At 42.3% G+C, this 144,179-nt stretch overlaps 2 protein-coding genes across 4 annotated transcripts; both read right to left on the bottom strand.

The window, feature by feature from the left end:
• Positions 1-49,709: 49,709 nt before the first annotated feature.
• PWWP2A (PWWP domain containing 2A) lies at positions 49,710-108,095 on the bottom strand. 2 transcript variants are annotated; one of them, XM_089682867.1, is made up of 3 exons: positions 103,313-108,095; positions 64,088-65,763; positions 49,710-57,097 (listed from the first exon to the last, which is right to left on the bottom strand). In XM_089682867.1, the coding sequence occupies exons 1-2, from the start codon at positions 108,070-108,072 to the stop codon at positions 64,107-64,109; spliced, it is 6,417 nt and encodes a 2,138-aa protein (XP_089538993.1). In that variant the 5' UTR covers positions 108,073-108,095; the 3' UTR covers positions 49,710-57,097; positions 64,088-64,106. The 2 variants fall into 2 exon arrangements, with proteins under 2 accessions (XP_089538993.1, XP_089538992.1); XM_089682866.1 differs by lacking the exon at positions 49,710-57,097 and having other exon boundaries at positions 63,326-65,763.
• Positions 108,096-114,334: 6,239 nt separating this feature from the next.
• Positions 114,335-131,440, bottom strand: TTC1 (tetratricopeptide repeat domain 1). Of its 2 annotated transcripts, XM_089682865.1 has the most exons (8): positions 131,172-131,440; positions 130,987-131,141; positions 128,555-128,615; positions 127,694-127,806; positions 121,827-121,863; positions 120,338-120,486; positions 118,731-118,785; positions 114,335-114,878 (listed from the first exon to the last, which is right to left on the bottom strand). In XM_089682865.1, exons 1-8 carry the CDS (start codon positions 131,401-131,403, stop codon positions 114,748-114,750), a joined length of 933 nt encoding a protein of 310 aa, XP_089538991.1. In that variant the 5' UTR covers positions 131,404-131,440; the 3' UTR covers positions 114,335-114,747. The 2 variants fall into 2 exon arrangements, with proteins under 2 accessions (XP_089538991.1, XP_089538990.1); XM_089682864.1 differs by having other exon boundaries at positions 130,987-131,440.
• Between the last annotated feature and the right edge of the window lie 12,739 nt (positions 131,441-144,179).

Here is a 144,179-nt window from a genome sequence, read left to right as displayed (position 1 = left end):
GAAGAAGAGGATGAGGATGAAGAAGAGGATGAGGAAGAAGAAGAGGATGAGGATGAAGAAGAAGAAGAAGAAGAGGATGAGGATGATGAAGAAGAAGAAGAGGATGAGGATGAAGAAGAAGAAGAAGATGAGGATGAAGAAGAGGATGAGGATGATGAAGAAGAAGAAGAAGAAGAGGATGAGGATGATGAAGAAGAAGAAGAAGAGGATGAGGATGAAGAAGAAGAAGAAGAGGAAGAAGAAGAAGGAAGAGGATGAGGGATGAGAGAAGAAGAGGATGAGGATGAAGAAGAAGAAGAGGATGAGGATGAGGAAGAAGAGGATGAGGATGAGGATGATGATGAAGAAGAAGAGGATGAGGATGATGAAGAAGAAGATGAGGATGAAGAAGAAGAAGAAGAGGATGAGGATGATGAAGAAGAAGAGGATGAGGAAGAAGAAGAAGAAGAGGATGAGGATGAAGAAGAAGAAGAAGAAGAAGAAGAAGAAGAGGATGAGGAGGATGAAGAAGAAGAAGAAGAGGATGATGGTGAGGAAGAAGAAGAAGAAGAGGATGAGGAAGAAGAAGAAGAAGAAGAAGAAGAAGAGGAGGATGAGGATGAAGAAGAAGAGGATGAGGATGAAGAAGAAGAAGAGGATGATGATGAAGAAGAAGAGGATGAGGATGAAGAAGAAGAGAATGAGGATGAAGAAGAGGATGAGGATGATGAAGAAGAAAAATCTGCGCATGAGCAGTGACCTGCAAGAGGAAGACAAAAAGAAGAAAAAGAAGAAGAGGAAGAGGATGAAGAAGAGGATGAAGAAGAGGATGAAAAAGAAGAGGATGAGGAGGAAGAAGAAGAAGAAGAAGAAGAAGAAGAAGAGGATGAGGATGATGAAGAAGAAGAGGATGAGGAAGAAGAAGAAGAGGATGAGGATGAAGAAGAAGAAGAAGAGGATGAGGATGATGATGAAGAAGAAGATGAGGATGATGAAGAAGAAGAGGATGAGGATGAGGATGAAGAAGAAGAAGAAGAAGAAGAAGAAGAGGATGAGGATGAGGAAGAAGAAGAAGAGGATGAGGATGAAGAAGAAGAAGAAGAAGAAGAGGATGAGGATGAAGAAGAAGAAGAGGATGATGGTGAGGAGGAAGAAGAAGAAGAAGAAGAAGAAGAAGAAGAAGAAGAGGATGAGGAAGAAGAAGAGGAGGATGAGGATGATGAAGAAGAAGAGGATGAGGATGAAGAAGAAGAAGAGGATGATGATGAAGAAGAAGAGGATGAGGATGAAGAAGAAGAGAATGAGGATGAAGAAGAGGATGAGGATGAAGAAGAAGAAAAATCTGCGCATGAGCAGTGACCTGCAAGAGGAAGACAAAAAGAAGAAAAAGAAGAAGAGGAAGAGGATGAAGAAGAGGATGAAGAAGAGGATGAAGAAGAGGATGAAAAAGAAGAGGATGAGGAAGAAGAAGAAGAAGAAGAAGAAGAAGAAGAGGATGAGGATGAAGAAGAAGAAGAAGAAGAGGATGAGGAAGAAGAAGAAGAAGAAGAAGAGGAGGATGAAGATGAAGAAGAAGAAGAGGATGAGGATGATGAGGAAGAAGAAGAAGAAGAGGATGAGGATGAGGATGAAGAAGAAGAAGAAGAAGAGGATGAGAATGAAGAAGAAGAAGGTGGGAGGAAAATGATGGTGAGGAAGAAGAAGAGGAAGAAGAGGATGAGGATGAAGAAGAAGAGGAGGATGAGGATGAAGAAGAAGAAGAAGAAGTGGATGAGGATGATGAAGAAGAAGAGGATGAAGAAGAAGAGGATGAGGATGATGAAGAAGAAGAAGAGGATGAGGATGAAGAAGAAGAAGAAGAGGATGAGGATGAAGAAGAAGAGGATGAGGATGAAGAAGAAGAAGAGGATGAGGATGAGGAAGAAGAAGAAGAGGATGAAGAAGAGGACGAGGATGAAGATGAGGACGAGGATGATGAAGAAGAAGAAGAGGATGATGGTAAGGAAGAAGAAGAAGAGGATGAGGATGATGAGGAAGAAGAAGAGGATGAGGATGAAGAAGAAGAGGATGAGGATGAAGAAGAAGAAGAGGATGAGGATGAAGAAGAAGAAGATGAGGATGAAGAAGAAGAAGAAGAAGAGGATGAGGATGAAGAAGAAGAAGAAGAAGAAGGATGAGGATGAAGAAGAGGATGAGGATGATGAAGAAGAAGAGGATGAGGATGAAGAAGAGGATGAGGATGATGAAGAAGAAGAAGAGGATGATGGTGAGGATGAGGATGATGAAGAAGAAGAAGAAGAAGAAGAAGAAGAAGAAGAAGAAGAAGAAGAAGAAGAAGAAGATGAGGATGATGAAGAATAAGAAGAAGAAGAAGAAGAAGAGGATGAGGATGAAGAAGAAGAAGAAGAGGATGAGGATGAAGAATAAGAAGAGGATGAGGATGAAGAAGAAGAGGATGAGGATGAAGAAGAAGAAGAAGAGGATGAGGAAGAAGAAGAGGATGAGGATGAAGAAGAAGAAGAAGAGGATGAGGATGAAGAAGAGGAAGAAGAGGATGAGGATGAAGAAGAAGAAGAAGAAGAGGATGAGGATGAAGAAGAAGATGAGGAAGAAGAAGAAGAAGAGGATGAGGATGAAGAAGAAGAAGAGGATGAGGATGAAGAAGAAGAAGAAGAAGAAGAGGATGAGGATGAAGAAGAAGAAGAAGAAGAGGATGAGGATGAAGAAGAAGAAGATGAGGATGAAGAAGAAGAAGAAGAAGAAGAAGAAGAAGAAGAAGAAGAAGAAGAGGATGAGGATGAGGATGAAGAAGAAGAAGAAGAAGAAGAAGAGGATGAGGATGAAGAAGAAGAAGAAGAAGAAGAAGAAGAAGAGGTTGAAACATTGTATCTATTTGTTTCCGAATAAAAACATCTGTATCCTAAATGGAAACAAATAGATACAATGTTTCAACCGCTGTACATGTGAAGGAACTGTCAGAGAACTGTCAGAAATAGCGGAGCTCTCTGCAGGGACACTTTTTGCCGGCTGTAGAAGGGATGAAAATCGGCCGATCGGGGAAAATTCGATTCTTGCATCCGAAGTTTGCTAATTTTCGGATTCGGCGCGAATCGAATTTTTCCTAATATTCGAAACGAATTCCACTTCGTCATGTTCGATTCGCTCATCTCTAATTGTAACCTCTTCAGCACATGTCTTTTTTTCAACAGTGGGACTTTGCGGGGGCTTCTTGCAGATAGCTTGGCTTCACATAGGCGTCTTCTAATTGTAACAGTACTCACAGGTAACTTTACACCTTCTGTGATCTTCCTGGAGCTGATTGTTGGCTGAGTCCTTGCAATTTTGGCTATTCTTCTATCCATTTGAATGGTAGTTTTTTGCTTTCTTCCACGTCTTTCAGGTTCTGGTTGCCATTTTAAAGCATTTGTGATCATTTTAGCTGAGCAGCCTATCATTTTCTGCACTTCTTTATATGTTTTCCCCTCTCCAATCAACTTTTTAATCAAGGTACGCTGTTCTTCTGAACAATGTCTGGAACGACCCATTTTCCTTAGAATTTCAGAGAGAAATGCACTGTAACCAGCATGTACAACATTTGCTGCCTTCCTTCCTCAAATAAGGGCAATAATTGCCACCTGTTTTTCAAAGAATGAATAACCTCACTAATAGAACTCCACACTGCTATTATTTTGAACATGCCCCTTTCAATTAGCGATTCAATTACACAGAATCAGCAGCATGCATGTCATGACTGTTGGGTCTGTTGGATTTCTATTACTCTACTACACCTGCTAGTAAATTATTTGCCATGTAGAAATATCATTTCTACCAGAAACAGTGATTGATCAGGTTAGTGATGTTTGACTGCTATTATTTTGAGCATAACTGTATATGTAAAGTGCTGCATAAATTGATGGTACTATATAGTACCTGAAATAAATAAATAAATAAGAGTGAAGTAGAGTTTGGCTTCAATTTCTTGTTTTATTCAAACCTGCTAAGACACTTAACTCACTCACCTACCCCAGACTGACAATGCTGCTGTCTGCTGTGTCCTGTGCTCATTCCTTCAAAGTGGTATCTCACTAATACCGGAGGTGTGTTACCGGCCAGATCACCAGGTGAAAACAGAAGGAAAAAAAGCCTAAAAAAAGAATACCGATGCAGCCACCACATCTAATATATTGCATTTTTGGTTTGGGGTTTAATACTGCTTTAAAAGACTTTAAATAGGCAGCTTAACGTGACCTGAAATCTTTGCAAATACTTTATGAAAGCTTCTTAAGCACAGTGCTCTCCAATAAGCTGATGCCAAGGAATATGTGTTTGGGGTATTTGTCCCTAGGTGCATATTGCCCTAAATGTTCATACCACTGGGTGCACCATCCTCCCCCAACCAGACTCAGCAGCTGTCAGCCTGTCTTAGAGTTTGACAGCTCCCTGCTGCGGTGCTGGAAGGCACACCTATGCTGTCCACCTGCAGAGCCCCATGCATTGGGGTGGGGCTAAACACCCAGTGAGTATGGGAACTTACTTAATGAGGAGTTCCACCCAAAAGGGGAAGTTCCGCTTTAAAGATTGGTCCCCCACTCCCCATTAAGGATTGGCACCTTTGGGGAGCGGGGGGGAACGGGTACCCGAATTTGACAGGTACCCGCTCCCAATTCCGCTGTGATCGCCTAGGCGATCGGAACCGGAAGTTGTCCTCCTACCCTCCCTCCCTGAAGTCTTGTGGGACACGTGACAGATCCCAGAATACAACAGGGCCATTCACAAAACGCAGCACTTCTCACGCATGCGCAGTGGGCACCCGGCTGTGAAGCCGCAAGCTGTCACAGCCGGGTGCCCACACTGAAGATGCCGGCGCCTGGAATACAGGACAGCTGGTGAAAGGGGCTGCGGCGAGGGCAATGAGGGATCATGGGACAGGTGAGTGGCTGTTTTTTAAAAGTCAGCAGCTACAATTTTTGTAGCTGTTGACTTTTATTTTTTTACAGAGTGAGTGGAACTCCGCTTTAAGCAAGATCCCAGAATGAGATCGCCCTTACCCTGTCCCTTCATCACCTATACTTTCCATTACAGTTTTCCTCCCCACTGCGACAATACTCCTACTAACTTCACAAAGTAATTTTCTATTGCCAGTAATACCTAGCATTGTTTCTGGTTATCATCTGTGCTTTAGGGGTCTCTACTGAACGCATAATAGCATTGCAAACATAGTCAAGTAGAAATTATTTTCTTAGCATTTCATATGTCAAAAAACTTGGTGTCATTGCTCAAAAATGCAATATATTGGTCTCTGAGCTGCATCTGTAGGTGGCTTATGTTAACAAAGGAAGGAAGGACAATTATATATCATGATGCTTTAGTAAGTGAATTTACTGTTTTCTGCATCAGAAACATCATATAGCGAAATGAAAAATGTTTAGTTACATCTGATTGTATTACTCACTTTACTATAAGCTAGATGGAAGTGGTGCTGCCAGGGAATCTGCAGCAGTAATGGTCATGAAAGCTAAGAGTGCCCTCTACTGGACAAGTATAATTGTTTCATTAGCATTGCTAAAGAGAAAACAAATGTGGGCAGAAAATAAATGCTGGTTAGTATTTAGGTACCTGGCAGATGTAAAACAAAAAAAGTTTTAAAAAGGTTTCCCTTCACTCCCTTTCCGTCTGCCCTTACCCAATCACAGAATGAATAGTTTAACAAAAATACGCCAATGTCACGTTTAATAACATAAAAAAAATCAAAAGTCTTCTCACCCTTTTTAGGACCACTGACCATTGCAGAATCCTGCCACAAACCCTTAGATCTACTTTTAAGGTGACATTGTTGCCTTTGTAAAACGCTTGAGCACAGCCACCCTACAAAATTAAAAGTCAAATACTTATCTTTCTGGCTGGCAGTGTGTTAAATCTTTGCTCTCTTGAATAGCTCCAGGATTCCACTGCTGTCCTACACTTGTTTCCTACTGTAGGTATTTACTATATACTGTAGGTTGCCTATTGTAGGTATTTAGTTATGGCTGCCGTAGCCAGGGTGGAAGGGTTTTTACCACCTTCCCTGGGCTAAGTTTGCAGGCTTTTTTGGGTCTGGCCTACCTGTTCTGTGTGATTATAAATAGGAGAGGGGATCAGATCAGAACCATCATGTAGAGGGTCTGCTGGGTCTGAAGAAACCAACTCGTTGGGACACCATCATCATGGTGCACTACCACTCTGGACTTGCCACTACTGGACTCTACCTATGAAGGTATGCTGGGGCAGCCACACTTAGAGTTAGTCAGTTAGGAAAATACTATTTAAAGCCTATTTAAACTGTTACGTTGACGTTTTCTCAGTAAAGCCTTTGAAACCATGTCCTGTCTGGTCTGAAGTTATTCTAGAGGGGTGTATGAAAGTAGCTGGCACACTACACATAGACATCTTAAGTTTGGGTCAGTTAAAGCACATTGGGGTATGAAGTCAGCCTCTTCAACAGTTAACATGGTAGAGAAGCAAGTAGTTGCCAAGAGCAACAAAGACTAGTAACCAGTACAAGCAGCCTGTTGTAAAGCATGGTACCTATGCCATGTGCAGTGTCCTCCAGGAGCGAGAGGGTCACTTTACTTTGGGCTCCCTCCCCTGCAGTCTGTCTCTCATAGCAAAGGAAGCAGATCAGTGTCTTATAGGCCCATGGCTTAGCCACCAGGTACTGGAGAGCAAGAAAAATAAAGTGCACACATAAGGTCTGTGCTATGTGCAAGGTGGGACCCCATTCTGTGATTGGGAGTATGGTGACAGAGGTACCCTGGATGGGTGGAGTGAGCAAGGGCTCAGCCTGTCCCTCCTGTCCCTCCTAATTGCCAACAGTTACAGTCAAGGTGTCACTGACACAGGACCAGAAGGTTAGCTGGAATCCAGTTTATTCTCTCTGTAAACAGTGTATGACCCATCACTAACTTGGGGAACTGCCTTATGGTTGACTTTCCCTGAAAGTGGTTCTTGCCTTGCCTTGGGGCATTGATGAGCACAACACAGCAAAAGCAGTGCGAGTGATCCGCTGTGTGACCCAGAAGAACCCATTCTGAGGTAGACCTCTTATGCCACTCTACATTTTGGTGCTTAACAAGGGGCGCATGGAGAAAGGCCCACCTACCCTACACACTTCCAGGTGTATTGGATAGCATGTCCTCCATTGGGTACTGTGATTCCTCCTGCTGACCCCTATGTCACTACACGATACAATATTGGTGTGGGAGCCAGTGGTAGGAACCACAACACCTCTGTGATGATGCTGTATGACAAACCTGAAGTGTAGGATGGCAGCAGCACCCAGATCCCTTTGTGAGCAGTGGTTTCACTTACCATCTACTAAAAAAAACAAAGTATTTAGCCTCTTCTTTTACAGGGAGGTTATGCTTGATTGTTTTCTTTTTTTCCTTTTTTATTTACAGTATACAATGGCAACAGCAACACATCGATATAAAATTTACAAGGTTTGGCATTTGGATGAAGGTTCTGAAAATGTGATGGAAATGTAGTCTGTGGTTTACCCTCGGTTCACACTACTATGGGCCATGTGGGCCGCGTTTACTAAGGCGCAATGACCCATTCATTTGAATGTTGTGCCGTCTTTCATACAGGAAAAAGGTGCATGGCACCTCTCGCTGCAGCTCCCCAGATGGGTATCACCAACCCTTGGGCTATCCTACCCAGTTGGAGTGCCCATTTCTACCTTCTTGCTCTCTATCTCTGGGACAGGACCCCAGCAGGTCTTGGGTTCCTCTGCAAGTACCTCTCCCTATGGGCAGCATGTCATCCAACGCCTTCTTTCTTGGGTTTCCTAAACCAAGCTTCTCCCTTTATTTTATGGACCATATCTGCACTATTCCCTACTGAAATATTCACCTTCAGACCAGGTTTTCCTCTATAGTACGTAAGGACCATCCATAGAACAACTTTATTTTACTCTTAAACTATCTCTTGGATGAATCTGGCAGATCTTGTCAATTTATATAAACAAGTCAAACTGCACAAATTCCCAGTTCTATAACTATACAAAGCTGCAATATTAAAGAGGATATTCTCTCGTCAAATAACCATTAATAAATAAAATATTGCGCTCTGTATAACAATGTTACAAACTAAACTCATCATATATATTCATTTGTGAAATCACTCATGTCTATGTAAAATAATCAAATCAGTGAAAAAAACAAATAAATAGTGACGCATAGTCCATGTAGAAAACAATAACGTCTGTGTAAATCCAATGCTCCACAATCAATAGTGAAGCCGTTTTCCAGTTCTGTGAATGTGAAATTAATGCTGTGAATCCTAATCCATCCAATTGTTCGCCAATATGTGCACCACCACCATGTGACTAAACGGAGGCTTACCAGAAGCAGGGACCCCTTAATTATAAGGGGTCTTAACCAGCATAGCAATATAAAGGTATCATCCAGATTTCCATGTCATGCCAGGATCAGATATCTTCCAAGCCTCAAAAGCCAGGATGTGAACTCCTGCAAAATGAGCCAGCATGAAGTGATCTAGCAGGACTTAATTTTCTGACTTTCTACTTTAAGAATAGCTCTGGTTAGCGTTTTCCTCCACTTTAAGCATGAGTAAGAAGAGCAAAGTCAGTGAGACTCAGGGAATCTGTGCTTTGCATTGAGTCCTCTCTGCTCCATATGTCCTGTTTAATCTTCACATCATTACAGGACATATGGAGCAAATCCTCAAAATATTAAAGGTACTATGCCACACCACACAATGTTCTCTCTTTGTGTGTTCTCTCTTGCCTGGGAAAAACCCAAAAATCACAGTGAGAGCAGGCTACACAGGACCTTTCTTAAGGGAGTTTAACACATCCCCTTATAGCAGGCCTTACATCAAACTTTCAGATCTTCAGCTTTCCCAGGATTTTGCAGTATCTAATGTGCTTTCAAGGTAAGTGGGGCCAGAGAAAGCAGAATTTACAGGGGAGTGAAATTCTTCTTTAATTATCCATTAGTTTATGTGGCTTGAGCTGCCAGGGGATGTGGATGCAGCAGCTGCACTGATATAGCCGCTCATACTAATTTGACAGGCATTTGTGTACAGATGAGCAGCCCTGAATGCACACTGTCTGTGTTCAGGGACTCTCACTGCACTCACACTACTGAATACCTCCCAACAGTCCCGGATTGGGTGGGACTCTCCTGCATGTCCCGTAGTCCCGGTGCACAGGGGCTTTGTCCCGCATTACTCTATCTATTTTTTATATGCCAACTTCCAGTCGAGCAGGACCTGCAGCAGTGTGAACAGTGTGCACATCTAGCACAGCCAGGCATTGGCGGGCAAGCCAGCGGGGCTGGCAGCCACAATGACAGAGAGCGTGCAGCTGTCAACTCCAAACTGTGATGTCAGGGATGGCGAGGCTGATATGCATTTTAGGGGCTCCACCTCCTTTGTCAAAGAGGCACTGCTCAGCTGCACTCATTTGTTATCCATCTGATGCCTAAATCCTTGCCTCGGCTCCTGTAGGCTGTAAATTAAGATTTTAGAATGTAAGTGTATGTTTCATTGGTGTCTTTGTGGTTTAACTAACTTATGAACCTTGCGCTCTGTATGAAACGCACTCCTGAACCTTGCACTGTGTATGAAACGCACTCCTGAACCTTGCACTGTGTATGAAACGCACTCCTGAACCTTGCACTCTGTACGTAATGCATCCCTGAATCCTGAATTCTGTTTGACACACACTCCTGAACTTTGCACTCTGTACGTAACGCATCCCTGAATCCTGCACTCTGTACGTAACACATTCCTGAATCCTGCACTCTGTACGTAACGCATCCTCGAATCCTGCACTCTGTACGTAACACATTCCTGAATCCTGCACTCTGTACGTAACACATTCCTGAATCCTGCACTCTGTACGAAACACATTCCTGAATCCTGCACTCTGTACGAAACACATTCCTGAATCCTGCACTCTGTACGTAACACATTCCTGAATCCTGCACTCTGTACGAAACACATTCCTGAATCCTGCACTCTGTACGTAACACATTCCTGAATCCTGCACTCTGTATGTAACACATTCCTGAATCCTGCACTCTGTATGTAACACATTCCTGAATCCTGCACTCTGTATGTAACGCATCCCTGAATCCTGCACTCTGTATGTAACACACTCCTGAATCCTGCACTCTGTACATAACACATTCCTGAATCCTGCACTCTGTACGTAACACATTCCTGAATCCTGCACTCTGTACGTAACACATTCCTGAATCCTGCACTCTGTATGTAACGCATCCCTGAATCCTGCACTCTGTACGTAACACATTCCTGAATCCTGCACTCTGTATGTAACACATTCCTGAATCCTGCACTCTGTATGTAACGCATCCCTGAATCCTGCACTCTGTACGTAACGCATTCCTGAATCCTGCACTCTGTACGTAACGCACTCCTGAATCCTACACTTTGTACGTAACACACTCCTAACTCCTGCACTTTGTATGAAATGCACATCTGAACTTTGCACTCTGTACGTAATGCATTCCTGAATCCTGCATTCTGTATCAAACACGTTCCTGAATCCCTCACTCTTTATATAATGCATTCCTGAATCCTGCACTCTGTATATAATGCATTCCTGAATCCTGCACTCTGTATATAATGCATTCCTGAATCCTGCACTCTGTATATAATGCATTCCTGAATCCTGCACTCTGTATATAATGCATTCCTGAATCCTGCACTCTGTATATAATGCATTCCTGAATCCTGCACTCTGTATATAATGCATTCCTGAATCCTTCCACATTTTGTGTAACGTACTCTTCCACAGTTCCTTCCTAAAAAACATTTGTAATGGAATATTTTTATTCTTTTTGTAAATGATTGTGCTGGGGTTTGTGTCCATGAGACTGTTGCTTGTGGCACAGCAATCAAAGCATATTTTATAGGTACAAGGAAGCCCGGGTTTTGTTTAATCACACCCCTTAGGCCCCTCCTACTGTTAAGCATTTGGCCACACCCATTTTTCCACAGCTCACTCCGCACTCCGCAGTTCACTTCCTCACTCCAGTGTCCCTCATTCTGGAGTTCAAAACTTGGGGGGAATGCAACTGTCAAAATAGGGTGGCTGTGTCAGTGCAGCCATTCAGCTCCATACACTTACATGGCTGCCTGTCCTGGTGGGGGACACAGCGGTGAGAGAGACACTCTTGTTGCATGTCATTATTACATCACGGGGAGATGCTTTAACAAGGTTCTTTGGCATCCAAGACACCCAAGAAAGATTAAGAAATTTAAAAAAAATAATTAAGGTGAATCAAGGGTTAATAAGGGGCTAAAATGTTGTCTTAGAGCCATTTTCACTTTTCAGCTACTGTATAGGTGTATTTATTCTGCATTAACTCGTATTACTGAATTACTAATGACACAGAAGTAGGACATACAGGATATTATTTGTTTGGGCTAAACAGGACTTTTATTGTCTTCATAGATGTGTTTCAATTTCAATATATTTTAAATATACAAAGTGAAATAAAAAAAGAAAAAAAATTACTTATCCCCCAGTTTGATCAGGACTAATTTATTAGAAAAAGTTTTTCTAGAAATATAAAGCGCTATTTTTTTACATAAAAATATTGTTTCTAGTACAAAGCATGACAAAGGTATTTCCAACTGAAATAAAAGGTTTTTTTTAAATGTTGCTTATGCAACTTTGTAAACGTTTACATTACATATACAAAGTAGATTCACTGTAGTCTACCCTGCCTCTAGGCTAACCTACCAATCTCTACATCAAATAGAGTAGCAAAAATACGCGAACAAGCATGTTGTGCTCAAACGTTTATATACCCTGTCAGAAATTGTGAAATGTTGGCACTGATACTGAAAATATGACTGATCATGCCAAATAAATGCTCTTTTATTGAAGGATGGTGATCATATGAAGCCATTTATTATCAAATAGTTGTTTGGCTCCTTTTTAAATCATAATGATAAGAGAAATCACCCAAATGGCCCGGATCACAAGTTCACAATTTCTGCCAGGGTATGTAAACTTTTAAGCACAACTGTAAATGTGAAAGTCTTGTGAAAATACTTGGGGGCTGGTTCACACCACTGGTGGATTGCATTGGTTCTTTTCTTTGCCTGTACAGCTTTACTCCTCCTACCTATCCTGCATAGTCTGTATAAAAAAGATCAGTGTACATAAATTATTTAATCCTGTCCGATCCCATCATGTGATACAGCACCTCTGGCACTGTTTTAGGTAGTGTTTGACAATGGCTCTGAATTCCCAGAGCTGACGTCACCTGCCAGCTCTCATTGTCCATTCATTGCCCCTCCTCTCCCCTGCAGCAGCCACTCTCTGACACAGGGGAGCCAGAACTGCTGGATCACGTGACTGGATCAGACAGGATAAAAAAGGCATATACACTGACCTTTTTTATAAAGGCTAAGCAGCATAGGTATGGGGAGGGAGAACGCAGCTTTTTTAACCACCTCAATACCCAACATTTTCACCCCCTTCCTGCCCTGACCAATTTTCAGCTTTCAGCACTATCGCACTTTGAATGACAATTACTCAGTTATGCAACACTCAGTTACCCAAAATAAATTTATACCATTTTTTTCACACAATTAGAGCTTTCTTTTGGTGGTATTTCATCACCACTGGGTTTTTTATTTTTTTCTAAATAAACAAAAACAGACCAAAAATGTTGAAAAAAAATGCATTTTTTTTCTGTTATAAAATTTTGTAAATAAATAACCTTTCTTCATAAATTTAGGCTAACATGTATACTACTACATTTCTTTGGTAAAAATAACCCAAATCTGTGTATAATATTTAGTCTGTAGGAAAGTCCACAAATTATGGTATATATATATTTGAAAATTGGTCAATCCTGATGTACTGGTCATGTAATGATCCTCATTTCTTGAGGCCCTTAAAATGCCAGGACAGTACAAATACCCCCCAAATGACCCCTTATTGAAAAGTAGACAGTCCAAGGTATTTAGTAAGAGGCATGTTGAGTTTTTTTTTACTTTTTTTGTCACAATTATTTGGAAAATGAAGAAGTAAAAAAAAAATATATTTTCTAATCATATGATGTACACACAGGATGGCAGCACTCCCTCTCAGCCATCTATTAATTTCCATGATCTAAATTAACAAAACTGCAGATATGTTATATGAAAAAAAATAAGTACACCCACAGAATTACTACCGCACCAAATCAAATTTGAAAATATCAAATAGAAAATTTGAATTTGGTGTTCCAGATAAGGTGCCAATGATTAAAACCTCCTTAAGGAATAATCATGTGGAACCTGTCTAGACATCTAGGGGTTTATTTACTGAAGCTGGAGAGTGCAAAATCAGACTCACTTCTGCATAGAAACCAATCAGCTTCCAGGTTTCATTGCCAAAGCTTCATTGAACAAGCTGAGGTTAGAAGCTGATTGGTTTCTATGCAGAAGGGAGTCTGATTTTGGACTCTCCAGCTTTAGTAAATAAACCCCCTAGGGTCTGCTGTTCTCTTTCCTATTGACAAGAGTGGTGTCATAATGCCAAGGTCAATACTAGAGCTCTCTAAAGGCCCTCAGAAAGAAAGCTGTGGATGCCTATGAGTCTGAATTTAAGGGATTTAAAAGATAGCGATGTGATTTGAAATCAATCATTCCACTGGAAAGAAAATAATTCAATAGATTTCAAACAACTCTCATTTGTCAAGGACTGGGCTCTCCAGAAAACTCAACCCAAGGGCTGACCGCTTGATGCTACAAAAAGTCCTGCATGATTGGATTACCTGTCTGGTATAGATTTTTTTCAAATTGTTTGCTAGTTTATAGTGCAAAAAATAAAAAAAACGCAGTGCCGAGTAAATACCACCAAAAGAAAGCTCTATTTGGGTGAAAAAAATGATAAAAATTTCATATGGGTACAGCATTGCAAGACTGCGCATTTGTCATTCAAAGTGCAACAGTGCTGAAAGCTGGAAATCGGCCTGGGCAGGAGGGGGGTAAAATTGCCCATAGGCAAGTGGTTAAAAAAAAAACACAGCATACATGCCCTTCCAAATGTGGCCCAAAATAAACCCACATAGCCGCATTATTTATTCACAAAAATCTGTTCCTGCAACTGAGCATTGTCTGCCCATACAGAAATACGGGCAGAGAGCTCTCAGCAGTGTCTGCAGGAGCACCTGCAATCCACTTTTTTACACCAAAGTTTAAAAAATAACAATATTAAATTTTTTTTTACCAGCAAAATCATGTGCATTTATTATCTTTTTACAAAAGGGCTCTTGGCTGCATGTATTTTTTTTCAGGGTTTTTTTTTTTTTTACAGTGGTACATGTTATCCAGGGCTGTGCCAAACCCCCATGGTATTTTTGACACCCTTTTGCACATTAGCCTACAAAATGGGCCTTTTTAATTTGACAGCTTATGCTCCCATTGATTTCAATAGGGTTCAGGCTCGGCATCCAAACTTCTTCGAAGCTCATCGAACCTTTGCAGAACCAGACCCAAGGCTAATCACTACTCACAGTAACAGTATACATATTTGGAGCAAGTCAAAGACAGTATTCCAAAACCTTGTACCAATTCTGAAGCATGGTGGTCGAATTAGTAGTATTATAGATTGGGGTTGGTTTGCTGCTTTAATAACTGAGCAGCTTGCAGTCTTTGAATCAACTATACATTCTGTATCATATCAAAGTGTGCTTGATAAACATTTGAGGCCATTTGTCCAAAAGTTGAACTTGAACGGAAAATGAGCCTTTCAAAAATAATAATCCAACGTACACTAGGAAATTCACGAAGGGATGGCTCAAGAAGAATAAATAGAGAGTTATGGACTGCCATAGTCAAAACCCTGATTTGATTCCCATTGAAATAGAGAGTTATGGACTGCCATAGTCAAAACCCTGATTTGATTCCCATTGAAACTTTATAGGTGGATTTTTAAATAGGTAATTTGTACAACAAAACCAAACAAATCTTGCTATTGAAAGAATTTTGCATGGAGAAGTGTTAGAGAATGGTTGGCAGTTATACAAAATGTCTACAAGAAATCATTTCTGCTATAGGAGGCAATAGCAGCTTTTGAAACCTAGGGTGTTCTTTTCCACAGTATTTCATTACAGATATTGACATTTTTGCTAAATTATTGATTGAAAAAACAAACTTTCTTGTGTTCTTATTCAAGTATATCACCTTTATATGCAGGCACTGGTTGAATACAGATCTAATGTTTGCTTGATTGTCCTTGTCCTAATGAATAATATGCTCAGGTACTCTACAGAAAATGCACTATAGACCCAATCCCAATAGTTGAGGAACTCTTACGACTTCGCATGAGAAAGAAGATAAAGGGTTCAGTTTTATTGCTTGTCCAACATTTTAAGGGGGAGCAGCACAGAAGTGCTCACCAATTAGCCACGTGCTGCCCAGGTTCTTCCTTCTTGGTATGCCATGCTGAAACTCTGAGTGTTGCAATAGAATTTCTGCAGTTTTTAATGACCTGAAACATCCAAAATGTTCCTGGTAGCCAGAGAATATGTGATCTTGTCTGCTTTGACTCATGATCACCTGAAGTATTTTAAAAGCAGTAAAAAAAAATGACAAAAGGGTAATTTTTAATTACTCAGCAAAATATTTCTATTAATGTTGACATGTACCCTTCTAAATGATATTGTTGTTAAATTTGTTATGAAAGGTTCACTTGAAATCTATGGTGACCTTAACCAAATCATGATTAGAATGAATTTCAAGTGGGTTCTCTCTGAAACAGATCCATGGACTGGCTTCCTCTACTTGAGCAATCAGTCAGTGTCTCTTAGGCCACCTTAGGCCATGGATAAAAGACTAAGATAGTAGAGTCAGCGCTTACCTCCCAACTTTAGAGAAAGATGGACATGCTGGCACAGATGACATGCAAAACAATGGCTACATTGCTCTGAATATTGACTTGGATAATAAAGTCCAATGCAAAGAAGAATTTCATAGCACAGTCCAGGTCCGGATACCATCTGCATGTAGTTTGCATGTTCTCCCTGTGCTTGCGTGGGTTTCCTCCTGGTACTTTGATTTCATCCCGCCCTCCAAAGACCTGCTGGTTGGTTAATTGGCTCCAGTCTAAAATTGTCCTAGTGTGATATTCTTTTGTTTGCTCTCAAGATGGCTTCCTCACCATCTGCCCAGATGATGAGCCCCCCCCCCACCTTCATAAAGTCTCTGGGGAGAACATCACTATAGACATAGTAATCCATTCATTCAGTCCTTCATTCCTCTAGGTACTCCGGTTTCCTCCCACACTCCAAAGACATGCTGGTAGGTGAGTTGAATCCTGTCTAAATTGGCCCTAGTATGTGTATGTATGAATGTGCGTTAGGGACCTTAGATTGTACGCCCCTTGCGGGTTAGGGACTGATGTGAATGTACAATATATATGTAAAGCACTGTGTAAATTGATGGCGCTATATAAGTACCTGAAATAAAAACAGAGTAAAAGCTTTTATTTATTAGCATTTTTTTTCTTAGAAAAAAGTTGCAATCTTAGACACTGCACAGCATCCTGGCCATACAGACCTGGAGTCATAGTTAGACTTATTATTACAGTATTATTACAGTATTTATATAGCGCCAAAGGGTATGCTCAGCACTGTACAATAGCAAGGGGGACAGAACATGAGACAAGACAGTAACAATACAATACACAAGGGGTTCGAGGGCCCTGCTCTTTCAAGCTTACAATCTAGGAGGGAGGGGAAAGTGGTACAGGAGGAAGTGGCTGTGGGGGATGGAGTGGTGGGAGGAGTGGAGGAGGTCAGTTGTTAGGTGAGGGTGGGGTAGGCTTCCCTGAAGAGGTGGGTTTTCAGGGTGCACCTGAAGGTGAGGAGGGTAGGTGACAGTCGGATGGATTGGGGTAGGGAGTTTCAGAGGAAGGGGGAAATCCTGGAGAAATCCTGCAATCGGGCGTGGGAGGAGGAGACCAGGGAGCTAGAGAGTAGGAGGTCCTGTGAGGAGCGAAGGGCATGGGTAGGGTGGTATTTGGGTATCAGGTCAATTAGTTAGTTTGGGGCGGCATTGTGAATGGCTTTGTAGGTTAGAGTTAGCAGTTTGAATTTGATGTGCTGGGCAATCGGGAGCCAATGAAGGGATTAGCAGAGGGGGGTGGCAGATGTGGAGCGGTTGGTGAGGTGGATGAGTCTAGCCGCTGAGTTCAGGATCGACTGGAGTGGGGATAGCGTTTGTTTGGGTAGGCCAGTGAGAAGGGAGTTGCAGTAGTCCAGGCGTGAGATGATGAGGGAGTGTACGAGTTGTTTAGTAGTGTCTGGGGTGAGGAATGTGCGTATCTTGGAGATGTTGCGGAGGTGGAGCCTGCATGACCTTGATAGTAATTGGACGTGAGGTAGGAAGGAGAGGTGTGAGTCCAGGGTGACACCCAGGACTTTGGCGTGTGGGGTGGGAGAGATGGTGGTGTTGTTAGTAGTGATGGAGAGGATGGGGGGGGGGGAGACCAGGAGCTCGGTTTTGGACAGGTTTAATTTGAGCAAATGGAGCGACATCCAGTCTGATATGTCGTTCAGGAGGTGGGCGATGTGGGCGGAGAGTGAGGGGGTGAGGTGGGGGGTGGAGAGGTAAATTTGTGTGTTGTCAGCATAGAGGTGGTAATTGTAGCCGTGGGAGTGTATTAGTTTGCCAAGGGAGGAGGTGTAGATGGAGAAGAGGAGGGGTACTGAGAACAGAGCCTTGGGGGACTCCAACAGAGAGGGGCAGAGCGGGGGAGGTGGCAGTGTTATAGGTGATGCTGAAGGAGCGTTGGGATAGGTAGGAGGAGAACCAGGAGAGAGCAGCTTCCCTGATGCCAAGGGAGAGGTCAAGGAGCAGGAGGACAGAGTAATGGCCATTAACTTTGGCGGTTAGTAGGTTGTTGGTGATTTTAAGTAGGGTGGTTTCGGTGGAGTGTAGGGGACGGAAGCCAGACTGTAGAGGATCAAGGAGGTTGTTATCAGTGAGGTGGGCGCTTAGGCGATTGTAGGCCAGGCGCTCAAGGAGCTTGGAAGTGAATGGTAGCAGGGAGATGGGTCTAAGGTTGCTCAGGTCAGTGGGGTCAAGGGAGGGTTTTTTGAGTATGGGGGTGATGTGCGCGTGCTTTAGAGGGGAGGGAAAAGTGCCAGTGGAGAGGGAGAGATTGAAGATGTGGGTGAGGGAGCGAATGATGGAGGGGGGGGGTGACTGGAGGAGCTGTGAGGGGATAGGGTCCAGGGGGCAGGTGGTGAGGCGGGCTTCAGTAAAGACCTTAGAAAACTCCTCAGGGGTAGCTGGGCTGAAGGAGCGGAGCATTGGGGAGGTGATAGTGTGATAGACTTCAGATCAAGTGTGAAAGGAAAATTTCCATCCATGTTATTATTATTATTATACAGGATTTATATAGTGCCAACAGTTTGCTCAGCGCTTTACAATATAACGGGAGACAATACAGCAGCAATACAGTTCAATACTAGAGGGTTAGGAGGGCCTGATCCTGGGAGCTTACAATCTAAGAGTTGAACAGGTTCTATCAGTTATTAGAACGTTGCGCTCTTTCCCACCTCTCGGCCTTCTCTAACGTGCTGTGCCCTGATATAGAAGAGCACGGAGGATGATCCATGTTATATGCCTACCTCTTAGCTGGTAAATATGGACGCGGTTTCTATGGAAGCAGCCGGGAATGGGAGGAATACAGAACATAAGAAGCACGTTCAGTGCTGCAACCCACAGCTTGGATAAACACGATAGAGGCAGCTGGGATGAATAACCCTGTTATGTTTTTATTTTCACAATCCATTATAAAGGCAAGCTGTCTGTGACATGATGGGGACTAAACTCTGCTTCCCATACAGTTAAGCTGGCTTGCAGTAACAGCTGAACAAGTTAATGGTTGCTTACCTGCAGTGCTGTAACACCAGCTCTGCCATCTGCAGCTGGGCTCAAACCACTGGGAACTTCTTCTTCGGCCATATTTAATAAAGTGATTAAATGCTCATTTTTTTTTAAATACAACAACCTCAATCAGAACTCCATCAGCTTAAAATAAAACTTCATACAGGCATAATAATCACAAATGAATGCAGTCCTGTAATCATTAATAGGTAGCACTACCCCCTTAGGGGCCACTGGATTTGATTGGGTCCCCCTAAGCTCGGCACAGCATTATTTTCCATACTTGCACATCCAGAGTCCGTAAACAGTCCATGAACTTGGGTCTTTTTTGTTTTACTAAGGAATTGAACTTGGATAGGGTAAAGGGGTTTTGGGATTTGGCAGTTTGATTGAAGAAATAGCAGAATGAGAATGTTTCCTGCTCTGGCTCACTTATGAAAAAAAAATGACAGACACTTGACTGTGTTCCAGCTGGAACCATTATAGTCCTTAGTAAAGTAATCCCCTTCTAGGAGCTTGGCATCCCCTGAGTGGATTTCTAGCAACGTGACAATGTGTAGGAGCTCTTGGTCCCCTTGGTGCACAGAATACTAGCCGACCTGGCTACGGTATCTGATCCCAGGACAAGGGATTGGGTAAGCTATGAACTGTCCCCTAAAGACTTATCACGTGCATCCAGCAGACCCTTCTAGACACTGGGGGCGTAGAGGTACTCACACTGTCCTTGTCCTGCAGCTGTGGATAAAACAGCTTTCAGTTCTTCTAGCTGGGCTGGTTCCTCTCCAAGCTTTGCAGGCTGTCCTTCCCTGGTGGATGGCAGGGCAGTGCAGCTCCCTCTTTCAGCTTCTCCTCAGCTTCCACCTTCATGCCTGGAAGCAAAACCCCCACTCCTCTGGGGTTCCCTCCCAGGCTACACAGCAACACCTCTCAGCAATCCATTTTCCACCAGACTCCCCTGCTAGCATGGCTCTCTTATTTATGGGTTAGTCAACCACACTGCTAGTGCCTCTTAGCCTGGGATTGGTCAGACTCCCATAAATATGCAGATTGGGTTTTCCACCCTTCTGCCTACTGGCTTCTGGAAGCTTCCATAGACCTCCAAAACCAGGTGGAGGTGATAGAGTCCCAACCTGCTGAGATATCCGGCCTTACATCACACAGATCCCACAGAAATCCAGGCTCACTCACTACCATGAGCCAAAAATAAATTTACTTTACACTAGCACCACCTAGTGGGTGCTACAAATATATTAATAAATATATTTTATTTTTAAAATGCAAGCAGCATAATTATGAAAATTTGACCTGTTGAAGTCTACAGTACAGTCTGTACACAGAGCTCTGAGAGGGGGAGTGTGCTGCAAAACAAGGGTGCTGCAGTGCAAGGAGCATATTGATAAGAGGGGAGAGGAAAGCGAAAGAGAGGAGAGCATATCAATGTGCTGCTTTCATGTTTGCTTTCCACTCACAGGGTAAGGGTGGGCCCTGCAAGTGAAAGTAAAACTGCAGCAGAAAATGATTAGGTCCCCTGCCCAGCTAAACACAGCTGTGGGGAAAAGCTGTGTAATTCTCAGAACTGGCTGAGCAAAAATTTTCATTTTTTAGTTGCAGCGCTACCCCTGAAGGGGTCACTTGATAATTTGGGTTCTCTGTTCTGACTCCAAGAACAACTTCAGCCCCTCTGACACACCTACAGAGATAAGCTAACCATACACTATGCAATCTGATTGTACAATCTCCTTTAGATCTACCATCAACTACATAATGCAAAGGCCTGACAGATTGTACACAGATTGACTAGATAGATTGCGTGTATCCTCCTATTATACAGTTTTGGTGGCTCCTGAAGAAGTGGATCAAGTCCATGAATCGCGTCGAGCCTAAACGATTGAACCATCTCTGAAGCAATATGATATTCTTCTTGATTGCAAAACCTTTCCCTTTTTTATGTGAATATATTGTTATACGATGGGAATGTACTGTAAATGTTACAATATATGTGGTGCTTATTGATATAAATAAATTATTGATTTTAGATGATGTGCCTCAAAAGTCCCCAATTTTTGAGGGATGGTGGTGTTTTCCTCCCTCTTTTTTCTTTTTTGGCAAATCTAAAGGAGCTTGTAGAGAGACTGTACAATCAGATTGTATAGCATATAGCTGCTATTACAGTACATGACTTTTAATAAAGCTGCGCAGCATGTCCTTGTATCTTATACCATGCTTTATTCTTTGCATATACAGGGTTGTCTGTGGCTGGCACTGGACCAGGTAGAGTGGGCAAAGGCTGCTCTTGGGAGAAAGCTACTATACCTGTAGTGTTGCTTTTTGAGTGAAGTGGCTGCAAATATTTGGCTGATGACAAGTGCATGTGACTTCATAAGTTTAAAGTGTTACTAAACCCACAACAGTAAAATCAGTCTGTATATGCAGTAAAGCATGCTTGTTATACTCACTGTGGAACCTAAGGGGTTAATCCTCTGCATTGTGTAAAAAGGCTGTTTGATCCTTTCTTCTCTGCCCCTCCTCTTGTTCAAATGTCCACCTTGATAGGACAGACTGAACGCATAGACCTTCTGCACCTGCTCAGCTTAGTGTGTATTGCTACAGAGGTTTTTTTTAATTGCAGGGTTGCATGTGATCAGTACACAGGGCTAATCAGCCAGAGGTCAGGGGTACTGCATCTTCCTAGAGCAGAAAGAAAACTCCTCCTACAAACTTTAACCATTGCTCGGCTGAAGTCACAAGACTGCTCTAACTGCTGATGAGGTAAAGGTATTTAGCAGTTTATATTTGCTAAAATAATTGCATTTCCATGTTGTGTGTACTGTGGGAGACCAGATATAGTGGATGCAGGGTCCTGGGTTTAGTAACACTTCAAGAGGTCTAATTTTTTTGGTAAGTGGATGGTGTGTGCTCTATCTTAATGATGGTACACTGACGTTGGTGCCAATAGCTTGAAATGGATTCACACAAGTTTATAATGGCACAATTTTATTGGACTTTTTGTATGATAGTTATGTTTTATGTATAATATTTATTGCACCAGCACTTTGGAATAAAAATATATGAATAAGGAAGGCCATACATGGGTCGATTTTCAAATGATTTTTCGTTCAAAAATCGTGCCAAAAAGTAATCGGATGATTTTCGCTCTGTTAGTGGGGCAATGGCATCGGCCGATTTTCATGGTTCCTCCCCATTTCGTTTATCAGTCATACTCGAAAATTTGTGAAAAACGACCGAAATCATTGGTGGCACCATCAGATTACAGAACGAACAATGTTTTCGATCGAAAAATTGTTCAGAATTCGACCCATTCGCCTTCTTTATTCATGATATTTATCACCTTGCACTTTATTGTGGTTCACACTTCTATCGTTGGTGTTTATGTTAGTTCATGTAAGATATTTTTGTTTGATTGCCATTTTGCATATTTAAAAGCATATACTGTGAATATAGTGAAAGATTTTGAATTTGGGCTCTTTTTAGTGTGCTTCTTTCACATAGTTGATATTGACTTTTCTTTACACTCGTATTTTTATTTTTAATTGTTGCTTTCACATGCACTGTACACAGAGGTACACTCACATAGTAGAGTAGGATGCAGAGGCTGGATATAGAGAGACTGAGTACGGTTCAGAGGGCATAGAGAGCAGTAGGGGTTTTCAGGATGGGGTGCGAAAAGTTGGACACAGCTAGCATGTGACAAGGGAAGACAGGCATAGACTTGTAATGGGAGGCAGGAGAGGATGAGAAGAGTTGGAGTGTGGTGTAGAACAGATATAAGGAATTAGGCTGATATATGTGGGGTACACATAGTTGGAGTGGATGTAGAGAGCTAGAATGGGGTGCAGATATAGGACACAGGTGCAGTGAGGGTGTAAAGAGTTGGGGTTGGGTGAAAAGGATTGGCATGCAGGGATGGGTATACAGATCTAGAATAAGTATGCAGCAAGTGTAGTCTTAGGTGTGTATTTGAGGTCACTGGTTCAAAGTATAAAAGCTGTTATATCAGTAGGACAGCCTAACAACTAGTATATTCTGAAGGGGAGGACAGCAACAGCATCCCTGTTTCTCTCCCTTAGTTCTTTGTATGCAAGGATATAATGAGAAATTTACATGGACCTTAACATCTTAGATTGTAAGCTCCAAGGAGCAGGGCCCTCCTATCCCTCTTGTATTGAACTGTATTGTTGCTGTATTGTCTCCGTTATATTGTAAAGTGCTGAGCAAACTGTTGGTGCTATATAAATTCTGTATAATAATAATAATAACAACATAACTGTAGCAACATCAAGACTTACAGTATATGCTGTACATCATAGGAGAGTGGATAGGAGGCTCTGGGACTCTCTGCAGGCTTTTATCATTGATGCCATCCAGTATTGGGCTGGCAGCTTCTACACATCACAGGGCTTCGGGATCTCCCAGTGTTGTAGTAAGGATAAGTAAATTATTATTGATGAGCCGCACCTTACCGTTGTCCAACTACAAATGTGTTCCAGCGCAGGGACAGACTGACAACTCATGGGGCCCCCAGGCAATAGGGGATCATGGGGCCCCTGTGTCCTCGTCTACATTCAAACCCCACCCAAAAAGCCTATGAAAGGTACCAGGGCATCTCATGGGGCCCCTGTGTCCTCATCTACACTCAAACCACACCCAAAATAGCCTATGAAAGGTACCAGGGACATCTCATGGGGTCCCCTACTGACCCCAGGCAATAGGGGATCATGGGGTCCCTGTGGCCTTGCCTACACTCAAACTACACCCACAAAAGCCTATGAAAGGTACCAGGGGCATCTCATGGGGCCCCCTACTGACCCCAGGCAATAGGGGATCATGGGGCCCCTGTGGCCTTGCCTACACTCAAACTACACTCACAAAAGCCTATGAAAGGTACCAGGGGCATCTCATGGGGCCCCCTACTGACCCCAGGCCCTCGGGCAGTGCCCGAGTTCCCAAATGGTCAGTCCGCCCCAGTTCCAGCGTGTTTCTGGGCTTTACCTAGCATCAGGGCTGCACCCTTTTATTAGAGCTTGGAAAATGTGAAACAATGAAATGATATTTGTGAACTCGAAAAAAAAATCCATAGTAGAAACATATAGAGTAGAAACATATAGTTCACATGAAAATCTATCAGCAACTGTAAAATGTATGCAATACAGGGCACAGAAGACTGGGGCCAGGATACTTTTTGCTTGTAAAACAATTTGTCAATTTACATTGGGTCATTTTAAAGGAAACCTATACTGTACTGAAATGTGAGCTGCCTGGTTGTCCCATATTTCAGTTCTACTTGCCTACTGGGCACTTTCATCCCCATCCTGCCCCGACCAATTTTCAGCTTTCAGCACTATCACACTTTGAATGACAATCGTACGGCCATGCAACACTCTATCCGCACAAAATCTTTATCATTTATTTATAAAATAAGTAATTTTTCTTCTTCACTGATGTGCGCTGATGAGGCTGCACTGATGGGCACTGCTAGGCTGCATTGATGGGCACTGATAGGCTGCACTGATGAAGAGGCACTAATAGGTGGCACTGACAGACACTGATAGGTGGCACTGATGAGGAGGCACTAGTAGCCAGCACTGATGGGCACTGATAACCAGTACTGATAGGCAGCACTGATCAGTATAAATGTCCCCTGTGTGAATTGCTCTCCTCACGCTGTTATAGCACATGAGGAAAGGACTGCCGATAACCGCACGGGTGAAGGGAGGGGGGGAGCGTGATTCTCGGAGGACATTTATAGACACCCTGCCAGAACTGGACAACCACGCTGTAACTGTCTTTTGACTATAGTGCAGTCTGGAAGAAGTTAAAGTGATTCTAAAGGCCTAAATAAAAAAAATAAAAACATAGCAAACATATCTATACTTACCTGCTGTGTGCAGATGTTTTGCGCAGAACAGCCCGAATCCTCCTCTTCTTGGGTCCCCCTCTGGCACTCCTGGCCCCTCCCTTCTGTTGGATGCCTCCACAGCAAACAGTTTGCGCACTCCCCAGCCGCTGCTCCCTGTGTCCATTTACACACGGAGCTGTGGCTTGGTCCTGCCCCCTCTCTCTTCTCATTGGCTCACTGTCTGTGATTGACAGCAGTGGGAGCCAATGGCTCCCACTGCTGTCTCAGAAAATGAGGAGAGGGAGTCCCAGGATAGCCGAGACTCCAGTGCACATCACCGGATCGAGAGGGGGCTTAGGTGAGTATAAGGGGGGATTGGGGGGATGCAGCACAGAGAAGGTTTTATATGTTCATGCATATTATGAATGAAAGTAAAAAACCTTGAACCTTTAGAACCACTTAAAGTCGCTGACCAAGAACAAGCACAGAAGTCAGAACATTGGAAATCTGGATACTTGTTCCTGGTCAGTGCCTTGGAAAAGTTTAAATACATTGCATCGGCATGACAGCCAGGTGAGCACTGGAAGCCTCCATATTATCTCTGTGCAGGTTTCTATTAGGGGACCTTCACTGGTGGCAAGTACTGGAAGTTTGGAAAGATAAGGGGAGATTTACTAAAACTGATGCACTCAGAATCTGGTGAGGCTGGGTAGCCAATCAGCTTCTACCTTCAGCTTATTCAATTGAGCTTTGACAATAAAACCTGGAAGCTGATTGGTTTCTATGCAGCGGTGCACCAGATTTTGCACTCTCCCTTTTTAGTAAACTAACTGACACTGACCTACGATTAAAACATTTTTCTCTTACTCCTATTTTTTAAATGTAGTGACAGTTATCTTCTAACATGGAGGTTGGATAGCTAGTAAGCCCAATAATGACTTCCCTATCTCACCCCATTGTATGTCTGTAAAATAATGGATCATTATGTTGTGACAAAGGCCACAACTGTACGGCTCCAGCTGCTTGATTTGGTTTGATTTGTAGTACTCAAAGAATACCACAAGATGGCAGAAAAGGGGTACTTTAAATAATGAGAAGCACACTTTGTAATGTATCATTTCATTTATTACAGGTATTTCTATCAGGGGTGCCAACCTCCGGAGGCATTGTTTACTGACAAAACATGAACATTTACTGACATATCACATTTTTTTACTCACAACCTGAAAAATGACAGAACTTCTATTAAAAACGAAGAACACCAATATTTAAACATTATAGACATGATATGTAAGCACCGACAATACCACTAATAAATAAATTATCTGGTTTAAACTTAAGAAGTCAACACAGCAAGACAAAATATAAGCCCCCTGGGATCAGCTGAAAAACAGGTTTGGCTATGCATGACGCAGAGAGCAATGGGCATGACCAGATTAGATCTAAAAGTGGTTTATCTTGACCATTTACCTCTAAGGCCTCATGCACACAGGACATTTTTGAAGCTGCTTGAGGCCTTATAGTGTGCAGAGGATTCAGCCAGAATTTTTATATTACAGGAGATGGTCAGAGACTGCAGACACACTACAGGAGATGGTCAGAGACTGCAGACACACTATAGGAGATGATCAGAGACTGCAGATATACTAAGGAGATGGTCAGAGACTGCAGACACACTATAGGAGATGGTCAGAGACTTCAGACATACTGCAGGAGATGGTCAGAGACTGCAGACACACTATAGGAGATGGTCAGAGACTGCAGACACACTACAGGAGATGATCAGAGACTGCAGATATACTAAGGAGATGGTCAGAGACTGCAGACACACTATAGGAGATGGTCAGAGACTTCAGACATACTGCAGGAGATGGTCAGATACTGCAGACACACTATAGGAGATGGTCAGAGACTGCAGACACACTACAGGAGATGGTCAGAGACTGCAGGCATACTACATGAGATGGTCAGAGACTGCAGACACACTATAGGAGATGGTCAGCGACTGCAGACATACTACAGGAGATGGTCAGAGACTGCAGTCATACTACAGGAGATGGTCAGAGACTGCATACATACTACAGGAGATGGTCAGAGACTGCAGACATACTACAGGAGATGGTCAGAGACTGCAGACCAGACACACTACAGGAGATGGTCAGAGACTGCAGACACACTACAGGAGATGGTCAGAGACTGCAGACACACTACAGGAGATGGTCAGAGACTGCAGGCATACTACATGAGATGGTCAGAGACTGCAGACACACTATAGGAGATGGTCAGAGACTGCAAACATACTACAGGAGATGGTCAGAGACTGCAGGCATACTACAGGAGATGGTCAGAGACTGCAGACATACTACAGGAGATGGTCAGAGACTGCATACATACTACAGGAGATGGTCAGAGACTGCAGACATACTACAGGAGATGGTCAGAGACTGCAGACATACTACAGGAGATGGTCAGAGACTGCAGGCTACAGGGAGAGCTGAGCTGCCTGTGCTAACTCCACAGTGTCTGGCAAACACCACACTACACACCTGACTCCTCCTGGCCGAGCTTTTAATTTAGGGCCCCGTTTTCACTTATGGTGCTCTTGAAAAGCGATCCATATTCGCTCTACAGGGCCCATTCACACAAAAGCACTGACTGGCATGTTTCTGCACTGGAAGAATGCTAGTCAGTGCTAGGGCACATAGAAAATAATTGTTTTCTATGTGCCTCATTCTCGCTGTAATAAAGCCTCAAGGTGCAGTGCAGTGAGCTGCAATAGAATGCAGACATGCTGCATTTCATCACAGCTCACAGGAAGGCACCGCATATTACTGCACAGCAAAGCAACACAATGTGCTCCTGTTCACTGTTGGGGCCAATAGTAATCAGTGGGATGCTGGAATGGGGAAAGCACAGGAGATGCATGTCTGTGCCCCATGTGAGTGGGCTCTTACACTTGTGTCGGGCTGGTTGGTAAAAATGTGTGTGATTTTACCGCCCCAAACGACTCCCCATTATACTGCAAAGCAGCCGAGGGGGGGATAATATATTCTGCAGCCATGATGCTTTTTGTGCAGCAAAAATGATACCTGTTGCATTCAGCCACTGCCCACCCGTTTTCCCAGGCTCTCCCATTCCATTGGGGCAGGGTCGAGTGCCTCTGTGGCCCTAACAGCTGCCCTGCCTCAGGCTCCCATGTCCCAACCAAGGCTGGAGGCAGAGCTGCTCTGGAATAGGAAGTTACAGCCTCCTTCTCCGAATGCTGGGGCCTCCATACACCTGATTGGTTGCTAGGACATTTGGCGGGCCCAGCTGTCAGTAGATTTGACAGGCAGGACTTGGTTGACTGGTAAACCTAAGGGGAAGCCAGCCTCAGTATTTTTACCATACTGTGTGCCTGTTTACAGATTCTTACTGACTGGAAAAATTAGGGGAATTTTTACACTGTCTAGAAATTTGGACTTCTGCATCCAGCATTGATCACATGACACGGAGACCAACGGACATAAAGCTGCAATGCTGGAAGAGGGATCACATCTTCTATATCCAGTATGCATCAGGGGCGGACTGACCATTTGGAAACTCGGGCACTCCCCGGGGACCCGGGGTCAGTAGGGGGCCCTATGAGATTCCCCTAGTACCTTTTTCATAGGCTTTTTTGAGTTTGGGCAAGGACACAGGGGCCCCATGATCCCCTATTGCCCGGGGGCCCCATGAGTTGTCAGTCTGCCCCTGGTATGCATCGATCATTTATTGCCTATAAAGCTACATTCACACCGGCGAATAGGATCGGAACAAATTGTAGCAGCAGTTCTCCCTGCAGCTCTTAGTAGCTGTCAGCAGGTCAGTGCAGCCACCGACCCCGTTCTCTATGATGACAGCTGGTCAACTGCTGCACCTAATCATGACTCTCTGATCATCCAGCGACATGTCATACCCGCTGACAGCAGCTAAGAGCCGCATGGAGAACTACTGCTTCAATTCACACTGGTCCTAATTACCTGTGTAAATGAAGCCTAAGGCTACTTTCACACTGTTCCACGGCAAGAACGCATATGTGTTTTTGCCATGTTTTTAATCACATTTGGGGTGCGTTTTTACCATGTGACTCAAAAACCACGCCACAATTTTGATGTGTTTTTGCCACGTTTTCCATTGATTTCAATAGGGAGGTGTGTTTTTTGTGCGTTTTATTTCACTGCACCAAAGAATGCAGCAAGCAGGATTTTTAAAAATGCACCTGACCTGCAACAGATCAGTGTGAAGAGTTCCACAGGAATACATGGTCATGCATTTTTCTTCTGCTTTTTTTTAACGCAAAAGCAGAAGAAATCCTGATCAGTGTGAAAGCAGCCTTACTGAGTATGTATTTGTAGTGCTACTTAAGGGCCGCTGTGTTTCTAGGTCCCCCTAAGCTCTGCACAGCCAGGCAATACACATTTTCCACACTTGCATCCGCAGTCAGTGAACAGTCCATGAGCTTGGTTTTTGTTATTTTATTAGGGGAAATAACTTAGATAGGATAATAGGGATGATGTGATGCCCAATTTAACTGAATCAGTGCATGGGGACAACTTCCTTCCTATGTACAGAGACAGATCCTGGACTGTTCTTTTCTCTGAAAGCTGTCAGTCTTTGTGGATCAAAAGCAACTGCCCCTTACAGGATAGGGACCCACAGCCCCTCTGAAAGTTAGCTTAGCTTGTTCCACACTACATACAGAGATGTCGCCTCTCCCCTGTAGAACTGCTCCCAGCTCCACAGCCTGCAGACACTACCAGCCCTCCTGGCTGCTCTGAAGATCTCTCAGGACAAGGATAAAGGATTAAGCTCAACGTTGTCCTTTGAAAGCTTGCTACATGTGGCAGTCTCTCCCCTTGTGCATCCCTGGGTGTGCTGATGTTGGTGGGAACCACTCATAATGGGCACAACAGGTGTACAGACCCAGGACCTCAGCAGAGGGATGGTGGAATCCCTCATAATGGATACAGCAGGCGTACAGACCTGGGAACTCAGCACAGGGATGGTGGGAAGCCCTCATAATAGAGACAGCAGGAGTACAGACTCAGGAACTCAGCACAGGGATTGTGGGAACCCTTTATAATAGATACAGCAGGTGTACAGACCTGGAAACTCAGCACAGGGATGGTGGGAAGCCCTCATAATGGACACAACTGGTTTACAGACCCAAGAACTCAGTACAGGGATGGTGGAACCCCTCATAATGGATACGGCAGGTGTACAGACCTGGGAACTCAGCATATGGACGGTATGAAACCCTCATAATGGACACAACAGGTGTACAGATCCAGCAACTCAGCACAGTGTTGGTGGAAGCCCTCATAATAGGCACAGCAGGTGTACAGACCTGGGAATTGGCATTTCAACCTCTCAATCAAAAAGTTGTAAAATAGTTAAGCATTGACACAATCTGACAAATTCCGGGTAGAACTGAGTAATGATTTCCTGACATTTTAAAGGAATAAATGAATAAAGTTCACTGTACATAAGAATATTACAGAAACGTTCTGTCTAGTTTCGTAAAGGTTTTAAGGAGTTTCATTCTGTTCCCCCTCAGATGATCTGTGCCGTATTGAACACCTGCTGATCGTAGCTGAGATGTCTGGCATGTTGTTGGGCATGAGCTTACTGATGGGGAGATATTGCCACAAGAAAAAGGTGCTAGAGAGCTTTCTGAAAACCAGGGCCTTACCCCTTTTGTGGCAGTGTATGTAGAGACCAACGGACGGTGGACCACCGCACAGACCCTGAATACTGGCTGTGAGATAGCCATCTGTGCTGGCGTGAGCATGGAAGACCAGGGGGAAAGGTGGAGTCCCAACACGAGCCCACAGTACGGTCTGCCCTCAACTATATACAAGATGAATTGTACCAGCATTAAGAACACCTCTTGAGAAAACATTGTGCCTAGTGTGCAATATGAGGTTACATCCTCCCACTCCCCCCAACCTCAGTTTTGTTTAGTGTTCACAGGAGTATGTGCCTAGTGTCCATTTCTCCTGTAGGTGGTAGTGTAACCCTAGGTTGCCTATTATCAACACACTAGGTCTCTCAAAGGATTTTAAGGCAGATACAAAAATCCAATTGAAGCTCCTTCTTATGGTGATCTGCTTGTCTAGATACAGTGGGGATCGAAAGTTTGGGCACCCCAGCTACAAATTTGTATTAATGTGCATAAAGAAGCCAAGGAAAGATGGAAAAATCTCCAAAAGGCATCAAATTACAGATTAGACATTCTTATAATATGTCAACAAAAGTTAGATTTTATTTCCATCATTTACACTTTCAAAATAACAGAAAACAAAAAAAAATGGCATCTGCAAAAGTTTGGGCACCCTGCAGAGTTAATATCTTGTACTGCCCCCTTTGGCAAGTATCACAGCTTGTAAACGCTTTTTGTAGCCAGCCAAGAGTCTTTCAATTCTTGTTTGAGGTATCTTTGCCCATTCTTCCTTACAAAAGTCTTCCAGTTCTTTGAGATTTCTGGGCTGTCTGTCACACACTGCTCTTTTAAGGTCTATCCATAGATTTTCAATTATGTTGAGGTCAGGAGATTGTGAAGGCCATGGCAAAACCTTCAGTTTACGCCTCTTGATGTAATCCCCCGTGGATTTCGAGGTGTGTTTAGGATCATTATCCACTTGTAGAAGCCATCCTCTCTTTAACTTCAGCTTTTTCACAGATGGCATCAAGTTACCATCCAAAATTTGCTGAAATTTTATTGAATCCATTTTTCCTTCTACTCGTGAGATGTTCCCTGTACTACTGGCTGCAACACAACCCCAAAGCATGATTGATCCAACCCCATGCTTAACAGTTGGACAGAGGTTCTTTTCATTAAATTCTGTGCCCCTTCTTCTCCAAACGTACCTTTGCTCATTCCGGCCAAAAAGTTCAATTTTAACCTCATCGGTCCACAGAACTTGTTTCCAAAATGCATCAGGCTTGTCTATATGTTCATTTGCAAAGTTCAAACGATGATTTTTGTGGTGAGGATGTAGAAGAGGTTTTCTTCTGATGACTCTTCCATGAAGACCATATTTGTACAAGTATCTCTTTATAGTGGAATAGTGTACCACAACTCCAGTGTCTGCCAGATCTTTCTGGAGGGATTGTGCAGTCAAACGTGGGTTTTGAATTGTTTTTCTCACAATCCTGCAAGCTGTTCTGTCTGATATTTTTCTTGGTCTTCCAGATGTTGCTTTAACTTCCACTGTTCCTGATGACTGCCATTTCTTAATTACATTCCGAACAGAGGATATTGACATCTGAAAACGCTTTGCTATCTTTTTATAGCCTTCTCCAGCTTTGTGAGCGTCAACTATTTTCAGTTTCAGTTTTCTAGACAACTGCTTAGAAGAACCCATGGTGCTGATTGTTGGGGCAAGGTCAGATGAGTCTGGACATTTAAAACCTTTGAGATTGACATCACCTGGTCTTCCCAGACGATGATTGAGAACAATACATGACACTGGCAGGTCTCAGCTTGGCAAAGGGGGCAGTGCATGCTATAAATTCTGCAGGGTGCCCAAACTTTTGCAGACGCCATTTTTTTGTTTTCTGTTATTTTGAAAGTGTTAATGATGGAAATAAAATCTAACTTTTGTTGACATATTATAAGAATGTCTAATCTGTAATTTGATGCCTTTTGGAGATTTTTCCATATTTCCTTGGCTTCTTTATGCACATTAATACAAATTTTTAGCTGGGGTGCCCAAACTTTCGATCCCCACTGTAAATGCCAGTGGGGTGAACTGCTTGCTACAACAAAACTAAACATGGTCATGTGATTATAGCATCCAGGTCCAACTCACTGAACACTACCTACAAAACATAGGCGGGTAAGAATTTGCAATACAGATTCACTAAATCCTTTTTCTCTTTATATCTGATCCATAGAGGGCTTTATATTTGTTGCTCTTGTTTACCTGTACTGCATTTTTATTGTTTCCCTGTTTTTTTATTTTCCCATGATCCCCCAGTTTCTGGATGAGTGCCTTTTCGCCTGTGAAATTGAGGTGGTACCTCTATAGGACTGGACTCCCGAACTCAACTTCTTCTTCTCCGCCAAGACTGTCTAATGCTGCCATGTGTGTAAGAAACAGACGTTTGAGGTCTTGTTCAGGCCCTGGTAAGGCGAAGCATTAAGTACTTGTGTGGCGGAATTGAAGAGTCCTGGATGGTGGGGTTCAGGACATTCAGGAGATCAGAATTCCACAATCATCTACACAAAGACCTCATCACGGGTCATCTTAATTTCTAGTAAGTTGTCAATCAGAATCTTCTGTTCCTTCATCCAGAATCATATATGAGCTTCAGAGGGTAAAAAAAATTGGTTATCTCGCACATTGTATATAGTACCTTTTTAGACAATTTTTAGACCACCGTTAAATGAGGCCCAATATGGCAGAGAGTATTATGGAAAGATGGAAAGTAAGTATTTGTTGTAGTTGTTATATTCCATTTATTTGTATGTGCTCATGTGGAAAGGCCCCTTTCCCTATTCTGATGTGTTCTTTGGTTGGAACAGCACAATGCAGGCCTTGTATTTCAGTGGTTCTCAACCATTGGGCCATGGCCCACTGCCTTCCTCCTGTTAGGCCACAGCCTCTCTCCCCCATCTCCCGCCAGTCCACTATCACACCAGCGCCAATTATTTGAGAACTATTCTCCCATGGGGCCACTATCCCACTGACACCAATGATTTGACAAGCTATTCTTCACTGGGGGCCACCATCCCACTTACACTAATGATTTAAAAGGCTATTCTCTCCTAAGAGCCACTATCCTACTGAAACCAATGATTTAGGACTCACTATCAAACTGACACCAATTATTTGAAAGGCTATTCTCCCCTGAAGGCCCACTATCCTGCCAACACCAATGATTAGTGAAGCTGTTCTTCCATTGGGACACTAGCCCACTGACACCAATTATCTGAGGGGCTAGTCTCCCCTGGGGTTTATTATCCCACTGAAATCAATGATTTGTGGAGCCATTCTCCACTGGGCCCATTATCCCACTGACACTAATGATTTGAGGGGCTATTCTCCCATGGGGTTCACTATTCCACTACCCAAATGATTTGGGGATTATTCTCCACTAGGGCCACTATTCCACTTTACCAATAAATTTGAGGGGCCATTCTCCACTAGGGCAACTATTCCACTGTACAGTTGTGTTCAAAATAATAGCAGTGTGTTGAAAAAAGTGAATAAAGCTCAAAATCCTTCTAATAGCTTTTATTTCCATACACACAAATGCATTGGGAACACTACACATTCTATTCCAAATCAAAACATGAAGAAAAATATATCAAATTTGTGTTGTTCCTCTAAAGAAATTGAAGAAAAGTGAATATTAGACTGTTCAAAAAAATAGCAGTGTTTGTATTCTTCTTTACAAACTCAAACATTCACTATATAAACTGAAAAATGTTTGAAGATTTTGCTTTCCTTTGAATCACTTAATGAATATTTAGTTGTATAAGCACTGTTTCTGAGAACTGCTGTACATCTGTGTTGCATGGAGTCAACCAACGTCTGGCACCTGTGAACAGGTATTCCAGCCCAGGATGATTGGACCACATTCCACAGTTCTTCTCTATTTCTTGGTTTTGCCTTAGAAACTGCATTTTTGATGTTACCCCACAAGTTTTCTATTGGATTAAGATCCGGGGATTGGGCTGGCCACTCCATAACGTCAATCTTGTTGGTCTGGAACCAAGATGTTGCACGTTTACTGGTGTGTTTGGGGTCGTTGTCTTGTTGGAACACCCATTTCAAGGGCATTTCCTCTTCAGCATAAGGCAGCATGACCTCTTCAAGTATTCTGATGTATTCAAACTGATCCATGATCCCTGGTATGCGATAAATAGGCCCAACACCGTAGTATGTGAAACATCCCCATATCATGATGCTTGCGCAACCATGCTTCACTGTCTTCACAGTGTACTGTGGCTTGAATTCAGTGTTTGGGGGTCGTCTGACAAACTGTCTCCGGCCACTAGACCCAAAAAGAACAATCTTACTTTCATCAGTCCACAAAATGTTGCGCCATTTCTCTTTAGGCCACTCAATGTGCTCTTTGGCAAATTGTAACCTCTTCAGCACATCTTTTTTTTCAACAGTGGGACTTTGCGGGGGCTTCTTGCAGATAGCTTGGCTTCACATAGGCGTCTTCTAATTGTAACAGGTAACTTTACACCTTCTTTGATCTTCCTGGAGCTGATTGTTGGCTGAGTCCGCGCCGTTTTGGCTATTCTTCTATCCATTCGAATGGTAGTTTTTCGCTTTCTTCCACGTCCTTCAGGTTTTGGTTGCCATTTTAAAGCATTTGCGATCATTTTAGCTGAGCAGCCTATCATTTTCTGCACTTCTTTATATGTTTTCCCCTCTCCAATCAACTTTTTAATCAAGGTACGCTCTTCTTCTGAACAATGTCTGGAACGACCCATTTTCCTCAGAATTTCAGAGAGAAATGCACTGTAACCAGCATGTACAACATTTGCTACCTTCCTTCCTTAAATAAGGGCAATAATTGCCACCCGTTTTTCAAAGAATGAATGACCTCACTAATAGAACTCCACACTGCTATTATTTTGAACATGCCCCTTTCAATTAGTGATTCAATTACACAGAATCAGCAGCATGCATGTCATGACTGTTGGGTCTGTTGGATTTCTATTACTCTACTTTACCTGCTAGTAAATTATTTGCCATGTAGAAATATCATTTCTACCAAAAACAGTGATTTATCAGGTTAGTGATGTCTGACTGCTATTATTTTGAACACAATTGTACCTATGATTTTGGGGGCCATTCATTCCTGGGAGACACTATCCCACTGACACCATAGATTTTGGAAGCTATTCATCCATGGGAGCCACTAGCCCACTGAAACCAATGATTTTGGGTAGTTTTCCTTGGGCATTTTGTCAATTTAAATGACAGTAATTCATATTTTTGACTAGCTACTCCCTTTTTAAACACAATTTAAATACACATTTTGCATTCCCATACTTTATTGTACGATTATAAACATTTCTTTTACTATTGGGATGATGAAGGTTTTGTGATGATGAAGCAAATATATGGGGCCCTGGTCTCACTATGGTTGAGGGTCTCTGGTGTAGTGGTATTAGCCATGTGCATGTGGATGTCAGGGCTGGACCCCCTCCCTCTAACAGCATCTTTTTATTGCCTAGCGCCCTGTGCAAGGCTGTTCTCTAATGCTCAGACCGGTGTCTCACCCAAGACTGGAGGAAGGGGAATGCTGGAAGGGTTTAGAACTTCTGGCAGGTTAAGATTACGGTCTGTGTCCTCACTAGGTGGACTTTTCGGCTTTTCCTTATTTCATGTTGTGTCTGACAACTAATACTTGGAAAAGTGAGGGATCACCTTTCACCTGAAAATACAGACAGTAGTAAAAGCCTGGCAGATATTCTAACCCTTCCTCACTTCATCTAAAATGTAAAAAAACAAAAGAAAAAAACTTCACAGGTGTTGCCCTTTAATAACATCTATCTCAGTGGTGCCTAGCACATTGCCCACGAGCCACAATCCCTCTGTATCACCAACCACTAGATCCCTGAATGTATTACTACATCGGGAAAGTCACAAGTAGCCACCTTAGCAGACACACTCAGGAGTAATCCAAACTATTGAGGCAAGGAATTCATGGATATATGAAAACAGCAGCCAAAAAATATTAAACAATAAATACATTTTATTTGGGCTACTGGAGGCAAAACAATGTATAAATATATGGGTGATTAAATAAACAAAAAATAGAATAATTAAAATAATGCTAGAGGCAATCATATATATATAAATAATGTAAATAAATAGATTAATAAATAATTCAATAAATAATATTAAGTCATTAGTTAATACAATCGCTGATAATTTATTCCAATGTGACCTTGCTCCCTGCAATATATTTACTATATACCATCAAAAAGTTTTTAAATGTTCATAAAAAAACCATATGGAACACTTTTTTGGAGAGCTTTTTGAGCCGCTTACACTCAATACTCCAATGGTGTAATTAATAAAGAGCAGGGAGAGAAAGCAAGACAGGGGAAAGGGTGGGGAAGAAGAGAAATGCTTATGGTCAGAACTACAATGGTATCTGATCATCTTTGAACCTCCGATTTTCATTCTTGACTAATGAAAACATTCTTGGCAAAGGTTTTCACTTAGGTTTGTCTTACACTGGTCCAAGAATTTCACCTTGGTACAATACAAATGCCCCTAGCCATCCCTCTTCATCATGGCCCCAGTTCTGAAAACCAACAGGATAGAACTTGAGTCCTATTCCATTATTCCTAGCTGAAGTATTCAGGCAATCCTCTAAATAGTTGGGTGTGGACCACTGGCAGCAGCACAGGCAGCTCTTGCCAGAAAAGAGCAGTACATTTGACATATACACATTATAACACATGGCAGGATTCTCACATGTACAGCTCCTGTCAGAGGAGGGCAACACATTTCACATATACTGTACACATTATAACATGGGACAGGATTCTCACATGTCCAGCCCTTTCCTTGCATCAAAGCCGAGGGCTCCTGAGAGGAATACTGAGACAGGTTGCTGTGATGTTTCAGGAAGCTAAAGCACCCTGCTGAAACCTTCCACCAGCAAAGATCTGCCTACTCTTAGATCCAGTGATGACTTAAAACCACTGTAGGGCAAACTCACCCAGAAGAGCAGAATGTTCTGCAATCTGGCTTGTATGATGTGAATTTTCAGAGACTGCTTCTTCAATCTATTCAACTTGAGAACTGAAAATCAAATAATTCCGTGTGCTTAGGCAAAACATTCTTGATATAAAGCTAATTTCACCTTCTACAGAACACCCAGCCTATGTATACAGGCTCATAATCTCATTCTCTGATCACTTCATACAAAGCTTCATAAAACCCAGACAAGGCATTTCTCAAAAGACCCATCCCTGCTCCTTCTAGCTTAGAACAAGCCCTACACACAGGCATAGGGTCTCCAAACTGACAATCACAAGAGCCTGAAAAACGATCTACTTGAGCTTTGAGGCAATCAAAAATAGAGTGAACGGGATCATGAAATACAAAATGTTCACAGCTATTTAGACTAATTTCTACAAAACATTTAAAATATGGCTTCCTTGGATGATGTCCCCCCACCCTTAGATATCTCACTCCCCACCACTGGGTAACCCTCTCCCCAGCCCTTGATAACACCAGACAATTATGGATATCCTGCTCCCCATCTGTGAGTATTCTGCTCCCCATCCATGGATATCCCGCCCCCCCCCCTACACCCCAACTCTGGATATTCCACCTCAAAACACTGGATATCTCACTACCCAATCATGACATGACTAGGTATACAATATATTTTGTAATGAGAATTAAATGGAAAAATCTTATCATGTTGATGATGAGTGAGATCCTTGGGGTTAGGAACCTGTTGGGCATTTTCAAGTTCTAAGCCATAAGTTTGAAGCTAGTTTCTTTTCATTATTTAGAACCATACTTCCTTGAGCTCAAGACTAAACCCTGCCAAATGCCATCCCACCATCCAAACAGAAAACCTTCCCAGGACAAGGGGAGTGGCTTTTAGTAGACCTTATCCCTGAGGGCTAGGAAAGTCTGGCTGTTTGTGAAGTGAAGCTAGTTTCAGAAGGGCACACTGGGGAACATTTCCAGCTATCCTGGTAATAGCCGAAAACTTGAGCCATCTGTTTTTATGTAGGACATTTACTTTCATGGCTGTCAAGCATGGGTCTGAAGAGCTGCTCTGGGGAGACTGTGGAGAGGAAGATTGAGAGGTTTGGGTACTTTAAACATTCACTTCATCCTTCTGTTCCGGCTCCACAGCTAAGTCAGTTGCCACAGGGACTCCAATACACACAGGACAGTATACCGATCTGGCTTCACTGTATGTCAGATTGCTTCAGGGATACCAGCAGTTCTGCATTCTGAGCTGGTGCTGGCTGCTGTGAGAAGTTCAGCGCCTGTTGCTACTTGATTTTTGCTACCTTTCCTGCCCTTTTTGTACAAAGACTGTTAAAGAGAAGGAGAAGTGTCCTCTTGTTATTGAGTGCTTTTGGGGTATCCCAAGCTTCCCCTCACCCCGTCCACGTTTCTACAGCAATGAAGAGCATAAAAGCCATTCCTTAGACTGTTTATTGAGCCAGAGAGAGAAGATCACTGTGTGCCTGACTGCCTCTGCATTATTTAGCTACCGGTCATATGCAGCAAGGAGATCCATCTAGATGAAAGAGAAAAGGAAGAGCAATCCCAGAAGAGTGGTGGCCATCTTGGCACACACTCTGAGCTCCCCCCTGCAGCTGCTGGCCAGCATAGTGGGTTGCTATAGAGTGACAGGAACCCCCCAATGTACATTGATGAGCCTGTCATTTGTACCACATCTGTAAGTGTTTTTAACCATTCTTATTACACAATTCTGGATCTACTCCACTTAGAAGCATCCTCTTGACTCTTCTCTCTTCACCTTAGAGTCCACTTCATACTCTCAGAAGTGCTGCCCAGTGCATGCTTCCAGTCCTGATGCACACCAGCTGTCATGTCCAAGCTTAAAGTCTTCATGGCAGATGCGCCCTATGAACTTTCCCTTTGAACTTAGTGACCTATTGTAAAGTTGGCCATACACGAACTGAACCAAACAGCAGTTAACTGGGCCTGCTGAATCAGTCAAAATGTGTTCCTTGTTGACACAACCTAGCTTTGACTTCTGTAGAAGATTGCATACACTGTTTGAGTATTCTGATAGACAAGGGTGTCTAATAGGTTCATCCACGCTGTTTAGTATGGATAGGGGAACTGAGCGATTAATGTGTTAGCTACATGGTAGACATGGTGGGGTTTATATATTAAAGGCAAATAGACTGTGCACTTTGCAAGTTCAGTTGCACTCTGCAGAGGCAGTTGCTTCAGAGCTTAGTGAAAGAGGGTAGCTTCACTTTGCAAAGAACACCCAATCACATGCAAGGAGAATAAAATAATAACTGCATATTTGTTTGCACATAATTGGATGATGGAAGTCAGCAGAGCCCTCCTTTACTAAACTCTGGAGCAAATGCCCTTGCAGAGTGCAAATGCACTTAAAAAGTACACAGTCTATTTGACTTTAGTAAATAAGCCCCACGGAATTGCCTGGAGATTTACAAAATGCATGTGTGATCTTTTCTTTACAGGAGAGGTTCACATCTGGGATTACTGATATTTCTATAGTGATGAAGAATGAAATTAGACAGTTGAATATAAAACATGGATCTCACGGGAGATTACAGAATATGAAAACATTATGGACTATTTATCATTTTTGGGGGAATAAAAAATGTGCAGAATATTATGGACTATTGTACTTCTTGTTACAACATTTCAATGTTCTTACAGTATCTACAGCATTGATTTTTGTAGTTTTAAATTACAGTTAGGAACAAAATCTGTAGTTTATTTTTTTTTAATGTTGGCAGATAACAAACATGCCCAAACAACGGCTGAAGTGCAAATGCTAAGTGCAAAATGCACGCACTATGATGCAGGGGTAGCAACTACAAGGATTCAATCATATTGCTCCAGCAGGAAGGGTGGCAATATGGAATCTTTCACTGTGTGCAAGAATGTGGTACTGAAAATAGTTTATGAGGCTCCTTCCCCTCCTCTCAGACCTCATAGACTTTGATCAAGTGGACTTCACACCCAAGAAAGAGCACAAAGACAGCACTACTACAATGCTGAATATTATTCATGGTGCCACCTCTCACAGTATACTGCTAGTCCTTATCTCTGCTGACATAGTAAAAGCTTTCTATAAAGTTAACAGGGCTGTTCTGTCCTCACTACATGTTTCCCTGTGTTTCCATGCAGCTATTCCCTACTATTCTGCAGTAAGGAAAAACAGATAAGAAATACATACAATCAATGTATAAAACACACAAAACACAGTGAAATACCTAGGCAGCAGAAGGCAATAAATCAATGCTCACTAGCGATGCTGCCTGTAGAAGATGTAGATTTAGTCCATGAACATGTGCTGCAAGAATTATGGCTGGTTTCCTCTCCCTGAGTCTTAAAATGTAGTCTGAGGTCCAGGGATGCACCTTTTTCCTTTTCTCAGGATGAAGGATAATGGGAGTTCCTAAAGTTTATGAGTTTCAGCATAACAGTCAATTTATTCAAGGCTCCATCTGGTAGCCAAATGTAATATTGCAGGCAGGATAACATAATAAATTTCCAGATGAAGGCAAAACAAGGGTCATTATGAGTGCAACCCACATCACATTGGCCTTGGTGCCACTATGTTCTGCTGGATTTATGTGATTTATTCTTCCCCAATGGCCTTCGTGCAGGCCAGTGAGTGCTTCTCTGAATATTTTTCTTTATATGATGAAACCCAGCAGGGCTGTCTCCTCTGTCCTTTAATTTTTTTTCTCACCCTTGAGTCACTGCTGCACTTGACATATTTGGATACCCTACGAAGCTCAGGCCGCATAAAAAAGCATCCTACACAGATTACTTTTTCATAATTAAGCCAGAGATCCGTCTTCCAAACTTTAAAGTAAAACTAAAGGCAACTTTTTTTTTTGTTTCGGATAGATTGGAGAGGGATTGAAACACCCTTTGGCTTTTTATTACTGTGTGTGCCACTGTTAGAAAGATTCACCCTCTCTATTTATCATATTAACAAGTATTACTGAAAGTGAAAGAAAATCACAAGTTTTGGGCTGTCCCAAAAGAGTAATGGAAGGGAAGTCTTCCAATGGGAACGCTAGTTCTGGTGGCAATCAAGGATTCCCTCACTTTGGAGGGTTTTACTTATATTTCCTGTTTTGGCTATGAGACAGGAAGTGAAGGAAAATCACCCCAGTGGGTCACAGATGACTAAAATGACAGGGGTTATAACCCTGCCTTGCTCTATCCAAAATGAAAAAAAAAAGTTTTGCCTTTACTTGCTCTTTAAAGTGAATACCAAGAAGAATGTGGCACTGACTGTCAACAACATAATTTGTAGAAAGCACATATTCTATATTTGCTATACCGTAAAAATCCAGCCTTTATTGAGCACTTGCCGACCTGTTCACAGTAAATGGACTGCAAGCGGGCGGCAGCTTCAGGCACCATGACATAACTGTACATCGTGGTGAACTTCTTGGGTTACATTCCCTGCTTACCTTTCCTATAATTGGCTACACCACAAGTTTGTCAGTAGGTTCCAGCCAATGATTTCGGCTGTTAACCTGCTGATCGGCTGTAGCCAATCACAACATAGCACTGTGCGTGTGTTTGTAAACAGAACACACAGTATCTGCTCTTTTCATTCAGGGAGCGAAGAAAGCAAGATACTGTGTGAGTAAAAGCAGTACATATACACTTGTTAGACACATTTAACCCTTTGATTGCCCTCCAGTTAACCCTTTGATTGCTCTGTCACCAGCGTCATTAGTACAGTATTTATCATTGATCACTGTATTAGTGTCACTAGCGATGTCATAGTCATTAAGTTAGTGTCCCTCGCAGCCAGTGTCAGTTAGTGCCAGATTGTCTGCCACAATATGACAGTCACACTAAAGGTCACTGATGACAGCCATTACTAGTATAGTGTCTGAATGGATCAGTATCCTGGTCACAAACTATACTAGTGTTCCCAAACATGCAGTGTTGGCAGGATCAGCCTCGATCACTGCCAGCACTTGCACTTAGTCCCCCCTCCCCCCAACAAGTGCAGTGTCAGTATAATTTTTGTGACCCCTGCCACCTCTGATACATTGTTGTAAAACCACAGTGCTAGAAAGACCTGATCTCTGCTAGCCCTAGCAGTTAATTTTATTTCTAGCGCACAAGCAGTCCTTGATTGCTAGTCACTCACATGTTGCAGGTTCTCCATCATACCAGATATAACCAGCATTTAAAATATAGTATATACTGTGCATACAACAGCATCTTCGTGTTTACCAGTCCACTACCCTTTACGAGCGCCGTGACATCATCAAGCCCCTCCCCTACGTGTTACACCACAGGGCTATGTTGCTTCTTGTTCTATGCACAGAGTATATACTGAATTTAAACGTTGGTTATATCTGGTCTGAAGGAGCAAAGTACCATGTGAGTGGTTTTCTGTACTGATAAATATGAGGAAATAAAGTGTTTTAAGGATAAAGTACAATCTTTTGCCTATTTGTTTTTTATACTGAGTGAAGGAGCAAGCAGGAGGAGAATTTGAGTGGAGGAGTTGATCTTAATCCAGGAGTGGTGAAAAAGGAAGCTATACTACAAATACAGGTGAAACTCGAAAAATTAGAATATCATGCAAAAGTTCATTTATTTCAGTAATGCAACTTAAAAGGTGAAACTAATATATGAGATAGACTCATTACATGCAAAGCAAGATAGTTTAAGCCGTGATTTGTCATAATTGTGCTGATTATGGCCTACAGCTCATGAAAACCCCAAATCCACAATCTCAGAAAATTAGAATATTACATACAATCACTAAAACAAGGATTGTACATACAGTCATGGCCGAAATTGTTGGCACCCTTGATATTTTTCCTGAAAATCAAGTATTTCACACAAAAAAGGTATTGCATTAACACATGTTTTGCTATACACATGTTTATTCCCTTTGTATGTATTGGAACAAATATAAAACAGAGGCAGAAAAGCAAATATGACATAATGTCACACAAAACCCCAAAAATGGGCTGGACAAAAGTATTGGCACCCTTAACTTAATATTTGGTTGCACACCCTTTGGAAAACATAACTGAAATCAGTCGCTTCCTATAACCATCAATAAGCTTCTGACACCTCTCACCCGGAATTTTGGACCACTCTTCCTTTGCAAACAGCTCCAGGTCTCTCTTATTGGAAGGACACCTTTTCCCAACAGCAATTTTAAGATCTCTCCACAGGTGTTCAATGGGATTTAGATCTGGGCTCATTGCTGGCCACTTCAGAACTCTCCAGCGCTTCTTTGCCATCCATTTCTGAGTGCTTTTTGACGTATGTTTGGGGTCATTGTCCTGCTGGAAGACCCAGGATCTTGGACGCAAACCCAGCTTTCTGACACTGGGCCCTACAGTGCGACCCAAAATCCTTTGGTAATCCTCAGATTTCATGATGCCTTGCACACAGTCAAGGCACCCAGTGCCAGAGGCAGCAAAACAACCCCAAAACATCATTGAACCTCCACCATATTTTACCGTAGGTACTGTGTTTTGTTCTTTGTAGGCCTCATTCCGTTTTCGGTAAACAGTAGAATGATGTGCTTTACCGAAAAGCTCTATCTTGGTCTCATCTGTCCACAAGACGTTTTCCCAGAAGGCTTTTGGCTTACTCAAGTACATTTTGGCAAACTGTAGTCTTGCTTTTTTATGTCTCTGTGTCAGCAGTGGGGTCCTCCTGGGTCTCCTGCCATAGCGTTTCATTTCATTTAAATGTCGACGGATAGTTCGCGCTGACACTGATGCTCCCTGAGCCTGCAGGACAGCTTGAATGTCTTTGGAACATGTTTGGGGCTGCTTATCCACCATCCGGACTATTCTGCGTTGCAATCTTTCATCAATTTTCCTCATCCGTCCACGACCAGGGAGATTAGCTACAGTGCCATGGGTTGCAAACTTCTTGATAATGTTGCGCACTGTGGACAAAGGCAAATCTAGTTCTCTGGAGATGGACTTGTAACCTTGAGATTGTTGATATTTTGCCACAATTTTGGTTCTCAGGTCCTCAGACAGTTCTCGTCTCCTCTTTCTGTTGTCCATGCTTAGTGTGGCACAGACAGACACACAATGCAAAGGTTAAGTGAACGTCTCTCCTTTTTATCTGCTTTCAGGTGTGATTTCTATATTGCCCACACCTGTTACTTGCCCCAGGTGAGTTTACAGGAGCATCACATGCTTGTAACATTCTTATTTATCCGCAGTTGTGAAAGGGTGCCAATACTTTTGTCCAGCCCATTTTTGGAGGTTTGTGTGACATTATGTCGAATTTGCTTTCTTTCCTCCCTTTTTTTGTTTTGTCCCAATACACACAAAGGGAATAAACATGTGTATAGCAAAACATGTGTTAATGCAATACGTTTCGTGAGAAATACATGATTTCCTGGAGAAATATCAAGGGTGCCAACAATTTCGGCCATGACTGTAGAACAATATCGGACCTCTGAAAAGTATAAGCATTCATATGTACTCAGTACTTGGTTTGGGACCCTTTTGCAGCAATTACTGCCTCAATGCGGCGTGGCATGGAAGCTATCAGCCTGTGGCACTGCTGAGGTGTTATGGAAGACCAGGATGCTTCAATAACAGCCTTCAGCTCTTCTGCATTGTTCGGTCTCATGTCTCTCATCTTTCTATTGGCAATGCCCCATAGATTCTCTATGGGCTTCAGGTCAGGCGAGTTTGCTGGCCAATCAAGCACAGTAATCCCACGGTCATTAAACAAGGTTTTGGTGCTTTTGGCAGTGTGGGCAGGTGCCAAGTCCTGCTGGAAAATGAAGTCAGCATCCCCATAAAGCTCGTCTGTGGAAGGAAGCATGAAGTGCTCCAAAATCTCTTGGAAGACGGCTGCGTTGACCCTGGACTTAATGAAGCACAGAAGACCAGCAGATGACATGGCTCCCCAAATCAACACAGACTGTGGAAACTTCACACTGGACTTCAAGCATCTTGCAGTGTGTGCCTCTCCATTCTTCCTCCATACTCTGGGTCCTTGGTTTCCAAATGAGATACAAAAGTTGCTCTCATCAGAAAAGAGGACTTTGGACCACTGAGCAACAGACCAGGTCTGTTTTTCTTTAGCCCAGGTAAGACGCTTCTGACGTTGTTTGTTGTTCAGGAGCGGCTTGACAAGAGGAATACGAGATTTGAAGCCCATGTCCAGGATCTGTCTGTGTGTGGTGGCTCTTGATGCACTGACTCCAGCCTTAGTCCACTCCTTGTGAAAGTCCCCAACACTTTTGAATGGCCTTTTCCTGACAATCCTCTCCAGGCTGCGGTCATCTCTGCTGCTTGTGCACCTTTTTCTTCCACACTTTTCCCTTCCACATAACTTTCTATTAATGTGCTTTGATACAGCACTTTGGGAACATCCAACTTCTTTTGCAATTACCTTTTGAGGCTTTCCCTCCTTATGGAGGGTGTCAATGATGGTTTTCTGCACAACTGTCAGGTCAGCAGTCTTTCCCATGATTGTGATTCCTACTGAACCAGACTGAGAGACCATTTAAAGGCTCAGGAACCCTTTGCATGTGTTATGGCTTAATTAGCTGATTAAAGTGGGACACTTTGAGCCGAGAATATTGCACCTTTTCACAATATTCTAATTTTCTGAGATTGTGGATTTGGGGTTTTCATGAGCTGTAAGCCATAATCATCACAATTATGACAAATCACAGCTTGAACTATCTTGCTTTGCATGTAATGAGTCGATCTCATATATTAGTTTAACCTTTTAAGTTGCATTACTGAAATAAATGAACTTTTGCACGATATTCAAATTTTTCGAGTTTCACCTGTACATCCACATAAAGGGACACAAGTGCTTTTTGATGTAGCATTATATGTGAGGTCAAAAGCTCCAGGTGAGAGCACATCTGGTGATTGGTGGAGGTACACAAGTGTGATACAGAAGACACTAAGAGTGTTGAAGAAAATATTTATATATATGTTTTAATGAACATTTGCGCTACAAACAAGGGGACTTTCTGGCTGATGGGACTTTCTTTCTTATTTCTGATGATATGCAGAATATATTTTGATTTATTAAGCATACTTGTTTAATTATAATTATGGTGAAAGTGCGGCACTGTTCTTGAGTTATATTGGTACACAACACATACAGTGCCTTGAAAAAGTATTCATACCCCTTGAAATTTTCCACATTTTGTCATGTTACAACCAAAAACGTAAATGTATTTTATTGGGATTTTATATAATAGACCAACACAAAGTGCCACATAATTGTGAAGTGGAAGAAAAATGATGAACGGTGTTTAAAATTTTTTACAAATAGATATCAGAAAGTGTGGCATGCATTTGTATTCAGCTCCCTTTACTCTGAGTCCTGTTGATGGGTTAAGGACCTTCTACGGCTCTGTCCAGCTCTCCTAGAGTAACTGCCTGTCACCCCTAGAGTAACTGCCTGTTCACCTGATTTGGATGTAAATACCCTCAAATTAAAGCTGTCAGTCTGCAGTTAAAGCACATGTCCCAATATTTATGGACCTGACTGTAGGTGTTCCAGCATGACAATGACCAAAACACATGGCCAAGGTAACAAAGAGTGGCTCAAGAAGAAACACATTAAGGACCTGGAGTGGCCAAGCCAGTCTCCAGACCTTAATCCGATTGAAAAATCTGTGGAGGGAGCTGAAAGTTCGAGTTGCCAAACGTCAGACACCAAATCTTTAATGAATGGAGAGGATCTGCCAAGAGGAATGGGCCAAAATCCCTCCTGAGATGTGTGCAAACCTGGTGGCCAACTACAGGAAACGTCTGACCTCTGTGATTGCCAACAAGGGATTTGCCACCAAATACTAAGTCATGTTTTGTGAAGGGGATCAAATACTTATTTCCCTCATGACCATGCAAATCAGTGCATAATTTGTTAGACATGCATTTCTTTTGAATTTTTTGTTGCTATTCTGTCTCTCAGTGTTACAACACACCTACCATTCGATTTTTAGACTGATCATTTTTGTGAGTGGGAAAACATTCAAAATCAGCAGGGGATCAAATACTTATTTCCTTCACTGTACCAGGAGTTTAATTGACTTGATGCTATACTTTGATTAAAAAGTGTTCCTTTAATTTTTTTGAGCAGTGTATTTTTTAAACTTTTTCTGGAAGAGATTTTCTCATCCACATTGATCAATGTGAATGGAGGAAGTTAGGTTCTTTTTTTCAGTCAAAAACAGAAAACTCAGAAATTATTATTGCTGGCCATACATGGAATGTTTTTGGAGGCCCATCATTTTTCAAAAACGTGTGGCAGAAAATATATTCTTCCAAATACTCAACATGCCTCTCATCAAATACCTTGAGATGTCTACCTCCCAAAAAGGGGCCATTTCCAATCTTTGTTGCTTTGGTCACCTCTGGCCAGACTGCTGCTTTTGAACCCTTTCCCTCAAATAAAGAACATATGAATTAAATGGCTATTACTTTAAATTTAAGTTGTGACAATACCAAGACAGTGGCTTATATCATTGGCATATATCAATCATCGTGTAGGAACCTCCGGAGAGGATAGGAGACTTCACATTCCTGCCTTGTCTACCTGTACATCTGAGAAAATCAATAGCACCTGGAAAAGAGGAGTGGTCCTAATACCCAGAGATGTTCCAGAAACTGTGTTGCAGGTGGAGGGTGCCAGATCTGAACCTCCTGGCTTACAGGTTCAAAATAAACCTGGACACGTTTGTCTCCAGGAACAGGAATCCTCTGACGTGGCTTACTGAGTTTAATATACTCTGATCTCTGCCTTACCTCCCCTAAAACGTTATCCTCATCTACTTCGCAGGATTCAGATCAAGGGCATTCAGATGATCCTCATCAACGCCAAGGTTTATGCCCCTTCTATCTTGTTGTAGAGACCATTGGCTTCTCACTCCTTAGTTAGGACCATTGTAAAGGAAGTTTCTCTTTTTGCTTCTACTGTTTATTTATGTGACTCGGTGGTATTTAAATCTGGCTGTTTTTGTGTTTTGTAAACTGCTGTTTGAACCCATTAGAGAAATTCTTCTCTCAACTCTGGTATTCCTTATAGCCATCACCCCTGCATGGAGAGTGTCTAAACTGGTGGCTTTTTGTTACAAGCAATCCTTTCTGGTTTTACAAAAGAGGACAAAGCGGTGTTGGTGCCCAGTGCTTCCTTCATGCTAAAGCTAGTGTCTGCCTTCCTTTAACCTGAACCAGGACATTGCTGTTCTGCTTCACTATCTGGCTCTATTTAATCAAAAGGAAATTTCCCTCAGTTGACTGGATGTGGTTCGGGCTGAGAGTCTCTCTCTCAGCCACTGCTTCCTTTAGGAAGACTGATGTTCTTGGTAATAATCCCCAGTGGACCCTGTAAGGGTACACCAGTTTCTCGCTCCACCATCTCTAGGTGGTTCAGACTATCACCCAAGCTTATGATCTCAAGGCTTTGGTTCCACCCTTTCCTGTCAAGGTGGATCCTATTAGATATTAGAGTTCTTCTTACGATTAGGCAACTGTTTCACAGATCTGCAAGGGTGCCACCCGGCCTTCATTAAACACTTTTGCTAAATTTTACCTGGTGAATGTTGTGGCCTCATCTGATGTCAGCTTCTGGTGTAAGGTATTTCAGGTAGCTCTTTGAGCTGAAGGCAATCCCCTGTTCTCTATTGGATCCCTGATCCTGGGGTTAGGGTTTCTTTGCTGTAGCCCCTGTTGGACTGCTTTTGGACGCCCCAAAAGCAAAAGACTTTGTGTTTCTCAAAGGACGAGAAAGAAAATAGGATTTTTGTACTTACCGTAATATCCTTTTTATTGAGTTCATTGAAGGACACCTGTCCCAATTGCCTATGTTTATGATCATGCTCTCAGTACTGCTTTGCTACTAAACCAAGCTTTGCTGGTGATAGGAGGTGTTTTCTTGTGCTGGCCTACAGGTTTTTTTTTTCCATCAATATCCAATCCTCCTGTAGGTGCAGTAAGACCTGAAGGTGAGAGACTTCCTGTATGCCTCAATGGACTCCAAGAAAAGGATTTTACGGTGAATACAGAAACCCTATTTTAAAGCCTAAAATGGAAAAAATGTCCTTTGAAGCAAAAGACTTGGCAAAACAATAGAATGAGTTGCATTGTACTATGCTACCATATGGATGATTGTGTTGAACTATACTACCATATAAGTGATGTAAAGAAAATGTAATCACATCAAAACATAAATAATATATAAACATTTTTACTTTATTGAGCTTTATCTTAATGCTACACAATATTCTCTTGAGCTGAAATTATGACAAATGATGACAATGCTTAAAAGAAAAACAAATATACTGTATAAGTTGGGACTCAGAATCACAAGTATATTTAATTGCAGAAAAATAAAACATAGGAATAGAAAGTATCTCTAACTTCCCAGAAAAATGAGAAATTCTGTACAGGAATTGTAAGAGCTCTACCCCAGGGACTTGGTTAATCCTGAGGTTTAGAAACATCTCCACTCTCAGACAATTCTGGACTCTAATAAAACTTTATTTTTTTAAAGCGGGATTGCTGATTATTTTTCCGAACTTATTTTTCCAATGATTTTTTTTTATAAAACCTAAAATGTAGAAAAAGAAGATTCCTAGGATGACCAAAAACAATGTTGAAGTTGACACACTGAATCACCCACAGGCCTCTTACAATTCTCTTGGACCCCACTGGTAACACAGTAGTATTAAAGAGCCTTTAAAATCCCAGGACCATAAATGTAAAATATTGTAGCCTACAGTCCTTAGATGTAGTGGCTGCAGTCTTTTTTTATTTTTGAGCGAAAAAATTTATCAGAAAATACTTTCTGATCTTGCCAGAAATGCAGTGGCCTTGTCACTCTGCGAGCTGAACTTAAAACATAAACAAGTCATCTTCCTTCTGTAGAACCCACTAGATGCTAGTATGGACCCACAGAGGTCGGATGTAGAGTCCTTGACTTTTAGTAGGGCTAATGGACAGATAGGTGACCGTCACTTTAGAGTCAAAATTTAGAGTTTGCTGCCATAAAGTCACGGAGAGAAGGTTAGAATCCAGATACTAGGGTTGCACTGATACTAAGCATTTGCATGAATACTCATAGTCATGCAAATGCTCCAAAACCTTTGCGGTGCGATTTGAGCCCATACAAAATAAATGGACTCAAATCGCACTGCAAAGAATCACATGTGATTTGAACAGGAATGAGGTGTGATTCCTGTCTGAATCATATGGTTTCCCTGTGGGTGTGGTGCAATTTGCAGTACAATTTGAGCCATTCATTTTGTATGACTCAAATTACACTTCAAATCGCACCACATCCACAGGGAAACCACATGTGATTTGGACAGAAATCGCGCTGCATCCACAGGGAAATCACAGGCGATTTTTTTCAGTGTGTTTTGGGCCCATTAATTTTCAATGGGCTCAAATCACACCGCAAAAGTATCAGTAATCTGTATTGTCGAGTACATGAGCACAAGTACTTGAGCAACCCAACCAGAAACTATGACAGACCCCAGGAAAATCACACTTGCAACTTTCACTGGTAAAAGGACCTTTAAGGCTACGTTCACACTTGACTTTATTTCTAACTCCTGCCAAACGCCCCTACAGCATTTGACAGGCGTTAGGGAAGTGTTTTTAATGCTCCCCAAATGCCCTATGCGCGTTTTTGAGGCATTTGATAGGTGTTTGCAAAGCATTAAAACTGCACCACAAATGCCTATAATGAAGGCATTAAAAACGCTTCCCAAACTCCTGTCTGACACCTGCTGATAAAGCTAGTGTGATCGTAGCCTAAGTCAGACTGGATTCTCATACACTTGACTGTAAAACAGATGCAGCACAGACTTGTGAGGTCCAAGACAAATTTCAGCTTTTCAGGTGCCTCCAGCCAAAGTTCATCCCTGGTGCTCCTTTCCCAGGATTAGCACCATTCCTTCTGGGAAAGCCAACTCCAGCAAGGCAATTGAAAGCCTAGGCCCTCAAACTTAGGCTTTGTCTCACAAAACAGATGGGTGCCTAGCCTAGGGAAGGGTGAGAGCTCACAAGGACACATCCAAACATTTACATCCTCTCCTAGTCTGCACCAACATAAACAACCTAGTGGTTGGCTAGGGGAACTTAAATATTCATGACCCAGCAGTGAAGTATCTTCATGCACTATTGCCAGGGACACTCCCCAGAGGAAGGCAGAAGCAGATAATAACACTGAGCTTAGGGGAGACCAAATAAGAATTATCAGTCAGGCTTTGCAACACTAAAATGTAGAGTCGCTCTGGCTTAGGGCAGGATGGCTACACTTCTGTAAATTGTTAACCTCCCCCCCCCCCCAAGTAATCAAGATGGAGAGGAAAACAGGTTTGTAGTTCAGCCTGGGTAACAGCCATGACTGCCTCCATAGATACAGGTGAGTGAGTGAATTTGTCACCCAGGGACAGGAAGTGTATTACAGGTTTATTAGGTAAAAAAAAATGCAGCTACCACATCTAAGGACTGGTAAACTTCAATTAAGTTTTATAAATTTTAGGCAACAATAATTTTCTGGCCTGCCCATTTGGAATCTGCTTAATTAGCCAAAGTGTTAGGTGTGTGCTTAAAGAATATGTAAACACAGCATTTCAAATTCCCGATATGTGCCCTGCTGTACCATGTACTTGTATGAAAAAGTATCCTGTTCTCTTTGTATTGCTTCTTTTGTGTGACATCCCAGGTGTTCCTGTCAGTCCCTCTGCTTTCCTATTACAAACTGACCACATTAAGCAGAACACACCGTGGTCAGTTCTCTAGCTTTGCTGGGAACTCAGTGTGCTCTCCTTCAATGATCAGAATTGTCCTGAAACCACCCCCCTTCCCCGCACAGCCTTTCACTGGGAGGATCGGTGTGCTGCTGTTTTTCCTCCACTAGATCTTATGCAGCTGAGAACAGAGATAATGTAATTATCTACAAAAAAGGGGGGGGTGTTTATAATGTTTTTATGTCTACACAAATGTTTTGCTCTTCATTTCTATTTTAAATTGAATGGGTTGTCTTAAAAGGTGAGGGTTTACATATACATTTTAAGGCTGAATTTAGGCTACTGCAGTGTGCTACCATGTTTAATGAGGGCAGTCTATTCATTTTACATGGGCTACTACCCCCCTATTTGTCAAAGCGGACCACCACATCATGACACACGTGGAGCGAAGCTTTTATGCACATTAAAATGCTTGTTTAATGCACATTATTACAATGCAATATCCATATTGCAAAGAAAGCATTACAAGTTAGGTGACCTTTAGGAGTTATAATTGTTCTTGACAATAGAAAAAAAAAATAGATTCCATTGTTTAATTATATTTTTGGAAATACTCAAGTCAAAAGAATATATAGTTGTGTTCAAAATAATAGCAGTCACACATCACTAACCTGATCAATCACTGTTTTTGGTAGAAATGATATTTCTACATGGCAAATAATTTACTAGCAGGTGTAGTAGAGTAATAGAAATCCAACAGACCCAACAGTCATGACATGCATGATTCTGTGTAATTGAATCACTAATTGAAAGGGGCATGTTCAAAATAATAGCAGTGTGGAGTTCTATTAGTGAGGTCATTCATTCTTTGAAAAACAGGTGGCAATTATTGCCCTTATTTAAGGAAGGAAGGCAGCAAATGTTGTACATGCTGGTTACAGTGCATTTCTCTCTGAAATTCTGAGGAAAATGGGTCGTTCCAGACATTGTTCAGAAGAACAGCGTACCTTGATTAAAAAGTTGATTTGAGTGGGGAAAACATATGAAGAAGTGCAGAAAATGATAGGCTGCTCAGCTAAAATGATCGCAAATGCTTTAAAATGACAACCAAAACCTGAAGGACGTGGAAGAAAGCGAAAAACTACCATTCGAATGGATAGAAGAATAGCCAAAATGGCAAGGACTCAGTCAACAATCAGCTCCAGGAAGAACAAAGAAGGTGTAAAGTTACCTGTGAGTACTGTTACAATTAGAAGACGCCTATGTGAAGCCAAGCTATCTGCAAGAAGCCCCCGCAAAGTCCCACTGTTGAAAAAAAGACATGTGCTGAAGAGGTTACAATTTGCCAAAGAGCACATTGAGTGGCCTAAAGAGAAATGGCGCAACATTTTGTGGACTGATGAAAGTAAGATTGTTCTTTTTGGGTCTAGTGGCCGGAGACAGTTTGTCAGACGACCCCCAAACACTGAATTCAAGCCACAGTACACTGTGAAGACAGTGAAACATGGTTGCGCAAGCATCATGATATGGGGATGTTTCTCATACTACGGTGTTGGGCCTATTTATCGCATACCAGGGATCATGGATCAGTTTGAATACATCAGAATACTTGAAGAGGTCATGCTGCCTTATGCTGAAGAGGAAATGCCCTTGAAATGGGTGTTCCAACAAGACAACGACCCCAAACACACCAGTAAACGTGCAACATCTTGGTTCCAGACCAACAAGATTGACGTTATGGAGTGGCCAGCCCAATCCCCGGATCTTAATCCAATAGAAAACTTGTGCGGTGACATCAAAAATGCAGTTTCTGAGGCAAAACTAAGAAATAGAGAAGAACTGTGGAATGTGGTCCAATCATCCTGGGCTGGAATACCTGTTCACAGGTGCCAGAAGTTGGTTGACTCCATGCAACACAGATGTACAGCAGTTCTCAGAAACAGTGCTTATACAACTAAATATTCATTAAGTGATTCAAAGGAAAGCAAAATCTTCAAACATTTTTCAGTTTATATAGTGAATGTTTGAGTTTGTAAAGAATACAAACACTGCTATGTTTTTGAACAGTCTAATATTCACTTTTCTTCAATTTTGTTAGAGGAAAAACACAAATTTGATATATTTTTCTTCATGTTTTGATTTGGAATAAAATGTGTAGTGTTCCCAATGCATTTGTGTGCATGGAAATAAAAGCTATTAGAAGGATTTTGAGCTTTATTCACTTTTTTCAACACACTACTATTATTTTGAACACAACTGTATATCTGCTCTTTGATGTTCAGCATGTCTTATGTAGCATTTTTATGAAGGTGTAAATGCCATTAACCTAGGACTTTATACTGAAAAGGAAAATAATGATACACCCCTAATACATAGCAATGTTTAAGCAGCCTGCTGACTGGATGCTATGCAAAACTGGACAATACCCTTAGCCTTGCAGATAGTTGTTCATAATTGACTGGACAGTCTGATTACATAGTGAAAACTGCATGGCAGAATTTTGGTAGATGCAGAGTTAACAGCAGCTTGCAATGCACAAGTCTTGGCTTTTACCATATGGGTTAAGCTTGGCTCTGCCCCTTTCCCTGCCTCCCTCTTAGCCTTTAATGAGATGAGCAACCAATATAGAGTTTGCAGATGCAAGAATGGAGGGGCCAAGCTTAACTTTTAGACCACTTTCACACTGGTGATTTGTTGAGCGTGTTTTGAAACTGGAATATTTAGATACTTTTTATCACGTGATTGAATGCAAAAGTACCATACGATCACATGCTTGTGTTTAGATATGATTTTCAATTTTTCCCCCTTTTTGTGGTCACATTACCTGATACAGGCCATGATTTTCAGATCATTTGTCATTCTCTTCCTGCCTTTATTCAGAGAGCAGCGTGACCATGCTGTTAAAAGGGATGCCCAATTGGCAGTCAGAATCTGGACTGCTAACCTCTCACTTAAAGCCTCATACACACTGTCAGTTTTTTTTTTGTTCAACAGCCCCCCTTCCCCAGAACACACCAGTCAGTGCTCTCAGAGGCTGACCGGCAGGCCTTTTTCAGTCATGTCCCTTCGACAGAACGAACATTTGGCTTCTGCCATACCAGCTGATGTACACCCGGGCTGAATATTGGCCAGTTTCTGTTGAACCGGCCAATACCACCTGATATTTGGCCAGTGTGTACAGGGCTTTAGGCCCTTTTTTATGTGGTCTGAGTAGCCAGGACATTCAATAGCCTGTCTTGCACAGGGGCTTAATAGCCTCATGGCTAAGATCTCTAGCAGCTATAATGTGCCACTAGATATGTGTGCACCACCTGGAATCATCCAAAATGACCACAGGTACACTTCCTGTTTGCTTTTCCCTCAAACCCAGCTCTTTCTTGGCCTTTTTTTACATATTTATTGAAAAAAAAATGAAGCTAATCACTCATATGTGTGAAATGTCATGCCTGGACACAGCTCAGTTCTATCTAGCCTCAAAGCAGCTAATCGCATTGCAACAATTCACAACTAATTGCACAGTGTGAATGGTCTCATAGAAATACATGTTGTGCATCTAGCCACAGGTAGATATTCAATTTAATCATCATCACGTGGAAATATTCTTCCCAGAGAATCACATTGCAGAGATTGTCCAACCTTCCTTGGACAGTGATGGCTTGTAGCTAAACTCATCATCCATACTTTATCTTCCTCTTAGTCAATGCTGTGCAATGCAATAGACTCTCCAGACACTGCCACTTTATACTTAAGGGTGGCTTCACACTGCCTCGGTGTGGGCCCACTCTGCTTTGCTTTCCCGTAGACTTCTATGATGTCCTATGGTTTTGGTGTGGTTTCAGAAAGCGCACCAATGATGCAGCATGCAGAGGTTTTGTTGCACTTTCTGAAACTGCAGGACCTCATAGAAGTCTACATGAAGGCACAGCTAACCCCTACAAAAAAAACACGGGTTAGTTGTGCTTTAGTAAAAGCAAAGCAAGGCAGTGTAAAGCCAGGTGAGTGTCTCTTTAAGCACTGTAAGCATGCCATACACAATTCTCATTTATCAAAGTAAATGGCAGAATAACAAGAAACTATTTAATACTTGAACAGATCACTGTTGACTATTTTATCGGTGAATGACTAGTTTTCATCACAGAGGACCTGTTCATCATTCAAGTACTTCAACATTATTTGTTAGAACAACTTTGTTTACATCGACCAATCACCTCTTTTGTGACCAGCAAAAGGTATGTGGCTTTTATATCATTTGGGAATGCTTTAGGGGTTCATGTGGTTCTAATAAAATTCCTACCAAAGCATCTTAAACTAGTGAATAAGTCCAAAAAGTATTAATGGTCCAGTGCAGGTTGACTTTGTCTGAAGACCTCGCCAAAAATATCTTGGTCCCATTTTCTTCATTGCATGGGTTTATTCCTGGTCCAGTTGCTTTCAACTGCACGTAACACTGGCAAATTGCACACACAACAAATAAAAAAAATCACAACTTCACAAATTAAATAGAAAAAAAAACAAACTGCAGTCACAACTCAATAAACTTAATAAAATTCCATAGGAGAGGAAAAAAAAAAAAGGTTTGTGAAAACTCTTTAGTTTGATGAATATGGTTCTCAACTAAATTTGTAGACTCATGCGTTCAGTCTTGCAATATTCTTAGAACTATTTTTTGTTTTAAATAAAATTTACAATAGAATTAACAATCTGTATAAGTTATACTTTTTTCACAGCTCATTTTTTTTATACTTCACACTTTCCAAACAGACACAAAAACAATGTCTTTTATTCCTTTACATGTACCATAGAAAAATTCCAATGGACCTTGCCGTTGTGAGAATCAGCGTGTAGCTTCTAGTGTATTAGCTAGAAAGAAAAAAAAAAAAAAATTGTAAAAGGGTATTATTTGGTCTCACGCTTTATAGTATGCTAACATTTGTAACAGCATTCAATAAATACAATTCACAATACAAAGGTCAATTCACTAAGCTGCAGTAATTATTTCACCTTCATTTTTTCATCTCTTGATCATTTTCTCATTATAATGTTCATCTAACAAACATAAATCTTGCTTAAATGTAGAAGCGTTACACTAAAGAGACAGTCCCTTGGGCCATTCAGGAAAAAGTGAGGTCAGCCAATAACCCTCCTCAAAAGGTACACATCCATCTGCACTCTTGCTCTCCCTCCACTCTATCAGAGCCCTCACTCTTTTGCTATAATGGTGCAGCACTTCTGGGTATGTAGGAACATATGGAGGAACATGTGGCCACACCATGTGACAGTTCTTGAACCTGCGCAGCCCAGCACCAAACCCTATGCCATGGGGAGGGGTAGTGATTTCAATCACCACAGTAAGCTCCAACATGTGAACCTACACAGAGTGTGCTCCTACAGTGAGGTGGCAGCAGATGAATTAAAGTGTTACTAAACCCACAACAGTAAAATCAGTCTGTATATGCAGTAAAGCATGCTTGTTATACTCACCGTGGAACCTAAGGGGTTAATCCTCTGCATTGTGTAAAAAGGCTGTTTGATCCTTTCTTCTCTGCCCCTCTTCTTGTTCAAATGTCCATGCTGATAAGACAGACTGATCCTGTAGCCCTTCCGCACATGCTCAGTTTAGTGTATTGCTACAGAGGTTCTTTTTTCTCGGGACAGTGCATGTGACCAACACAGGGCCAATCAGCACTGTCCAGACAGAGGTCAGGGGTTTTACATCCTTCTAGAGCAGAAAGAAAACTCCTCCTACAAGCTTTAACCAGTGCTCTGCTGAAGTAACAAGACTACTCTAACTGCTGATGAGAAAAGGTATTTAGCAGTTTATATTTACTAACATAATTGCATTTCCGTGTACTGTGGGAGAACAGATATAGTGAATGCTGGATCTTGGGTTTAGTAACACTTTAAGTAAACAGGAATTTGCTTTCACATAATTGGGTAAAGGGATTGTAAAGTATATTTAAAAAAAAAACAACAAACATGATAGACTTACCTGTTCTGTGTAATAGAATTGCAGAGGGGCCCTAAACCAACCTCCTCTTCTCAGGTGCCACGCCAGAGTTCCTGGCTCCTCCTTCACTGTGTGCCCGCATGACAAGACACTTGATATGGGGGCACACCTGCAGGCTTAATTTCAACATAAGTATGGGGGAAGGCAGAGGGCTGTAGGGCTAGGCATGGAGGTTATATTGTTACCTAAACATTTTTTGTGTTAATGCAAGGAATGCCTTAAGGTAAAAAAAAAACGTTTCAACTTTAGAACCACTTTAAAGTGACTATTCATACATTTTATTGTGTGAAGTTTCTGAACTTCTTTAGTAAATCAGCTTTATTATGCGGAATTCACAAAGGGTCATAGACCAAGTCTCCATTCACACCTTTGCATTGCAGAAACACATGAGCAATTAACCCAACAGCCAATTACAGTGTACCACAACACATGGTAATTTATTTTGCATTGTGGGGCACAGAGATATATATATACAGTGGGTATAGAAAATAATACCCCCCTTTAAAATAATCACATTGTGTTGCTTTGCAGCTTGAAATGAAGACAGACACAGTTTAGAAGCTTTTAAAAGTACCATTCAGCTCCAGTTTGTAAATGTTGAACGCAGATCCTAATAGGAGTTCTGAGTGCCACTGTAAACAAGCTGCTAGCAGGCTTCAGCATAACTTGAAGGTTGCTGAAAGCCTCCTGAAGCCTGCTAGCAGCTTGTTTAAAGTGACAATCAGCACTCCCATTAAGATATGTGTATAACATTTCCAAACAGGAGCTCACAGGCATTTTAAAGGTTTAAAGAAAACTTTCTCCTATACAAGCTGAAGCCCATGTAAACCAGGCGAAAGGCTGCTTTTTCCCTGTCCAGTGACACTTGTTTCATTACCAGGGAGACTCAGAAGGTCACATGGAGTTTTTTGGTTATTTTTTTTTACCTCTGTGCACTTGATAGATGGTCTTGTACACTTTCATTCAATAGACCTAAAAATAAAACTTAGCTTCCCCCTTTTTTTTTGGGCAAAACAAACCCAAAATATCCTACACTGAAATACTCTCACTGACCACTCTGTTAGGTACATCTTGCTAGTACAAGAAAATATCCTGCACACCATTACACCACCACCAGCTACCTGAACCGTTGATACAAGGCAGGATGGATCCATGCTTTCATTTTGTTGATGCCAAAATATAACCCTACCATCTGAATGGAGCAGCAACCAGTCTGCCCTCAACAAGGCATTTTCGTTCACACAACTGCTGCTCACTGGATATTTTCTCTTTTTCGGATCTCTCTTTAAACCCTAGCGATGGTTATGTGTGAAAGTCCCCATAGATCAGTTTTTGAAATACTAACCCGTCTGGCATCAATAACCATGCCATGTTCAAAGTCACTTAGATCTCCTTTCTTCCCCCATTCTGATCCTCGCTTTGAACTTCAGCAAGTCGTCTTCACCACGTCTACATGCCTAAATGCATGGAGTTGCTGCCATGTGATTGGTAACACAAATTGCTAATCAGCCAAATAATTGAACAGGTGTACCTAATAAAGTAGTCAGTGAGTGTATGTAGCAGGCTGTATCAGAGCCTGTCTGAACTCTGAGCCATCACTGAAATGCATGGTGGGGAGAGGATACATACATAGAGGGACTGGGAAGACATGAAAATTATTTATGTCCCTATGTACAACCATGATTCTTAAAGTGGTTTTAAAGCCGCTTTTCTTTAACAAAAAAAATAAATGTTATACTTACCTGCTCTGTGCAATCTTTTTACACAGAGCAGCCCGGAACCTCCTCTTCTGGGGTAACTTGGCAAAGAATAACAGTTGCCCCCCCCAGCTTTCTGGGACATGTCACTGACCCCAGAAAGCTGCCGGACCATTTACAAAGCACAGTGCAGCAGGAAGCAGGCTGTGAAGTAGCAGTCAGCTTCCATTAGTAAACATGCCAGTGATAGGGACCCAAACCCCAGTGAAGAACTGTTTTTTGTTTTTGTTTTTTGTGAGGACAGTGCTGGACCTGTAGGTGTCCTTATATTAAAAGTAATCAGCTGTAGTATTTGCAGCTACTGACTTTTATGTATTTATTTTTAAAGACACTGAAGTCCCTCTTTAAACTCCTGATATGCAAACACCAATACACCTTATCTAGGTTATAACCCAGCATACACAGTTGGCCACAAGCCTGTACAGAATGACTTGCAAGTTTCCACCCACTCTCCTTACAAGGAAGCTGTATTGCCTGTTAAGTAGCTACATGCAGTTATTACTGTAAAGCTAACCCCAATATATAGATTATAAATGTGTTTACATAATTGATTTCTATTTGTATGCTTCTAGGTCTATGTGTAAATACTAAAGATGAAGGGGGCAGAGCAGGTGTGCCCCTAAGGGGATATCATCACTGTGTGGATGATGCTAAATGAGAGACTGTAGACACTTTAAATGAGGCCTAAAACCCTTCAATTTTCTGCATTTGGGAAGAAAACATTTTTTTTAAAGAAAAACCAAAGTATAAAAGAAGATACCAGAATTATGAAAATACTCAACATATAATGGTCCACTTTCAGATGAATGAAAAAAAAATTAAAAAAAAAAATCCTCAAACACAGACCAAACGTAAATTAAAAAAAAAAAATGTATATCTTTATGAAAACTTATAATTGTAGTTTCTGTTTGCAGGAGAGAATACATGAAAACAAAGTTAAATTTCATGCAATATTAGTGAAATAAAATAGCTGTGATGTGCAGCTGATAATTCCCTAATTCAAAAGATTTAGGATCATGCTTCTGATTTCCATTCCGTTTTTCTTCAAGTTGTAACACCAAAACATTCTATGGATAAGCACATTCAATGCACATTAGTGCCTGATAACATTTCTAGATTGAATCTCTTTTGAATACACCATAAGCATAAATATATGCAAAACAATCTGGGGCTTATGTGATACCAGGAAATTAAAATACTACCTTGTTCCATATGTAGGCTTGTATAGGTAACTTGAACTATTTTTAGTTGCTATTAGTAACCTTAAATCACCAATTTTTGCATCATGATGTGTAAGACCACCCTTTGATTTAAGCTTTTATGATCAGAATTTGTTGCACTTTTAACTGGTGCCGTATTAGATGTTTAGTTGGTTTCTCAGCAGTTTGTAACAGAGCACTATAAACAAATAAAAAGGCCTGTTACATCCTCTTAGGTCACAGATGATGCGATTTTCTTAACTACTGGTTGCAAGAAAGAAAAATCGTACAAATCCCAATCAACAGTGTTGATGGGACAATCCCTTCCGCAGAGTTATTGTATTCTCCCAGCAAGGGCTCAGGGAGTCGTCCCTGCCAGAACACAGTGATTATTGCTAGTGGTTATAGCCGCTGGCAATAATTGGCTGTAAAAACCCGACATGCTGGTTGTACCCAAGTCATAAAACAATCAAATTGGTCTCTGCTGGACCAGATGAGTTTTGAACCATCTATGGCCAGCTTTACTGTTTCCTTTCAGCATTGCATAAAATATTTGTGTTGTGAAAAATGCATCAAACAAACAAAAACACTTAGGCCCCCTGCACACAAGATGGACTGTCAGGTGTTCGCTTGCTCAGTTGGGAATCCGTGCTGGTCCATGTCAGCTCAGATTACACAGAATGGACACAGCCCGCTGTCCTCTATGGGCGGTCGGATTTAAAAGAATGGCCTGTCCGTTTACACCCGATTGCCATCTGATCTGCTAGATGGATGGGGAACAGATCCTCATCCATCTGTTTTTAGTGGGATGGATCAGATTGGATATAGGCAGATGTAAAACGGGGTCTGTTTACATCCGCTGCTCCATAAAGGACAATAGAGGGTCCGATTGGTCCACCCATGTGAAAACGGGCCCAAATATTTATAAAAGCAGTGAATGTGACATTCAAACAAACATTCACTACATGTGCATCTTTCTGATGCACACGGTTTAAAATTAAATTGCAGAGAAAGCATGGTGAAGGTCACATTTACCGCTTTATAAATATGACGCTTTGTTGATTGATATTATATACAAAAAAAACACAACAACAACACACACAAAACAAACAAACTGTTAAATCTTCCCAGAAAATGGCAAGGATAAGAATTTCACCCATGCACGCTTTTAATATTTGTGCAGTAGGGAAATAAATATGACAGCACAAATTTTACACAAACATTCCAACCTGATTGACCCCAGATTTGATATTTAAAAATAAAAAATGTAAATGAATGGTAATGACGAAGCACACAAATAAATTCTCTTTTTGAATTTGTATTAATCGTATTATATGAAAATAGTAATAAAATAGAAAACCCTTTAATTGACTGATGCCAAGACAATGGATTTGCCACCAAAACTCACAAAAAAACATTTAAAGTCAACGTAAAGTCAATAGTTATGTTTGTGTAGAACAACCTAAGGCCCCAGTTTTTTTTTAATTTATTTTTTTTTTTTTTTAACTGTCCGTGTACTGTCAAGAAGATTTTTCGTCAATTCCTGTCTCAAGAAGATTTTTCGTCAATTCCTGTCTCAAGAAGATTTTTCGTCAATTCCTGTCTCAGAGACCACATCTTTATAAAATGAGAGGAAACACCCCCTTTGATAATTGACACTAAAAACAGGTGTCAGGGGTCTCAAATAGAATATTTCCTCAGCTGCTGTTCATGTGACAACTCTAAACTTTGTATATCCCATTACACTCTGTTCTGGAGAAAACAGTGGCAACAACAAGGGTGCATCTCTCCAGCAAGAACACTGCAATAAAAAAAAAAACAAAAAAAAAAACTTTGCACACACTTTAACGTTCAAAAAACAAAAAACTGACTTGCATAATTAAATATACATATATGTTTACAATTAGCATTTAATGAGTGGTTTTGAGTCTATATGGAAAAGCAAGATTTAATTACTGTACTCCCTTTCATCATGCAGCTGTGCATCACACCCTCAGAAGTGCCAGCCCTCTCAATGCAAGTTTATTTCTTCCCCAAAATATTCTTTTATTGGAACCTTGTGAATTACATGCAGCTTTTAAGAAGCAGTTGCTCTGCAAAGTTCTCAGTAACACACAAAACAAAATCAGATTTAGTGGCTTTTATTTACACTTTTTGTACATTTCAGAGCAATACAGTTACATTTGTTTCATAACTTCTGACCTGCAAACAGATACCTTAAATGAAAAACAAACTGGAAAAAAATATGCATTTGAAAGAGATACATCCAAAAATGTAACAATGAGACATTTAACAAATCACAACATGTCGTAATTAGAACAGATCTTAAAAAAGGAGCAAGGAGAAAAATCTGATTTTTTTTATCCTTTTAAGCAATTATGTTCAATATGACCATCTCAAGCTGGCCACATTTATTTTAAGATTTGATCTAAGCGGTCGCCCCAATAATAAATTTAGGAAATAAAAATGCTACACTGTAAATCTAATTTATGTACATTATATTTTCTTTATAACATGAATCCACTATCACAGGTGATCTAATAAATGACAAACAGGCAGTTAAAAAAAAATAAAATAAAAATAAAAAAAAAAAAGTTGTACAGTTGGCAGGTCCACCTTAACAAGCAGGGGCTATGGCAAGTACATGAACATGGTGCCATTTGAAGCTTGTTTAGCAGAGACCTGTCGTTGCATAAATAGTTAATTTTGTTCCTTTCAGGTATCTTTAGTGAAGTGAAATGTGGGCTACCACAAATGAAGCTCTGCAGACTTTTAAACAAAAAGGAGATCTCTCACTCCAGCCAAGACCACATAAAAAAAGTTTAAAAATATTTATATGTCTAAGCTATGAAAAACAAAAAAAAAAACAACCACTAAACTTGCCTACCTTACGAGTGTGGCAGGGATCACGTTTCAAATTGTGTCAGAAGGGCCCGCACTTCTGGAGTGAGCTGCTTGGCAGCCTTGGCTGCCTCTGTGATGGCCTTGCGGTAAAGACCTTTTCTCTTCTTGTTAAATCGGGACTGGAAGTTTTCTAAAAAGGGGGACAGCTGTGACAAAGCAAGAAAGGAGGTGGTTGGGGACCCAAACCATGATATGCGGGCCTCCTGCCGCACAAGCAGGCCATTATCTTTCCGACTGACAGTTATGGTAAGAATACGGGCAGGCCACCATGGGAAGCCATATATCTTGGCCCATACGATGTCCCCAACACATATGGTCCTGCCATCAGGGGTCATGCATTTAGAGACATTTTTGGAAAACACCTTTATTTTCAAGGAATTGCTCAACTTTTTCTCTTCTTTTGAAGAGGAGGAAGATGATGAAGAAGGTGCATGCATGCTGCCTGGGGGGAAATCAAAGTTTTCAGTAGAACTACACTCGGAGTGGATGGATTTCAAATCATCTGTACTATCACTACTACACACTGAAGCACTGGAAGAGTCGGCTTTCGTTTGATTTAGGGTCATGTAAACTGTAATATTGCTTTTGCTGCCTTGCTTGCTCAGTGTTTGCTGCTCATCCTGTTCGCCAGGTGGTACACAGACACTTGTGTTCTGAATATCACTGCTGGCCTCTTGAGGGCCATTTGAAGGGGCCTCACCTGCTGAACGGGTGGCAGTGTGGCGAGTCTGGGGCTTGATACCGATCTTGCTGCTTCGCAAACTCTCAAGTCCAATCTTGAGTGAAGAATCGTTCTCCTCATTGCGGTACCTTTGAGGTTTTATACGTAGTCTTGGTGGAAGAGTCCCTGAGCTTGTATTCTGAAGGCGCCTTGTAAAGTGGACTTTGTTGTGGGTGTTTTTAGAGGAAGATGCGTCCTTTTGCTTTTTCTGTGCCTTTTCTTTGGCCATTTTTAATACTACCCTTGCCTTTACGTGATCCATATTTTTGCTCTGCAGTACCTTTTTTGTGTGCAGCTGGGCTTTTGTGGTATTCATTTGGGAAGCCACTTTGACCACTTTTCCACGACCATGGCTAAGATTTGTAACCCTGGACATTGAATTTCGCTTCTGACTTTCATTCTGACTTTTTCCATTTACTTTGTGATCAGTTTTGAGTTTTTTATTCACAGTAGTTACACTTTCATGCCTCCTCCGCTTTCCTTCTTCTAGTTTAAAAGAGTCAGTACCAGTCTTCCTGACCTCCTTTTTATCTGCCACAACATTTTTACATTTGTCGCATAATACCTGCCTAGGCCTTAGCTTGATAGCGTTCATTATCGAAGTGGGTTCTTCCCTGTATATTTTCTTTTTGAGTCTCTTGATTTTACGTGGAGGAGGTTGAGGTATTGACTGGTTATAAGTGTCCCTGATAAACAAAGGAGGGGGGTAAGGAGCTCCTTCATGAAAAAGTGGAGGAGGCTTTGAAGTCCACAGGTTATGAACTCCACAGGGCTCACTGGGTTGGATGGGAGAGGCATCTGCAGTTCCATCCTCATTATTAATTTCTTTTTTCGTGTCTTCCTGGAATGATGTGCTTTGTACCTGGATAGGTTCCTCTGGTTTGTTTTTGTATTCTCGTTTAGGATGAACGGTTACAGGGATTCCATGTGGTCCAAACCTTAAAAAGAAAGTCACAGCATTAGTAAAGCATACTTCTCAAATTTAACTTCACACTATCACACTATTTCTGCTATTTGCAGACTTTAAGAGCGCTTAAGTTGCACCTTCATTTATCTTCACCAGGTGCCCAACATGTTAGCTACAATTTGCTGCTACTCCCCTCATGCCTGTTAATAGAGGGCATAGCAGAACTCAATGTAATTCCTAGAAACCACCATTAACATATGGAGTGTCTCGGGTATTCAGACAAGCAGGATGCTCATAAAGATAACTAAAGTTACAAGCAGGTACCTGTGCCTGTGTCCAGAACATGTTTTAAGCATACATTCCTATGGCCAGCACTGGACTGTTATGGTCCAAGGTCAGATCTTAAAATGTATACAGCAACACCCCTTGCTTTATTTCAGCACTCAAAGAGCACGAACACGAAATTTCATGCAAGCTGAAAAAAGGTCAAATAGTTCTTAGCACAAAAAAACTAATTCACTTAGAATTTCAAAGCCATGGATATTTACCAGAAAAGACAGCCTAAAAATATGAAAACAAACAGGATTTTTCTGTTGGTCCTAAATAAGGTTTAAACATACAAGTATAATGATCCATCACAGATTTGTCAATATCTTAACCACTTGATGCCGAATCACGTACAAGTATGTGATTGGATTCAAGAGATTATACTGGGGGTTAGGGTTGCAGCTGTATGCCATAACCTCTATTATTTTTTTTTTATCTTCAGCCGGCGATGCCTTTTCATTTAAAAGCAATCCCAGCAGATTATCAGCCTTTTACAGGAGGCGGGAAGGGCTGCCGCCCCCCCCCTGTCATGACATCATTTCCATGTAAACACTGCCTTTTTTTTTTGTAATATTTTTTTTGGCTCCCGCTTTCCAGGGTGGAAGAGAGATCTGGGGTCTTATAGACCCCAGATGTTGCCATAAAGAGGATAATGTTTTCATTGTAAAAATAAAAAAAAAAATTAAATGATATTTTGTTTTTAAAGCATTGGTGATCAGGACAATTAGATAGTGAATGTCAGTGTGAGGGTAGAGGGGAGGTATTTGTGCCATGTTACCCACTAAACAGAAGTGTAACATGGTGCAAAAGGTGAACCTAGCCCTTAAATTGGCCACATAGATTTTATATAACTATATTGGCCTAACAGGTTCCTCCTAATTTCCTGCTGTAGATCTTGTATTTTGAAAGCAGACTCGCAGACGCTGTTTAGCCGACATGTTTCCCATTCAACTTGGGAGGAAGGCAGCCAACAGGGATACTTACGGAGCAAATTTCAGATGGTTTATCGGGAACTGGTGGAAATTCAATCCATGTGGCCAGTTTAAGTCTTGGATCACACTACTGCTACCTGAAAGTCATGCGAATTTACCAGGGAACTTGAGTACTACTGTGAAACAACTTTCAGAGAGTGCCTGGGTAATCGTCCTGTGATGTTGCATCCAAATATATATATATATATATATATATATATATATATATATATATATATATATATATATATATATATATATATCCATCCAAGTAGCCTCCCTAGCGGTCTGATTATGTCCATATTTCTGTGCTCAAAGCAGTACATTTTTTGCATGGAAATATGTATTTTCTTTTATTGTAGGCCTGTAAAATTTTAGAAAAAACTCACTGAAATCTGTCCGAACAAGAGTCTAGTAAACATCCCTGGTATGTTAAAATTTGAAACACGAAATCATAACTTATAATTTAATGATCATAAATAATAAAATAAATATAACCAAACCAAAAACACTGAAATTTGAAATAGAGAGCCAAGTTCGCACATCACTGAGCAAAGTCACAAAATTGTTTTCAGTGTGATGACAAAATTTCCCCACAAATCATTATCACTCAATTCTGCAAGTGGTTCTGATTTAGTATCGCTGTTCTCTAGCTGATCTAAAACTGCTTTTGACCTAAAGGGACGCTTTTTGGATGCCATGTACATTTCTCAGTTTCCAGGCAGAAAGAACAGTAAAAATGCAGGCAGGGCACAGGACAAAATGTATGTGAAATGGTTTGATACAGTAATGGTTTACTATGTGATTTTAGTGAATGTCACTTTTACAACTTTCAAATTTCCTGCCAGTTCCATCCCTGTACGTCCTGACGTCGCAGGGAACGGAACCCAGAAGACGGATGCTGGCATTGGCCAGAGGACATTGCCGGGCACACATCGCGGGAGCACAGAACAAGGCAAGTGCAGAAGAGATCCCGGAGCAGCACTGCAGGGTATTCCCAAGTGTAGCTCGGGGTTACTGCTTGTGGTGCTGAAACTTTACCAAGAGCTACACTCGGGAATACCTCCAGGAAGGTTAAGACAGCTCTCATTGACTAACATGGGATTTTACGTGTCATGAGATTTGGGGTCTCAAGTCGGATCCTAAGTTGTGGCAATGTGAACAACCAAGCCTAAAAGGGTTACTTTAAGGAATACACATTATTTGTTAGGAAACTGCAGAAAATCCATGACTTCCAAAGTTTGTTAGAGTCTTGTATGTAAAAACTACCTTTTTTGGGGGGCCCTATGGTGGGTGAATTCATCCTAAAGTGATGTAAAAATATCATGCTTTAGTTTGCATTTTCAGCATGCATTCCTAGAAAACTACTGCAGCTGCCACATCTAAGGATTAGAGGTTTCTGCACTCATATACAGAAATAATAGTTTTAAAAAAAAGAGCAGAAACTTTTTGAATGAGCCTCGTATTAACTTTTTGTTCTTGCGTTTCAATACTTTTTAAGATCAGAACAAGGTAAACCATAACATGGTTTTTTTTTTCATTTGCAGATGTTTTAAAACCAGGAAACGTTTGACCTGGCAGAACAATGCGGCAGGTGAGAATATTGTAATAAGAGCCGATATACCCTCACCAAAAAAAAAAAAAAAATAGAGTGTGCTTTTATTTATAGGCCATAACAGATTATTTTTTAAGTCAATATAAAATGAATAGTGGTCAAACAAAGGCCTAACATGAACACAGGTTTTCCTGCTCTGACTCGGCAGGTGCAAACAGTGGTGTGTAAACAGTACTGCAATGAAACTGTGCTAAAGAGCACTTGGCAAATAACTGACTTTTAGAACAGATACAAAAAAAATAAAATAAAATAATCACACACACACCTTAGCACCCAGCTGGCTTTACAAATATCTAAGTATCTAAGACAGGATGAAAGCAATAACTGACTAAACTGTAGTTACATATTATTAACAAATACCTACAATCTTACCTCACACTGCACACATCAAACACATAATTTTTTTTTCTTCAATTTTGGATAAAGTGGAGAGGGATTAGAACCCTTGCCAGATTTTATTGCCGTTTGTGTCCCAGTTAGGGAGATTCACAGTCTCCATTTGTCCTGTTTATGGTGATCATTGAAAGCAAAAGAAAACCCCAAGTTTTGGCTTCTCACCAGAAAAGTAACAGAGAAGAACCCTTCCAATGGGGACACTAGTTCTGGTGACACCCTGGGATTACATTTCTTTGGCGGGATAGCCTCTCACCTCCTGTTCTGGCTATGGAAATTGAAGTGAAGGGAGATCTCTTACAGGATGCAGATGACAAAACACACACACACACACACACACACACACACACACACACACACACACACCCTCCCTTACTCTATTTAAAAAAAAAAAAAAAAAAAAAAAAGTTTTGCCCTTAGTTACACTGTCAATTGTATACAATTTTTTTTCAGTTTTAACCCCCCCCCCCAGCTGAATTTACAATATGCAATTTTTGCAATATCCTGAAAGTGGCAACTTACGAAGATCACTGCACCAGTTTTGAGTCTGGTGTTCAATTAGAGTCAGCCAATCAGCTAGACTGTTGAACTCTGATCCTCCTCTTCAATAAAAATAAATTTCCAGCACTAGATGTGAGGTGAATGCCTCCTATACACCCCCCAATTTAGTGAAATGACACACACAACCACATAAGTGTATACTGTCTGATTGAATAGTAGCGCATACCAGTGTGTTATGAATCACTAAGAGGCCAACAACCTGTTTATGTTAACCGCTTTTTGACTGCCTAACGTACTATTACGCCAGCATAGCTGCACCTCTGCGCTGGATCATGTACCCGGTACGTGATCCGCGAGACCAGACAGGCAGCACTCGCTGGCCTGGCTGTGCTATGATTAGTTACAGGACAAGCCGATCAGCATGTCTCGGCCAATGACTGATTGCTGGGATGCGCTGATCGGCTCAGTGATTCACACAACAGAGTTCTGTGATTGTAAACAATCCAGAGCTCTGTTCACCAATAGGGGATCTTGCTGCCATTGATTTATTCCCTGCTAAACAGGGGGGTAGAAAAAAAAAAACAAAAACACAACCAATTCTTACCAATAGCAGCACATATCACACACATTACACATAGATCACCCTAGATGTTAACCCCATCCTATCCAATTTAAAGCACACATCACCCAGTTACAATACAAAATGTCTGGGCAAAAAGGTAAAAAAAAAAAAAAAAGTATCTCTGCAATAAATTTCCCCATATTTTATCCCTTTTGATCTGCAAGAAATCCAGTCACCTCCTACCTATAGTTTGAACGGACGACAGAGTCCCTCTTATTGCACTGAAATTCCAAGCAGTCTGCAAAGTTCTCTATTACTAGTCATACAGCTTGAATACATTTGAGCCATAGTTGGCCCTGTTGATCCCAAATAGCTTGACAAACTTTGATTTGAAATCAAAGGTGCCAGATGGAAAAGTTTCAGCCAAAACAGTGAATGCAGCCAATCAGATGGAACAGCTGCTTTCAGCACACAACAGACTGCAGAACACACTTAAAGAGTTGCTGGGAACTTCTAGACTTTGTAAGTGTAGTCAGAAGAAGGAAAATTTAAAAGGGATATGCAGGCCATAGACGGGCCGAAAACTGGCCGATTTAACTAAAAAAACCATGAAAAATCGGTCGTTCAATAGGCTGATGTTACCACCAACAGTAAAAAAAAAATAAAAAAAAATAATATAATATATATATATATATATATATATATATACATATACATATATACATACACACACCGATTTTTGTCCCGTCTACAGCTGGCATTTTATTACTTCTGTCCCTGCAGAGAGCTCCTATTATTGACATGAAAAAGTATTGCGGTTGAAACAATGCATCTATTTCGGATACAGATGGGTTTATTCGGATACAAATAGATACATTGTTGCTATTTGGACACAAATAGATACCTTGTTGCAACTGCAATACTTTTTCATGTCAATAATAGTAGCAGACTAGAATTCTTCTTTTTCTTCTTGCAGGTCACGGCTCATGTGCAGATTTTTTAATCGATAAAAAGATTGGCCGATTTGCACATCATTGCTGGGAAAATAGGCTGATTTGTTTCCAACTTAACCGATAAAAAAAAAATGTGCCAAAATCCCGAAAGACAGCCGACCAATTAACCCACTAACGGTGTGAAAATCGGCCGATTTTTGACCCATCTATGGCCTGCATAAGTTCACCTTCACCAATGAACTGCCTATGCAGGTAAGGGGAGTCTGTGGATAAAAATAAACTGTGCGTCCCTGATTAAAGTGGAAAAATGCTCTTGCTATAGGTGTAGGCCATTTACATACCTCAGGACATTGCCATGTGAGGCCTAGTCATTACTACTCACCCCCACCACCATTACAGGAGTGAGCTTTAGCAATGCCTTGGGAGTTTTCCAATCAGGCTTCATGCGGTACATAAATGGCCGACACCTATACCAAGGCCATTCTTCCACTAAAGTCACAGCTGCACAGTTTGTTTTTATCTACAGACACCCCTTATCTGCATAGGCAGTTTTTTGGTACAGGTGAACTAACCTTTTAACCACTTGCAATTCACAGGATTTACCCCCCTTCCTGACCAGACCATTTTTTGCGATACGGCGCTGTGTTATTTTAACTGACAATTGCACGGTTATGCAACACTGCACCCAAATTAAATGTGTCCTTTTCCCCCCACAAAAATAGAGCTTTCTTTTAGTGGTATTTCATCGCCTCTGCATTTTTTACACATATATTTTTTTTTGACTTGTTGACTTTTTGCTATAAAACATATCCAGTAAAAAATATTTTAAAATCAAATTTTGTCATAAAATTTATGTCAAAATGTGTTCTGCTACATGTCTTTGCTAAAAAAAAAAAAAACCCCAAAAAACCAATACATGTAAATTGGTTTATGTGACAGTTATAGCGTTTACAAATGGTGGTGAATATACTGCAATTTTTTTTTTTTAAAATACAAGTAATGGCGGCGATCAGCGCCTTATAGTCGGACTGCGACAGGCATTCTGACACTGGGGGAGGGGAACTGACTAATACAGTGAAGGAAAAAAAAAAAAAAAAAAAAAAGCACTGACACTGTACTAATGACACTGGGCAGGAGGGGGTTAACATCTGGGGTGATCAAAGGGTTAGCTGTGCTGTTTTGCTGTGTGTGTGTTTTACTAGGGAAATATGCTGCTTTGTATTGGTCTGCTATGCAGACCCCCCCCCCTTTCACTCTTCCTTAGCGAAGGCCGGCGAGGAATCTCCAGCCAGGACCTGGTGATCGACAGCTGTAACCGTCAATGGTGGCGAGGGTAGGGCGGAGCACATGTGCCCCCTAGCCAGGAATGATATATATATATATATATATATATATATATAGTGATTTTGCACAACCCTGCCGCCCTGTAGCAGTAGTTCTGCTTTAGGGCGGCAGGGAACTGGTTAAACAAGCTCAATAGAATTGGGAAGACAGCACTCAAAGAAAAGCTTCCATCCAGTAGCTTAACCCCCTGAAGACCAGACCTATTCTGGCACTTTTTGTTCAAGCATAAATCTGCATTTTTTTTGCTAGAAAATACTTGGAACCCCCAAACGTTATATCTATTTTTTAGCTGAGGCCCTAGAGAATAAAATGCTTTCACAAGGTACTTTCGCAGCAGTTTTTCAAATGTATTTTTTTTTTTAAATTACATGTTATTACATTTTAAAGCAAAGAAACACAATATCTAATTTTGGTAAAATATAATAAATGTTACACCAAGTAAATAGATACCCAACATGTCACACTTTAAAATTGCGCACGCTCGTGGAATGATGTCAAACTACTATACTTAAAAATCTCTCATTATAACATTTGTGGTGCTGTTTTATGTGTGGTGCGAACACAGTTTACATACCCCTACGTGTGCTAGAGCACGAAACACGTCAGAGCGGCAGCGTCCTGAGGTAGCGTCCTGACGTCACACCCCCCAGGCCCCTGCTGGTCCGGTGGCCATCTTTAATTCCAGTACATGGTCAGTTTCTCTGATCTTACTCTGTCTCATCCCCTGTGTTTTGGATTAATAAAATACCCTGAAGCCATATCACACTACTGCAAAGCAAAACAAAAACGAGAAGCACACCAACCTTGAGTATTACCTCAGTAACCAAGTTTATTAAATACAAAATGATACTCACAAACAGCGAAGAAATTCAAGCATGTAAGTCCTCAAAGGAACTCGAACGTAAGGAAGCCTGCGCAGCTCTGATGAAGGGACGCCCTTCGAAATGCGTCAGCTGTACTGTGTCTACCCCTATGATGGGACTCGCGCAGGCTTCCTTACTTTCAAGTTCCTTTGAGGACTTACATGCTTGAATTACTTTGCTGTTTGTATCATTTTGTATTTAATAAACTTGGTTACTGAGGTAATGCTCAAGGTTGGTGCGCTTCTCGTTTTTGTTTCGCTTTGCAGTACTGGTGGGGCTCCCCCAGCCTTGTTCGGAGCTGCACAGCCCTATATGCACTGGTGGTCGTATCATCCAGTTCTGGTTCCATCTATTCGCCACCCACCTGGGTCTCAGAGCGCAGGAGAGTTTGTTTCTGGCTATAAAACACACTATTCTGGCATCCCTTCTTTGGGGCTCTTGTTTGAGCCTTACCACCCACAGAGCCTATCTTGAGAAGAGGTGTGAGGTGCTGTACTTCTGATGACCCAGCAGGGAGTCCTTACCAGGGACAGATGTCCACAGGATGATCCAGCTGGCCCACTGAGACATTTGTGTTCTCAAAATGCGCAACATTATTACGCATCTGGTGAATGCGTAATTTTATTATCCGATTATCACCAGAAGATTCTTTAGAGGATCACTCTCATCTGACACTTCACATCCATCTATCATACAAGGACTCTGTCACTATATTAGCACCTTTTTGACCATCTTAATTGATGATTGTTCGCACTTTGTCACTTTATACTAGTATATCACTAATAGTGGCACTATTTTCGCTATATGATTATTGACGGTGATATCATGGACTCATGACATTGTATTTAATTTTCATTACTGCATTTTATATTCTGAAGTTTACATTATCTAGTGTTGCACCCCATTTTGCTTTTTGGTCTCAGAAGGTCGTTTTGGTGCCTTTTTTGGTGTATACAGCAGCTCGCCAATTAGCACTCACATTTGCACACTCTTTACTATACAGTTTACATATGTGTGCATGAAGTACGTATTCATTTGCCACTGTGAGCGAGCACTTGGGGGGACAGGGGGCACTTTGTAAAAGCAATTCAGCAGCTAAATGGCTGCTATGATTGCTTTTAGATGAAAGAGTATAAATGGCTGAGAAAAATAAAAAAAACACTGGGGTTATGGCATACAGCTGCAGCCATAACCCTGGTATAACCACTTGAAGCCAATCACATACATGTGTGTGATTTGGTGACAAGTGGTTAAACCATAATGCAGGAAGGAGCGTCAGACCAAAATCAGATAAAATAGTCCAACCAATTCTTGGACTTAAAAAAAAGTCTTAAAAACAGCCAATGCATTTCACGGGTAACACCAATTCCTCCTCATGAGCACTACAGTACATAAAGCAAAAAAAAAAGTCAAATGATGGAAAATTATGTGTAGATATGCATATGAATATATGCCACACATTCTGTTCTGTATTTTTATGGTTTTAGCTATTTTTGGGTGCTCATCAAGGGAAGAATGACAGCAGGGTTAATTCCACCATCCATGCTGTGGTTTGCGTAGATTGAGGAAATCCGTTCTCCCTTGTTCACCCTGCAGGCTGACCGAAAGAAACCTCATGTGTATAGAGGATGTCTTCTGGCAACAAAGAGCCGTTAGACAGGCCATAGATGGATCACAATACAGCCAGTTCAGCAGCCGCTCGACAGAAGTCGATATAACAATCGGCTGCAGCTGCTGATCAGTGTATTCGGACAATGGAGACGTTCCACTGTCAGAATACAATGGCACAAACAGGGAGGATTCCTCCATCCACCTTGCTTGTGTGAAATTGGTAACGTCAGGGGGTAAGCGGTCAACAAAACCACAATCTCAGCAAATTTTGCCCAGTACATTGGGAACCACACAACATTTGCACCATGTATGGATTTCCCTATTATAACACACAAAAATCACATTACCGGAGTGAAAACCTAGGTTTCTGCTCCACTAGCCTTATACAAGGTATCAGGAATCGAATTCTTCAGACCTAAAAGTTACACCAAGAAAACCAATAAACACAGTTTTGTATCCATTGTGATTCAGGAAGTCATTGTGATTCATTGTGGAGATGACCAATGAACGCGTATAAAGCTCTGGGTGACAGGGCACATATTTTAAAATGATGAGCTAGTGGGCTCTGGCAGAAGAAGCGCTGCATTCATACTGGAAGTATGCAGTCCATGTCAGTGCCCTATTCCCTTTGGGAGAAGAAGGAAGAGAACAAGAGAACAGGAAACATACTGTCACTTCCTGGATACATACCAGTTCCTAACAGGGCTGAGTCTCTGGCTGCCAGAAGCACTGCAGTCTATGTGAGAATTGTGAGTCCCAAAACATACTGAGCTTCTCTATTCTACAATAGTTCTACCCAAGCCACAGTATTAACCAACGCCAGGTCAGATGAAATCTCCTCCATATTGCAAGTTCACATACAGCTTTATTTTAAAGTGGACCTTCACCGTCTTTCTGCATTATAAATCCCCCAACTTGTCACACCATTGCCAAAAAAACCCCAAAAATAATAGGCAGTGCATCTATGCAATGCGGGCACGTTTCCCCATGTTTGGTTCTCTCTTTAACCACTTAAGCTCCAGAAGGTTTTACCCTCTTCATGACCAGGCAATTTTTGTTTTTGCCATTCAGCACTGCGCTACTTTAACTGGTAATTGTTCGGTTATGCGACACTATACCCAAATACACATTTCTATAACATTTTTCACACAATTAGAGCTATTTGATAACTGTTTTTTTTTTTTTTTTTTTTTTAAATACTTGAAAAAAAAAAAAAAAAAAAAAAAAAAAAAAAGTTCTACTTTGATATAAAACATATCCAATAAAATTTAATTTTGCCATAAAATTTAGACCAAATGTCTTTGGAAAGAAAAAAAAAGGAAAAAAATTCCCATTAAGTGTATAATAATTGGTTTGTATGAAAGTTATAGCGTATACAAACAATGGTGTGATATATAGATATATATACATACACATATATATATATATATATATATATATACATATACACATACATATATATATATACACATACACATATACACACACACACTATATATATATATATATATATTTTTTTTTTTTTTTTAAGAAATTGATCAATCCTGATGTACTGATGGCCTATTTTAATTCTTGAGGCTCTAAAACACCAGGACATTACAAACATTCCCCAAATGACCCCTTTTTGGAAAGCACACAGGCTGAGGTATTTAGTAAGAGGCATTACAAGTTTGTCACAATTTTTTGGAAAATGGGGAAAAAAAAAAAAAAAAAAAAAGGGGGGGGGGGGGGGAAGGATTTTTTTTTCACTGTCACCAGCTCAGTAGGTAAACACCCCACACACACTCAAAACAAAAACAAACCATATTTTGAGCTTGATTGTGATTTGTGTTCGGCTAAGCTAATCGCAAGGTACAGGTAAGCTTTGGGGCAGTCACAGATCACAATAGTAAGGAAGCTGTTCATGAATGGAGCCCCATTCACGACAGGCTGTTTACAATGGTATCGTGATTGCGCTATGACCACAGTGATCACATGATACCCGGTTACCAGCAATAGTGATCCGCTGTGTCCACCGGAGGGGTGTGCTGTGCGCTCCTAAACAGGTGCGGGCTCAAATATATATATATATATATATATATATATATATATATATATATATATATAGTAATACTTTAGTTTACAAATGAAAATCCATTGAAAATGCCTCAGTTTATGAATTTTACACTTTTTTTCGAAGTGTATGTCGGTGCCGATTTTTAAATGCAATTGTCGGCTTTTTTTTCTTCACTATAGCTCACAGAATTAGCTGTCACTTTCTCGGAGTTAACAGAAACTTTGTTTCTTTTAAGAAAGTAAAAAGGAAACATTATTTCTCTTAACTCAGGAAATAAACTAAAAGAAACACACACACACACACACCTTTCAGCTGGGGGGGAAGTGACAGCTGAATTTATGAGCTATAGTGGGGGGGGGGGGGGGGGGAGCGGTATTTAAAAGCCGGCACTATGATAAATAAAATGTTGTGGGGTCCCCCCTTCCATCCATACCAAGCCCTTCGGCTCTGGTATGGATTTTGAGCGGAACGCCCACAATAAAATGGCAGTTCAGGCTACGTGCCCTCAACATGGGGGAGTGATTTGAGGCGGGGGGTTCCCCCCCAAAGCACCTTGGCACCACCAACAACCTATAAAAATTAAAGAAAAAAAATATCATTGCTGCAGATTAGTGGAGTTTCCAACACGTTCAACTTCCACAGGAATCATCACCACCACATTTACAACATATATGCATGTAGGATGTATTCTAATGCATAAAGCACGCTGCCCCCAGAATAAGCACACAGAAGATGTTAAAAAAACAAAAAACACATCATGAAACATGAATGACAAGTGTACCAGCACACGAAAAAGGCACCTAAAAAATGGATGCACAGAAATACGCCTGAAGTTTACTTTGAAGCTGCTACACTGAAAGGATCCTTCCAATCCAGGCAACATCAGACATGATGCAATCCAAAGAAACCTCATGCAGACCAAAAGACAATTCTGAATGCCAAACGAAGAGGTGCTGCCCTTCAAAGATCGGGGAATCTAGACACTGATGAACAAAAGCAGACAAGGGCGCACTCTCATCGTGCATTACCGTGGTACACCACGTATTTATTGTGTAGACAAATAGATATATACTCACAAACCAAAAGGAAATTAAAAGCAAATGTAGTCTGCAAAGACAGTCAATAATGCTGTGCCCTTGATAGGGATAAGCTGACGCGTTTCAGGAGACGAACCCCCTTCCTCAGAGCTAAAAGCTCAAGGGCACAGCATTATTGACTGTCTTTGCTGACTACAGCATTTGCTTTTAATTTCCTTTGGTTTGTGAGTATATATCTATTTGTCTACACAATAAATACGTGGTGTACCACGGTAATGCACGATGAGCATGCGCCCTTGTCTGCTTTAGTTCACCAACATCAGACATGAAGTGCAGTAAGTGAATCATTCTATTTTAGTGCACCAGTCTTGGTACAGAAAGCTTTGCCCTTTATATGAACCATAATGCATTGATCGAAGCAGAAAACTCTCCCCCATGCCACCAAGCCCAATTTCTATGTGCCATCTTCACATCATACATGTGTGGTAGTGTGCCAAAAAAAAAAAAAAAAATGCAGCTCAGACATGGTACGAATAAGCACTGACCGATGCAGCGTATTATCAAGCCAAGTTATAACTTCTGTTCAACTGTTGGGGCTCATGGACTTTATGGGTACAATAAGCTGGATTCAGATCCTTAATGTATACAGATCTAAGCACAGCAATATCGTATGCTATGGGCTCAATCACACATCTCCATACGGGTCTGAGGTGTTCATCTACATAAAGCAGTCATTGAAAAATTTCCATCTGTGGTCCGTTATGACCGTATTTAACACTGTAAGCAGGTAAACATCGGTGCTAACATTTGTATGTGTACAGTATAAATGGACCCTATGCGTTGCTGACACTGCCTAATAAATTCAGGGCCAACCCGTTAACATCAACAATGTGAAGGCAACAGCAGCAGCGTAGGTGCAGAATGACTAAAGGCCGAGTTCAATCTGTGCCTGCACTGCGTGAAGGACTCATTCAGGGGAGATGTAAATCGTGTGTAATTAGCACAGGATGTACATATCTCACCTCACATGGACATAAGCACGTGTAGGTCAGTACGAGTTCAGATGCAGCACACAAACTTTAGTTGCTGGCAAGATCCCACACAAATCACTACAGTTGTGTGCCTGAGGTCTTAAAGCCCATAAAATGTTTCTTTTTCTTACTTTTGGATATAGCAAGGAAGGGTTAGAACCTGTGTCCAAGTGCACTCCTTTATCAAGCTTGACAAAGGAGTGCACTTGGATGACAATCTCACAGCGCATCCTCAGGAAACGCAACGCTACGGCGCCCAGTGACGTCATCGCGCATACGTTGCGCTCCACATGTGGTCCAGACCTCGGTTACAGGCTTGCCTTGACACTGATAGAAAGTCGATTGTCATCTACAGCTGCACATTATGTTGCTCACTGCGGCATTGACAAGTGTGGAGCAGATACAAGCTGATTATTTTTTCGAACACATAAAAGGACCATATATTAAAACATTTTGAAGTGCTTGTATAACCAAAACTTTTTTTTTTTTTGGTTTGTTTTCAAATAGAAAACGGTCTGTGTACTACTTGGGAAATTTCAGTTTTTGTCCGAGAGATGCAACAAGTAGTTAAAAGGAACCCTAAAGTGAGGAAATTCCCCTCCTAGACAGTTGTCCCCAATAAAAGATGTCCCCTTACCTCTGGTGACCAACATTTTGGATTTCCCTTTCTTAGAGACAACAGGCAGATATTGCCTAGAAATACCATTGAATTACTTTAACAAGAAACAGTCATACAGAATGATCCAGTGTGCTGATCAATTTACATACGAGCTCTGGTAAATAAATAAATAGTTAGGCCCTGGTAAAATAGCATCTTTACCCTTTGATCACATTTTGGATCAGGTGTATTACAAGCTATGAGGGGTGCTAAACTGTTTATATTCAGACAAGCAGATATACTGACAGATCTGCAGGAGACCTGCATGGCACCAGTAATTTTCTGATCGCTGGTATAATGCTTCACAGGCTCCTGCAACAAAGAAAAATAAATGCACTTTTTTTTTACCTCCAAATAAATGTGCATTTATTATTTTTTGGTGAAAAAAGTTATATATTTGGGGGATCCAAGTAATTTTCTAGCACAAAAATGATAATCTTTACATGTAGGAGAGAAATGTCAGAATTAGCCCGGTAGGCCAGTGGTTAAAAGAACTATACTCCCCTTCACTCTATAAAAGATGTGCAGGCGGCTGTCATCTCCAGGTTCCCATCTTCATCCGCTTTGATTGGCTGAACCAAGAGGACTTCACTCCCATGCATGCACAAGACACTGAGCTGTACATAGCAATACTTCATTTGTCATCAAAAGGTGCTCTGGGCTGTTAAATCCTAGGCATGTCCCTATACTAATATAATCCAGGCAATCTATGCCTGTGAAAGAGTCTTTCTTCACCTGCCATCTGAACAATTGAAAACAGTTCAGTTTATAATAAATCTGCTGGGAAACACACACTTCCATGACTGTCAATCTTCAGGTCTCCCACAGCTCTTACTGACCTCTATGTCACTCCTGTGTCTAATGAGGTCAGCAGGGAAACCAGTGAGAGCTGTGGAGAACCTGAAGATGGAGGGTCCACTGGTGTAAATGGACGCTGACACTCGAAAGATCAGTTTCTCAGCAAACTTCAGGGGAGCAGGAGAGATATTCCACTCTTTTCTAGGAATAGCATGCCTAGGGAACTGCAGTATAACTGGTTGTCTGGCCAATATTTTGGCTTCAATGCCAAAGTCATGATCAATATCAGAGAATAAAGAATTGACACATTTTAAAGCAACACCACCTCCTGTTTTAGAATTCCCCCACTCTGGATGAAAGCACACAGAGGGCAGATTTGGACAGTAGCATTTTCAGTCTGGGGAGGGGGGAGTATTAGATAGACCACCAGATGTAAATAAATGCTGATCATTGTAATCACCCAAGGTGATGTTAAATGGTTTCATCTCTGTAACATATATTCTCCTGGAGAGCTTGTTCTTTTGAAATACCAACAGACTTACTGGCTGGATCACCAGATGAAAATAAAAAAAGCAAGCCTAAAAAAAGAAAAATTAATGCAGCCATCACATCTAAGAAATGATAAGCTGCAATATACTAAATTGTTTGCCTATGGCAGAGGTCTCTAAACTTTCTAAACAAAAAGGGGAAGTTTACTGTCCTTCAGACTTTAGGGGGGCCAGATTGTGGCCACAGGGAGTAGAAAAGGTCCCAACATCAGTGGGAAAACACAATTCCCCATCTTTGGTATCAGTGGGAGGAATTGTGCCCCATTGTTGGTGTCATTGGGAGGACTTGTGCCTTCACTGGTGGGGGGTTGAATTATGCCCTACATTTGGTATCAATGGAGGAAATATTGCCCCAAAGGCCAGATAGATCCAAGTGAAGGGCCATATCTGGCCCCGGGGCCGCAGTTTGAAGACCACTGGCCTATGGGTTTAAAACAATTTTAACACTTGTTTATATGTGTATGTGTTACCGCAAAGTATTGGGACTGAGCAACCAAAAATAGAAAAAAGGCCCAGCAATGGCAGCCTCTATACTTTTTTCATAACATTCACTTCAGGGCAAGTTTGCCCACAGAGAATAATAGCCTGTGCCCAACGCATTAAGATGGCAACTTAGGAGTCAGGCCATTATTCTCCATCACCAGACTGGTCTTCTCCCCTAAGCATATGTTCATTGTGCACAATTATAGCCAAGTAGAACAGAACAATTGTAAGTACGGCAATGTAGAGGGTCACAGGGAAAGGAGTACCAGATCATTAGCCAATGTGCTGCCAGCCTGAAGTATCTATGGTATACAGTCAGGTCCATAAATATTGGGACATCGACACAATTCTAACATGTTTGGCTCTATACACCACCACAATGGATTTGAAACGAAACGAATAAGATGTGCTTTAACTGCAGGCTGTCAGCTTTAATTTGAGGGTATTTACATCCAAATCAGGTGAACGGTGTAGGAATTACAACAGTTTGCATATGTTCCTCCCACTTGTTAAGGGACCAAAAGTAATGGGACAATTGGCTTCTCAGCTGTTCTATGGCCAGGTGTGTGTTATTCCCTCATTATCCCAATTACAATGAGCAGATAAAAGGTCCAGAGTTCATTTCAAGTGTGCTATTTGCATTTGGAATCTGTTGCTGTCAACTCTCAAGATGAGATCCAAAGAGCTGTCACTATCAGTGAAGCAAGCCATCATTAGGCTGAAAAAACAAAACAAACCCATCAGAGAGATAGCAAAAACATTAGGCGTGGCCAAAACAACTGTTTGGAACATTCTTAAAAAGAAGGAACGCACCGGTGAGCTCAGCAACACCCGGAAGACCACGGAAAACAACTGTGGTGGATGACCGAAGAATTCTTTCCCTGGTGAAGAAAACACCCTTCACAACAGTTGGCCAGATCAAGAACACTCTCCAGGAGGTAGGTGTATGTGTGTCAAAGTCAACAATCAAGAGAAGACTTCACCAGAGTGAATACAGAGGGTTCACCACAAGATGTAAACCATTGGTGAGCCTCAAAAACAGGAAGGCCAGATTAGAGTTTGCCAAACGACATCTAAAAAAGCCTTCACAGTTCTGGAACAACATCCTATGGACAGATGAGACCAAGATCAACTTGTACCAGAGTGATGGGAAGAGAAGAGTACGGAGAAGGAAAGGAACTGCTCATGATCCTAAGCATACCACCTCATCAGTGAAGCATGGTGGTGGTAGTGTCATGGCGTGGGCATGTATGGCTGCCAATGGAACAGGTTCTCTTGTATTTGATGATGTGACTGCTGACAAAAGCAGCCGGATGAATTCTGAAGTGTTTCGGGAATATTATCTGCTCATATTCAGCCAAATGCTTCACAACTCATTGGACGCCGCTTCACAGTGCAGATGGACAATGACCCAAAGCATACTGCAAAAGCAACCAAAGAGTTTAAGGGAAAGAAGTGGAATGTTATGCAATGGCCAAGTCAATCACCTGACCTGAATCCGATTGAGCATGCATTTCACTTGCTGAAGACAAAACTGAAGGGAAAATGCCCCAAGAACAAGCAGGAACTGAAGACAGTTGCAGTAGAGGCCTATCAGAGCTTCACCAGGGATGAAACCCAGCGTCTGGTGAAGTCTATGCGTTCCAGACTTCAGGCTGTAATTGACTACAAAGGATTTGCAACCAAGTATTAAAAAGTGAAAGTTTGATTTATGATTATTATTCTGTCCCATTACTTTTGGTCCCTTAACAAGTGGGAGGCACATATGCAAACTGTTGTAATTCCTACACCGTTCACCTGATATGGATGTAAATACCCTCAAATTAAACCTGACAGTCTGAAGTTAAAGCACATCTTGTTTGTTTCATTTCAAATCCATTGTGGTGGTGTATAGAGCCAAACATGTTAGAATTGTGTCGATGTCCCAATATTTATGGACCTGACTGTATTTCTTAACCAATATCAGATCCTGGAACTGAACTATAAAACATAACTGTCAGTAGTCTGAAGGAACCAGTCACTCCCCAACTCCTGGATTCTGCAGATTAGTCCAAATTAGGTTCTTTAGCTCCAATGACCTGGCTTTTACATATACATGCACACACACACGCACACTCACTTATATATACACACACACACACACACACACACACACACACACACACACACACACAGAACTTATCCATTTAGGAATGGTCATTAAAAACCCAATGCTTACAAGCAATAAGACCTATCCACACATTTGGAAGGATCATAATGCATATGGTTTAACAGCACAACTAGAACCTATTAGCGTAGGCACAGTTTTTCCAACCTATTGGAAAATCTCTTGAAGTGCTTAGCAAATGCTTCTCCAGAGAAGAGAACAGCCCCTGCTCACACATGCAACACACTCAGAGAATTTGTTTATAACCACTCTTTGGGGGAGGCCCTTTGTGTATGGCAAGAATCAATATTATACTATTGCCTGGAGTAATGTGAATGTGTATGGGTGGCTGTTAGCCCCAGATCCGGTATTTTACTATTTATACTGCCAATGCAGCTTTCCAGAGTCGAGAAAAAGCAGTCTGCAATGCAGACTCAGCTGTGACATTCAGCCATTCTGAAAAGGTCCACCTAACGGCTTGCCTACCAAGCCAATTTTGACATTTTACACATGCATGTAAAAATCTGCATTGTTAGCAAAAAAAAAAAAAAAAAAAAAAAAAAAAAAAATTTACTTAGAACCTACCACACACATTTTCAAAAAGCAAAGGCCCAGGAGAATATAATTGTGGTTGTTGCAATTAATGTCACACAATAGTTGTGCAGTAATTTATCAAATGCAAATTTTCAGGAAAAAAAAAAAAAACACTTATTGCGCACAAACAATATAATAGACTTTTTGGGTAAAATATGAAAGATGCTACGCAGAGTAAAGAGATTGCCAACATGGCAAGCTTTATAAAATTGTGGAACAGTGACAGAACACAGTACATTAACTAGCTGCCGACCGCAGATAGCCGAATGATGGCTGCACTGCGGCCAGCCAGTTCTGGGAGGGGGTCATATGACGTCCTCCCAGAACGTGCTCTTCTGCGCACCCCCGGTGATCTCCGTGATCACATGATGTGGTAAAAGGCCAATCACAGCCTTTTACCACATGATCAGCCGTGTCCAATGACACGCTGATCACCATGAAATGCAATTGCCGATTCTCCACTGCACTTTCCTCACGCTGTCAGAGCGTAAGGAAAGTACTGCTGAGAACCGGCAGTTGTCAGAGCAGGGATCGGCACCGATCATCAAGGCACTCATGATCAGTGCCCTGATGATTGGTGCCCAGTAGTGCCACCCACTAGTTCCACCCACCTGTGCCCAGAAGTGCCGCCCAGCAGTTGCGCCAGTCGGTGCTCAGTTTGGCCAGTCAGTGCCGACTATCAGTACCCATCAGTGCCAGCTCATCCGTTCCGCCTATCCGTGCCCATCAGTGCTGCCTCATTAACGCACATCAGTGAAGGAGAAAAACTACCAGTTTGCAAAATTTTATAATAGAAACAAAAATGTTTTTTTTAAATGTTTTGCTCTTTTCTTGTTTAGTAAAAGACACCCAGCGGCCAGTAAATACCACCAAAAGAAAGCTCTATTTGTGAGGAAAAAAATGATTGAAATTTCATACAGGTATAATGTTGCATGACCACGCAATTGTCAAAGTGCGACAATGCTGAAAGCTGAAAATTGGTCTGGTAAGGAAGGGGGTATAAGTGCCCGGTAGGCAAGTGGTAAAATTAACCATAGGCAACACTTTAGCTCTAAACTGGTACCCTGTAAAGGCTTTTAAAATGTGAACTCTAGAATTATTGCCTTCACTCCGACGTTTGCAGTGATGCCTCACGTGTGGTGCAATCACTGTTCACATATGCATGGGGGACCTATGTGCATGTTCGCTCTTGCACATAAGCACGGGGAATGGGGGCGCTTTAAATGCTTTTAATTCTGCTATTTAACGTTTACACTATGCTTGCCTAGCCGGTAACGGGTTGTAAACAGGAAACCAGAAGTCATGAAATTATATGGCTTCCAGCTTCATTTATCACAGAGGAGGGGAAGGAATTAATGCACCTTCCCCTTTGCTGTACTGAGCCAGCCAGACACACGGGCTGTAGCAGTCCCAGGTTCCCCTCCTGCACCATGTAAAACTGATCGGGTGGTTATAGAGCTGCTCAAATCACTTTTATAGGAAAGCCCATCACCGGCTGCAAACTTTGATGAAAAGGTCATGGCTGCAGCCATGATGCTGGTATAATCACTACCCAACAAGGATAATTTACACATAAACACTATATACAGTGCACTCATAAAGTGTTCAGATTCTCTTCACTTTTTTCAATTATGTTATGTTGCAGCCTGATACTACAGTATAAATTCATTTTTTCTCATTCTACACTCAGTACCCCATAATGACAAAGTAAAAACAGAATTTTAGAAATGTTTGCAAATTTATGAAAAAGGAAAAATTGAAACATCACATTAGCATAACTGTTCAGACCATTTGCAACAACACTAGAAAATTAGTTCAGGTGCTTTCCATTTCTCTAGATCGTTGCTGAGATGTTTCTACACCTTGGAGTCCACCTGTGGTAAATTAAATGGAGTGGACATGATTTGGAAAGGCACACACCTCTGTATAAAAGGGCCTCACAGCTGACAATGCAAACTGTATCAAAGCAAAAGCCACAAGGTCAAAAAGGAACTGCCTGCAGAGCTCAGAGACAGGATTATTGTAAGGCATTGATCCGGGGAAGGCTGAAAAAAAAAAAAAATAAAAAAATTCTGCTGCACTGAAGGTTCCCAGGAGTATAGTAGCCTCTATAATGCTCACATGGAAGAAGTCTGGCACAACCAGGACTCCTTCAAGAGCAGGTTGCCCAGCCATACTGAGCAATTGAGAAAGAAGGGCCTTAGTAAGAGAGGTGACCAAGACCCCAATGGCCACTCTGAGCTTCAGGGATCCTGTATGCAGATGGGACAAAGCTCCAGAAAGACAACCATCACTGCAGACTTCCACTGATCTGAACATTATGGCAGAGTGGCTAGATGGAAGCCTCTTCTCAGCGTAACACACATGAAAGCCCACTAGTTTGCAAAAAAAAAAAAAGCTTTTGCAAACTTCAATCAAGCGGTTGTTTTTTCACAAGATGCAGAAACATCTCAGCAACGATCAAGAGAAATGGGAGGCACCCGAGCTAAACACAAGTGTTGCTGCAAAGGGCCCGAATACTTATGTCAATGTGATATTTCAGTTTTTTCTTTTTCATAAATTTGCAAACATTTCTAAAATTCTGTTTTCACTTTATGGGGTACTGAGTGTAGAATAATGAGGGGGAAAAAAAAAAAGAACTTTAACAACTGCAGTATCAGGCTGCAACATAAATTGAAAACAAATAAAGAATAAAAATTGAAGGGGGGTCTGAATACTTTATGAATGCACCGTGTGTGTTTTATATACACACACTGATCAGGAAGTGGTTAAAGTCTACCTTCTATTTATTACAGTTTTGTTTAAAAATCAATAGCTAGCCACGTGCCAGCCTGCAGATGCTGCCCTGTGATTCAGTCACACTTTTCCAAACTGAATGACACCCATTGAGGACCCATGACACCCCATGAGAAGACTGCAAGATTTAAGGTATGTGTACATTAACTTCTTTTTACAAAAAGCTGAGTAACATGAACCTTTGAGCCATTGGTCGCTATATCAGGCGACATTAGCATGATGAACTTACACACACACACACAAAAAAAACAAAAAAAACACAAGTGCCATGTTCTTGCCATTTGTACTGAAATTGGCTAAAGATGCTTTCTGGGTCCACAATGCCCAGAAAGAAAAAGATCACCCAAAACACAAGGAAAAGGTCTTCATCCTTTCCATTCAGAGTAGACTTTGAATGTCCAAAAATCAGGCACACTCCTTAGTGTTTTAAAACGGTATTAAAGTCCAAAACCAAAAATGCAATATATTGCAACTTACGAATCATTAAATGTGGTGGCTGCATCAGTTTTCTTTTGTTTGGCTTCCCCCCCCCTCTGTTTTCGCCTGGTGATCTGGCCAGTAGCACACTTCCTGTATTAATGAGACTACTCTGGATGAATGAGCACAGGAGACCGCAGCACTGTCAGTCTTGGGAGGGAGGGAGTGTTAAATTTAAAACAGTAACTAGTTGAAGCCTAACTCCAGCTCACACTTTATAAGCAGTTACAGGAAAGTTTCTCTTCTTTTTGGGATGAAGGCTTTACATGGATAAATAAAAACTGATCATTTTAAAGTGGAACTTTATAGTCAGAAAAGTAAGTCCTGCTAGATCACTTCAGGCTGACCCCTGTTGCAGGTACAGGCGTACCTCGGTTTACGAATTTAATGAGTTCTCCGGGACGTTTCGTATTGTGAAAAATTTGTAAACTGAAATGCGGTTTCCCATAGGAATGCATTGAAAACCAATTAAACTGTTCCGGAGGTTGGAAAAAATAAATAAATAAATAAAAAAAAAAATAAAAAAAAAAAGTCTTCTGTTCAAAACTCTAATGTGCACTTTAAAGGCACAGGGCAGGCGCTATAAACCTCCCAAGTACAAAGCAAACTGGGGAAACTTACTTCGTATTGCGAAAAAAAATTTGTAAACCGAGGCATTTTCAATGGATTTTAATTCGCAAACTGAAAATTACGTTGACTGAGGAGTTCGTAAACCAAGGTACGCCTGTATTGCTAAAGCACCTATACTGTTTAACATTCAGTAATACACAGTTTCACCCTGCTCTGCACATGCTCAGTTGTATCGTGCTCAACATGTAGAGGCAATCTGCTGACAACCTAAGGATTTACTGATGCACAGAGGCTCTGGACTTCAATAAAATGGCAGCCTCCAATAAGAAGAAACATGAACAATGCTGGAGGCAATTTACAGGACACTAATTTTGGTAGCAAAATTAACAGTTTGATTAAAAATAATGTTTTTTAGAACATACATTCCACAATTATTATTAAAGTTAAAGCTCCACTTTAGCCACCAGTGCCAGTGTTAAATGGTTTGTTTCATTCATGTTAGATACAACAGACTTGCTGGCTGGTTCAGCTAATGAAAATAGAAGAAATAAAGCCTAAAAAAGAAAACCAATGCAGTCACCACATCCAAGAATTGGTAAGCTGCAATATAATAAATGGTTTTCTTTTGTGTTCGATACAACTTTAATCACTCCTGCAGCTCAGGAATTCAGTTAAAGCTGAATATTTAACCCCTGCAGCACAGGGCATTTTGATACCTTTCTCCGGAGTTCAGCTTTAATTCTGGACACAGGTAGAAAGAATTGAGCAAGTTACAGTCTCCAAACAAATATCAGCCATTGGCTCCCAGCGCTTAGTAAATTTAAGATATTACACACTTTTGTGAATCACCACCATGTGTCCCTAGTCAGCATCTGTTCTGGGAATAGTGAGAAGTGATGCAACGCTGCAGTCCATACCAATGCTGACCAGTCCCTTTATTATGGCATCACTGCACTGTGCAGACTTTTGGGGCCTGAGAGAGCCCCACTGCCTGACAGAGCCCCACTGCCTGACAGAGCCCCACTGCCTGACAGCTAAAAAGGAAGATTTCACATAACCAAGGCATCATTAAGGGTAATCGGAAGAAAGACCCTCCACTCTGCAGTAAGGAAAAACAATGACTTGATGGACCAGGCCAATCACTTGACCGTGGATTTAGAAAAACATTTTTGCTTCTTTTGGTTGCAAAGATTAAATTAGGAGGGGGTGGTAGTACAGTTTATGGAGGTAGGGATGTTTGGCTGGAGCAGATATTTAAAGCCCAACTCTTGCTGTAATTTCCTTCACAGATTTCCAGCAGGCAGACATATTTGTTCCTTGGGAGGACCTTGTTGTCATACTTCTTATATCTTATGTAAATCATTTGGTTTGCAACCCAAAAGGAAGTACAGCTCCCACTGTGGCTCCTGGCCGTTCCAGATCTCATAGAACCCAGTGCTAGAGTAAAGTCTCTGCCCCCCTCCTTACCATTCACAAAACACTTGGCTTCAGATCTGTTTTGTGAATGGTGAGGAGGAGAGGGGGGGCCAAGACACAACCACAGCACTAGAGTCTATGAGACCTGCAGCATTCACACGCAGGACAGTCAGGAACTACAATGGGATCTGTACTTGCTTCAGCATGTAAACTAAGGGCTGATATTCAAGAGACAAAAAGTATGCCAGTATGAGAGTGAGGTCCTCTTGAGGAACAAGAATGTTTGTCTGTTGGAAACCTACCCAGATTTAGCATTTGACTGCTTGCCGACCACCTGACTGCACTGCAGGTACGTGGCTTGTACAGGCACAACATACTTGTATGTCAGCTGCTTGTTCCAGGTTTAGGGCACGCCCCACACAACTGTCTGACTCCCGCTGTGTCCATTCACAGTGGGATTTCGACAGTTGGGTGGGGCGTGCCCTAAACCTGGAACAAGCAGCTTACATACAGGTATGTTGTTGTGCCTGAAGGAGCCACCTACCTTTTGTCAGCAGGTTTCAGCCATTGAAACATGGTTGATACCTGATGATCGGCTGCATGCAATCACAGCCCAGAGCCCTGTATTTACAAAATAGCACAGAGCTCTGTACAGAGGAAACGGTTTGCTTCCTCTACCTGCAAAGCAGCACGTTACACATTGCTAGGCACACAGTTAACCCTTTGATCACCCTTAGATGTTAACCCCTTCTCATCCAGTGTCATTACTACAGTGACCGTGTATAGTATTATCACTGATAACTGTATTAGTATCACTGGTGATGTCTGTTTCAGTTAGCATACCTCCCAGCCTACATTGGTTAGTGTCAGATTGCCCATCACACTAACACAGTCCCACTATAAGTTGCTGATCACCATTAAAAAAGTATTAAAAAAAAATCCAATATAAAATTTATATTACACACACCATAGTTTGTAGAAGCTATAACTTTCACACAAACCAATCAATATACACTTATTGGGATTTTTTTTCAAAAGACATGCAGAATACATTATGAAGAAATTAAATTATTGGATATATTTTGTAACAGAAAGTAAAAGCGCTCCATTTGTGTGTACAAACATTTTTTTAAATTTAGGTACAGCGTTGCATGACTGCAATTACCAGTTAAAGTAGCGCATTGCTAAATAGCAAAAAAATGGCCTGGTCATGAAGGGGGTAAAACCTTCTGGAGCTCAAGTGGTTAAGTAAAATAAGATGTGTGGTTTTAGTCGCTACATACATTGATGTATGTATGAAACATGGAAAGAAAGAATAATGACTAACAAATCGATTAAAACTGAACAGACAATACAGGAGGACTCTAACAGAGGTCTATCTTGTATTAGGAAATACGTCAGTGCAAGTCTTACCAACCATCCTACTAAAGGCACTTGCAATTAAACATACTTCAGTTCTAACAACCCACAGCTATTTCATTACTTAGCCATGGGTAGGCATGGGACTCTGTTCGATGTCCACGAGTATTAGGAAAAATCCCCCAGATTATGGTTTCAAACTAGTGTGGGGAAATGCAAAGCAGGGCTCGCTGACCACAAGTGTTTAAGGAATTTGCAGCTGAGCATTTTGGATCAGGAACATAAAAGGAAACATAATTAATGCCATTACATTATCACTAACCAAATAAAAAGCTCAGGCGTTAACAGGGCTGTTTAAATTACTTTTTTTTTTTTTTTTTTAATTTCAACTAAAAGTGGCAAATGTGTATCACTGAATCTCCAAGTATACCTTGGAGCTGGCCATACATGGATTGAAAGCTTGGCAGTTCAGCAGTCAATTGACTTCACATGAAACAGCTTTTTGGAATATATTCACTAGATCAGCGTATGCAGCCAACAATTATCGTGTATTCTGACAGCAGGGAAATACTGCTGTCAGAAAACAATGACACAGGGGGGAGGATTCCTGCATTGACCTTAAATGTGTGGGTGGGGGAATCTATTCAGCCAGTGGATGGACACACTTAGGGTAAAATGCCTTTTAGAACCACTTTAAGCTCAACATACACTGGCAATTGACTCCTTAACAAAATTTGGGCCGTATTTTTATAAGAAAATAGAAAACTAATGCTGCATTATAAATATATTATACACACAACGTTTGAGATGTAAACAATGTGTAAGCAGTGGCAGTGCACACGCACAGAATGACTTCAGCCTTCAGGTCATTCTGAGTGACTGAAGACCATGGTCATTCTGCATCTGCATTGCTGCCGCCTGCTGAAGGATTCATTCAAGTCACTCAGGGCTAGATATAAACACCAACAAAGAGTCCATTGAGCTACCCATATGCATCTCAACTCATACGGACATAAGTCCAAGTATGTCTGTGTAAGTGGGGATGCAGTACGGACCACATTTACACAGGATTTTGCTGCACACACAAAGTGGTTGTAAAGGCTCAAGGTTTTTTACCTTCATGCATTCTATGAATGAAGATAAAAAAAAAAAAAAATCTTCTGTGTGTAGCAGCCCCCAAACACTTACCTGAGCCACATCCCGATCCAGCAATGTCCATGAGAGCCTTAGTTCTCCAGGGACTCTCAAATCTGATTGGCTCAGGCTGTCAATCACAGCCAGTGAAACAATCAGGACAGGAAGGGGTGGGGCTGAGCCGCGACTGTGTGTGAATGGACACGCAGAGCTCTGACTTGGAAGCACACCTGCTCAGGTGCCCCCATAGCAAGCGGCTTGCTGTGGGGGCACCAGGAGCACCGGCAGGGGACCCAAGAAGAGGAGGATCAGAGATGCTCTGTGCAAAGCCACTGCACAGAGCAGGTATTACATAATTGTTATTTTAAAAAAAACAAAAAAAAAAAACAAGACTTTAGTATCACGTTAAGCCCTACTTTAAAGGATAAACCTTTGGCACATGTTACATTTTCCCATTGCCGCAGCCCCCCTGCCCCCCCCCCCCCCAGACAGATTGCCTACAAGTTCCGGTAGCCTTAGCGGCTGTGGCTTTGTAGTTTTCAATGAACTACCACAGCGTTGTGGAGCACCGTGGTAGTTAATTGAAGCTTCCTGTCAGTATATCTGCTTGTTCGTACATCCCGTATGACAAGTGGATATTCTGACAGGTCTGCAGACCTGCATGGTATCAGCAATCTACTGATCGCTGATGCAATGCTTCCCAAGCTCCTTTGGACAAAAATTAATAAAAACGCACAATTTTGTCCAAAAGGTGAACGTATCCATTAAAGTTGCCAAGCCTGATCTTCTGACATTCTGTTAGATGCCGCTAGTGTCCTACTGAATACCTTGGAAACCAGATCTGTGTGCAAAATCCACATTTGCAATCAACCTTTCTACCCCAACCCAACCTACAAAAGAAATGTGGGTAAACTGATAGAGAAAAAAATGCACCTAAACTGGCTGCCTGAATATGGCCCTAAGAAAATTCATGCACAGCCAGCCGTAAGTGATTTGAGTAGAGAAGGCCTAAAACATTTTATTTTGCACTCTTGGTCTCAATAGAAAGAATTACCCCAACTTCAGACAACAGGTCATAAAGAAATAGAGCTACATTGTCAGGTACATTCCCTTTAGACAGTTGTTCCATTACTAGTTGTTCCCCACGGGAGATTTCCACTCTCTTCCTGTTCTGGTAATAGCTCAAATTTTCAGATTTACCTTCACGTTCAGTTCTGGTAACAGTGGGTGAATCTTGCTATTGGGAACAGACAATAAAAACCGGACAATCTATATTTAGGGTGCAACATGAAACATGGTTGCATTCCTCAACCCCCCCCCCCCCCCCCTTTACCTGAATCAATGGATTTTTCTACCTGCAGCATCCCATTTTAGAATTTAGCTGTGTGTTGCTCTGCCCACACGCTTGCGTCATCCATTTACAGGGAATGTGGTAGGGGGACTCGTAAAGTGTGCTGGTACAAGTGCAGTGACATCACTTCACTTGAGGTCCATTGCTTACTCCCTCCAGCCTCATATCAGAAGGTCTGTACAGACCTGGGGCTGCGATGTAAACACTACAGAAAGCTGTGATTGGTATCTGCGACACACTGATAGCAGTCGCACCGCTCTGCAGGCTTGGACAAACATTTACATTTTTTTATGTTAATCGTGTGGGTGTACTTATTACATTTTTGCAAAGGTGGACTATGCCTTTAAGCATGTGGACAAGCCTAAAGTCTGACAGCTGCTGGCCTGTAAGCTGCCTAACCTCACAGCAGGGCACCCTCACACAGCATGGACAATCTGCAGCAAAAGTTACAGCAGCACTGGTCTAAAAAGCACCATTGTACCTAGTGTGTTTTATTTTAACCACTCGCCTTCCTAAAGGATTTACCCCCCTTCCTGACCAGGCTATTTTTTGCGTTAGGCGTTGCGTTACTTTAACAATTGCGCGCTGCACCCAAATTAAATTTATGTCCTTTTTTTCCTCATGAATTGAGCTTTCTTTTGGTGATATTTGATCACATATGCGATTTTTAATATTTTGCGATATGAAAAAAAAAAAAAAAATTTGAGAAAACAAAAACAAACAATATTTTTGACTTTTTGCTATTAACCACTTCCTGTCCGGACACTTTTACCCCCTTCCTGTCCAGGGCAATTTTCAGCTTTCAGCACTATCACACTTTGAATGACAATTGCACGGTCATGCAACACTGTACCCATATGAATTTTTTACCATTTTTTGAGACAGATAAAGCTTTATTTTGGTGGTATTTATTCACCGCTGGGATTTTTTTTTTTTTTTTTGCTATGTAAATGAAAAAGTCCAAACATTTTGAAAAAAAGTGTTTTTCTTATAAAATTTTGCAAATAAATCATCATAAATCTTGGCCAAAATTTATTACGTTATCTTTTAAGTAAAAAAAATAAAATAAATAAAATAAGCGAAATTAGTTTATAACCAAAAATTATAATTTTTAAACTTTTTTTATATTAAAGTTTTTTTTTTTACATACTGTCACCCTAGCAGTGCCACCATGGTGACACTGTACTACTTGTGGGGGGTGATGAAGATTTTTTTTTTTTTTTACAGCGATTGCTTTTACACCCATATAGGATGTAAAAGCAATCATTTCTCTTTCTCTCTGTCTGCATTCTTGCAGCCGTTGAGAACTACTGAGTGAGCTGTGATTGGTCACAGCTTGTCACATGGTACAAGGCTGTTGTGAATAGCCTTGTACCATGTGACCTCTGTGATCATTCACAGATTTCACACGTAGTAAGCAATGATGTCACAAGTGACATCTTGCTTATTACTTTGCATGTGATCACCGAGTGTCCAGAGGACACAGCGGGAACCGGATCGTGGTGCTGCACGCTTCCAGGGAGCACGCACAGCTAGAAATGGCGGGTTCAGTTTATGAACGGCAACCCACCCCTGGAGTGCCACCGTCCTGCTGTTTATAAACAGCAGGCGGACGGCAAGTGGTTACCCATGTCCAGTAAAAATAAAATAAAAAAAAAAAAAATTTCATCACATTTATGCCAAAATGTATTCCGCAAAATGTCTGCTAAATAAAAAAAAAATCCCAATACGTGTAAATTAATTTGGTTTAAGTGAAAGTTATAGTGTTTACAAATGGCGGTATAGATACTGGAATTTTTTCTTCTTTACTAGTAATGGCAGCGATCAGCAACTGATAGCGAGACTGCGGTGGGCATTCTGACACTGGGGGCAACTGACGGTGTCAGTGACACCAACACAGTGATCACTGCAAAGAAAAAAAAAAAAAAAAAAAAGAAAAAAAAAGCACTGACACTGTACTAACGGCACTGGGCAGGAAAGGATTAACATGAGGGGTGATCAAAGGGTTAATTGTGTGCAGGGAGTGTTTTACATAGGGAGCTTCACTGTATGCCCACTGCTCTGGATGGCTGTGCCATCCGGAACAGTGAGCTAACAGGGAGGAGCACTGTTAGTAAACAAAGCAGTTGTCCTCCCCGTCGGGAAGTGGGAAGTTTGGGAAGTGGTTAAAGTGAACCAAATAATGGCTGACATCCTAATGCAATTGGCTTCATAGTGCCACGTAGAGTCCTGTATGCTGAATTGCCGGGTTCTGGCCTAAATGGGCATATCCATATAAAAGAAAAAAAAAAAGGGGGGGGGGGTGGGGTGGGTTTGTAGGCTGAAAATACTGGAACATGGTACACGTTCCACTCTAAAAACATGCAGACCTTCTCCTCCACATACAATGGGGGGGGGGGGGATTTACAGCCATGCAGCCCACTTGTTCGATTAAGGTGGTAGTTAAGTCTGCTTTAGAACATAATAATATAGCTTAGCCTAGAATATAACTCAAACATGCAGTGTTTAGGGGATATTCACACTGAAATGTCACCAGTGCATGTGCTCTGAAGGAAAGGCATACCCATGCTGTCCATTCAGAGCTGTGCCATAAACAGTGACTCCCATGCGTGGGAGTGACATTACTATGGCTCAGCCATTCAAAGGACCTGAGCCAGCGAACAAGGAAGGAAGGAAGACCGGAGAAAAATGGAAGCCCAGTCAGCGGTAGCAGCGCACCACTGGAGGGCTTTGTTCTAAGGCAAGTATTTCATAATGTGCTAATATGCGATGCCAACTAGGACATTATGCCATTGCCTTGCAGGGGATTTTTTTTTTTTTTTTTTTAAACGGCTGCATTTTACTACTGCTTTAGAGCAGAGCTCCAGACTCCCCCCCCCCCCCCCAAAAAAAAAATTAAACACAGCAGCTACAAATACCGTAGCTACTGACTTTTAATATAGGGGCACTTACCTGTCCAGGGGTCCAGCGATGCCCTTACCCAAGCCAATTCTTCAATTGGCTTCGGGTGTAGGTGCCAGCATCTTCAGTAAGGGAAACTGGAAAGCGTGATGCACTTTGAATGGTCCTGCAGTCTTCTGGGACCTGTAAAGTGTCACAGAAGGCTGTGGGGGAAGGAAAGGGGCAAAACTTCTGGCTCTGTTCACCGCCCAAGAAGTGCCAAATGTGGAAGGCAAGCAAACATGAAGAACTCCTTTTGGGTGAAGCTCTGTTTTAAGCTTTGACAATTACCTGAGGTGATAGTAGCCGTATTGAGTACTGCTTGGACCTTGAAGGGGATATTCCCCCAAAAGCTTGTCCTGAAAATTGTATGTTAGTGCAAATAAAATGTATCACAGACGGTACTCAAAGCTTTGCCAATAAAACCTAGAAGCTGATTTATGATGCACAGCTACACCAGATTCTGCATACACCAGCTTTAATAAATCTCCCCTTATGTTTCTTCCTAGAGCAGGGTCGCCACAGGTCCAAACAGCCACTGCCTAATGAATAACTTTTGGCTGTTGTCTGTGGAATGCACAGTAATTTAGGTCTCATTCAGATGGGCGAATGAGGGTAGATAGGCTGCTGTGATCAGAGGCAGCTAAACTCCCACCTCAGGATGTCACAGCACTCAAACTGGGGAATTCGCTTTGGCCAGTTTGTATGCAGCTAGAAACATCATCCCTGGGTGAGGCCAGTTACATGCATTGGTGGCACCAGCCATTGATATGTACAGGCTAAAAAGCTGGCCATACCACAGACGTTCGCACACACTATGTGCATGTGGCTACTTTCCCCACCAGCAACAGACTGCTTGCTGACAGCTGCTTTTGTGAATGAAGGCCTAGAAGGTGCTCTGGAAAAGTGATCCACTGCCTCATACAGAACTTGCCCTCAGGGAGCAGAAAGCCAACAGTAAATTTCAGCCTTTAAGGTTTTTTTTTTTTTGGTACAGAAAAACCATTTTGCAAGCTTATCTTTGTGCACCTTTAGGCCTCATTCACATGTAGTTACAACCATTTTTATTTATAGATCTGAATGCAGCACCATTGTTTTCAATAGAGACCTTCACACAACTGCATGAACGTACACTGCATTGAGATCTTTAACCAAAAGACTGCATCTGAGGACATGCATATACCCAACATTTATACAGCTGTGTTACGGCTATGTGAAGGAGTCCTTAAAAGGCGAAGTTTTTTTTCTTTTTAAAATAAAATTCAGTTCCATTATACAAAAATATACCATTAACATACCTCAGTTGCAAAAATATTCAAACTCTCCTTGATCTGGAGAGCAAGGCCTAATCCCTTAGCTTTTGGTAAATTTCTTAGAAAGCGTTTTCAATTCCTGGATTGTAGACAGAGGACAGTGGAGCCAGCAGGACCCCAGAAGCAAATTACCAGCTGATCTCATTAGCCCACACATCCCGCATTGACCTCATTAGTACACACTCTTCACCCATCAACTATCTTTTCACAGCATCCCCTGGATCTCTCCCCAAGTGGCTACCCCAGAGTCCCTTCAGACGGGCCCAGGCTGCACACAACCCACTGGACAACCCTGATGTAATGCAAGGGACAGCTTGATTGGATAGATGCTGTGCCCTCCTATTATATAGTTTTGGTAACTCTGAAGGGGATTGTACAATCATATTTAAATGTGGCCATACACTATTCTACATCTTAAATTAACTAGTTGCACTCCCAGTGTCATTAAATTGTTAACGGCACACCAAACAAACACAAGCACATTTTGCCACATGGAAAAACGGGTGACAAATGCAGCAAAACACACAGTAAACAAATATGTGCAACTCGCACCACTCCAAAATGTCCCATGAGCTCTTTTGCCATGTGTAGCGCAGCCCATTGAAATCAACAGGCTGGAAAAACAAGCCAAAAAACACGCACGCCCTCTTCGTTCTGTGAGAATGGGCCTGAAACTGAAATTGGTGCATTTACACTTAACAATGAGGCTCCATTCACATCTGTGTTTCCGAATGCATGGCAATCCGCACAGAAAATGCACGCTTTGCCATGCATTTCAGAAACATGCTGCTAATGTGCATCAGGTTTGTGTTGGGGTGTCTTTAACATGTAATGACAAGAGCGGCAAAACACGCACAAAAAAAACAAAAAAAACAACAAAAAAAAAAAAAAACACACCCTTCGGTAGTGCACCATGCTCAGTGGTGTATTTAGGTTTTGTGCTGCCATAGGCAACACAAAAATCGGACCAACACCCCCCCCCCCCGGACCAACACCCCGGACACGGACCAACACCCCCCCCCCCCCCGTCCCTCTCGTGGAGAAAGCCTGATGTTGACCAACAGCACCCCTGCCCCCTATCTGGGAGAGCCTTCCACTACCCCCCCGGGCGACAGATAGAAAGACACTCCTCTTCATCTCCGGACATCCCGGGAATGAGAGTCAGGTTCTACATACACCATTAAGCAGTCTCTCTCGGATCCCACTTGGTTCCCATGAAGCACGTGTCCCTTCTTTCATCCCTTCTTCTGAAAAATGCCACCCTAGATAAGTGCCTGGGGCAATTGTTGCGTGTATAGCAGCCCGTTCAAGTGAATGGGCTGCCCTATGCGTGAAGAGTGAAAACGTTCCACAAACACCCAAAACAAAAGCATGCGGGAATATGAGTCTTCACTACATGGAGATGTGAATGGGGCCTGACAACTGAGTGTCTTCATCCACTCCCTCCTACTATGTACTTGTATAAAGATGGCCATACACTATGCAATCTGATTATACAATCTCTGTACAATTTCTTTTACATTTACCAGAACTATGGAAGAGCAGGACACATCTGAACAATTTATTCAATCTGTATCAAATCAGACAGGCCCTTGTACAACATAGCTGATGGAAGGAAGGTAGTATTGTAATGAGGGAGGTGTGGCTCAGAATGCTGAACACACCCTTTTCTGTGATGCAACAAGGAAGCGAAGGCTTCTGGGAAGTGGACTACATGGAATGAATGTTGAGTGACCATCTACAGGAAATTATGCAATCTGAAAATCCGTTCAAAATCTCACAGAAACTGACAAAAAAATGTAATGTCCTGTGGATCGGGTAAGTGAGAAAAATGCACATTTGGATGGCTGGGCCAGGAAATGGCATTGGAAAATGCTTCTATTATGAAAAGTGAAATTCTTCCTGAAAAGGTGAACTTATCCTTTAAAGCAGTACCAGCACATGCTAGATCTAGAAAACGGTTATATGTGAAATGGATTTTACTGTTAAGCTCACTTAACAAGTTGACTGCACAAATCTACAAACAACTATGAAGTATAGAGGCCCATGAAAAAGGCTACAATGGAGGTTTGCCATCCTATCATATGGCTTTGGTCAATTCTAAAGCTAAACTTCAGGGGGTAAAAAAAAAAAAAAAATACCCTTGCAGTGAGGCTCTCCAGTGTTAAAGTGTTAGTAAAGGTTACATTTGTTTTATTAAAGTATATATATATATATATATATATATTTATTTATTACACACATATATACACACACACACAATTTATTTTTTCTGCTCTGTACAAAAAATGCGCAGGGCACTCTTTGCTTCTCTTCTTCAGCCCCTCACCAATGCAATCACCTCCTCTTTCCTCCTGTGCTCACTAAGTTAGGTGCCGAGGCAGCTGTGCAAGTATACTCCTGAGCTGGGCTGTGTGTGTCTATAGATATACACAGTGCAGTTAAGCCAAGCTCCTGCTCCCTCCTTGCAAGAGTTTGGCTGACAGCAATAGGAGCCTATAGCTCCCGCTGTTCTTAGTGTCTCCTATGAAAGCAGGAAGTGAGAAGAGCGTGGTATGCAGCTGGAACACTGGATCTGTGACCCAGGCAGGTAACTATTTAGGAATGGAGGTGGGTATAATAGGTAGTGCCTTTTTGCCTTAATGCAGATGATGCATTAGGAATCATGTCCACAGGGCATTTGCCCATCTCTCCTAGACACCTTTCCTCCTTGAAGCAGAGTTTTGGCAGAGAAAAAAAAAAAAATGCTTGAGGTTTGTAAAGGCATCCAAATGCGTTTAGGTGTGTTAGGTGCTTGGGCATTCATTTATTCAACTGGTCAGAACAGTTTATTCTGTCCATTAAAATTTACTAATGCCCAAGCCCTTGACGCACCCAGCATTCACATGTCAGTATTTTTTTCTGCCGAAACATTGCTGCTCCTGCATGCACTGGCTCTTTTTTCTGCCTATAAATTCTTATGTGTGAATTGACACATAGGCTAATATGCAGGGACATTTAGAGGGAAAAAAAAAAAACACACGTCAGATGCCCCTAGGACAGGGGTGGGCAACTGTGGCCCTCCATCTGTTGGTGAACTACAAGTCCAATCATGCCTCTGCCTTTGGGAGTCATGCTTGTAACTGTCAGTTTTGCAATGCCTCATGGGACTTATAGTTCTACAACAGCTGGAGGGCCACAGTTGCCCACCCCTGCAATAAAGTGGTTCTAAACTCAAAATGATTAAAAGTGTTCGTTTATGCCTGGGGCATCATTAAAAAGGACTTACCTGATCTTTGCTATCCCACCAGCTGGCACTCAACAAGTTGTATGGTCACCAATAAGTAAAAGATACTGTAAGTGATCCAAAGAGTACGTCTGCACTAGCAGCAGCCTTGTAAATGTGGCACCACGACTGCATCCATTGTATGTGGTTGCAGGACTGTCGTGGCATTGCCAAATTCACTGGAATGGGTCAGTCATCAGTAATGCTGCTCTCAAACACAACGGGGGGGGGCCCTTTGCAGCTTAATGGGGACAGTAAAAAGGAGGTAAGAAGTGTAAACAAACCCTTGCAACTGAACAAACGCAGTGCATCACACTGTTCATTTGTTTCTTTTAAAGAAATTTATTGAAATGTCTAACAGTAACATTGCATATTGTTCTATGGGCTGCCGAAAGGTATAAGGTAGTGAACTGCCTCACACTGCGCTGGAAAAAAGGATGGTTTGCCACACTTTTTTCAGCACACACCATATAACTGCAGGGGAGTGAACCTAGCACATAGGAGACAAGGCACTTTGCTTTGTGTTGTGATGGGACTGTGCTGGAATAGCCAGCCATAGCAATCCCACTGCACTTGGTATGAACAACCCTTAAAATGTGTATTATTAGTCACACAAACTAAGGTGTCCTTTTATCATGTAGTGGTAAATGACCTCTGCTCACTTCTCTGGCATTCTCAGAGGAGACAGTTCTCTTCTGAATGCCTTTTTATGAAGCGGTGTAGATCGCTTCTCTTAATTAGGAGAGAAGCGATCTACAAACGCTTTGAACGCTAGAAAACGGCTGCTGTTACTGTAATCTCGCGAGATTACAGTAAGAGGTCAAACATTTTACTAAACAGTGTTAAATTATCGCTGCTTCATTTGCAGTTCCTCCGATTCTCCACCTCTGGGCTGGAGAATCTGGAGGGAGAACACAGATCGCCAGTGAAGGGCTGACATCGCTCCTTCATAGACTGGCAGTCTGTGTGCAGAGAACATGTTCTCCTCTGATCATCTCTGTTTCCTAAACCACTGATGATATGAGATTAGCAACGATCCTTAGGATCACCGCTGATCTGTGTCATAAAAGGACACCATAATTTGTTAGTGGGTAACCTCGCCCTTGCTACAATCATAGTGACTTTGCCAGGTCTGTAAACATATTTGCAGAATCAGTCTCTGCAAATAATGAGCACAAACTTTGCTAAAGAAACCATAGTAAACTGCTGTACGCTACACTAACAGTTTTTGGACAGCAAGCAGGCCCTGAAAGTTTTAGACTTGTTAAAAAAAAAAAAAAAAAAAAAATATTAGATAAACATACACACAACCACACATAAAACCAAACCTCAGGCTTATTTGACAAAGCACTGTACTGTGCAGTAGCCCACAACAGCAAAATCAGGTAAAAAGATAAATCCCGATAATTTTTTAAAGGGGACCTTCTGTCTAAAAACCACACTTGTACCCACTGCAACTCATCCCTGCTGCTATTTTTAGGGTTGCACCGATATCAAACATTTGCACGAGTACTTGTACTCGTGCAAATGCTCCGATACGAAAACCGATACCTTGTGCTGGCTGGTTTACAGTGTGATTTCAAAGCTTGGTCCAAGTGCAATTCCAATGCAAATTGTAGTGTATGAGATTAGAAAATTGCACCTGAGCCGGACTGAAATCACACAGGACTCTTTCAAAAATTGCACTGTGGCCAGCCCGCACATATGAGAACAGGCTGTAAAAACTAACTGAAACCCACATGAAAACTGATGTGAAACTGCTGTCTCTGCAAGTGAAATCTATGTGGTTTTCCCATCAGTTTTCATGCATGTATGGTGTGAACAGCCCAAAAAAAAATGGTCAGAGCACTAAAAATAGATATTGGTAATTGGGATCAGCGAGTGCTTGGGAAAAAAATAAAAAATAAAAACCGGTACTCAGTCAAAAAAAAACAAAACAAAAACACCACAAAATCTGGTATCGGTGCATCCCTAGCTATTTGAAAGGGTCTTTTTTCCAGTTTACATTTAATTTTTTTCCCAGCCCCTCCCCTTTGCCACCATCCTCATCTAGGTGAGACTGACATGTCCCTGGTCTTACAGTCTCCTGGGATATTCCTGTCATATTGCAGGAGGCTTCAGAAGCAGGGACACAGTGTGGCCAGCGGGCAGAGCAGTGTATGCCTGAACCCAGAAGAGACAGCCAGCTCCCAATGACTGAGGAGTGCCACAAAAGGCAGCAGAGGGCCCACGCTGAGTCACCTGAACATCGCATTACAGGGGAACAACCCTGAATTTGCTAGACAAGCAAGTAAGTGAATTGAGGGGAAGGGTGTAAGAATGAAGTTCCTCTTTACAATGACAAAAATTTTAATCTGTGTATATATATATATATATATATATATATATATATATATATATATATATATATATATATATATATAATTTTTTTTTTAAACTAAAGGCAAGGTTCCAGATACCTTTCATACCTTTTAGACAGATCCATTAGAACCCCTGAGAAGATTCTGTCTCCATGGCGGAAGGAAACCACCAACGCATCCTGAATGATGTGATCAAGCGTAACCTGAACTTCTGAACCAGGTGAGAGATCAGCAATGCCACCAGCAGCAACAATTTGCTCTGGTACAGTAAGAGGACTTTTGCATTGATCGTGATTGTCCGAACATGCCTCCAAGGCAGAATCAATGTGGGAAGGCTTGGACTTCTCCAGACACCATTCACTACAGTCATTTAAAGGTGCAGTATCAGAAGCAATCCTAGATACCGGCTGGTGTTCCAATTCTGGGTCAGAAACCACATTAGAATCTATTTTATCTACAGATTTAAGTTCTTGGATAGCATCCCTATAAAGCAGGTCACATTCAACATCATCAATGGACCCTTTTTCTGTGCATTTCGAATGATGTTCTATGCTAGGCTCAGTATCAAAATGAACGCAGTTAGAGTCCAGCTCATTTTCCAAAGATTTTATTTCTGTGGTGACTGCACTGTCTGCTGGAGTCTCTGTTTCCACAAGAGCCACTTTACTGGACATCTGAATGTTCCCAGGTTCCAAAACGGACTTTACTTTGGAAACCACCTGCAGGGAGGTCTCTTCTGATTTTAATTCTGTTCTATGGGATACTAAATGAAAACCACTACTTAATTCCTCTTTATTTGGCTCTTCCTCCAATGTCTTTAGAACTGGTTGTAAGAAAAGCTTTACTTCCACCCCAAGTTCAGTACACTGCTCAGTTACAGGATGCACTCCTTGGTTAATTTCAGCAACACCTAAAGCAAGTACTTTTTCTTCTACAGAAACTGTGTTCAGTTCATGCTGTAGTTTCTTATGTAATGGTTCAGGCACACACTCCACCTTGGCCTCAAAAAGATCAAGGTCTTCTTTGCTAGGTTCATGGACTGAATTAAATACTGTCTCTACAGTCTTGGAAACTGCTTCGCAATCTCTAATTTCAGGAACAGAGTCTGACAAATGAGTTATGGATCCAGGGACAACGCATTCTATGGGGGGATTTTCCAGCAAATGCAAAACCACATCAGACTCAGAGCCAACCACAGTGGAAGAAGGCCCTGAACCAAGAAGTGGCAACTTGGAGATTGGTTCCTGTATCTCATGGCTAGAGTCCTCCATAAGTGGCACAACCTCAGGGACAGATATGTGCATCAATTCTACAGCAGGCTCTTGTACCTCACATACAACCTTGGAAGCTGGCTCATGTCCTAGAACCACCTCCATAGGTATGGACTTCACCTGCAATACCTCCCCTGAAATTGGCCCTTGCGTGTCCATCGCCTCTACCAAGCGGTCTACTTGTACTTCTGACACTAACTCCACAGCTGGATCCAAAAGCGACTTCACAGGGGAAGAATCCTCTATGCACTGTACCGCCAGTGGTGACCTTTCCTGTGCATCCTGGACTTCAAGTCCAGATTCTCGCAACAAGTTTTCTGGTGCGGATGACTGCTGGAATTCTGAATGTACCCCTCCCTTTACTTGAGCATTTGCAAACACCAGATCAGATGGGGTCAGGGGTTGAGGCGATGCACAAGCTCTTGGTTCCGCTAGATGAAGGGTAGGAGAAGATATAGATCTTGGTTCCTCCAGATCAGGTTTCGGAGGGGCCGTACATCTTAGTTCTTTTAGATCAGGAATAGGAGAGAACGTAGATATTGGTTCCTCTAGAGCGGGGGAAGGAGGCAATGGAGGCCTCGGTTCCTCTAGAGCGGGGGCAGGAGGCAATGGAGGCCTCGGTTCCTCTAGAGCGGGGGCAGGAGGCAATGGAGGCCTCGGTTCCTCTAGAGCGGGGGCAGGAGGCAATGGAGGCCTCGGTTCCTCTAGAGCGGGGGCAGGAGGCAATGGAGGCCTCGGTTCCTCTAGAGCGGGGGCAGGAGGCAATGGAGGCCTCGGTTCCTCTAGAGCGGGGGCAGGAGGCAATGGAGGCCTCGGTTCCTCTAGAGCGGGGGCAGGAGGCAATGGAGGCCTCGGTTCCTCTAGAGCGGGGGCAGGAGGCAGGAGGCAAAGAGCGGGGGCAGGAGGCAATGGAGGCCTCGGTTCCTCTAGAGCGGGGGCAGGAGGCAATGGAGGCCTCGGTTCCTCTAGAGCGGGGGCAGGAGGCAATGGAGGCCTCGGTTCCTCTAGAGCGGGGGCAGGAGGCAATGCAGGCCTCGGTTCCTCTAGAGCTGGGGCAGGAGGCAATGCAGGCCTCGGTTCCTCTAGAGCTGGGGCAGGAGGCAATGCAGGCCTCGGTTCCTCTAGAGCTGGGGCAGGAGGCAATGCAGGCCTCGGTTCCTCTAGAGCTGGGGCAGGAGGCAATGCAGGCCTCGGTTCCTCTAGAGCTGGGGCAGGAGGCAATGCAGGCCTCGGTTCCTCTAGAGCTGGGGCAGGAGGCAATGCAGGCCTCGGTTCCTCTAGAGCTGGGGCAGGAGGAAATGCAGGCCTCGGTTCCTCTAGAGCTGGGGCAGGAGGAAATGCAGGCCTCGGTTCCTCTAGAGCTGGGGCAGGAGGAAATGCAGGCCTCGGTTCCTCTAGAGCTGGGGCAGGAGGAAATGCAGGCCTCGGTTCCTCTAGAGCTGGGGCAGGAGGAAATGCAGGCCTCGGTTCCTCTAGAGCTGGGGCAGGAGGAAATGCAGGCCTCGGTTCCTCTAGAGCTGGGGCAGGAGGAAATGCAGGCCTCGGTTCCTCTAGAGCTGGGGCAGGAGGAAATGCAGGCCTCGGTTCCTCTAGAGCTGGGGCAGGAGGAAATGCAGGCCTCGGTTCCTCTAGAGCTGGGGCAGGAGGCAATGCAGGCCTCGGTTCCTCTAGAGCTGGGGAAGGAGGCAATGCAGGCCTCGGTTCCTCTAGAGTTGGGGTAGGAGGCAATGCAGGTCTCGGTTCCTCTAGAGCGGGTGAAGGAGGCAATGCAGGTCTCGGTTCCTCTAGAGCGGGTGAAGGAGGCAATGCAGGTCTCGGTTCCTCTAGAGCGGGTGAAGGAGGCAATGCAGGTCTCGGTTCCTCTAGAGCGGGTGAAGGAGGCAATGCAGGTCTCGGTTCCTCTAGAGCGGGTGAAGGAGGCAATGCAGGTCTCGGTTCCTCTAGAGCGGGTGAAGGAGGCAATGCAGGTCTCGGTTCCTCTAGAGCGGGTGAAGGAGGCAATGCAGGTCTCGGTTCCTCTAGAGCGGGTGAAGGAGGCAATGCAGGTCTCGGTTCCTCTAGAGCGGGTGAAGGAGGCAATGCAGGTCTCGGTTCCTCTAGAGCGGGTGAAGGAGGCAATGCAGGTCTCGGTTCCTCTAGAGCGGGGGTAGGAGGCAATGCAGGTCTCGGTTCCTCTAGAGCGGGGGTAGGAGGCAATGCAGGTCTCGGTTCCTCTAGAGCGGGGGTAGGAGGCAATGCAGGTCTCGGTTCCTCTAGAGCGGGGGTAGGAGGCAATGCAGGTCTCGGTTCCTCTAGAGCGGGGGCAGGAGGCAATGCAGGTCTCGGTTCCTCAAGATCGGGGGCAGGAGACGGTGCAGGTCTCGATTCTTCAAGACCGGGGGAAGGAGACGGTGCAGGTCTCGATTCTTCAAGACCGGGGGAAGGAGACGGTGCAGGTCTCGATTCTTCAAGACCGGGGGAAGGAGACGGTGCAGGTCTCGATTCTTCAAGACCGGGGGAAGGAGACGGTGCAGGTCTCGATTCTTCAAGACCGGGGGAAGGAGACGGTGCAGGTCTCGATTCTTCAAGACCGGGGGAAGGAGACGGTGCAGGTCTCGATTCTTCAAGACCGGGGGAAGGAGACGGTGCAGGTCTCGATTCTTCAAGACCGGGGGAAGGAGACGATGTGGATCTTTGTTTCTCTAGACCAGGGCTAGGAGATGATGTGGGTATTGGTTCCTCTCGATCAAGGGTAGGAGATGATGTAGATCCAGGGGTAGGAGAGGATGCAGATCTTGGTTCCTCTAGAACAAGGGTGGGAGGCAATGCAGATGTCAGTTCCTCTAGAACTGGAATAGGCTGCATTGGTGAAGGCCTTGGGCTTCTTTGCTCTGGAGGGTCCCCCACCTCCAGAAAGACTGTCTCACCATCTGCTTCTACATGCAGCTCCGAGAAGACTGGGTCACTAGAAGGCTGCCTACTGAAACATGGGTCTGAAGGGCAGCCCTCACACATTGGCTCTTCTGTCATGGGTTGGAGAGGTGACAGTGTAGATCCCCCCTCCTCTAGTTCTGAGGGATCCAGCAAGGGTGCAGACGTGGGTTCCCCTATATCAGAGGGGTGCACTATCCCAGAAGAGGTCATCTCACCACCAGCTTCCATTAAGGCCGAGTCCACAGATGGTGGACCTCCATGACAGGGGGCTGAAGGCCAGTCCAAGTCATTCCCCAATTGCATAGGTTCCTCCTGAGTGGAGAGGAGGGCAGAGTCCCCAGTGTCCATCTCCGAGGACTCCGCAGCAGCCAGGCCGCCCAGCTCTGGTGGCCATGGTGAGGACCCCACTGCCCGGTCAGGCCCAGCACACTCCTCCTCCCCAGGCTGCCGCAGCCCCTCTCCGCCGTGTCCGGTCTCGCTCCCTACAAGCGAGCAGGGTTCATTCTCAGGACCGGTCTGCTCCGGGACACAGCCAAGCTCCGCCGACTTCTTCTCGCCAGGAATCGGCTCACTGTCCGGCTCGGCTTCGCCACCTCCCTCCCCCGAGCCTGGCGCACCAGCCGCGGCCGCCATTTTCTCGTTCGCGTATCGATCCTCGGCCTCCTCGTCCTGAGAGACTGCCATAGTGACCGCCCTCAGCAAATCGACAGCCACCTCCGATTAGAGCCAGTTACCGTCTGTCAATCTCCAGTCGGCTTTTCATTGGCTGAAGAGCGCCACGCCCGCCCCCGACTGCCTTTCCCAAGGTAAAAAGAAAGCTGGTATCCGATTGGGTGGCGGCGGAGTGTATCTTAGGAGAGAACGTGTGTCAGTCAAAACCAATCTCTAAGGTCATTGGTCGAAGGTGAAGTCAATCAAGCGCATTCTCTTTTGGTCCTGTTGCTAGGCAACAAGTCAGCCACTGCCAGCGGTAATGCAGCAGATGGAAGTAGCGTGGCCTTGGTGTTTTTATAAGCCAATGTCAGCTCATTAATAAATATAATAGGTGGCCAGTAACACCATGCTCTGATGGACACATTCACGGGTAGAACAGCGTACAATGTTGTCCCGTAAGCCATTTAAGTGTATCTAACCCTTCAACAGAAATATAAGTTGCAGAGCATTAGTCTTTGAATGTGGTGGCTGCATTCGTTTTACTTTTTTCCTTTATTTTGACCTGGACTTGCCACTAACACACTTCCTTTCCTAGGATGACAATGCTCATACCAACAGGATACAGTAGGCACATGCACTATATTGCCAAAAGTGTTGGGCCTCCTGCCTTGACACACACATGAACTTTAATGGCCTTAGTCCGTAGGGTTCAATACTGAGGTGGCCCCGCCCTTTGCAGCTATAACAGCTTCAACTCTTCTGGGACGGCCGTCCACAAGGTTTAGGAGGGTGTCTATGGGAAGGTTTGACCATTCTTCCAGAAGCACATTTGTGAGGTCAGGCACTGATGTCGGACGAGAAGGCCTGGCTTGCAGTCTCCGCTCTAATTCAATCCAAAAGGTGTTCTATCGGGTTGAGGTCAGGACTCTGTGCAGGCCAGTCAAGTTCCTCCACCCCAAACTGGCTCCTCCATGTCTTTATGGACCTTGCTTTGTGCACTGGTGTGCAGTCATGTTGGAACAGGAAGGGGCCATCCCCAAACTGTTCCCACAAAGTTGGGAGCATGAAAATGTCCAAAATGTCTTGGTATGCTGACGGCTTAAGAGTTCCCTTCGCTGGGGCCAAGTCCAACCCCTGAAAAACAACCCCACACCATAATCCCCCTCCACCAAACGTTACACTTGGGACCATGCAGTCAGGCAAGTACCGTTCCCCTGGCAACAGCCAGACACATCTATCGGATTGCCAGACAGAGAAGCGTGATTCATCACTCCAGAGAACACGTCTCCACTGCTCTAGAGTCCAGTGGCGGCATGCTTTACACTACTGCATCTGACGGTTTGCATTACACTTGGTGATGTAAGGCTTGGATGCAGCTGCTCGGCCATGGAAACCCATTCCATGAAGCTCTCTACGCACTGTTATTGTGCTAATCTGAAGGCCACATGAAGTTTGGAGGTCTTTAGCTATTGACTCTGCAGACAGTTGGTGACTTCTGTACACTTCAGCATGCACTGACCCCGCTCTGTCATTTTATGTGGCCTACCACTTCATGGCTGAGTTGCTGTTGTTCCCAGATGCTTCCACTTTGTTATAATACCACTACCAGTTGACCGTGGAATATTTAGTAGCAAGGAAATTTCACGGATGGACTTATTGCACAGGTGGCAACCTATCACGGGACCATGCTTGAATTCACTGAGCTCCTGAGAGTGACCCATTCCTTCACAAATGTTTGTAGAAGCAGTCTGCATGCCTAGGTACTTGATTTTATACACCTGTGGCCATGGAGGTAAATGGAACAACTGAATCCAATGATTTAGAGGGCTGGCCCAATACTTTTGGCAATATAGTGTATCAGGAATAGGAAATGTTGGGTTTACACCACTTGCTGATCACCTCACCGGGAAAACACATCATTACTTTGATGTTTAATACTGGGTTATGGCTGCAGCTAGGTGCCATAACCTCAGTATTATTTTTTTCCCTCAGGTGCCAGACTTTCTGTTAAAAGTGACCTGAGAGGCAGATTCATCACCAGATCACTTTTAGTAGCGGTGGGAGGGGTCCCCCACCCCCACAACTTCCCAGCCTTACCTGACTGATCGGTGAGCCTGGGAATAGAGATGAGTGAAGGAAAGATGGCCTTCAATCATCTTTATGGCCTAGGGCAGGTGTTAAACTGGCAGCCCTCCATCTGTTGCAAAACTACAAGTCCCATCATGCCTCTGGGAGTGATGCTTGTAACTGTCAATCTTGCAATGCCTCATGGGACTTGTAATTTGGCAGGAGCTGGAGGGCCGCCAGTTTGACACCCGTGACCTAGGGGGACCAGAGCAATGTCATTTCCGGTTCTGGCACCATGTCAACAATGCCTTTTTTTTTTCTTTTAAGCAAAAGATCCTTTTTTTTTTAATCTCTTGCTTTTAAAAGGTAGGAGTAGAATTGTGGAGTCTTATAAACCCCAGATTTCTCCATGAAGAGGACCTGTCATGCTGTATTGTTATCACAAGGGATGTTTACATTTGTTGTGATAGCGATAAAAGTGATCAACAGAAAAATTTAAAGGGGCAGTGTAAATATAAAGTGAATAACATTTTTTTTAAAGTGCCCTTGTCCCCCTGTGCTCACGCGAAGTGGTGAATGCATACATAGGTCACGCCCACATATAAACGGTGTTTGCACCACACGTCAGGTATCACTGCAAATGTCAGAGCGAAAGCAATAATTCTAGCACTAGACCTCCTCTGTAATTCTAAACTGGTAACCTATACACATTTTTAAACCATTGCCTATGGAGAATTTTAAGTACCTTAGTTTGGCACCATTCCACGAGCATGTGCAATTTCAGAGCATGACATGTTAGGTATCTATTGACTCGGCCTAACATCATCTTTCCTATTTTACAAAAAAATTTGGGTATATATTGTTTTTTCTAAAATCATTAAAAAGTGTATTATTTTTTCCCCAAAAAATTGCATATGAAAAACCGTTGCGCAAAAACCATGTGACATAAAACATTGCAATGACCGCCATTTTATTCTCTAGGGCCTCTGCTAAAATATATAATGTTTGGGGGTTCTAAGTAACTTTTTAGGAAAAATTACTGATCTTTATTTGTAAACAAAGAATGTCAGAAAAAGGCCTGGTCCTTAAATGGTTATCCACTTGAACTCCAGAAAGATTTACCCCCTTCATGACCAGGCCATTTTTTGCTATTCAGCACTGCACTACTTTAAAAAAGGAGAAGTATAGCCAAAGCTATTTTAGCTATACATCTCCTATGGATCACATGAGTGCAGTTTGGCTGAAGGGCTGAAGCCTGCTGCAGGCTGACATCACAGAGCCGATCCAGACTCTGAAAAGATCCTGACTACATTGTCGGGATCCACCCAGAGCCCTGGACTGGCACCTGGCTCAGCCTCTCTGTTATCTCCCGAGAGCCTGAGCCAGCCCCTCCCGCCTTCTCTACAGCCCTGCGTTCCAGTGAGCGCTGGAGGGGCAGAGAAGAGAGTTGGAGACTGACATTTACCACTGTGCTCAGAGCGGAGGGGGAGAACTGAGCGATTGCAGCTTTTGATCGCTCAGTTCTCTGTACAGAGCCAGTGGGGGACAGGTGAAGCATCGGATCAATGCTACATCCACCTGGGTGAGTATAAGGGTTTTTTGTTTTTTTAAAAACATACTTTTCTTTCAACTGGCAAATGCTTGGCTAGGCAACAAAATTACCCAAATGAAATATATATCACTGTTTTCTAAAAATTAGAGGCTTCCTTTTGGTGATGGAACAATACCAAAAAAAATTTGAAAAAAAAAAAAACCCAGGTTTTTCTTAGTTTCTGTTATAAAATTCTGCAAACAAGTAATCTTTCATCATAAATTTAGAAAAATTAAAAAGAACACCTGCGCTTATGAGATCTATGGGGCAGATAGGGCAGTGGGATATGTCCCCTTCTGCTGCTTGTAATAGCAATCAAGCAGCTTGTTAGCTGCTCCGATTGCTATTACAAGAAAGTCGACGGTCAGCTACAAATAATAGTACCAGGATGATGTCTGCACCTCCAGGCATCATCCTGGTACAGCCTCATGAAGACCAGCGACGCACCAGGTATGTGACGGTCGATAAGTGGTTAATCAAGCGTATAGCCGCTGTTGCAAATAACCAAGCGTTGTGACCAAAAAAGAAAAAAAAAATTAACAGCGTATGTGTTTTCACTTGACCTGCAATTTTACATGTCATGAGAATGTTGCAGATCGCTGAAATATCGCACTAGTGTGAACCAAGGCTTAAAATTATACAAAATTGTGAATAAAAATAATGATTGCAAAAGCCTGAGTGAGCCCAAAATCAGAATTTGTATTCCATATTCCAGCTTTACCTGTGCACCACAAGATATTGGGGGAGATTTACTAAAACTAAACTTCAGCTCATTTAATTAATCTTTGGCAATTAAACCGGGAAGCTGATTAGTTTCTATACAGAGCTGCACCAGATTTTGCACTCTCCAGCCTTAGTAAACAACCCCCACAATGTGCTCCACTCTCAGCACCAACTGGTGAGTGCGGTATATGTTGATACATTTAGGCAAAAATGTATTTTGCTACTTTTCTTTGGTAAAAATAACCCAAATCAGTGTATATTATTTATGCAGGCCATAGACGGGGAGAAAACCGGCCGGAAATTCGTCCAATAAAAATAATCGGCCGATTTTCGGATCGTTAGTAGCTGAATTGGTCGGCCGGTTTTCTTGATTTTGACACATTTTTTTAATCGTTCATGTTGAGAAAAAAAAACGGCCGATTTTGCCCATTGGCTGATTTTCATGGCAATGATGGGCAAATAGGACGATCTTTTTCCCGATTAAAAAAATGCGCATGAGTCGTGACCAAAGAAAAAGAACATCTGTATCTATTTGTATCCATACAAATAGATACAATGTTTGCAACCGCAATACTTAGAAATGTCAAATCTATTAGCGGTGTCCCTGCAGAGAGCTCCACTATGATATTTGACATTGAAAAGTTTAAGGGTTGCAACATTGTATCTATTTGTATCTGAATAGAAACCTCTGTATCCAAAATGGATACAATGTTGCAACTTTTTCTTCCTATTATTCATATTCTATTTCTTCCGCTTTTAAATGACAAATATAGCAGAGCTCTCTGCAGGGACACCGCTTTTATATTAATTGACGGCCGTAGACAGGACGAAAATCAGCTGACATTATTTTACCAATGGTGGTAGCGTCGGCTGATTGAACGACCGATTTTTCGGTTTTCTAAAAAAAAAAAAAAAATGGTTGTTTTTCTCCCCGTCTATGGCCTGCATTAGTCTGTGTGAAAGTTATAGGTTCCACAATCTATACACTCACTAGTCAGTTATTAGTCCCACCTGTTCAATTGCTTGGTAACACAAATTGCTAATCAAAGCAATATATTTTCACCAGTGCAGTAAAGCATCATTATATGACTGATGTAGCAGTGATCAGGGATACTGACTGGAGATTTGCATGTAAAAATAAATGTTTTATTCAATTTTTTGTTAATTTTTTTTTTTTTTTTTTACACATACTGGTCTTTAGGGTAGTTCAGTGTCACCATAGAGACACTGTGCTACTCTGGGTGGTGATCAGGGATTTTTTTCTTTTCTTCACACTGTGATTGCTTAGAACGGTGAGGATCACTGTTACAAGCAATTGTTGGAACTGTCACAAATGCTTTCATTCATGACTCATTGTTTACTATTGTAATGCTGTGATTGGCCACTTGTCATGACAAGGTACAGGGTGCTGTGATTGGACCAGGTACCATGTAATAGCTGTGAGCCAACCACAGATCACAAAAGAAAGCAGAATAAAAAAGAAAGCAATTCATGACAGTTTTGTTTACATGTTATCATGTGATCGCTATAATTGGTCCACCAAACAAAGAAGTCACAGGATCGCACAGCTACACACCCCAAGGGAAGCCGCTTCCCAGCTGCTGACTGTCGGCAAGTAGTTAAGTAAAAATCAGTATGGCATGAACAGAGCCCATACTTTCATAAATATGTCAACAACTGTAGTTCCCATACTTCTGTCCCAAAAGGTTTGCTTCAAATTATACGGTATGTAAAAAAAAAACCTCTAACAGACATCACTTTAAAAAAGCCTGGGTGAACAAGACTGCTTGTTACAGGCAGCACATTTCCTGTTTTTACACATTTAAAAGTCTGGAACACAAAATATTAATTTCACTGGGAATGCGCAGTCCAGGGCCGCCTGTATATAAATATTAGACTCTCTCAGTGATGTCATATTGCCGCCATTTAATTCTTTTTTTCAAAGTAAATGAGTAAAACATGTTTCCATCTTTCACAGCACTTCATCAGGGCAGTAAAGGTAAGTAAAATTCATAGACAGCAGTCAGAACAGTTTTTATGTAAATGAGAAAAAAAAAAAACATTTTGAAAAAAAAAAAAAAAAGGAAGGATGCACAAGGAAAAAAACAAAAAAAAAAAAAAAACACTAAAAATATATTAAATATCTCTTAAATTGCAGCCTCCTCTTTAGACAGGTTGGTAAATGTATGATGACTGCCTATAACAGAGTTCACCACGAACTAATGCATTTATATATTTGTTACTATTCTCTGAAGCAGCTGACCATTGAAGACTGAAGTCTGTCCTCACAAGTAACAATGGCATTGTGGCAGTTTGTATGCATGTCATCTGTTGTTTTGATTCTGAACAAAGTTGACAGAATATGATCCAGTTTCTGCATCCTGATTGACTTGGAAGTTGTTTGTTGACAACCCAAAAGGCTTCAAAACCAGATCCCCCAAACTCTTCAGTTTACCTGAGGGATATAAAAAACATTGTTTAGTCTATAACACACAAAGTAAACCTGTCAACATGGGGTTGAAACAAAATGGAAAGCAGCCTGTAAGGGCTCATGTACATACTGCAAGCAGTATTGTATGCTATGGGCCCATGCACACTGCTCTGTTTTGTCCAGATCATTTAGGTATAGACCAAAACAGAAATATCTGTGTTCACAGCCACACATTTGGCCATATTTGTACACTGTAAGCATATACTTATTTGTGCAAATGTTTACATGTGTCCAGCGTACATGGACCCTACTTTGTTGCCGATATTGCTCACAGCCAATATGTAAATATCAACAATATGGAGCCGGCGGTGCCACCACCAATGATTACACACTGCTGATGTGTACATCTTCCCTTGTAAACTAGTCATTTATGTGTGGGCAGTGCATGCACAGAATGACCTTGGTCTTCAGTCATTCATATCTAAAAGGTGGAGGTCACTCTGCCCATGCATGGCTCATTTTGGGGAAGATGTAGACATTAGTAATATGCCTATACTTTGTTGCCATTTACATGGTGGCCCTGAGTGGCAGTAGCAGCCAATAGGGTCAATTGATTCTGTATGTTTACAAATGATAGTACAAATGTTGCAATGGCATTGACAGATTTCCTACATAAACACCCTATGTGTGAAATGCTATATATTAACACTTCCCTTTACTCTTTTGTTAAAACTCATCAGCGTTGGTGATCCATGGGGACAGCGGGTATCTAACACTTCCAGTTGTGTTGAACACCTAACTCTGAACAGCTCCTCTCACTACAGGACCTGTGATGGAGTTTTAACATACAGGCCACCATAAAGATTATTATACAGTATTATGCAGCTTAGTGTTCTACAAACTGCCTTTAGTTTAGTTTGACCCCCAAAGTGACAGCACCACTTTAAAGCAACTCTGTTGCTAAAATCAAAGTGCCAATAGAAGAGTTCCCTATGAAGAAAATAATTTGCTGTACTGTTGAATGCCGCTGAAAAGAAATCAATGAATGAAGCCTGTTTAGAAACCAACACTTTTAAGAGTGTCAGTTTCTGGTTCCCACCATAGTGATCACTGGTTCTTCCCACTGACCATCACAGAGGTGCAAGCGCACCTCCGTGTGTGATTAAATCATTATGCCATTGCTGTGCAGAACAATGGCATAGTAAAGTCACCACGCATTGCGCTGCGTGTGCACACAAGGTACCTTCCTGACATACACTGTCCTAGTTCAAACGTGTTCTTATCCTCAATGCTGGGCAAGCACCATGAAAACGTGAATGCTATGTTTTTAATAGGTACTATGATGTTTCCTTCCTTCCTTGCCATATTAATATTGGTTTATGTACACAGTTGGAGATGATCAAATGGAAATAAGGATAGAATGGAGCTAAAAGTGACATATGGGAAGGAACACAAGGGTGGTGTGACCTGCCTATTATACTTGGGGGTCAATACCACTTCTTCATTTAATCCCCAAAAAAGGGCTGGAGTGTTTGAAGCAGAGGTTATCACAAGGTGAAAATTTGGATTTGAGAAGGAAGATATTTGACAGATTGGAATACTTCATCTCTTTTTGAAGATTAGTTATACGTAGATTTCTATGTCATCATCCGTGTACAAACTGCATGAGAATCTGACAAAGAACATCACTTTATATGAAAGAATTTATTTATAGGCTAAAATATTTGTGTTTATATGCACTTTTTAAAAGGAAGGGGACACACTCAGCATCCCAGTCTTAGTCCATAGGGTTCAGTATTGAGGTGGCTCATCCTTTGCAGATTGAACAGATTCAACTCTTCTGGGAAGGCCGTCCACAAGGTATAGGAGTGTGTCTATGAGAATGTTTGACCATACATCCAGAAGTGCATTTGTGAGGTCAGGCCCTTATGTCGGATGATAAGGCGTGGCTCGCAGTCTCTGCTCTAATTTATCCCAAAAGTGTTCTATTGGGTTGGTAAGGAACACCTTATGAGTTCCCTTCACTGGAACTAAGGGGCCAAGCCCAACTCCTGAAAAACAGCCCCGGCACCCTAATCCCCCCTCCACCAAACTTTACACTTGGCACAATGCAGTCAGGCTAGTACCGTTCTCCTGGCGTCCATCAGATTGGCAGACAGAGAAGCATGATTAGTCACTCCAGAGAACACGTCTCCACTGCTCTAGAGTCCAGTGGCAGCGTGCTTTACACCACTGCATCCGACGCTTTGCAATGCACTTGGTGATGTAAGGCTTGGATGCAGCTGCTCGGCCATGGAAACCCATTCCATGAAGCTCTCTATGCACTGTTGTGCTAATCTGAAGGCCACATAAAGTTTGGAGGTCTTTAGCTATTGACTCTGCAGACAGTTAGCGACTTCTGCACATTGTATGCCTCAGCATGCACTGACGCCACTTCATAGCTGAGCTGCTGCTGGTCCCAGTTGTTTACACTTTGTTATAATACTACTAACAGTTGATCGTGGAATATTTAATAGCAAGGAAATTTCACAACTTATTGCACAGGTGACAACCTATCACAGTACCACGCTTGAATTCACTTAGCTCTGGAGAGCGACCCATTCTTTCACAAATGTTTGTAGAAGTAGTCTGCATGCCTAGGTGCTTGATTTTATACACCTGTGGCCATGGAGGTGATAGGACACCTCTCAAAATCATTGGATTCCGGAGTTTCAAATACTTTTGGCATATATGTGCAATTTTTGAAGGATTTTTTACATACAGAAATTTGTATGTACTATTCAACACTTTATTGATTAAGGGAACGTTATATATGCGAGTAAGGAGAGCACTGTATGTTTTGAGTGTACAGTGCATATAGGTTGTGTAGGGCTTTTAGCGCTGCTCAGAGCTGTTGGATGAAAGTTTCCCCCACCAGTCTTAGGATGTGTAAACAGGCATCTACCCACTGATCCAGAAGTGTAAGGCATGCAGAAGTGAGATACCACTCAACCGACTCAGTGCTAGAGGTGTTTGTGATGGTATATGGCCTCGGGCAGCACTGCTCTGGCCACCCCCCCTGACATGTTTTGCCCTGCCTACTACGGGCTTGGTCACAGAGTACTATGGGCATGTGTCACAAGCTAGACATGTATCAGAGCTTCTCCACTAGTGGAATGTAAAGCCTAGGGGAGGATTTTTAATAGATTTTCAAAGCAGTAAATTTAGAGCAAAAATGTAAACTATATACTAAACAAATTGATAAGTAATTCTTATTTATATAGCATTTTAGAGGGTACATAAAATTAACTGCATTGGCCCTTGCCCCCAAACCAGCTCTTCAGTAGGACCTTGCACTGCAATTGCTTTAAAATCCCTCTGTAAATAATATTCAACTTCAGCTTTAAGACAAACTACAGGCAGATATAAAAACACCAATTCACCAACAGCACCTGCATTTGTCTTCTTAGCAGCTTCCTGTCATCCCCAGCATAAAAGCATAATTCCGCTAAGAGAGAGGGACAGCACAAGCTCTGTGGCAGTGCCATATGTTCTGTGGTAAACTTGATGACAGAGCAGAGACAACTTCATAAATGTGCATCTTCTGTACTAACCAGTCAGCAAGCTGGGGGTGTTTATGGGATATGATAGAATATTGAAGTTGCAGTAAAAGTCCAGACCAGGCTAATCTGTCTGGATCACAAATCTTGCTACAGAGAAGAACATATCCTTTGGCAGGTAAAGCAAGAAGCTCCCAAAAGAAAAAGGGGGAAACACAATGGGATATATTTGGTAATCACAGGCCGATGAGAAAGTAATTTAAAACGTGAATCCATATTTTGGCTGTAAGATACTTAGAACCCACAGTTTGTGAAAGAGGAAAACCTGGTTACTTACTGATCATTTCTTCTTTCATTTTCTCATTCCTCTCATCAATCTGTTTAGGTAAGCGCTGAAACATACACAAAATAAAGTTATTTGTGTAAGATTTTTTTCTTACTCGTTGCTAAAACTATCATGCAAGTATATAATTTATTAAAAGCGGTAGAAACCGCCCAAAGGAAAAAAAAGAAAAAAGAAAAATAAAAGGCCCCCTGTAGGATTAAAGGAGAAGTACAGCTAAAGCTCTTTTGGCTGTACTGTGGATCACAGGAGTGCAGTTCGTTCTGTACTGTGGATCACAGGAGTGCAGTTCGTTCTGCACTCCTGTGACCAGTTTTCAGCTGACGGCGGGCTGAAGCCCGCCGTCAGCTGATATCACTCAGCCGGTCCAGGCTGGGGAAAGATCCAGACTTTAAACTCGGGATCCACCCCAGGGTCTGGAGCAGCATCTGCCTCAGTTTCTCAGGAATCCGCTGAGAGCCTGAGCCAGCCGCTCCCTCCTCCTCCACAGCACAGCACTCCAGTGAGCGCTGGGGGGTGGGGGTGGTATCAGAGCAGACAGTGGTGACTGACAATCACCACTCTCTGCTCAGAGCGACTGTGAGAACTCAGCGATCATGTGATCACGGAGTTCTCACTGATGGGGGACAGATGCATCATTGGACCAATGCTGCATCTACCTAGGTAAGTATAATTTGGAGACAAAAAAACAAACCCCATACTTCTCTTTTAAGTCATAATGTACTAGTATGCACCACCTTCCAATGAAGTGCTGTCACGGCTCCCCGGTGCTTCTATCTTCACTAGGTCTTCCTTCCAGGTTCGCAGACTCTGACTGTATGAAGGGCCAGGGTCGTGATGACATCATGGTCCCGACACAGAGCTCTAAAGGTATGGCACAGGTATGCCATCCCTTCAGAGCGCATGTGCCAGTGATGTCACCGGTTGCATCCTGTGTGAATATCTCCTAAACAGTGCAAGTTTAGGAGATATTTACTTTATTAAAAGGTAAGCCTTGTTATAGCCTTACTTCTAGGTACAATTTAAAGTGGGATTTGTTTCTATTTTAAAGTGTATTTCTGGGCAAAATAACACAATTAACATTCAGTACATTTCTGCAATACATTTACATTTCAACAAGCTTTACAGTGTTAGAGGAAGAATGTCCTGATGGTGTGTCATCAGGGGGTCAACTGCAAGAACCTAGAAGAGACATCTGGCTCTTGATGATGTCAAAGAAGATGGTGGCAAGGGTTCTGGTGTGCAGTGCAAACCAATGGATCACACAAGATCAATGCTGGATTTGCGATTACATTTATTACAGACAACCCAATATATAAAAAAAAAAAAGTGTAGATGGGATGGAAAAAAAAAATAAAATAGGGGAGGTTCATTTCCTCCTAAGTTAACAATGATGCAAGCTTCCAGAATACCTTAGATACTTTCTTCAGTCTTTAAACAATTCTGCTGAAAAAACAATTATACCTTTCATGTGCTGATCAACATTTTCCCTGCTGGGATACACACAAGAGGAACTGGACATCATGAATTGGGTTCACTGTTAGTTTTAGTTGGTCTCACATAAATTTATTACAGCTAAAAGGCCTTTTAAAGTATATTACCATGCATGCTTCCCTGGCTTGGCGACATGATGTATCTAGATTCAGAACAGATTTGTAATCAGCTAAGGCCTCGTCAAGTTTTTCAGTCTTCTCATATAATTCAGCTCTCCTCAGTAAGGCGCGGACATAGTCAGGATTTAGCTCAATTGCTGTAATCAAAAATATAGACAAATGAACCCTCCTTTGATGACATATATATTAATCCCAGACACACCGATGTAACTTATAAGCACAGGATTATACACCAATGTATGGAAAGGCTTTGGGCACCATTGGTCAAATTTCATGATCTGTTCATTTTATAAGGGATAACAAAGCTGATCTAGCATTGAATATATTTTTCATGCTAAATTGTGCTACCACAAACATCCTGTTTATATGTAATCAGTTTAGGTCCTGCCTATGCAGGCTAGCAGACTTTGGAAGATGGTTGTTTACCTTATTGAATAATAGGAAAATATCCCTAGTATGTGGCAAAATTCATTAAAACTATATTGGATTCTACTTCTGTGTCTTCTTGGAGAGTAAACTGCCTGTGGATCTTTCAGATCAATTTAGAATGCTGGCATATTCTTTACACAGACTGGGTCTCTATGGGGATGGTTCTTGCATGAACTGACATATGAAATAGAACATAGGTATTGTGTGTTTATTACATCTAACAGAAATCATAGTTCTACCATCGACAAAGGCTCATTTTTATGACAGATGCCATCTTTGTTAAGGAAACACCCAGTGTTAGCATCTACTTCCTATGTTTAAGATTCCTGGGGCTCCATATGACATTTTACCCCAACATTTCACATTCCTGATATGTGCCTTTTATATCATGTACTTGTGTTAAAAAGGATCCTGTTTTCTTTGCATTGCTTCCTTTGTGTGTAATACCTGGTGACCCACCAGTCCCAGTGCTTTCTTTTTTCAAACTGACCATGCTAAACATGGGAGCACAGCCATCCTGGCATGGTCAGTTCATTGGCTGTCCTAGGAGCACAGCCTGTCTGTCCTTCAATGGCCAAGACTTATTCCCACATGCCTCCCTGCACAGCTGTTCACTGGGAAGATCTGTGTACGGCTTTCTTTTTGCTGCCTGCTGACACCCCCCTTGCAGTCTCCAACCCCAGCTCTTTAAGCCCCTTATGCAACTAAGGATGTAGGTCATGTGGTCACTTATAGGGGGAAAAAAAAGGTATTTATTATTTTTTTAATATGTGTACACAAATGTTTTACCTTGCAAGTCAATTTTAAACTGAACTGGTAAAGGTTTACATATACAATACTTTACACAGTATTGTACTAACACACCTTCTTGCAGGCCCCACAAGGTGCTACACATCAGCCATATTGTAACATTGGACACATTTCAGGCCAAGTCAAAATGACTTTACATTAATTTCACATGGGAAATCTACAGAGGATGTCAACTGATGCCCTAACTTCTACATACAAATGTAGAATGAGATTAAGTAAAATCAGAAAACAAACATACCTTTGGTACAGTCGGTTAGAGCAAGGTCTTTTTTGTCCTGTAAAAGCAGATGATGAAAATACACATAAGTTGTAATGCTTATGGCAATACATGAGGCAATAAGCAGATCTCTCACTCAGGAAAATGGGTAAAGAGGTTCATCCTATCTTGTTCATATTCTGTGCAGCCGAGGCTTGCTACAATCTTTATTTGCAGCTCAGATGAAGGGCAAAATCAACACATGCATGCCAAAGAACTAGAAGTGAAAGTAGTTGGAAAAAGCCCCAATTAGGATAGTGTAGCAGAGGCACTTAAACATTAGTTGCCTAGGATGTGGAATTTATTCAGTGATAAAACTCAGTGTTACACCTGACCGTGTGATTCGATAGCGAGACTGACTAAACAGAATTCTTTCCCATATACAATTCAATTCTGTATTTACTGGTTTGTTTGGAGATCATTTAAATAATATATAAACCAAACATTTTATATTCCTGATATGTGTCTGCTGTACTATGTACTTGTATGAAAAACTATCCAGTTCTCTTTGTAATGCTTCCTTTCTGCGAAAGGCATCATCCTGGTGTCAAAATGTTCTGCTGCCGATTCCCTGTAACGCTGAACAGTCACTCAATCACTTCTACGGGTAGCGGAAGGGTGTCCCACTACCTCTACCTTTCCCAGAATCTCCTGTCTGATCGCAGAGCTCAGGACTGATGCGACCGGCAGCACTACACAGAGGCAGAGGAACTCCCTGTGACCCCCAGAACCATAAGCGACGAGGAGTTTGTCACTTCCAGCTCTTTGTTTACTTGGCCATTGGCGGCCAGGTAAACAGCTGATCAGACCGTTCTGTGTCTGATCGCCTGGATTGAAGACCAGAGGAGAGATTTGGGTCTAATAGATCCCAAATCTCTCCATAAAGAGCTAATGGAAAAAGGAAAGTGTTCTGCAGATGTGTGACTTCCAAGACTTTTCACTTTTCCATTAGATGTCTACAGCTGGGACAAGCTCTGTCCTTGTCTGCACTACAAGCGGTTGCTGCACAGGAGGACCTGGTGGAGCGGTACCTGTCAATTTGGCTAGGGTCACTCTCCATAAAGAGGACCTGTCACAGCCTATGTTTTAACAAGGGATGTTGCTCATCTCTTGTGGAAGCAATAAAGTTGCTAAAAAAATTAAAAGAGAATGTGTAAAAAAAAAAAAAAAAAAAAAGTTTCAAATAAACTATATAATAAAAATTAAATGCGCATATATGCAAATGTAAATTGATCTGCAAGTCCCACACGCATATGTAAATGATGGTTGCACCACACTTGTAAGGTATCGATGCAAACATCAGAGGGAGAGCAATAATTTTAGCTCCAGACGTCCTGTGTATCTCTAGACTCGTAACCTGTAAAGGCTTTTAATGCATTGCCTATGGAGATTTTTAGGTACTGTAGTTTCTGTAGTTTGGTGCCATTCCACAGGCGTATGCAATTTTAAAGCATGACATGTTAGGTATCGTAATGCGTTTGAAAAAAAAAGATGTGCAAATACCTTGTGACATAAAACAAAAAAAGAAAAAAAAAAAAAAAAAAGCAACATCCACCATTTTAGGACCACTGATATGTATGTGTGTGTATATATACAGTGAGGAACAGAAGTATTCGAACACCCTGCGATTTTGCAAGTTCTCCCACTTAGAAATCATGGAGGGGTCTGAAATTCACATTGTAGGTGCATTCCCACTCTGAGAGATGGAATTTAAAAAAAAAAAAAATATCAGGAAATCACATTGTATGATTTTTAAAGAATTTATTTGTCTTGCACTGCTGAACAGAAGTATTTGAACACCTGAGAAAATCAGTGTTAATATTTGGTACAGAAGCCTTTGTTTGCAATTACAGAGGTCAAACGTTTCCTGTAGTTCTTGACCAGGTCTGCACTGCAACAGGGATTTTGGCCCACTCCTCCACACAGATCTCCTCTAGATCTGTCAGGTTTCGGGGCTGTCGCTGAGCAACACGGAGTTTCAGCTCCCTCCAAAGATGTTCTATTGGATTTAGGTCTGGAGACTCGCTAGGCCACTCCAGAACCTTGATATGCTTCTTACGGAGCCACTCCTTGGTTATCCTGGCTGTGTGCTTCGGGTCGTTGTCATGTTGGAAGACCCAGCCATGACCCATCTTCAATGCTCTGACTGAGGGAAGGAGATTGTTGCTCAAAATCTCACAATAAATGGCCCCATTCATCCTCTCCTTAATACAGTGCAGTCGTCCTGTCCCCTTCGCAGAAAAGCACCCCCAAAGCATGATGTTACCCCACCCCCGCTTCACAGTAGGGATGCCGTTCTTGGGATGCAACTCATCCTTCTTTTTCCTCCAAACACAACGAGTGAAGTTTAGACCAAAAAGTTCTACTTTGGTCTCATCTGACCACATGATTTCTCCCATGCCTCCTCTAGATCATCCAGATGGTCATTGACAAACTTCAGACGGGCCTGGACATGTGATGACTTGAGCAAGGGAACCTTCCGTGCAATGCATGATTTGAAACCATGACGGCGTAGTGTTCTACCAACAGTGACCTTTGAAACTGTGGTCCCAGCTCTCTTTATGTCATTGACCAGCTCCTCCCTTGTAGTTCTGGGCTGATTCCTCACCTTTCTTATCATCAGTGATACCCCACGAGGTGAGATCTTGCATGGAGCCCCAGTCCAAAGGAGACTGACAGTCGTCTTTAGCCTCTTCCATTTTCTAACAATTGCTCCAACAGTTGATCTATTTTCACGAAGCTGCTTGGCAATTGCCCCGTAGCCCTTTCCAGCCTTGTGGAGGTCCACAATTTTGTCTCTGATGTCTTTTGACAGCTCTTTGGTCTTGCCCATAGTAGTAGTTGGCGTCTGACTGACTGTGGGGTGGACAGGTGTCTTTAAAGAGCTCAGACAGGTGCTACTAAGTTAGATTAATGAGTGGAGTAGAGGTGGACTTTTTAATGACACAGTAACAGGTCTTTGAGAGCCAGAATTCTTGCTGTTTCTTAGATGTTCAAATACTTATATTCAGCAGTGCAAGACAAATAAATTCTTTAAAAATCATACAATGTGATTTTCTGAATTATTTTTTTAATTCTATCTCTCAGAGTGGGAATGCACCTACAATGTGAATTTCAGACCCCTCCATGATTTCTAAGTGGGAGAACTTGCAAAATCGCAGGGTGTTCAAATACCTCTGTTCCTCACTGTGTGTACGTACACACACACACACACACACACACACACACACACACACACACACACACAATCACATTTTTGTAAATATTTTATTTTATCTTTTCATGTGACAACACTGAAGAAATTACACTTTGCTACAATGTGACGTAGTGAGTGTACAGCTTGTATAACAGTGTCAATTTTCTGTCCCCTCAAAATAACTCAACACACAGCCATTAATGTCTAAACTGCTGGCAACAAAAGTGAGTCCACCCCAAGAGAAAATGTCCAAATTGGGCTCAAAGTGTCAATATTTTGTGTGGCCACCATTATTTTCCAGCACTGCCTTAACCCTCTTGGGCATGGAATTCACCAGAGCTTCACAGGTTGCCACTGGAGTCCTCTTCCACTTGGTGGATGATAGAGACCTTGTGCTCCTCCACCTTCCATTTAAAGATGCCCCACAGATGATCAATAGGGTTTAGGTCTGGAGACATGCTTGGCTAGTCCATCACCTTTACCCTCAGCTTCTTTAGCAAGGCAGTGGTCGTCCTGGAGGGGTGTTTGGGGTCATTATGTTGGAATACTGCCCTGCGGCCCACTCTTCAAAGGGAGGGGATCATGCTCTGTTTCAGTATGTCACAGTACATGTTGGCATTCATGGTTCTCTCAATGAACTGTAGCTCCCCAGTGACGGCAGCACTCATGCAGCCCCAGACCATCACACTCCCACCACCATGCTTGACTGTAGGCAAGACACACTTGTCTTTGTACTCCTCACCTGGTTGCCACCACACACGCTTGACACCATCTGCACCAAATCAGTTTATCTTAGTCTCATCAGACCACAGGACATGGTTCCAGTAATCCATGTCCTCAGTCTGCTTGTCTTCAGCAAACGGTTTGTGAGCTTTCTTATGCATCATCTTTAGAAGAGGCTTCCTTCTGGGACGACAGCCATGCACACCACTTTGATGCGGTGTATGATCTGAGCACTGAGAGGCTGACCCCCCACCCCTTCAAACTCTGCAGCAATGCTGGCAGCACTCATACGTCTATTTCCCAACGACAACCTCTGGATATGACGCTGAGCACGTGTTCTGAGTAGAACCACTCCTAGATTGTAAGCTCCAAGGAACAGGGCCCTCAAATCCCTCTTGTATTGAACTGTATTGTTGCTGTATTGTCTCCCGTTATATTGTAAAGCACTGAGCAAACTGTTGGCGCTATATAAATCCTGTATATTAATAATGTTGAACATCCAGTGACCAGTATGAGAGAGTGAGAGCGATAACACCAAATTTAATACAACTGCTCACATCTAAGACCTTGTAACACTAACGAGTCACATGATGACACCGGGGCAGAAAAATGGCTAATTGGGCCCAATTTAGACATTTTCACTTAAGGGTGTACTCACTTTTGTTGCCAGCGGTTTAGACATTAATGGCTGTGTGCTGAGTTATTTTGAGGGGACAGAAAATTTACACTGTTATACAAGCTGTAGACTCACTACTTTACATTGTAACAAAGTGTCATTTCTTCAGTGTTGTCACATGAAAAGATAGAATAAAATGTTTAGGGGTTCTATGAAATTTTCTAGAAAAAAAATACAGATTTTTAAATGTAGGAGAGAAATGTCAGAATTGGCCCAGTGGAGAAAATGAAAAAATTAGAAAAAAAAAAAATTAAAAAAAAAAAAATCAGGCTATAGGTACACTTTAACATTTCTAAAATGCTAGACGGCAATTATTCACTTTTCAAGTTCAGGAACATAATAAAGCAAATTTGTGCCAATTGCTTGTGAGCATGAACCAGTAAGTGACAGTCATCTGCGGTTTAAACGGAGCAATTTTGGCAGCTCTCTGCAAACAAAGCAGCGGGGAATGAGGAAAAGATAAGTATATGCTGCTTCAATGACCTGAGTATTTACTTTGTCCTGCAGATCTGATTGACTTTACACATGCGATTCATAACTAGATAACTAGCTTATCAGTGATCTACTAGTCAAAAGGAGTTAGTGGAAATGTTTTATTTGGGATGAGGGGGGGAATCTTCCCTGCTGGGTCTCCTCAGAGCCACCAGATAGGGTCCTGTACAACTGTTTTACAGTGCTGTAAAGAGAACTATCAGTTACTGCTCACGAAATATATTGTGCTTCCTGCCCATCCACTTCTGACCTCTCTTTCACTCACAGAACTCCAACTATTATCTCACAATACATTGCATTCTATGAATAGGCAGGGGGGGGATCCTTTCATTCAACTGCTCTGCCTTCATTCATATGTATTGTGAGGCAATAATAGTGGGAAATCTGTGAAATGTAAAAAGGACAGAAGGGGGCCGCCAGCACCACAACTTTTCTCAGTAGCAGCAGTTGCTTCACAGTGCCGGAAGACAGCTATTCAGGACAGTGTGACGGCTCTGTGGAGGCACAGCAGAGAAGGTTTTTACCAGAAGCAGCTGCCTGCAAGTAATAGGGTATGCAGCATTACAAATAACTAATGTGTTTAGTGCTGTATTCCAAAAAGAAAGAAAATATTACTAAACCTCAGCTTTAACTTGATACAGGTTCCTGAAAAGAAAGCTTCCACTTTTTTCCCAATGTATTTGTTCTGAAACAAGTAATTGTACTTCTGTACACCTGCTCATTCCCAACACTGCAGAAAACAGCAGCTAGGCATTTCTTTACCTGTTTCAGTCTAGCAGCTGCTCGGTTGGAAAAAAGAATAGATCGGTCTTTCTTGTAAAAGGCTGGACATTTCTGTAGAGCTTGAGAATAGACGTTTTCAGCTTCAACGTAATCTGAGCCAAAGCAAAACAAAACATTTCATCACATAAAACTTTTACAGATGAGGAAATCAGTTTCTCTCACTTAAGCATCTGGGAGGAGCCATAGGCCCCTTTCACATGGTTTTTCCATCAGTCACTGCCAGTGCAATGTATCTCTTATGGGGCGCTAGATGTAAGCAGACATGCCACCTATATATAAACCAGGTTTGTCAGACCAAATGGAAGAAGTTTTCAACCCAGTCCACTTTTAATCCTGACTGAATGTGTGTGTATATAGGAAGATGCACATGTACTAACATTCAACCACCCATAGGGATTATATGGGTCTGTTTTTTTTTTCATCACAAGATGGAGGAAAAATCTGAACGGACATAATGTCAAATATATGACATTTGTTTTTGTCCTGCTCCAGCTCTGCAGGGTATCTGTCCATGTATCCCCTTCTGAGACAGCATAATGGGTGATGGTGTCAAAGAAGCCACAAAGAGCAGACAAGAAGTGGGAGAAATAATCAAAGGATTGATTCTTTCAGCTGTGTGTGCAAATTTAAGCTTGAGCTAATGAGCACTGTAAATAGGCTATTAAAAATGTGCCTAGAGCTCTTACTGCTGACTGGAGATGTAAAATACCTAAATAATAATACTAAATAAGAAGGCACGCCTGTACTTCTCAGTGTTTATCCAAGAGATTTTATGGTACCTTTGTCCCACCATGCCACAACCTGATTACAGCTGGTTTCATAAACTGAAGTTATGCTTACCTGCTTTCTTAAACAGCTCATTTCCTTCTTCTTTTAAACGAGTGCTCTCCTTTCTTCTGTCCTTTGAAAAATGACAATGACTGGTTTATACCCATGTCCCAACATCACAACCCCCCCCCCCCCCCTGCAAAACAAGCAACAAACACTTATTAATGATGTTCACCATAACCATCTCCAAACAAGTTACTATTGTTATTCTGGTGCAGTGAGGCACTTTGCTGGTGGTATGCTACAACAGAATACACTGCAATAACGCCATAGAAATGTTGTATAGTGTATATATAGCCATTACCATTCCCTGACAGCTATTCAAATAGAATTCCAAAGCCCTTAATTAAAAGGAACATTGACTTCTTAACATTGTAGCTTGAAACTTAACAGCTACAATGAAAACGCCATCTTAATCAAAAAGTATTGTGGTAGCAAAAGCAATTCCATATGTGTGAAAAACTAATTGGCTTGCCTATCACTTACCCAACTGTCACTACCAATCTACTGCCTATGTCGTGCAAGTCAACATTTTCAGTTGATCCACAGATACAGGCAGCTAAATATAGGTGCAGATATCAATTCTCCATGTGAAGATTGAGCTTGGTTCTGCCTTCTCTTATATATGGCCTTTTAATGTGGTGGGCAACCTTACTGACCCATAGCCAGCTACTAGATTTCACAGCCACCTAACCATTTTGTCACTCACCTGGATTGCCACCTGTCCTCCCACTTCAGCCCAGTGTCAGCTTTCTCTGATCAATCAACCCTGTCTCTCTCTATCATTACATTTCAGTAAACCACATTATTCACAAATCACCCATTCCTCTATCAGAGAGGTCATTCAGGAAATAATCCAAAGAAAGTATTGCCTCATTCTGGTCTGCCCACAACAAGCAATAAATTCACTGTTTGATTTCCTAAGGCAGTATTTGAGAGATTAGCTTGTCAACAGAGCTCATGCACTTTAAAGTAAACCTGTTGCCAGACTATGAGCATTCAAATATTTTGATAATCTACAAATCAGAATCAAACAAACATTTTCATAATCAACGTAAATCAGTTTGAAAACAAACCTTCATAATCTCTGCAGCTGCCAGCACTTTACAGCAATTCATCTTGAAAGTCCAAATTGTTCCTCAGCAGCTCAGTCCACCTACTACCCTCTCCCAGCACTGATACTGAAGCTCAGCTCCTTCCTCCCAGCAATAATATATTAGCACAGCTTCCGCCTTCTAGTACTGACTGAGCTCCCAAAAATGACTTGGCAGCTCAGCTACAGATGTCAGAGAAGGCATCTTTTGAAGTTCATTTACTGCTTGTTAAAGCGATATTAATTTTTTATTTTTTCAATGACAAACATGTCATACTTACCTGCTCTGTGCAATGGTTTCCTATTGGCGCACTGGTGTGTGCTTGTTCCTGTGCCCTGCTCTATGACACATAGAGCCACGGCTCAACTTGCCCCCTGCTCTCATTGGCTCACTGGCTGTGATTGACAGCAGCGTTAACCAATGGCTCCAACTGCTGTGTCTTAGCCAATGAGGAGAGACACACCTGGGACAACTCCCTTGCACATCGTTGGATGGAGAAGGGCTCAGATAAGTATAAATTGGGCTGAAAGAGGGGGAACAGCACACAAAAAGTTTTTTTACCTAAGGTAAAAAAAAAAAAAAAAACCCTTCAGCATCCGCAACCAATTTAAAGTGGTAGTAAAGTCTGTTTTCTTACTTGTACCTACAGATCTCCTAAACATGTACCGTTTCTGAGATATTTACTTGTAAAGCAGCACAAGTGCATGAGTCCTGAAGGAACAGTATACCCGTGCTGTTCCTTCACAGCTGTATACCGTTAAAAGTGACTCCTGCGTGGGAGTGACATTGTCGCAGCTTGGCCATTCCAGCCGCCGGAGCCCGTGAACCCAGGAGAAGGACTGCGTGAACATGGAAGCCCTGTCAGCAGTGACAGAGCACCACCTTGAGGGCTTCGTTTTAATGGAAGTTTCACATAATGTGCTAGTATGCAATGCATACTAGCACATTATGAAATTGCCTTGCAGGGGAAAAGTGTTTTTTTTTTTTTTTTTTTAAATACAAGGTTTACTACCCCTTTAAGAATGTTAATATCTGAATGTGAATTGCCTGGCCACAGGTTCACTTTAAAGTTACCATACATGGGAGAATCTGCCATGAGGCAGCCATGGTCACTGCCGGATTACCTTTATTCATCTCTATAAACAATACACAGGATGAAGAAATTTTACCCCACTGACTGCTAACAGCGCCTGTCAGTCACAGTATGGTGCTATGATACCAGGCGCTCCATACATAAGGACTACAGCTTAAAAAAAAAAAAAACATAATCCCCATCAGTGTGTGCAAGCTTTACTTTCACCATTATTTGTTTCACACATATCTCCTCCTCCTCCTCCTCCCAGTATTCACCTCTCTCTCATCCTCACTCATGTCCTTCTCCATTTCCTGCAGGACCTCCTCCTCCATCTCTATATCTCCCATCTCAGTCTCCTTTACAGGATCAGGACTTCCCTCCTCCTCCTCCCTGGTGACAGGCTCAGCTTCTCCCTTCTCAGCCATGACAGGCTCAGCTTCTCCCTTCTCAGCCATGACAGGCTCGGGATCTTCCTCCTCCCTGGTGAAAAGCTCAGGTTTCCTCTTGTCAGGCTCAGGACCTCTCTTCTCCAAGAGAACAGGCTTCTCTACAGCGCACTCTTCCGCCTCCAGCACTGTGAACTCTTCCTCCGACTCTCCGTTCACTCTCTCCGGCTCCTCCGCGCAGTCATGGAAGTCTTCTTCCTCCACTTCCTCTCCTGTACCAGAGCGCTGGCTTTGCGGCTTCTCCATACTCCTCAGCCGGCGACAGATTCTGAGTCCAAAACGTCACTTCCGTCGCCAATTGATGAAAAGCAGGGCCTTCGCCCTCATTGGTCAATAAGATTCTCATTTGGAGAGACCCGTAGGGATTGAATACAGCAAACTTTATTGCACCAGGTGGCGGTCAGAGTGCCGTAGTGATTGAATACAGCAAACTTTATTGCACCAGGTGGCGGTCAGGGTGCCGTAGTGATTGAATACAGCAAACTTTATTGCACCAGGTGGCGGTCAGGGTGCCGTAGTGATTGAATACAGCAAACTTTATTGCACCAGGTGGCGGTCAGGGTGCCAACTGTTTTGCCTATGTAGTGCTGAGCTCAGGTGGGAGGACCCGTGCTGTTTTTAGTTTGGCTATCCCAGTGCTGAAGTATGCAGGGAGTAATGTAGGGAGCGCATAGTACTGCCATAGATAGCAACAATGGCTGATAAAGAGGGGTATGAACGGCTGTGCCTAGAACTTGTGGGGAGTAAACTAATGAACAGTAAAATGTTACTTGTATAAATAAAGTGTAGCGCTATAAACGCACAATCTGTATAAAGATATTGATGCGGTAATCAATATAAATTATGTTCTTAATAGTGTAATCAAAAGGTATATAAAAAGAATAAAGTGCAAAACGGTGCAGCAGTGCAAATAAGTGAATCAATCAATGTCCATATATTACTATAGATCAATCAGAAAATCTCAGTCGATAATAGTCCTCAAATCAATTGCAATGTATCTAAGTGCAAACGTGCAAAAATCCACGAATGGGGATCCACCACCTTGGACAGATGTACACTCACCAGAAAGCAAACATTAGGCATCTGTTAAAACTTGTCACATCTGGAGGTTCAGAGGTAAAAAGGCAGCCCAGGGGTTAATCCTACTGCTTCATCCGTATGCAAGTGAGGAGAGTATCCTTTGTCCTGGGAAAGATAGCTCAACCACAGGAGCCAGAAACGCTAATATAGTGTAGTATTTATTATTTATATAAATGTATCACAAACAGCTTTAAAATTCCACGTGGAGTATGATAAAAGCAAATACCAAGATGGCCACCGCTCCGTTCCTCGGCAGTGGCGACATGACGTCAGCAAAGTAGGCTAAACTAACGCGTTTCGTGCGAATCAGCATACCCCTGAAGACGTGCTGTCACACGAAACGCGTTGGATGGAGCCTACATTGCTGATGTCACGCCGCCACTGCCGAGGAACGGAGCGGCGGCCATCTTGGTATTTGCTTTTATCATACTCCACGTGGAATTTTAAAGCTGTTTGTGATACATTTATATAAATAATAAATACTACACTATATAAGCGTTTCTGGCTCCTGTGGTTGAGCTATCTTTCCCAGGACAAAGGATACTCTCCTCACTTGCATACGGATGAAGCAGTAGGATTAACCCCTGGGCTGCCTCTGCACCTCCAGATGTGACAAGTTTTAACAGATGCCTAATAATGTTTGCTTTCTGGTGATTGTACATCTGTCCAAGGTGGTGGATTCCCTTCGTGGATTTTTGCAAGTTTGCACTTAGATACATTGCAATTGATTTGAGGACTATTATCGACTGAGATTTTCTGATTGATATATAGTAATATATGGACATTGATTGATTCACTTATTTGCACTGCTGCACTGTTTTGCACTTTATTCTTTTTATATACCTTTTGATTACACTATTAAGAGCATAATTTATATTGATTACCGCATCAATATCTTTATACAGATTGTGCGTTTATAGCGCTACACTTTATCCATGTTTACATTGGAATCGTTGCCTACACCCTGAGTGCCAGCAGCTACCTAAATATAAATAGTTATATCTATTCTCAAATAGCGCTCGCTTACATATCCTTTTTAGTAAAATGTTAGTGCATTCTTCACCAACTGACTGCAGAACACTTCACTGATTGACCACTGTTATCCCTGGGCGCTTTACTGATTGCAGAACACTTCACTGATTGACCACTGTTGTCCCTGGGCGCTTCACTGACTGACTGCAGAAAACTTCACTGACTGACCACTGTTATCCCTGGGCGCTTCACTGATTGCAGAACACTTCACTGATTGACCACTGTTATCCCTGGGCGCTTCACTGATTGCAGAACACTTCACTGATTGACCACTGTTATCCCTGGGCGCTTCACTGATTGCAGAACACTTCACTGACTGACCACTGTTATCCCTGGGCGCTTCACTGACTGACTGCAGAACACTTCACTGACTGACCACTGTTATCCCTGGGCGCTTCACTGATTGCAGAACACTTCACTGATTGACCACTGTTATCCCTGGGCGCTTCACTGATTGCAGAACACTTCACTGATTGACCACTGTTATACCTGGACACTTCACTGACTGACTGCAGAAAACTTCACTGACTGACCACTGTTATCCCTGGGCAATTCACTGACCACCAATGACCTATGCGCTTTACCACTGACCGCTCTACATTTACCCACTGACCATCAATGACCTCTGCACTTTTCTACTGCCACTTTCCTACACACTTCACCTCTGACTGCCACTGTGCCCTGTGTACTTCACTACCTGACAATCACCTACACATTTTGCCACTGACTGCCACTTCACCCGCGCACTTCTCTACTGACTGCCAATTATCTGCACACTTCACCACTGACCATGTGCACTTTACTGGCTGGCTGACAATGACCTACACACTTCGCTACTGACCACCATGGCACCCACACATTTCTCCAATGACCGCAACAGCACCCCATATTTCTCCATTGACCCCCACAACACCTACACATTTCTCTACTGACCATCACTACACCCACACATTTCTCCACTGACCACCTCTGCTCCCCCACATTTCTCCAATGACCCCCCCCCCACGGCACACTTGCATTTCTCTACTTACTGCCAATTATCTGTACACTTCACCACTGACCATGTGCACTTAACTGGCTGGCTGACAATGACCTACACACTTTGCTACTGACTGCTACGGCACCCACACATTTCTCCAATGACCGCAACGGCATCCCCATATTTCTCCATTGACCCCCACAACACCCACACATTTCTCTACTGACCATCACTACACCCACACATTTCTCCACTGACCACCTCTGCACCCCCACATTTCTTCACTGACCCCCACGGCAACCACACATTTCTCTACTGACCTCCACTGCACCCCCACATTACTGACCTCCACTGCACCCACCCACTGACCACCAATGCAGCTAAACAGGTCTCCACTGATCACCACTGCACACACACATTTCTCTACTGACAACCACTGCACACACATATTTTTCCTCTGACAACTACTGCACCCCCACATTTCTCCACTGACAACCATTGCACCCATACATTTTTCCACTGTCCCCCACTGCAGCCCCACATTTCTTCACTGACCCCCACCGTACCCACACATTTCTCCGCTGACCACCACTGCACCCACACATTTCTTTCTTGACCATCACTACACCTACACATTTCTCTACTGCACCCACACATTTCTTCATTTACCACCACTACACCTACACATTTTGTCCACTGACCACCACTACATCCACACATTTCTCCACTGCACCCACACGTTTATCTACTGCACCCACAGATTTCTCTACTGGCCACCATTGCACCCTCACTTTTTTTCTACTGACCACCACTGCCCCCACCCATTTCTTCACTGACAGCCACTGCACCCATACCTTGCTCTACTGACCACCACTGCACCCACTAATTTCTCTACTGACCACCACTGCACCCACATGTTTCTCCACTGACTGCCACTGCACTCCCACATTTTTTTAACTGACCACCACTGCACCCACACATTCCTCCACTGACCCCCACTACACCCACACATTTCTCTGCTGACCTCCACTGCATCCACACAGTTCATGGACTGCCACTGCACCCGCACATTTCTCCACTGACCGCCACCGCACCCTCACATTTCTCCACTAATCCTCACTGCACCCACATATATCTCCATTGACACCCACTGCATTCACACAATTCTCCACTGACCATCATTGAACCAACACATTCCTCCACTGACTGCCACTGCACCCATACTTTTCTTCACGAACCACCAATGCACCCACACATTTCTCTGCTGACCACCACTGAACCCACACATTTCTCCACTGACCGCCATCACACACTTAAAGCAGTACTAAACTTACCTTTTCTACAACAATTCCTGTCCCTCTCCAGCACCAACAGTGCAGACATTTTGGGGTCATATTAGCCATTGGTTTTATGAGGTGGATGTTGGGTTTAATCCATCACGTTTGTGGGACTATATCATTAGAGTACTATAACAGTTTGTTGCTCCCACCCCTTCATGTGCGAGTTGGCCACATATTGGTATACATATATCTTTCCATTTTTAGGGACAGTTTTAACATCTCAGCAAAAGATATTGACCATCTGTTTCTTACTTGTTATCTGCATCTTTAGAGACATTCTCTGTCCTGTCTTTGGGGTGCTAGCATTGACCCACACACTTCAGGTCCCTTAGCCTTGGCATCTTATTTTGATATTAAAATTTTAATATCTATTTCCTTTCTAGTCCTAATGAAGTTATGTAGTTAACAAAACATGAGAACTTTGGCTCATGAAGGACTTCATTCCTTTGACAATTGCAGTCCGCCCCTGATACTGACTAACCTTTATTGTGGTAATTAGGTTTCGTAACTGTATTTAGAGAATGTTCTTTATTAGCTAGGAAGAAGTTATGTAGACTGTATTTTTTATTTATCAATACACTCCTGACAGCAGGCTAAAGTCTGCTGTTGACTGATGTCACTCAACCCATCCAGACTGTAAAGAGATTCTGACTTTAATGTTGGGATCCACCCAAATGCCTGACTGAGATTGCACTGCTGAGAGCCTGAGCTAGCCACTTGTGTCCCTCCACAGCCTGGTGCTCCAGTGAGTGCTGGAGAGGCAGATCAGAGAGCCAGTGACTGACAGCCACTGGCTCTCTACTCACTGAAGACTGAGAACAGAGCGATCAGCAGTCTTTGATCGCTCAGTTCTCGTAGAGATGATGGGGGACAGATGCAGCATCACATCGATGCTGCATTCAAATAGGTGAGTATGTGTGTTTGTTTTTTAAAACCCACATTTCACTTTTAAGGTTGATTTTATATATGTAGCACCCTCTAATGTGCTACTAGGGTAGTTTAGGTAAATGTATTGTTTATTACTCATGGTAACTGTGTGAATCTGTAATTAGTTCAGATTAAATACCACCAAAAGAAAGCTCTATTTGTGTGAAAAAAGGTTAAAAATTTCATATGGGTACAATGTTGAATGACCGTGCAATTGTCATTCAAAGTGTAACACTGCTGAAAGCTAAAAATTAGCCTGGGCAGGAAGGGGGTATAAGTGGTTAAAGGAGAAGCTGGTCCAAAACAATTTTTGGCCCTACTTCTCCTGGGTCACAGGAGTACACTCAGTTCTCACGCCTGTGACCCATATTTAGTCCATTGTCGGCTGACATCACTGAGCCGATCCAGACTCTGGAGAGATTATGACTTTAATGTTGGGATCCAACCAGATGCCTGGACTTGCAGCTGGCTCAGCCTCTCAGCTAGCCGCCCCCTCCCCAGCCTGGGGCTCCACTGAGCGTTGAAGGTTCAGAGCAGAGAGCCAGTCACAGGCTTTTTGTTCACTGAGACCGAGAACTGAGCGATCAGTGGTCTTTGCTTGATTAGCTCTCGATATAGAGGTTGTGGGGGACAAATGCAGCATTGGATCAATGCTGCATCCACCTAGGTGAATATGTTCTTTCACATATGGCAGCATACGTTCTTCCATATGGGCAGCCAGGGGGCATTTAAAACAGGAGACATCATTGTCACAACATTGTGGTCCAGTAATATTAACACAACATGATGTGTTTGAGAGGGAGCACCACATGTCAAACTCTCCTATGTAAGTGAATGGGACAGCACCACAACTGCAAGCCAAATGGTTGGCTTGCAGTTGCCTTATAGTACTGCAATGCAAAACCGTATGGCATTAAAAAAAAGGAAAAAAGACAGGTGTCCGGAGGCAGAAATATCTCCCTTCTGAATGCCTGCAAACCTTCTTTCATTATCCTCTGAAAAGTGATCCACTGCCGATTGCTTTCCAGGGGAGCTGTAAACACTGCTGCTAATGTGAAAGCAGGTTTGGGAATAGGGAGATCTGATGGGTTGAGCTACTCAGTGGATTACATGTCTCAGAGACTTGCTTTCAGAATTTCTGCGGCCACTTTCCCTGCCAGAGGCTCCTTGCTAGAGTTCATGATTCAACCCTACCTTCTATTTAGTGGAGATTTATTCCTCCTGCTGCTTTCATATAAGGCTCTCTTTTGAACATTTGGAGGTGAGATTCGTCCTGAATGTAATGTTATGTGATTGTCCTTTAGATTGTAAGCTCCACGAGCCGGGCCCTCACATTCCTTCTGTACTGAAATGTATTGTAATTGTACTGTCTCCCTTATATTGTAAACGCTGTGGCGCTATATAAATCCTGTCTAATAATAATAATAATAATAATTGTTCTCATTCATTTTCTGCTGACCAAAAAACAAGTATGCAAATAAGGACTCATACGGTTTCTCTGCTTTTGTCAGTGACTCAAATATTTGAACTAGTGGGCAGCACAGTGGCTAAATGGTTAGTACTTCCGCCTGGCAGTACTAGTCGTTGGTTCGAATCCCAGCCACAGCACCACCTGCCTGGAGTTTGCATGTTCTCCATGTGCCTGAGTGGGTTTCCTCTGGTTACTCTGGTTTCCTCCCACACTCCAAAGACATGCTGGTAGGTTAATTGGCTCCTGTCTAAATTGTCCCTAGTATGTGTATGTATGAATGTGATTTAGGGACCTTAGATTGTACACCCCTTGAGGGTTTGAGACTGATGTGAATGTACAATATATATGAAAAGTGCTGCGTAAATTGATGGTGCTATATAAGTACCTGTAATAAATAAATAAAACTAGTGGATCACAACCAGGCAACATTTTCAAAAAGAAGCCACCAAGGGCAGTCTTCTTTTTCTTTCTTGACAGGTTAACTTTAAAGTAGAAAGCCCCAGTGGGTGCCCAGAACAAGTGTGCACATCATAACAACATGCTTGCTGCCTGTCATGCTGACCCTCTAACCCTAAAACTTTGAGTCACTAAGGACTTCAGAATTTACTGACCTGCACTTTTTCTTTGTCAGGAAAAGAGAGAACATTTAGCAGGATGTCACTAATGGCATCTCCCATATTTGTCTTGGGTTTGTTTTAAAGTCCCCTTGATTCTGATTGGTTGATGATTATGGCAAAATGACAAACATCTCTTTTCAGAGCTTTATAGAAGGAAGCACTTGTTACTGTCTCTGGTAATGTGAAGGGTGTAGAAAACTCTGCCAGGAAACAATCTGATCTAATCTGGCTTTTGCTGCACTCTTGGGTTCATGTATTTCCTCAAATAACCAAAAGGTGGTGCAGTTGTTCTGGTTTAGGGTTTTTTTGTTTTTGCTTTTTGTTTGTTTTGTTTTTTTTGTTTTCCCCCCTTCTTCCTTCCTGTCTGCACCATACACAATAAGGGTTTTATGTATCCCTGCTTATTATGCCAGTTCCATAGTTTATATATCTGTAAATTGTTCTAGGTACGACGCATATCAGAGGTGTGTTTTCATTTCTGTCAGTATATGTGTCATGTTTTTAAAGTTGTGTCATGTGATTTGTATACTATGTTATTCCTGATTCAAGTCTAATTGCCAATTGTCTTCAGCTGTTATTTTCTGTTTAAAACTTCCTCTGACAAGTGAAAATCAGTAATGACTAAGCATGTGTTCGTGTGAAACGCATCTACTGCTCCTCTGTCCTGTCTTGGAGCCAGGTGCGGACTGACCATTCGAGCACTCGGGTACTGCCCGAAGGCCCGGGGTCAGTAGGGGCCCCATGAAATGCCCCAGGTACCTTTTTATAGGCTTTTTTTGAGTGTAGGCAAGGACATAGGGGCCCCATGATCCCCTATTGCCTGGGGGCCCCATGAGTTGTCAGGCCGCCCCTGCTTGGAGCTGTCATGTTCTTATCATATTGCATGTAAAGGATTCCAATAAAGGATTTCATCCACCACATTGCTGTTTTTGCGGCCAACCATTCTGTTTTTCCATTGCATCTGTGGTGCAGGGGTTCCTTCTTTTAGTTTGTAATATCAGTTGAGTAGAGAATAAGACAAATAAAATAATATTAATATTACTTTACCCTCTACAAATCCACTCTTCTTAAATACAACTCCAGCCTCCACGCTGCTAAGCAAACCTACTATAACACTCTCATCAAGACCTTCTCATCCAGTCCTCCTCAACTCTTCTCTACCCTTAATTCCTTACTCCACCCCCCACTGCCTACATCCACCAACTTACTTACTGCACAGGAGATTGCTAGTCACTTCAAGAAGAAGATCGACACAATTCGTGATGAGATCTCCAGTGTCAAGCTTCCTCCTCTAACCAACATACTAGGCCCAACACCAAACTCAACACTCTCCTCCTTCGACCCTGTTTCCACCAAGGAAGTTACCGATCTTCTTTCCAAGGCCCACTTCACCACCTGTCCCCTGGATCCTGTCCCCTCACGACTGTTGCAACCTCCTTCCTGCTCTATCCTAAACTCTCTAACCCACATCTTCAACCTCTCACTCTCCATGGGCACCTTTCCCTCCCCACTCAAACATGCACTGGTTACCCCCATTCTCAAAAAACCCTCGCTGAACCCCACCTGTTTGAATAACTTAAGACCCATCTCCCTGCTCCCGTTTGCCTCCAAGCTTCTTGAGTGCCTTGTTCACAACCATATGAACTGCTACCTCACCGACAACAACCTTCTTGATCCCCGACAGTCTGGCTTCCACCCACAACATTCCACAGAAACTGCCCTACTAAAACTCACTAATGACCTACTAACTGCTAAAACCAACGGCCATTACTCCATACTCATACTCCTTGACCTTTCTCTCTCCTGGTTCTCCTCTTACCTTTCTCAGCGCACTTTCAGTGTCACATACAACTCTTCCTCCTCCGCTCCTCTTCCCCTTTCTGTTGGGGTACCCCAAGGTTCTGTTCTTGGGCCCCTCCTTTTCTCTCTATACCTCCTCCCTGGGCCAACTGATAACCTCCCATGGCTTCCAATACCACTTCTATGCTGATGACACCCAGATCTATCTCTCCACTCCCCAGCTCACCCCCTCAATCTCCTCACGTATCACAAATCTACTAAGTGACATATCAGCATGGATGTCACATCACTACCTCAAACTCAATCTTTCAAAAACTGAGCTTGTAATATTTCCTCCTCCCCGATCCCCCACTCACGACTTTACCATTAAGATCAACAGCACAACCATTGGTCCTTCCCCTCATGCCAAGGTGCTAGGCGTAATCCTAAACTCTGACCTCTCCTTTGGGCTCCACATCCACTCACTGGCTAATTCCTGCCGTCTCAACCTCCGGAACATTTCCAAAATCCTCCCCTTCCTGACCAATGACACCACAAAACAACTCATCCACGCCTTGGTTATATCCTGCCTCGATTACTGCAACTCCCTCACTGGTCTACTGTTACATAGGCTATCCCCCCTTCAGTCTATTATGAATGCTGCTGCTAGACTCATACACCTTACCAACCGATCAGCGACTGCTGCCCCTCTCTGCCACTCCCTTCACTGGCTTCCACTAACCCAACGTATAAAATTCAAAATACTAACCACAGCTTACAAAGCCATCCACAGCACTGCCCCTAGCTACATCACCGACCTCATCCACAGACATCGGCCAAATCGCCCACTCCGCTCCTCCCAAGATATCTTCCTCTCTAGCTCCCTCATCACCTCCTCCCATGCTCTCCTTCAGGACTTCTCCAGAGCCTCTCCCATTCTCTGGAACTCCCTACCACAGCAAGTCCGGTCAGCCCACACCCTGTCTGCCTTTAAATCTGATCTTTGCAAACACACTTCTTCAGGGAAGCCTATCCCACCTCCACCTAAGAACTGTACTTAAATCACCTCCACTGGATCATCCCCCGCAGCTATCACTTTTTGTATCATCTCCCCCTTCCTTTAGGTTGTAAGCTCCACGAGCCGGGCCCTCACATTCCTTCTGTACTGAAATGTATTGTAATTGTACTGTCTCCCTTATATTGCAAAGCGCTGCGCAAACTGTTGGCACTATATAAATCCTGTATAATAATAATAATAATATTAATAATTTGGCCAATGACTGTATGCTGCTCTTATTAAGGCTTTAAGCTCCGTCCAGCACTAAAATAATACTTCTAATTGAATATTTAAGGCCTCTTGCACACTACAGCTGTCAAACACCTGATTTACAAGCATTTGAATTTTTTCAGCCTTTAACTGCCCTTCTATGTTAACCTATTTGTCCATATACACATAGGTGGTTAGAGGCGTTTAGAGGCAGGAGTGTCTAGAGACAGAAATTTGAAAGCACCAAAATCATGTTCAGGAGAGGAGCTTTTGGGCAATAAAACCCCCCGACAAACGCCTGTAAATGCACCTAAATGTGACTGATTGTTTTCTGTTCTTTTTTTTTCATTTCAATGGCCGGAATAATTTAAAGCGGAGTTCCACTCACTCTGTAAAAAAATAAAAGTCAGCAGCTACAAAGACTGTAGCTGTTGACTTTTAAAAAACAGCCACTTACCTGTCCCACGATCCTGCGTTGCCCCCGCCGCAGCCCGTTTTACCGGCCATCCTGTATTCCAGGCGCCGGCATCTTCAGTGTGGGCACCCGGCTGTGACAGCTTGTGGCTTCACAGCCGGGTGCCCATTGTGCATACACGAGTAGCGCTAGGCTTCCTGAATGGCCCCGTCATTTTCTGGGACCTGTCACGTGTCCCTCAAGACTTCAGGGAGGGAGGGTAGGAGGACAACTTCTGTTTCCAATCGCCTAGGCGATTGCAGCTGAAGTGGGAGCGGATACCTGTCAAATTCGGGTACCCATTCCCCCCGCTCCCCAAATGTGCCAATCCTTAATGGGGAGCAGGGGACCAATCTTTAAAGCAGAACTTCCCCTTTTGGGTGGAACTCCGCTTTAATATTTTGGCCAATGAAATAAAAAACGCCCAGGTGCTTGACATGCCTAAACACACCTAAACGCATTTGCAAAAACACAGCTTAGTCACGTTTTTGAAGCGTTTTACAAAAGCCCCACTGTGTATGAAACCCAAAACCTGCAGTAAACTATGGATGTTTTTCATCTTTGTATTGTCTGTAGCTGAAGAGCTGGTGGTATTGCTCTGGAGGTGGAGCACTGATTGTATCACTCTGGAGTAGAGCTGATAATATGACTCTTGGGGTGTAGAGTTGATGCTATTGCTTCTAATGTGTAAAGCTGAAGGTATTACTCTGGAGATGGAGAGCTGATAGTGTTGCTTTAGAAATGTACAGCTGATGGTATAACTCTGCAGGTGGAGAGCTGGAGATGTTATTCTGTAGGTGGAGCACTGCTGGTATTACTGGTAATGAAGGTAGAGAGCTGATTATTATTACAGGTACTCATATAGTAGCATCAATTTATGCAGAACTTTATATGTTCTACATTCACATCAGTCCCTAACCCTCAAGGGGTGTACAATCTAAGGTCCCTAACTTACATTCATATCATAGGGCCAATTGAGACAGGAGCCAATTAACCTACCAGCATGTCTTTGGAGTGTGAGAGGAAACCCACACAGGCATAGGGAGAACATGAAAACTCCAAGCAGGTGGTGCTGTGGTTGGGATTTGAACTGACAACCTCAGTTTTGCCAGCTGGAAGTGCTAACCATGTAACCATTGTGCTGCACCACTGAGCTGATGGAATTACTATGAAGGGGAAAATCTAATGGTTCCTAGGTGGGAGATAGAGGTACTGCCCTCCAGGAGGATAGCTGATTGTATTGCCCTAGGGCTAGAGAGCTGATAGTATTAATCTTCTTTTCCAAACAACAATAAAATCAATTCTCCACCCTAACCAAGCAATTCTATAATCTCTTCACCTCTAGAGTAATGCCTGCATCTCTCCATTGGATACGATTTTCTAACCTCCAGGAATGAGTTTCCGTCAACCATGTTTTGCAAAAGCCACACAAATCCTATGGTAGAATCAGGAGATGGTTCTATAAGAACCTTTTAGTATATATATATATATATATATATATATATATATATATATATTTATAGACCCAATTACTAAAAACTCATATAATCTTTGTTCTGCCTCCAGCAGGGAAGTTCAGTCTGCAATATTAAATGTGGCCACTAGATGGAACCCAGAATAAATCTACTTCTTTGCAGAAACCAGAATCTAGTTATTAAAAATTCCCATTATTGTGAGAAAAAGAAACAGATGCATCCTGGGAACTCAGACTTCATCTTAAGAACTGAAGAAAAAGAACCAGCCATAATTCTCTGCATTACATGTCATGGACTGAACTTACACCCCTACAGGCAGCATTGCTGGTGAGCATATACTTATTGCCATCTACTGCTTAATTATTTGTTGTGTTTTATATATTTTATATATTGAATGTATGTACTTATCTGTTTTTCCTAATAGTTCAACTCACCCTGTTTTGTTAATAAAATTTCAATATTACATTCAGTATGGCTTATTGCAGCATAGGAGGGTTTCGGTACATGTCAAGTTACATTCAGGAAAACGTGTAGCAAGGACAGAGCAATCTTTAACATGTTCTTTGTGTTTCACTTCTTGTTATAGAGTGACAATGCTCTA

Source organism: Staurois parvus, unplaced genomic scaffold, assembly GCF_062004578.1.
Source record: "Staurois parvus isolate SC_StPar_1 unplaced genomic scaffold, SC_StPar_1.0 ptg000298l, whole genome shotgun sequence".
Lineage (NCBI taxonomy): Eukaryota > Metazoa > Chordata > Amphibia > Anura > Ranidae > Staurois > Staurois parvus.
Note: the sequence above shows the minus strand (reverse complement) of the source record. Positions and strands in the feature narration are given on the sequence as shown.

Bases quoted from the DNA above. Each gene is read 5' to 3' on its own strand.
- PWWP2A (XM_089682867.1), bottom strand. From the start codon at position 108,072: ATGGCAGTCTCTCAGGACGAGGAGGCCGAGGATCGATACGCGAACGAG. The intron at 65,764-103,312 runs GTATGAAAGGTA...TTTCTTTTTAAG, and splicing joins CTAATGGATCTGTCTAAAAG to GTTTGGACCACATGGAATCC.
- TTC1 (XM_089682864.1), bottom strand. From the start codon at position 131,403: ATGGAGAAGCCGCAAAGCCAGCGCTCTGGTACAGGAGAGGAAGTGGAG. The intron at 118,786-120,337 runs GTAATATACTTT...TGTATGTTTCAG, and splicing joins AAGCCAGGGAAGCATGCATG to CGCTTACCTAAACAGATTGA. The intron at 114,879-118,730 runs GTAAGTAACCAG...TATATCCCTCAG, and splicing joins AATGAAAGAAGAAATGATCA to GTAAACTGAAGAGTTTGGGG.